This window comes from Chionomys nivalis, chromosome 1, assembly GCF_950005125.1.
Source record: "Chionomys nivalis chromosome 1, mChiNiv1.1, whole genome shotgun sequence".
Lineage (NCBI taxonomy): Eukaryota > Metazoa > Chordata > Mammalia > Rodentia > Cricetidae > Chionomys > Chionomys nivalis.
In genome coordinates, this window is record NC_080086.1 from 125,810,005 (window position 1) to 125,912,091 (window position 102,087).

The following is a 102,087-nucleotide window of genomic DNA, read 5'->3' on the forward strand; positions in this document are numbered from 1 at the left end:
GCCCAGCTTGTTGGTTGAATTTTGAGGCCGGATTTCATGTAAGACCCAGGCTGGCCTTGGATTTGGTATTGAATTATAATCTGACCCAATAGTTGAGCACAATAATCCCAGCTAACAGAGTAAATTCATTTTTAATCTGTTGGCTCAAAGTCCTGAGGAGGCTAAAATGGCTGGGCGGCACTCTTACCTTCTATTTCATCAGAATCATTGTGTGTTTCCTGATAGAAGCTCCCTTTGTTGACCAGCTAAACTCTGGGCCTGTCAAGCACAGTCAAGGAAATGGGGAGCAAAGGCTTTGGCTAGTGGCTCTCTAGAGGGCAGCAGTGAGTAGTCACGCCCAGTCCCACCCCTTCATCTGGCTACCTGGAATGAATTCTGGCTATGACCCATTTTGGAGTGCTGATCCTGAATATGCAGTCCTCTGGAGACCCTTATCCCAGTCATGCATGAATTATTTTATAATAATCTGTATGTTGGATCTGTGACGCAACCCTGTACTCTTAGTAATGCAGGAGGCCAAGGGAGGAGACACACATGCCAAGGTGTTTAAGGCCTGTGGTGAACTGAAGGCCAACATGGGCAAATCAGTGAGACCATATCTCAAAATCTAAAAGTTAAAAAAAAAAAAAGAAAGAAAGAAAAGCATAACAATACTTGGGATATAGCTAAGCATTTGCCTAACAAACTTAAGGCACTGGGTTCAACATCCTCCCCCCACAGCCCCCGACCACAAAATAGTGAAAAAGAAATATTTCATTAAAAATGAAAAATAAGGCCGGGTGGTGGTGGCGCACGCCTTTAATCCCAGCACTTGGGAGGCAGAGGAAGGCGGATCTCTGTGAGTTCAAGGCCAGCCTGGTCTACAAGAGCTAGTTCCAGGACAGGCTCCAAAACCATAGAGAAACCCTGTTTCAGAGAAAAAAAAAGAAAAGAAAAATAAAACATTCTATAAATGTTTTCTGACTGCTTCAAGGTTGAGGGGAACATTTTAGGACCAGTAAATTCTAAGGTGTTGTAATGTTTAATGAGCTCACTGTTGTATTTCTCTGGAGTTTCTGGGTCAGAATTCCTGTGAGGACTATTGTGATTGTGGGTAAGGCACTCTGCAAGTCAACACCTGGGTGTCTGGCTAAGAAAGAAACCACTCACACATTGGGTGCTGATTCCCTTGCCCCGTGGAATTATCACATACTATGATACATATAACTGATGCCAAATGGATACTCTGACAGGGTCCAAGGGCACAAACCTGAACTTCAGAAATTCAGGAGGCCAAGGAGGAGGCTTCTAATTCTTTCATAGCCAGAAGCAGTGAAATTGTGTCAGACGTATGGGATGGGAAATATTACAGCGGCATTCTGAAAGAAAAACACCATGTTCAGGCACACTGAAAAATCTTCTAATAAAATCCAGCAGCCCTCTTCTCAAATTTCATACAGATCAAAAGAAGGACTTAAGCCTATTTTTGAAGAAGAATAAGTATATATATGCGCACAATAGAGTGATCCATCACTGGCAAATGTATCAGAAAATGGGATGCAGACATATGATGCCTTGAAGAGGAATGAATGTTGAGCAATTTGTACCACTCAGAAGATGGAATCAGGGGATCAGGACTTCAAGACCAGCCTCTGCTACATGTAGAACTGGAGATCAGTTTGGGCTACATGACATCCTGTCTAAACACAAAAAATGAATAAGGAAACTCTGTTATATGTTATAACTTGAATATATAAAGTTTGACTTGAGAATATTATGTTACATGCAATAAACTAGTTCACATATAACAGTGGTACATAATACCACAGCACCCAATGAAATGTTGCCATCTTAGCATACACGTGTATACACATGTATACATTACAATGCTTGCATAAGGACAAAATTGCCTAACGATCCACTTCTCAAATGTATCTCAGGTCTGAGCAGTGGGTAAAGCGCCATGCAAACCTAGTAACCTGAATTTTGATTCCTGGAGCCCACTAAAAGGTGGAAGGAGAGAACCTACTCCACAGTGCTGTCCTCTGACTTCCACATGTGCTCTGTGCCATGTGCACACACACATACAATGCACACCGTCTGATAATAAACTAGAAAAATTTTCAGACATGGTCTTACTATGTAGTTCTGACTCATCTAGAACTCAATAATGTAGGCCAGTCTGACCTCAAATTCTCAGAGATCTGATTCCCTAAAGGATTAAAGGTGTGAACCCCCATTCCTAATCATAGATGAGTTTTTTTTTATTAAAATCTCAATTGTTATGCAATATATGACATTATGATGCCAATTAAATAATACTCATAATAAAAAATTCATAGAAAATGCATATAAATGGGAAGAATGATGACTGCTGGGATGAAAGGGTAGAGAAACGGGGAGTTTATAACAGGTAGAGAAACGGGGAGTTTATAACAGGTAGAGAAATGGGGAGTTTATAACAGGTAGAGAAACGGGGAGTTTATAACAGGTATAGAAATGGGGAGTTTATAACAGGTATAGAAATGGGGAGTTTATAACAGGTATAGAAATGGGGAGTTTATAACAGGTATAGAAATGGGGAGTTTATAACAGGTATAGAAATGGGGAGTTTATAACAGGTATAGAAATGGGGAGTTTATAACAGGTATAGAAATGGGGAGTTTATAACAGGTATAGAAACTTAGTCCTGCAAGGTGTCGTTTTTCACATTAGCGGGGCACAGTGACACATGCTTGTGCTGCCAGCAATCAGGAGGTTGAGGCAGGATGGATTGTGAATTCTAGGTCAGTCTAGGCTACATAGGGAAAATCTGTCTTAAAAAAAGGTTCTGCAGATTGATTGTATAATAATGTGAATATGCTTAATCCCATTACCATGGACATGTACACTTTAAAGTGGCTACTATAGTACTGGGTTATAGCTCAGTTAGTGTTTGCCTCACAGGCATGAAGTCCTAGGTTTCAGCCTCAGCACATAAACTGGAGATGGTAGAGTATATCTGTAATGTAAGAACTCCTGAGGTAAAGACAGGAGGATCAGAAGTTCTAGGTCATCCTTAGCTATGGAGCAAGTCAAAAAGCAGCCTGGGCTGTGTGATACCCTGTTCATAAACAAACAAGACACAAATAAAAAACCAATGTCCCCCAATAAAACAGAAAACCACTAATATGTACTTTTCACATGTACCAAAAAAATCAAAGAGATAGAAGGAACTTTTTTCTTTATATGCTGAAGAATGCCATGGCAGAAATAGCATATTGGCACACTATGGAAATAACACCAAGAAATTTGTGGTACAGGCATACCACACAATCCTACAGGCCAGGCAGTTATAGAAAGATCAAATTGAATTATAAATGATATGTTAAACAAACAGAGAGGGCTGAAAAATACCCCCAGTAATAGATTGCATAATGTTTTATTGACCTTGAAGTTTCCTAATGCTAATGAGAAAGGAACACAGTAGCAGAGGGACACTGGAAAATAGAAAATAAAAACTTCTGAATTAAATCAGGTGTTGTTTTTCAAGGATGTGTTGACCTCAGAATGGAAACCAAGAGATGTGTTACATTGGAGAAGGGGTTTTGCTCTTATTTCCACAGGAGAAGAAAAGCTATGACTATCATCAAAATTAAACAAGATTCGGTTTGAAAAGAAGAAACTCTTGATAAAGAAAAATGACAGCTCATCCACAGAGGTGACAATCCTACAGGTTGTAAGGAAACCTCATAAGGGTTGGGGCAGGGTTCTGTTCTTGTCTTTGCAGGAAAATACCCATCTTCAAAAAGTCAAGAAATCTTGGACATCTAGATGCTTAAAGAAGAAAAGATAGTTATAAAGAAAGAACCACCAAGCAAAGATAAATATGACTTATATACATACCAATATCCTCTGCAGGGTAAGATCTTATTGACATACATATAATAGTAGTCTTCATTTGTTAAAAATCAAAGCTGGCTTTGGAGTTGGACAGTGACTATTCTTCTCTAAATCCAAGCATGTTGTTAAAAAAAATTCAGAGTTTCTGTCTCATATCAGGAGCCACCTGGTGTGGGACAGAAGGAAGATAAAATTTCGAAATGCTATTATCAAAACTCTGCTTTCAAAAAATTTTACTTCTCCCCATACCTATTTTTGTTTCTATGGCACCTTTCGTTAAATATATGTTTATATGAATAATGTTTAAGTTTTCCACAATGAACAATAAATTTTCCTGCAGTAACCTTGGAAGTTTCCAGGAAGAAGATGGGGTCCCACAATGATTCCACCTGGTTGATATAATGTCATTATGCTGATAACACCACTTTAAGATTGGTTTTGGGTTACAAACTGCTCAAGATGATTCCAACTTGGCTAGCTGAGATAGTGTGCCTTCTTACAATGTTCTGGCCAGAACTTTAAATAAGCACTTCAGAAAAACCCTACCAACTACTCAGAGACTGTCTGCATTTATAGCAGACAGTAATCTTGAAACTTAACCATCATTTTAGTTTTACAGGATCCTAACATCACCCCCGTGATAGCTGGAAGGAATTCTGAAAGACAATGACCCCTCTCCCAACAAAGTTTGTCTTCAGGGTTAGGGATATCTATTATGGGTTGGTTATACATGGTATAGGGTTGGGTGTGAAATGAAGTAGATTCAGGGATCTCTTTTGAAGAAAATAAAAGGAATTGGATGGGATGGTATAGTAGGTAGATTAGTGTATGGTTACTCACATTAATAATAATAGTAAATAGTGAGATCACTTATGAGTTATTTTTAATACACAATTTACATTGACATAGATTCTTTTATATTGATACAAATTCAAATTATATTTGTTATATTGAATATTTCCTATTTATGTTTACAATATTTGTACACCTATGCAAAGTTATTTTGTCATATTATATGCATGCATGTTTTTACCTCTGCCTAAGATATTTTATATATTAATGCAATTTTAGGATGTGTTTATCATATTGTGCTATATACATTTCTACCTCTGACCAAGATACTTATATATTGTTTACATTTTGAGGTCATTGCCCTCATCTGCTGCACATTTATTTAAAAGTTGTTTAAATTTTTAATATGAAGTTTTAGTCTTTAAGATACATAGGCACTAAGAATTACAGGTCAATAGTTATCCATGCTTGTCATACTTATAGTTATAATAATCAGGTGTTTTAGATGCATAGAGAATGTATTCCACATAGATAGGTAATCTTCAAACACTTCAAAAAAACTGTAGACTATGGCATTTAAACAACTTAGGATTCTGTTGGCATGAGACACAGTTGTTCCTGGCAACACTGATCTATTCCCGAGAGAATGGTGGGTACTGAAGACACTCCACTTGGAGCTTGTTTTCTTTTTGGCAAAACTGGCCTTTGGACAAAGAACTGCCCCTGCCTCAACCACTGGCAAATGCATGGTGCCTGGGCTGGATAAGCAGGATACAAGGAAAAAGACTGTCAAATCTTGCCAAGACAGGGTAAAACAGTTTTTCAAATTTTCCTACCTCTGAAAATGGTCTGTCAGGTACTCTAGGCCTTAGCCAAAGTTGGTTGCCCCAACGTTGTAAATGAGACTGGGTGATTGCCGAGGAGTCAGTTGTCTCTGTCATTTTTTTCCCCTTTTGGAAGTTGCTTGATTGTACTTCCTGCTTACTCAAGTAGTATTACTTCCCTTCTCAGGTCTTTGATTGGGTTGAAGATTAGATAGTTGTAGTTACTTTCCTCTCATGACTTAGCCAAGCCATTTTCAATATAAGACTTAGACTCCTTAGGATAGGATAACTATTGAAACATTAACATATATGTTTCTTGTTTGATGTTATTTGTGCTGGTTGTAATTCTAATTTTTATGTATGTTTTTGCCTCTTCTTTGCCCTGGACAATACTTGATATTTGTTCTTATTGTGTATAGTTTTGTATTAGGCTTAAAATTCTCTTATTTAGATAAAATGGGGAGGTGCTGTGGGAACTGCTTCAGCCAATAGCTTTTAAGATACTGGCCCACTTTGGGCATGGTCTCATACTATAAATGCAGGTGAAAAGCATGCTTCTTGACTGCTGGATTCAATTTCCAGTTCCCAGTACACACAGAAGGCTGTGGATTGCTACCCTTTCTGTGAGTTTATCGCAAATAAATAAACCTATGTTATACATCATTCAGGGATATTGTGGAACTTTTTTGTACACCAACAAATTGTCTTAATGTTCTTTCTACAAAAACAAGCAAAAAAAACCCTCCACTTTTCCAATTTCGGTGGCTAGGGTTTAAGGCGTGGTTGGGTCCCACCAAACAGTAGTAGTTCTGTGAGACTCTAGAACGGAATCTCAAGAGAGACAGGTGAAAAACACACCTGCTCCACCAATATGGACTGTGAAGAAGTAGTCTGGTCTTCAGTCAGCTGTAGAATCAATGATTTATTCATTTGATTGACAGATAACTTATTTCTTTTTGAGGGAGGGTCTTACTATGTAGCCCTGGCTGGCTTGGAACTCACAGAGATCAACCTGTGTCTGTGTCAGGAGTGCTGGAATTAAAGGTGTGCACCACCGTACTTTTATATGTATGTATGTGTGTGTGTATCTGTGTCTGCAGGCCATGAAGACCAGAAGAGGGAGTTGGATCTTTTGTAGCTGAAGTTACAGGTGGTTATGAACTATTCAATATGGTCGCTGGGAACAAAGCTCAGGGTCTCTGAGCAGCAGTGGCATTCTTTTTAAATTAATTTCTAAAAAAGTTATGGTCTTTATTTTTTATTCTTTGTATGTGTGTGTTGCCTGTTGTGTGTCTGTGCATCACCTGCAAGTAATGCCCAAGGAGGCCAGAAGAAGACATGGATTGCCCTGGGACTGGAGATACAAACAGAAGGGTGTGAGCTGCCAGGAGGGTGCTGGGAATAGAAACTGGGTTCTCTGAAAGATCAGACAGTGCTCTTAACTGCTGAGTCATCTCTCCCAGCTCCAGCAAGCACTCTTAACCACTGAACCATCTTTCCAACCCTTTCACATGCCTTCTTTGATTCAACAGCTCTTCACATCAACGACAGGTCAAGGCAGAGCGGTTAAAGAGTCTAAAAGTAGTTTCGATTCTTGATCTCATTTCCTCTGCCTTTCTGTAAGTTTGGAAGCAGAGTCTATGTATTGCTATAAAAATCATTGCCAGGATGGAGACAGGGAATCAAAACATAAAGTCGCTTGCCTCACAAGTCTGGCACCTGAGTTTATCTCTGGAACGTTATTAAGGTGGAAGGAGATAAATGATGCTGCAAAGTTGTTCTCTGTGTATACACACACACACAGAGAGAGAGAGAGAGAGAGAGAGAGAGAGAGAGAGAGAGAGAGAGAGAGAATTAACAATAAAAACCCAGAGACAGATATTGGGGTTCAACCTGAAGATCAGAAAAGCAAAGTAGTCAACCACTAGAGAGACCTTTTACCTCTAACAAATTTTCAGAGTAAAGGGGTGAGATTCTTTCTCCACAAATCCTAAGGCTCCACACTCCACTGAGTTTCTGTCTATTCTCGTTTATATTCCTCTCTTTGCCCAGCCATATCACTCCTGTCTTCACCTCCCTAGTGCTGGGACTAAAGGCATGTGATCCCAGGTGCTCACCTTTACATGAATTCTGCTTCTCTTTTAGACAGATTCAATCTTGTGTAGCTCAGAGTGACCTTGAACTCACTGAGATCTGCCTGTTTCTGTCTCCCTAGACCTGGGATTAAAGGTGAATGCCACCACTCCCTGGCCTGTATGGCTGACTAGTGTGGTTGCTTTGCCCTCTGATCTTCAGGCAAACTTTATTTATTAAAACACAAATAACATACCACTATAAATGAATTCTGTCTTCTTGAGATCATATTTAGTTAGCTGTCAGCAAATCTGAATGATAAGGCTGTATAGTTGAATCACACAAGTGACCTGATCATAAATAATGACTATACATCTGCACTTTTGAAAGTCAAACTCCCTGCCAATAGCTGTCATGCGCATGTATGGTTTGTGATAGCAGAGCCCACAACATATCATTTATATCTGCTACTCTTAAATTGTTCATGCTTAAATTTGAAAATAACCGTCTCCTGGTGAATTTAAAATGATTTAAAATAAAATAGAATCCCATTCCAGGGCCAAAAAGATGGCCCAGTGGGTGAAGCACTTGCTGTATAAGCCTGGCATCCTTAGAGATTCAAAAGGACTAAAATAGCCATGGGTATGTTTATCAACAATGATCGCTGCTCCTCAGATACACTATGGAAACTGCAAAACATTATTGAAAGACATGAAAGTCAAGGCTATAACTTAGTGGCAGAGTACTCGCCGGAATAAAGTTATTCAGAAACAACTTGGAAGTAGCAATGTTCAATTTCAAGCACCATAGTAAGAAATAACCTTTGTAAATGGAAAGAGAGTCTGTGTTAAGAAGGCAGTCTGTGTGTGGTGACACATGCCTATTGACAAACAAAAAAACCTATCTCTGTAAAGAATGTTGTTGGGACACTTTGGGGCAATCTGAACAAAGCTGCAGACTAGTTGATAGTCTTTATCAGCCTTTTAAATTCAAAACTTTTGCTCTTTACATAAGTAAACTCAACCCCAGCATAGCAACTGCAATCCCTGGAATTGGCAGGTGAAGGCAGGAAGGTCAAAAGTGTCATCTTTAGCTACATAGTGGTTTTGAGGTAAGCCTGGGCTTCATGAGACTGCTACCCCACCACACACACAGAAAATAATTACGACAAAATCCTATCTAAGCTGACATAGTGACACACACACCTTGTTATTTTTAAGGAAAACTGACCTTATACCCTTTCATTTGCAGCTTGGAATTAGTTTGTCATGGTCAATGAAAAATCGTGTTGGGGATTTGATTAAGTTGCATTGAGTTCTATGTGATCACTTTGAGGATCTATTACTATTTGAGTCAAATGGAGTTTTGCAAAAAGTTGGATTCTGTGGGGATGCTGAGAAACGTAGCAAACACAAAGAACCGGCCTGTATGTCTTGGCGATCCTTTGATCATTTCATTTTATTCATTATTCATTAATTCATTACTAACTTACCCTGCTTCCTACTACCTTTGCAAAGTGGGAGGAGGGAGGAAAATGGCGAGGGTGCAGAATGAGTATTGACTGGCAGGCATTCAGCGCTCTTCTCAGACTTTTCTCTGGTGTGCTTTCAGGGGACACACTATTTGAAAACCGTGGGACTTAAGGTAAAGGGTGAGAAAAAAAGAGTAAAGAATGCAGGTTGGATATGCTTCAGAGGGAGGCCGTGCATTTTGTAATGGTTAAAGCTGCTATTCTTAGTGCCTGTGAGTCCCCCCAAGTTCAAGGACAGGAATCATGCACGGGAAACTGAGGGCTGCAGAGAAGTGATATTTAAGTTGGGGGTGAAGGGCGAGTGGAGGGGGCCCAGATAGGGCGAGAGTTCCTAGAGTACCAGGGTGTCTGAGGTGGGACCGTGCTGCACGGATTGGAGAAAAAACTTACAGGTATTCCAAACACTTGAGACAAACAACACGTGCACGAATCAGTGATGGGTGCGCGGGAGGCAAGAGGGAGAGATGCATTTGGAACGATAAGTAATTGGCACGATCATGCAAATCGATGTGTACCAGGTTAAGGACTTCGGACTTTGTCCTGGGACACTCTTGAACAGAAACGTAGCTAGATCCCAAGCAGGCTTCAAGATTACTGCGGCTGCGATGGAGGAGACCAGGTGGTCCTGTCCCGACCAGCGGTGCCACCTTTCTACCTGCAGGGGGCGCTGTCAGGGCCCGGCGTCCTCCCCGCCCCCTCCCTTGTCGCTCCAGGTCCGATGCGCTCGGAACTCGGCTACTTTGCCTGGACGCTCCTGCCATGGGATCGTCTAGAGTCCAGACGCACCCCCGTGCGTCACCTCCGCTCTGGCAGGGAGGCTGCCTAGCACCGCGGAGTGGCGCCAAGGGGAGCCTTTGCGCTTGCGCCGCCAGCCGGCGGACCTCTGCGTGAAAACGCACGCGTTTGAGCCCGGCGTAGCTGCCTGCCACTAGGCGTTTGCTTTTGTCCTGAGACATGTAGGCAGGCGGTTGACAGGGGCTCGAGAGCCCCGCGTCTTCAGATGCGCTGGTTTCCTCCTTGCTACTCCTCTAGGAAGCAATTTCCCTTGAGCCGCTCGCTCTCTATGTGCAGCCATAACTTCACACTGGTGGAAACCTGACCTGGCCGCTAAACTCGACAATCCATGTTCCTAGGGCTTGTTCCCTTCTGCACTTAAATCAGATTGCTAGTTGAAGGGAATCTTGGAGTTCAATTACCAGTCCTTTAATGCTCTCTGATATCTTGAACTGAGTAAATGATGATTAGTTTATACAGTCTCAAAGATCTCCTGTTTTTCTGCAACAACTTTATGAAAAAAATATTTTTAGACAGGATCTCACTATGTAGCTCCGGCTGTCCTGGAACTCACCTTGTAGACCACACTGGCCTTGAACCCATGGTGACTCACCTACCTCTGCCTCCCGAGTGCTGGGAGCATTAGCATCACTATGCTCCTCGGCATAACCTTGAATTCTTACTCCAAGTTTTCTCTGTGCAACGTTGATGCCTTTTAAACAATGCCTCCCGCTGTGCACATACTGAATCTGGGGCATAATAATTAACTACATACATAAAAGTGTTGCTCTTTTGGCATTGATGTTCTAGTGAGGGGAAATCAAGAAGAATAGAGGGCTAGGAAAGGGTTACAGTGGCCATATGGTAGACTCTAAGAGATGGTAGTTCATTTAACCGATCAGAAAAGGCCTCTTGGAGGTTTTGATGTTATAAGCAGCTACATGAACAGCTAGGCCCTCCACTGGGCAAAGGGTAAAACCATGGAAGCAGGAGCATTGTTTTCTGAGAAGAGACAAGGCCAGTGTGACTGGAGTGTGATGAGCTGGGACTGACAGTTCTGAGAAAATGTTAAGAATGTTTTAAGTAGGAGGCAGGCGCATAGCTTTGTGCAGACCTGTGCTCTTTAGGTTTTGTGATAGCATTTCATGTAGCCCTGGCTAGCCTGGACTCACTATGTAGCTGAGGTTGGCTTTGTACCTCTGCCTTTACCTCCCTTCTAGTGCTGGGATCTGAGGCTTGTGCCACTACTCTCAGCTTGAAATATGTTTTAAGAGCAATGGGAAGCCAAGATACAGCTTCCTATAGAAGGCTGATTTGGCTCATTCACTTTGGACCACATAAACCAGTCACTGAAAATAACGGCTATGTTGTTTCCTGAAAGTGCTTTTCCGACTCCTTCCCAAGCTAGAGTTCCCGTGCCTCTCCCTTTAAGAATTTATTTTGTGCTTGGTGCGTCTGCCACTGGACGTGGGTGGAGGCCAGAGACAACTTTGGGGAGTTAGTTTTTCTCTTCCTACTGTGTGAGTCCCTGAGGCAGGACTCAGGTTCTCAGGGCTGGGGGCAAGTACGCCCTAGCGGTTGAGCCATTTCACCAGCGGGCCTGCTCTAAAACGACCTGCTCTGTCTGTGAATTCTTGGACGGCTTATGGATGGACTTCAAAATGTCATCTTGAGCATGCTCAAAGTGTGGGGGATAAAAGATGGTGTAAATCGGTGTGTATATTATAAAAGGGAAGATGTGAAGATTTCATTCGGATTCTAGTAAGTCATCTAAAGATTAAAAACAGTGATTTCAAATATTTTTCATCTGTGAGATCTTGTTTATTGTACTCCGAAAGAGTAGGACATAATGTCAATTTGAGGCCAGACTGGTTCTTTGGACTGTCTTCTCATCTATGACATGAAAACTCTGAGAACTGAAACGACACATTGCTCAGAAAGCCTTCAATGATAAAGCATCACGTGCCACAGTGTTGCACAATGCCACTATCCTAAGCATCTGCATCCTTGCGAGGCAATTCATAGACATTGCTTCTATAGCATTCCGGGATCTTCATGTCTCTATTCTGGGTCGTGTACCAGGCGAAAAACAAAACGAAACCCAAAAACCCTGTCTTTCAGAGGTTAATCGTCCAGCTGAAGCCCTGAAAGATCCAGAGCAGGGTAGACTAAGACCATAAATAAATGCCCGTAGGTTTGAGTAGACACACGATCAATAACCACTACACGTATACGATTGCACGTTATGGAAAGGCTTCTGGAAACAAGGCGATCGCTCCTCTCACCAGGCAAATACCGAGCAGTAGTTTTTGTGAGAAGGAGCCTATCTTGTGCAATCTGTTTAGTTTACGGTGCATGCTCAGGGCACTCCTTATCTTCGTGCTGGGAACAAAGTACACACACCCCTTTTCTGAGACCCAGGGCCTAGGATTTCCCAGAGCGGGATGGGGATGGGCTCCCGGCCTGCGGGACCACACAAAGGGGGCGCTTTGCCTGCTCGCACACCCCCACGCCCCGGCCCTCCGGTCGGGGTTCGCCTTCAGGGTCCCTCGGCCCCGCCCCTGCAGTGCCCTCCCAGCCTCTTGCGCGCGCCCCTCCTCATCCGCGGGCAGCCGGAAAACCCGGAGCGAACCGGCACGGGCGGCGGCGCATGCTCAGTCGCGGGCAGGTTCAGCCTGCTAGTAGGAAGCTCCAGCGCTACACCGGCGGCGGCGGCGGCGGCGGCGGCAGCGGCAGCGGCGGTAGCGGCGGCCGGGTTCCCCCGCATCGACCTCGGGCTCTTTCCCGCCCCCGCCCGACCCCGGACCCGGGGTTCCGCCACGCACCGAGCCTCGCGCTCGAGTTCCCCGTAGGCGAGCGGGCGCCACCGACCCGAGCGTCCCTCCACGCGCCGTCTCTCGGCGGCCCAGGCCGTGCCGGGGAGCGCAGCCCCGGTTGCGGGCGGCGGAGGGCGGCCCGGGGCGGAGCGGGGGGCCTGCCCCGGGCGGTGGTGCGGGATGCCGCCGCCGCCACCGCCGGGCTGCGTTGGTTCTCGGCGACCGGCGCGCGTGTCGGGTGGGTGTCCGGCCGCGGGCCTCGCCCCCCAGCCGCCTCGACAGCGCTAGCCGGGCCGCGCGGCGCCCCGAGGGGGCCGGGCTGTGCGCGGGCTGCGGCCCTGCTCCGCACCGCGAGCCGCCGCCCCTCCGCCAGCCCCGAGGCGCCCCGCGGGCACCATGCAGGCGCAGCAGCTGCCCTACGAGTTTTTCAGCGAGGAGAACGCGCCCAAGTGGCGGGGGCTGCTGGTGCCTGCGTTGAAAAAGGTAGGAGCGCCGAACCCGCTTCCCGGGCGCAGTCGTCGCGGGGCCGGCCGAGGGCGGGGAGGCAGGGCGCGCACCGCCGTCGTTCTCCCCGGTCGCTGGTCCCCGGGAGGACTGCACAGGCGGCGAGGTTCCCCGTGCCCGGCTGCTCCAGCTGTTGACACTCGCCCGGGGTGCGTGGGAAGGCCGCACACAGTCGGGGAGGGTTGGCCCGGATAATCCAAGCGCGGAGGCGACGGTTGGGGGAGCCTCGGTTTACCGTGGAGGTCAAAGAAGGCCACTGCCTACCTTTTCAGTCTCAGCGAGCTGCGGTCAGCCTCCCGTTTTAGGAGTCCAGTGCGCCCTTAGTGGCTCGAGAGTGCCCTGCCACAGTGCTTGCCTAAGTAATTGCGAGGTAGCCTGCCAGCAAGAGCATGGCCTGCTTGGTTTTGGTCGCCCTCACTCATAACTCGCCGTTCTCTTGACACCCTCCTGCCCCCATGATGCCCATGCCACTGTGTTCAGATGGGGTCTTCTGGGGAGTCTGAGTATCTTCGAACCCTTGTTTGGTTTGGCATTTTGTATTTTCAGTCTTTGTTACTTTGAGTTTGCCAGAGGTTAAAGTAAATTATTTGGAAACGTTGTTACATTTTAAAAGCTCCTAAAGCAACATTGTAAATCGCCTGTCCTTTGGTTTGGCATTTTGAATTTTTAGCCTCTGTTTGTTACTTTTTTAGTTTGCTAGTGGTTAAATCTTTGGAAATGCTGTTACATTTTAAAAGCTTCCAAAGCAACACTGTGACTTAGTAAATACTATACTAAGGCATCTGAAACGGGTGTTTGAATGGATTTTAAAACAACCAGATTGTTTTTTGCTTTTATTTACCTCACCTGTAAAAGTTTCTTTACTCTTTCAGTAGTATTAATCTAGATTTCTTGTCAGATAATTTTCATGCTATCTTTGCTAAAAGATACAGTTTTGTTTCTATTGAGAATTGAGAGTTTGCTGTACAATTATGCGGAGCCCTTTTTTTTTTTCTAACCATAATTTTGAAAGGTGTTTCATATTCCTCAAAGACCAGCGACTTTTCGGTTCTCCTTTACCCTGTTCGATCCTTCCCCTCTTGGTATCTTATGGCTGTAACGGCTTTGTTGGAAGAAGACCCTGCTTTTGTTTTTCAGATTTAGGTTACTGGTTTTTTTACCCTCACGTGCCTCGCTGCTTTCAGACCCCTGTGGTGTTTTCTAAGAAAATCAAAGAGACCACCTTGTCATGCATACTTTGTTCATTAATGATTCCATGAGGCCTCACTCCGTTTTGACTTTGGCTTTACCCGCACTTAGCTTGTAGAAGTGTGCCTTGTGATGCTAGAAGCTTGGCATCTGGACAAGATGAGACAGAAAACTTGATTTCTATGTATAAAAGCCCTCACAGAATACTACCAGTTTGGGGTAGTTGGCTTAAAAGCATGTAACTCCTATTCTAAGGAAACCTCCAAAATAACACGGGAATCCTTTGAAGTGGTGGAAAGTGTATTGTAGACATTGGCAGACCTCTCTAACCTGCCACATGGGTGGCCCTTGCTGAAATCTATTCACAGACAAATTTTGTTTGGCTGGCATTGTGATGTTTTTGTTTTTCAATTTATGTAATTAGTCGCCAGTATCTTAAAATGGGAAATATCACATATGGTCTGAACTCCTATTTTTTCTTTAATTATAGTCTTGCCATATATTTTCACACAACAGCAAGTTGCTAGACTTGTACATGGCTGCCTTCTTTAGAAAGGGTTGTGTTTCCGGTTTACCGTAGTGTTGTTCATGTTCTGGAGCCTCATGGTTGGTTGGTTTTCCACTTCAAGCAGAGATTTCCCTTCAGAAGTGATATGTTTACAGAATCTCACTAAGGTGTAAGAGTCTTCCCTTCATTTAAATTCTCACCTACAATCCTCTCAAGCTACCTAAGACAGGTTGGACATATTTCTCATAATCTGAATATATTCTTCTAGTTTAAAATTACTGAATTATCATCTGTGTGCTGGGTATTTCATGTAGATGTGTCCTGGGACATTTTGTGTGGGAGTGTCCTTATCTTGAACTCTTTCTTCAGACTTTAAACTACTTGTATAATGCTTAACTATGTCTTTTCTTACCGGAGGCTTTTTTGGACTGGCTGTTCCTTTTATCTGGTCTAATACTACTCAACCTCAGAGATTTTCTCAAACCCTCGGGGCTGAGTTGGATAGTGCTCCATTGTTTCCTCCTAGCATCCTACCCTAACTCAGCAGTGAAATTGAAGTTCCGATTTACTGTCCGCGTCCTCAGTCCCCAGCTAGAGAATAGGAATGTTATCTTACCCTACTGGACTTCCATACAGCACTGTGTCTGACACCTGTTAGGACTCATTTTGAATGAGTGCCTTGTATGTTACTTTGAGTTTGCCAGAGGTTAAAGTAAATTATTTGGAAACGTTGCTACATTTTAAAAAGCTTCATTGTGACTTAGTAAATCTTCAAATTGTCTTCCCTCTTTTGGTTTGGCAGTTGGAACTTTTAGCCTTTGTATGTTACTTTTAGTTTGCCAGTGGTTAAAGTTATTTGGAAATGTTGCCAAGTGCATAAGGGGATACTCAAAATAAAACTCGCCCCCCCCCTCCACACACCAGTTTTTAACTTGGTTAATGGCTTTAGAATTTTATTTGATTGGCTCAAAACGCTGGTCATCCCTGCCTCCTCTCTGTGTATTGCTGCCCACCTTCAGGCAAAACCTCATGTTTATGAACCTCTAACATGGCTTTGTAATCCACTCTCCTAAGTGCTTGGATTTTCCTCTCCTGGATTACTGGGGTAGCCTCTCAACTGAGTCCCTTGCCCCAGCCCACTTGTCTTTATATATTTCAGAAGTTATAATATACCTTTGAAAGTGTTAAACATGCATTTGTTCAGGATTGCTGATGTCCTTTAAGTTAAAATGTAGTTTTTAGCAATGGGATTTATAAGATGGCTCTACCCTGATCTTCCTATTTGATTTCCTACCAAAGTATTTCTAGATGGGACAGTTACTTTTCCTGAAAGTATTTATTAGGCCCACGGTGTTTTTCCTTACTACATCTGTCACATCCCTCAAAGACATGGTGCTTGTCTCAGAACAGGTATTTGTCCCTGGCACTATGGATAAATGGCATAATTAAAAAAGACTAAGTGGAAGGTGGTAGCGGGTATTTCTGGAGAAAGAACTCATTTTTAAGCAAGGGTTTTTGTTTTTTAGACAGGCTCATCCTGTAGCCCAGATTAGTCTTGAACTTGTAACTTAGCTGTCCTGAGTCAGCTGTCCTAGTGCCGCGGTCACAAGTGTGGGCTAGCACACCTGGCCTATAAGGGGTTTTAAGTAGGAAGCAACACTGATTTGAATTTTAGAAACTTTACTTTGTTCAAGGAAGGGGAAGAATGGGACCTAAGGTAAGAGAGAGAAGCTGAAGCTTGCTTTACTAAGTTCATCTAGGAGAAGAAATGTATTTGCATTAGGATGGATGCTATGTGAGTGGTATTGAGAAGGCAGAGCTGTCAGGACTTAGCATCTCACTTATGATTGCAAGAGTGTTCAAAAAAGTGTGAAGAATCTTTTCGGGCTTACTTGAAGGTAGTCACTGGACTTTGGGTGGATGAGAAGATTTGGAACATGTTGATTTTAAAGGCCCTTTGGATTGTCTAGGCATATTTCTCTGGTTGGCAGCTTGTTTTTGATACCTGGTGCATTCGATCTGGAAGTCTGAGATAGAAACCTAGATGAGGTCTGTGTTTATAGAAAGACTTATAGTACAAGTCAGGTTTAGTAGTATAAGCCTGTCATCTCAGCTATTCAGGAGATCCATGCAAGAAAAGTAGACATTCAAGGCCAGTCTGGACAACTTTTTCAAGATCTTGTCTCACAATAAAATGTAAGAAAAGAACTGGAGATGTAGCACAGTGTTAGAGTGTTAGAGTGCAAACCCAGTGCGTGTGAGATCCTGGGTTCAGTCTCCGTTCAGATGAGCATACATAGGAATATGTGGTAGGTCTGCTTAGCTCCTAACAACTATCTAAATATCTTATTTGAATAATGGTAATCAACAAGGAAATGAATATGTATAGCCATATAGTGCAATAAAAGGGAATATGGGTTACTGATATATATGACAATGTGGCTAGCCCATTTCATAACTGACAAAGCCAAACTAAAACAGCATGTTCTATATAAAATTGTACTTTAATAAAATTGTAAGAAATACAAACTAATGAAGATCATTGGTTATTATAAAGACAGACTTTTAGGTTAAGTGTGCTGACATACACCTGTCATCACAGCATATAAGAAGCAAAGGCAGAAGGATCAGGAGTTAAGGTCACTCAGCTACACAGGGAGTTTGAGACTCTGAAGGAACAATAACAAAACCAAAGAGATTTATGTTTACTTATCTTGATTGTGCTGAAGGTGTCATATGTTGGTATATGCTAGCTACTGTCAGATTATGCAATTTAGATATATGCAGCTTATTGTTGACTAGTTGTTTCTCAAAGAATAGCAATGTAGCCGTCATCTTAGAGTCTATCACTGTTTCGCCATGTCTGCTTTATCAACATGCCTATCACTCTTACCTCCCGTCAATCTATTGTTTTGAGACGGTCTTACAGTGTAGCCTGGAACTCACTGTGAAGCCCAGGCTGGACTTAGACTCATGACAACCTGTAGCACAAATTCTAATTGTTCTTAATAAAAACTTGGAGTCAGATATTAGGGGGTGAAAGCTGAGAGATCAGAGAAGCAGCACTGCCAGCCACTAGAGAGACCTTTTCCCTCTACCGAGTCCTCAGACCAAAAGGGTGATCCTGCCCTCAGACTGTATCTGAGTTCCTGTCTTCTCCCGCCTTATATTCCTCTCTCCACCTAGCCATATCCCTTCCTGTTTCCACCTCCCTAGTGCTAGGATTAGTGGGACTCCCAAGTACTGGGATTAAGGTGTGAGCCACCACCGCCTGGCCTCTAGTGGCTTAGCTTTGCACTCTGATCTTCAGGTAAGCTTTATTTGTTAAAACACAAACATCCAGGCAGTGGTGGTGCATGCCTTTAATCCCAGCACTCAGGAGGCAGAGGCAGGCAGAGGAAGGAGGATCTCTGCGAGTTTGAGGCCAGCCTGGTCTACAAGAGCTAGTTCCATGATAGGCTCCAAAGCTACAGAGAAACTCTGTCTTGAAAAACAAAAAACAAAACAAAACACCCACAACAAAATATCACTACAACAACCATCCTGTCTCAGTCCCTCCCCTCAGCGATGAGCTATTCTGTCTGGATTTTATTTTCCTTTCAAGACAGGATTTCTCTATGTAGCTCTGGTTGTCCTGGAACTCACTATGTAGACCAGGCTTGTGCCAAACTCACAGAGATCAGGGTATGGCACCACACTGGGCACTTATCTGGTATTTTGATGAATTTTATACTTGCAGGTTATAAGAGCACATTATTTCTAAATGCTTCAACCTGCATCAGTAACTAGAAATCAATAGCATTTTTACAGTTCCTTTTGGTTTTTTTTATAAGAAGTTTATATACAGTGAATATACAATGTTATTTGCACTGCTTAATGAATGTATACACAGTCTCTACTAAAGTATAGTACATTACCATGGCTCTTAAAGTTCCCTTCATGCCCTTCTAATCAATTCCTGTCCCTCGTCCCAGAGACAGCCACTGTCGTAACCTTTCAATCATTCCACTATAGGTTAATCTTATCTGCTTTGGAACATCATGTAAATAGATTCAAGTAGTGTATATTTTTAGTGAGGCATTTGAGATTATGCTTTAAGAATTTAGTCCTTTTTTCCATCATGTGACTATGTCACAGTTTGTTTATCTAGTGGATGATATCTGATGCTTTAAATTTGTAGCTATTAATAAAGCTGCCACCACTTAAAAAATTTTTAAATTGCATTTATGTGTTTGCGCATGTGTGCATGTGCATGCATGAATGTGGAGGTCAGAGAACCTGCATGAATCTGTTCTTTCCTTCAGCCGTGTGGATCCCCTGAATCAAACTCTGGCATGGTGCCAGGTGAGCCATTTCACAGGCCCAAATGTTCTTTTTGTTGTTGTTGAGACAGTGCCATGTAATCCAGGCTGGCCTTGAACTCCTGATCCTCCTGCCTTTGCCTCCTAAATATTGGGGTTACAGGTGTTCACATTCAGCTTTCATGCAGCTAACTCTGCAGTTTACAAAAGCACAGATAGAATAGTAACTAAAAAGAAAACAGTTTCGGCGATGCCTAGATAAACTCATGAGCTCTGGACAGCTTGGGAGTGACTTCTGGTTACTACTGAGGTGGACAGGGACAGTGGGCAGGTGGGGCTCCTCGTAAAGTCCGATTTGTTCATTTCCCCATGGAGTTGGAGGTTAGGGTGCACATCAGAGAAAATAGTTAACACCCCCTCCACATCCAGTTCTTTTAAGTTTTCTGATAATATTGGTTGCTGTAGAATTTATTCATTTGTTTCTGAGAAACATACCTATATTTTTATTGTAAACTTTGTTGTAGTGAAAGGCTTTAAAATGTGCCTTGGTATCTTTTGTCCTTTCTAAATGGTTTTACTGTTGACTTGAGTGTTCCCGCTCCTGCTGCATGCCTTCACTGTGTCTGACCCTCTGTGAGCCGGAACAGATCTTCCTTGAGTGGCTCTTAGGAGTTTTGTCACAGCAGCTAGCAAAGTAGCATACTTAGATGGGTTATCTGTAAGTAGCATTTCTGGTCGCTCCTTTTCAGATCTCTTTTATTTACTTTGCTTGAATTGTACCAGTTGCAAGAACTTTAGCACCACATTGAACAATATGATGAGAGTAAGCATTCTTTGTCCTCTGCCCAATTTTAAGGGGAATGCATTCAGTCTTAATTCTTGAGTGTCGGTTAACTATAAGGTTTTTGTGAATTCAAGTTGAAACTGTTATTTCCTTTATGTGCACACACATGCTTGCTTGTGTGCATGTTTACATGTGTGCATGCATGTGAGAGCATTTGTGCATGTGTGCGTGCGATTGTGCGTAAGCGTGTATGTATGTACGTAGATGCTTACGTTCATGCGCAAAGGCATACGTGTGTGCTTGTGTGTGCACGCATTTGTGTGTGCACACCAACATGTGTGTCCACAGGCATACTGCTCGCTTGCATTCATGTGTGCATGTGTGTGTATGTTTTATGCTTGCGTGCATGTGCGCGGGCAGGCGTGTGTGTGTGTGTGTGTGTAGGTATGCCTGCTCTGTAGCACTTATGGAAGTCAGAGGATGGAATTTTGTTGTTGAGACAGGGTTGAGCACTGGGAATGAAGGTGTGTGCCCCTGCAGTGGCTCAGAGAACTAAGCTTGGTGATCTGAGTTGTCCTCTGATCTTCATGTGCACACCTAGGTATGTATGCCTATACATACACACACACCACACTAGATAATAAAAAACTATATAGAAAAAGTTGTTCCGAGCCGGGCGGTGGTGGCTCATGACTTTAATCCCAGCGCACAGGAGGCAGGGGCAGGCGGATCTCTGAGTCTGAGACCAGCATGGTCTGCAGATTGAATTCCAGAACTGGCTTCATAGCTACTGGGAAATCCTGTCTCGAAAAACTAAAAAACAAAAAGAAAAGAAAAAGGAAAAAAGGTATTTTGAATCTCATGTCTTTAAACCTACTGTCCACTTATTTTCTTTCTTTCTTTTCTTTCAAAGTGTATTTTGAGGGCTAGAGAGATGACTCAGTGGCTAAGAGCCCTTATTGTTCTCCTGGAAGACCCAGTATCTGCATGATAGCTCACAACCACCCATACCTCCATTTCCAGGGAATATGATGCCTTTGTCTGACCTCCACAGATATCAGGCATGCACGTGATACACAAACATAAAGGCAAACAGAATACTCATGTATAATATAAAATAAATCTACAGAAAATTTAAATGTATTTTTTAAAACCATCAAAAATTCTGTCAGAAGTTTCAACATTTAGAAAAACTGTAATTTCTATATAAATATAATTGAGACCAAGAACAGGGCTGATTTCTAGAATTCTGCCAGGATGCATATAATGCTGTTTATAAAGTTTGCCTAATGGTCCAAAAGTCACCTGCGAATACTATTGAAACACACTCTTGTGCTAACTGTGTATTTTTGTCCTGTATACTTAGTCTTCTCTTGTTCTGTCCGGTAAGAACTTTATTCAGCTGTGATTCCCATGTGTCACAGAGTTTACAGTAACATACTATCAGTAAAGTCATAAGGACTTTTTACTAGAAATTCATACACACAGTAACATTTTCAGAAATATTACACAAAATCAGTGATCCCTGATTATATTTCTTTTAAAACATTTTAATTTTTTCAAGACAAGGTCTGTGTGATCCTGGCTGTTTGTGTATTTAAAATATAATTTATAGTCCTCTCTTAAACAGCAAATTTGCATTAATTATTAAGTCTTTGTAACTTGTTTGTTTTTCAGACAGGCTCTCTTATAGCCCATGCTGACTCAAATTGAGTAAGTAGCTGAGGATGACCTTGAACTCTTGCTCCTTCTACCTTCATCTCTATAGTGCTGGGTCATAGGTTTCTGGCATCATGCCCAGTGTTAAAGTAGATAATATCCCTATTTCATTTTATTATTTTTAAATTTTAAATGATTTATTTTTATGTACATTGGTGTTTTGCCTGCATGTGTGTCTATGTGGAGGTGTTGGGCTCCCTGGAACTGAAGTTACAGACAGTTGTGAGCTGTCATGTGGGTGCTGTTTATTGAACAGGGTCAGGAAGAGCAGCCAGTGCTCTTAGCCTCTGAGCCATCTCTCCAGTGCCTTATCCCTATTTTGTAGAGTAGCAAGTAACTATATCTATCGTCCAGAGTCACATTGCTGTCAAATTAAAGAAGTGGGTTTTAAGTCATGTCTTAACTTACATATGTAAGATTGGCCTGCATATAGTTTTTATTATTTGTACAATGGGAAAGTAGGGTCCATCTTGCAAAATTGTTTGAAACTATGCCTCCGGTTCTTCTAAGAGTTAAGAAACTTTCTTTGTGGGGTGCGCTACTACTGGGAGCCATATTCAGGTGCTGCCACCTGAGGCCATGGTGATATCTGGGTCCATCTGCCACTGAGGGTCATGTGTGGGCCCATGGTCCTACGGTGGCTGTGGTCATGTTGCTACTAAAGGTCATGTGGATGTCTGTGGTCAGTGCTGCAGACTCATGTCGTGTCTGCAGGTGAGTATCTACACTGCCACCTTGAGGCCATTTTGGTGTCCATAGTCTGGGCTGCCTCCGAGGGCTTTGTCTGGGTCTGTGGTCCTACTGCGGCCAGGGGCTGTTTTTGTGGTCTGTGCTGTCACCAGCATGACATGATCCATGTTCCCACTGACTGTGAAGAGCTAGGAGGCTACTTTTGCTGTGAGGGAGGGACATGGAAGGCTTCTGTAACAAACATTACCTCCCAACCTCCCCTCAAAGTAATTGCATAGACAGGAAGCCATCAAAGAGAAGTCTTAAAAAGTGTGATGGGGTGCTGAAGTGTGGCTCTCTACAATTCATTGATTCTGGAGGGGGTGCAGGAGGAAAGGATTCGGTTCTATTTAAGGAGCTGGTCATTGGGAGTTTGTCCATGCTCCAGTGAGTGAGGCAACTTTTTTCTTATTTTTTATTTATTTATTTATTTATTTATTTATTTATTTTTACTTTTTTTCTGAGGGTGAGGTCATAAGGGTGGGGGTACAGACAAGGAAGGACTGGGAAATGAATGTGATTGAGGTGCATGATGTGAATTCCTGGATAATCCATAAAAATGTTATGTTTAAAAAAAAGAGTGAACAAGCTTTTAGTTAAATTGTTCTTTTTTTAAAAAGTTTTGTTTAAATTTGTTTTTATTTCATGTGCATTGGTGTTGTGCCTATGTGTATGTCTGTGTGAGGGTGTCAGATCCCCTGGAACTGGAGTTACAGACAGTTATGAGCTGTCATGTGGGTGCTGGGAATTGAACCTGGGTTCTCTGGGAGATCAGCCAGTGCTCTTAACCATTGAGCCATTTCTCCAGTCCTAATTATGTTCTTTTTAAAATGTGTTTCACAGTTAAGATTTAATTTTTATTTATGTATTATTATTGTGTGTGCGTTATGGGTGGGTCATGGGCCGGGGTTGTGCCACAGCTTGTATGTCTAGGACAACTTAGTGGAGCCACTTCTGTCGTTCCACCTTTATGTGGGTTCCAGGTCAGGCTTGTGCATCTGTCTAGTACCCTCCTACTGAGCCATTTTGCCTGTGGCACATGAACATGTACCCCTCCCACATGTGCACACACAATAGATAAAATGTACTACATTTTTTTTTTGATTGATGTGACTCTAAAAAGTAATGGTGTAACTGGGAATGGTAACACTTACATGCGATAACAGTAGTCTTGAATACACCTCAACCCCATCACATACCCCACCCCAACCCACAAAACACACACAAACAATAATGAATACAATTTAAAAGATACAGCTATAAACCTGGTTCTTAGAAAGAATTATGATAGGCTAATTGAAATACCAACTAAAACACCGATTCTATTTAGCTATTATGTAACACAGTGCTTCTTAGCAAAAAGTATATTATAATACACAGTACTCGCTTACCCATCAGTGTTCAACACTGATGAAGTCATTCCAGTGAGTTTGGTCATATGTTTTTAAAACCTCAAATACTGTTCGTAATTTCAACATCAAGCAATGAGAAACCAAGACAAACTTCAACATAAGAAAAAGACCTCAAAGGCATGGACGGTAGTTTAGTATGGTTTTTCTCTTCTAGTTTCATTAAAGTGAAATCAACTATGCTCTTAGTCAGAATTTAATTGGCCAGCTGTTTGTCTTTAACTTTTATGGGAGCAGTCAGTTAAAGCTCTGGAGGAAAATCTATCCTTTCATTCTTATTTTGCCATATAATCACATTTACATCCTGAAATGACCAAGATTTGTTAAACACAGTGGGGAAAGCATGTTCTCTTTAGGTATAGATACTGTGTATATTATAACTCACACACACTGAATAAAGGTTCTATATCTTTACCAAAATCTTTCTGATGGTGACCGGAAATTCCAAATTTTTAAATATAAGCAAATATTACTCAACGCTATTCTATTGTGGATTATTTTTTAAAGTATTTATTTAAAGTATTGCTGGGCATGGTGGTACATGATTTATTCATCTCAGCATTTGGAAGGTAGAGGCAGAAGATGAAGAACTCAGGTGATCCTCAGTTGCTTACTCAGTTTGAGATCGGCATGGGCTATAAGAGAGCCTGTCTGAGAAACAAGCAAGTTACAAAGACTTAATTAATGCAAATTTGCTGTTTAAATGAAGACTACAAATTACATTTCAAATACACAGGCAGCCAGGGCTATGTAGAAAGAGCGTCTCCATTTTTTTAAAAAGTATTTGAATTTAATGATGCAAAATGTACGTGCTGACTTGATACATATTCACATATAATAAATATACTTCTCTCTCACATCCACAACTCAACAGATGGGTGAATACAGAGGAATGACCATGATCATTTCTTTTTCTTTTCTTTTCTTTTTTTTGTTTTTGTTTTTTTTGTTTGTTTGTTTGTTTTTGTTGTTGTTGTTGTTTGTTTTTTGAGACAGGGTTTCTCTGTGTTGCTTTGGAGCCTGTCCTGGAACTAGCTCTTGTAGACCAGGCTCGAACTCAGAGATCTGTCCGCCTCTGCCTCCTGAGTGCTGGGATTAAAGGTGTGCACCACCACTGCCCAGCCCCGTGATCATTTCTTAGAGTAGACTATATTAACAAAGTTTATTCCAATCCATTTCTTCTTTTATACTCCATAACATCTTCTTATGTTGTTGAGATAGACCCTGGTGCCCTAGGTTAGCCAAATTGTTAGTCATTCAGGTTTGGCATCGGACATAGTGCCTTGATTGTGTTAAAGAGCTGCTCCCGAGGCTCTGAAAAGGACGAGTAGCATAGACAGTGCCATTTTATCCTTTCTGGATGTTGTTTGCTTGTTTGAGATAGGGGCTCACTATGTGGACCAGGCTGGCCTTGAGCTCAGGGATCTACCTACCTACACCCCAAACCCTGCCCTTGAGGAGTGTGGGTAGGTCTCGCTTTCATTTACAACACCTTCTTGCTGTTGAGCCTTTGCTAGGACGGGCAAACTAATCTAGTGGTGATCAAAGTACCACAGAGGTAAAGGATGCACTCCCGCCTCAGAGTACCCGCTCCATATTATATCAGTATTTCAAAGACAAGGTCTCATTGTATGGCCGGGACTGGCCTTGAGCTCCAGGTCCTACAGAGCTACAATAAAAATGACTCCAATAGGCCCATAGGGAGTGGCACTATTGGGGGAAGTGTGGTCTTGTTAGAGGAGGTATGTCATTAGGGGTGGACTTTGAGGTCTCATATGCTCAAGCCTGGCCAGTGGGTCTCAGTCTCTTCCTGCTGCCTGTGTATCCAGACATAGAACTTTTTGCTGCTGCCCAGCACCTCCCTGTTTGCCATTATGTTTTCTGCCATAATGGTAATGGACTAAACCTCTGAACTGAACTCTGAGCCCCAGTTAAATGTTTTCCCTTATAAGATTTGCTGTAGTCATGGTGTCTCGTCACAGTAATAAAACCCTAAATAAGACACCTGCTAAGGCATTTCACAGGCCTCTTTGTTTTTCTTTTTTAAGACAGAGTGTAGCCAAGGTTGACCCTGAACACCTGATACTTCAGCCTCTGCCTCCCACATATCTGGATTATAAACCTGTGCTGCCACATCCTGCTGGGACTCGCATAGTTTTCAAAAAGGATTTGTTTTATTTATGCATTTTTCCTGCATAGGCCAGAAGATGGCACCAGATCCCCTGCACCTGGATCCTCTGCAAGGACAAGTGCTCCTAGCTGCAGATTATCTCTCTGGCCCCTTTCTCAATTTCTTAGAGGTTTGAAATCTATATACAAACAGTGAATAGAGCGTATGAGTTGTTTTAAAGAATAATAAAATTAATATCTGTGTGCCGAACACAGATTTTAAAAGTCATTTATTTTATTTAGAGACAAGTTCTCATATAACTCAGGCTTGCCCGGAACTCGCTATATTGCCCAGGCTGGGCTGGAATTCGTTAGGATTACAAGTATGAATCAGCATTCTCAACTGAAATAACTTTTTACAATTATTATTATTTCTTTATTTTGTGTGTGTTGGTATCTCGCCTGCTTGTACGTGTTTATACCATTTGCATGTGTTCTGATCTCCCGGAACTGGAGTTACATTGTCACCAGTGGAGTTGTGAGTCACCAAGTTGGTGCTGGGAATTGAGCCTGGGTCCTCTGCAAGCGCAGCAAGTGTTTTGATTGTTGAGTCAATTCTCCAGTCCCTGCATATAGTTTTGAAGATGGTTTCACTCATAGCCCAAGCTGGCCCTAACCCCATTATATAGCACAGGCTGGGTTGAATGTGAAGCGGTCCTCTTGTCTTTACTTCCTGAGTGCTGTGATTACAGGCATGAGCGACCACTCCCAGCTTTAAAACAAATTTTTCTTTATTTTGTTTTATTATTTTTAAAGTTTTTGTTTTATTTATTGTCTCCCCATTCTGTTCTCTTTAAAGCAGATTGCTCTGATTGCTTGGCTGAGTTTTTCCTGTGCAGTGTCTTTTGTGATGGGTTCCCAAAGTTATTCATTGACTTATATGTTTGGTATGTTCAGATTTGCCTGGTTGTTGGTGGTGCTCTTGGTTTGTTTTCAGAATCAAGATGAGTAATTTCTTTTTTCCCTTTTTTAACTTTTTATTGATTTTTGTGGATTTCACATGGTGCATTTTATTTTATTTTATTTATTTTTTGTTTTTTTTTCGAGACAGGGTTTCTCTGTGGCTTTGGAGCCTGTCCTGGAACTAGCTCTTGTAGACCAGGCTGGTCTCAAACTCATAGAGATTCACCTGCCTCTGCCTCCCGAGTGCTGGGATTAAAGGCGTGCGCCACCACCGCCCGGCCACATGGTGCATCTTGATTCCACTCATCTCTTCATCCCTTCATATCCACCCTCTGCCCTTGCAATCTCCTTCCTAAGATAAAACAAAAAGACAAGAAAAGTCTCGTCATGGAAGCTGTAGTTTGACACAGTGAGTCACACAGTAAACCCTTTGGTCCATGCGTCTAGTTTGAGGCCTCTGATTTCTGCTACACTATTGACACAAGCCCTCACTGGATATCCTCTTGTCCTGTGTCATGGAGATCCTGAAGGTTTTGGGTATGCAGGACCGGCCCCTTCAACGTGCTCCAGCCTAGCTGGGTTGGTGATGGGATGAGACAGTTCATAGCTCTGCTTCGGGACCTGAGTGATTGCTGGGCTGGTCAGCCCTGCTAGCTCTCCCTCATCCTTACCACCATGGTGAGCTCTTCAGCACCCCCACCCAACCCTTCAGCTTACCCTGTGCAGTAAGCAGTAAGGGGCAGGCTGGCTCACCTACACCTACACCACCAGGGCCTGCTCTACTGTGTTGCCCAGGTGAGGTGCAGAGTCTTTTCCAAGTGCTACAGCTGGTGAGGGGCAGAATCAGCTCTCTTGCCTGCCATGGTTGTCTAGGGCTAGGGGCAAGATGAGCAATTTCATATAAAATCTTTTAATTATTTCTTGGATTTTTTAGTTTATTCAACTATATCTAAAGTAAAACCAGAATCTTAAAAATTACTGCCAGAAACCCTCCTACCCCAATATCAATCACATGATCTTCTAATTCTGATAGTTCACAAGATCTAAGTCTAGATCTAGTGAGCTGTACAGTCCCGACTGCTGCATATAGGGAATGCTTTTAGGCTCTTACTCGGGTAAGCTTCCTCTTCCCGGGTCTGCCAGCTCATGCGTTTATGCCTCCAGCCTCTTTTCAGTGTCTTTTAAGATAACTTCTCTTCTGCCTCAAGTTGTAATTTGTTTTACTATCTGATATTTGTTTACTTTTGTTTGGGTGAACATGTGTGATGGTCAGATCCAAAGTTGAAGTCAGGTGTCTTCCTCGATCGTGCTTCATTTTATTTCTTGAGGCAGGTCTCTTGTCTCTTTGAAACTGTCGTCTAGCTGGCCAGCTTGTCCCATGGATCGCCTGCCCTCTGAGTGCTGAGGTTACAGCTGGTTACTTTGCCTGCCCAATATTTCGTGGGTGTCAGGGATCCAAATAAAGTTCACTATCCACTGAGCCATCCCCTCACCACCTTTTATGCTTTCTCTATAGATCTCTAAACGTTTTGCTTATCAAAGCTAAATACTTAATCAGTCTGTCTTTCGGGTGGCACCGCACCGCACCTTCATATTGGAGCAAGTCTGGTCCTAATCTTAATGATACTAGTCAAAAAGGACCAGAGGATTCAGAGGCTAATCTATCCTTTATAAAGATCAGCTTTTCATATAATGGTTTCATGTACTAATGAATATGAGCTAATTTATTTGTTCCAGGTTGCAATTTTTATCTTTCTACATTTATTATGATCCTCCCAGAAGGAAGAATTCCTCCTTAATTAGGGATATTTGGTTATTATAAGGTACAGACCAGACAGGAAAATTTGTATGTATATTTAATTTTTTTCAGGGTGAGGAATTAGTACCATAGTCATTTTCAGTGTAATTCAGTGGTTTTTTTTTTTTTTTTAAAACAATAGCAATACTCAGTTTTGGAAACTGGAAAGTCCAATATCAAGATTGTTTTAAGTATCATTTACTTCAGCCTTGTATAAAGCTATTGTATTTTGAATAGTTAAAGTTTTTTGGATTTAGAGGGTTTGTTGTTGCTGTTTATTTGTTTTGTTTTGAGACAGGGTTTCTCTGTGTAACAGCTCTGGCTATCCTGTAACTCACTCTATAAACCTGGCTGGCCTTGAACTCACAGAGATCCACCTGCTCTGCCTCCCTAATGCTGGGATTAAAGGTGTGTGCTACCACGCCCAGCTTAAAGGTTTTTTTTTTAAAGATTAATTTTATTTTTACTTTTGTATACCACATATGCATGAGTACCCACAAAGGCCAAGAAAGAGGGCTGACTAACCTGGAGTTAAAAGTGAGCTACCCTGTGTGATGCTGGGAATTGAACTTGGGTCTAAAGAACAGCAAGTGATCTTAACTGCTGAGCCATTTCTCCAGCCCTTGACTTGGTCTTAAAATTTTTCCATATTTCACCAGGCAGTGGTGGTACATGCCTTTAATCCCAGCACTTGGGAGGCACAGACAGGTGGATCTCAGTGAGTTCAAAGCCAGCCTGGTCTACAAAGCGAGTTCTAGAACAGCCAGGACTGTTACACAGAGAAACCCTGTCTTGAAAAACCAAACCAAACCAAAACAGAACAAAAATAAAACTCCCAAATGATTCCATCTTTTATCAATGAGAAAGTTTTTTATGATATTCAGGTGTTCTGTTGTTATGCTCTATGGCACACTTTCTGTTACAACTACATGTCCTTAGCTTTATACCGTCTTACACTATACAGGTTTTATTTAAAGAATTAAGTCTATATATGTACTCTGAAAAATACCTGCTGTACATGTATCCTATTGCATGTGAGTGTGTGTGTGTATGTGTGTGCGTGCGAACGCACATGTGCTTGTGGAGGCCAGAGGTCTCCTTGGTTTCATTCCTCAGGAGTTGTCCTCCTTATATTTTGAAACGGGATCTCTCCCTGGGATGTCACCGACTATAGAAGTCTAGCTGACTACTGGGCCTCGGACATTGTGACTGTTTTCATATTTTTGGTTCTTGGACTACAAACATTCAGTACTATTTCTAGCACCACGATGGTGGGTCATTTCTTCCATAGGCTGCCTGATTTTTTTTTGGTGTGCTACATAAGACATTAGCACACACTGGTGTGCTCATTGCCCTATGTCATGTTGCATTTGTGTACGTGTGCAAATCAATGATCTTGACATTTAGCTTTGACTCCTCAGAGGAAGGCTGTGGCTGTGCCTGTCTATGTGGTATGCCTTAGACAAAGCCCCATAAGGAATAAGTCCTGACTGAGGGATGTGTCAGGTCTTAGATGACCACCTACCTACCTGTCCCTTCAGGATCTGGGTGACTGTCACTGTGGATGCCTGTTCTATCTCACAGGAAGATGACTAGGACCTTGGCTGGTATCTAATTGGGCTGCAGCATCTTCATGGTGGTTTCCAGTGCTTTGTTGGTCTTTTGTTTCCAAAAGGCTGGGTCCTGTCTGCTGGAACGTCTTGTACCCCAAGGCTCTGTAGCAGCAGCATCCAGGCTTATATGATTGTGTCTGGTAGTAGGACAGTGGTGCTATGTCCTTAATTCATCTTTATACCGCCAGTAACCAAAGCTCATACATGGGCTTGTGAAGCAAGCGCTTCTACTTGTTGAGCCCTCTCCCTAGCCCTTCTTGCCTTTTAAACTAACCCTAGAGTGAGCTGAGAGAAATATCTGAAGCATCAACTATGACTTAACAACCGTAACACAGATTTGGATAATCAAATCTTTATTATTTGCTCTTATGGTAAAGGTTTTGAAAATACCAGCCTCATTTCAGATTCTCTCATTATATTTAAGGCTGAGAAGGTGGCTCAGTAGGTAAGAGTACTTGCTCTGTAACCATTAGGACTTGCAACTACCAGAACCCACATTAAAGCAAAAACCCAAACCAGGCATGATTGTGGGTACCTGTAACCTGCACTGAGGAGCTGAGACAGGTGACTCTCTAGAGTCGCATCTCAGTCCAAATGGTGATTTTCCTTCCAGTTTAAGAAGAGACCTTGTCTGAAGACTATAAAGTGACATGCCAGTGTCCTGATCTGGCTTCTTTATGTGCATACATAGCACCATGAAGGGATGTGTGAGAGAAGATCTGACCTTAAGACATGATAGAATACAACCTAAGGCCTTTCAAATCTTTGTGAAAGAAATTAGCCAGAAGAGCTCTTGAGATTCATCAGAATTTAAAACAGTGCTTTCTGGTGGTTTACCTAGGGTTCCTGAGTGTCCTTATATCAGACAGAAATTCATACAGAACTAGTTATAATAGCACATAAAATTGTTATATAATGTGCAAGGATTTACTGCAGTTAAAGTGAACCATCAGGATAGAAGTCAGTCTTTTGGGTAGTTTAAAATCCCAGAGGTGGCATCTTTGATTGAATGTGGTGATTATATCTTACCAAAGGAATCGATGTCAAGTCGATTAAAATTCCTATTCATGTCTATCATTGATTCTTTAGTATTTTCTTTTTTAAAAAGGAGGGGTCTATTACTGAGGTTGAGAGATGGCTCAGCAGTTAAGAGCATTTGCTGCTACGGCAGAGGACCTGGTTCATGTTTCTAGCACACACATGGTGTCTTACAATGGTTTGTAACTCCAGTTCCAGGGGATCCAATGCCCACTTCTGGCCATCACAGGCACCAGGTATATATGTGGTACACATAGGCAAAACACTGGTACACATTTTAAAAAATGTGTATCATGTATTTCTTAGAATATTTGGTTTTGCTAGACATTTAACTGTGTTTTCAGAGAACTTGAAATGTTTGTTCTTTTGAGGGAATAAAACAATTTGTTGGCTTCTTGTGTAAATGAATTTTGTGAACCTGATTTGAGAAAGTAGATGATAAAGACTGGTGTTCAGAAACTTAGAAATACACTTCATTTTCTGTAGTAAAGTAATTCTCTGTTTGATTTATTTACCTAATAGGTTTTATTCAGCTTTTAGTAACTATCAGTAAATGAAATTATCAAACTTGAATCCTAAAAATTTTTACATAAAACACCAGATTTAACCAGCATTTGAGTGTATGAGAATTTAGTTATCCGGTTATTGTTTTTAGTCATTGTGTTTCTCTGGTGTGGCTGTATATAATGAATTTGATTCTACACAATAAATGTCTATCTTAGTTTAAACTGATATTGTATGTAGAATAATTTTCTGCTTGAAGGTGTGCTCCTGGAGTCAGCCAAGCTCCTAGCCTTATTGGCACACAAACATTTTATGCCTTCACCTCTACAAAACAGAGTATTCAAGTTTTCCCTGAATGCTAGAGGCCTGGAGTAAAAAGAAAGGAGAAAACTATTCTATAAATAGATGAACAAGACCTTGTCTGATTGGAGCATCATTATCCAATTAGACTGATAGAAAGAACATACAATTGTAACTCATTATTAGAGCTCAAACTGTAGTACCTGGAGTAGGGGTTCGTACACATCAGAATATAAAGTCAGTAATGTAAACAATTATTGTGTTTGACTCATTCCTGTATAGCTAGCCCTTAACAGACAGTATGTATAATATTTGAGATGTAGCTTAGTTGGTATGAGTGCCTGCCTAGCATGCATGAAGCCCTGGGTTTGATCCCCAGCACCACACACATACCTGTAATCTAATACTGAGGAGGTAGGAGCAGGAAGGTCAGAAATATAAGGTTATCTTTGGCCATGTAGTGAGTTTGAGACCACGATAAGTGAGTCTTTATAAGAGACAAACTTATAACCATTGAATCCTGGGAGAATCAGTGACCATTTTACCTTGTCACATGAAAAGATCTGCCAAAGCTGATTAAAGTAGGACATGTTTTTTAGGGTTTCTGTTGCTGTGAAGAGACACCATGACCATGGCAACTCTTATAAAGAAAAATATTTTATTGGGCGGCTTACAGTTTCAGAGATTTAGTCCATTGTCATCATGGTAGGACACGGCAGCATGCAGGCAGACATGGTGCTGGAGAAGGAGCTGAGAATTCTGCATCTTAATCCACAGGCAAAAGGAAGTGAACTGTGTCACTGGGCATAGCTTGGACATAGGAGACGCCACAGTGACACATTTCCTTCCAGCTACTCCAACAAAGCCATATCTCCTAATAGTGCCTCTCCCTTTGGGGGCCATTTTCTTTCAAACTACCACATTCCACTCCCTGGCCCTCAAAGGCTTATAACCATATCATAATGCAAAAATGTATTCAGTGCAACTTCAAAAGGCCCCATAATCTATCACAATCTCAAACTTGTTTAAAAGTCTAAAGTTCAAAGTCTCTTCTGAGATTCATATACTCTCTTAACTTTAATTGCCTTAAAATCAAAATAAAAAAGCAACTCACATACTTTCAACATATAATGGCACAAGACATACATTACCATTCCAAAGTGCAGGGAAGGGAGCATAGTAGATTTCCAACTCCTTTCAGCTTTGTTGATTGTAACACACTTCTCTACCGTGGGCTGGTTCCACTCTCTCTTAGCAGCTCTCCTTGATAGGTATCCCATGGCTCTGGCATGTCCATCATCTTGGGGTCTCCAAGGTTATCCACTTCAACTTCACAGCTTCATACAATGGCTTTTCTAGGCCTCCAGTCAGGGACACCCCTGACACATGCCTGGCCTCAGTGGCTTTCCTTAGTTGTTCTTTGACTCTAAAGCCAGAACCATGTGATCAAAACTGCCAAGTACTGGTGTTTACTGGGGCTGGAACATGTGTGTTTGTTCAATTACATCTTCACCAGCTTTCTGTTTTTGATGGTTTCCTTCACTGCCTAATCTTGGCTGTTCAGAAATTGGGTCTGTAGACCAGGCTGGCCTCAAACTCAGAGATCTGCCTGCCTCTGCCTCCGAAGTGCCGGGATTAAAGGTGTGCACCACCACCAGCACTAAACTTTTCTTTAATTCCTTTTCACAGGTGGGAAATTTAGCTGGGTGGGGTCTTTCCCTGAGGTCACCACTCCCTTTATTCTATTTCTTAATTGGTTTATCTCCTTGAGCACAGGATTTAGTTCTCTTCCCTGGTGCTCCTTTTCTCCTCAAATTTTACATTTTATATTTTTCCTTGCTAAGCTTGCTCCTTTTCATTATAAATCTTCACTAGAATTAACACTAATAAGCACGTGACAAAGATTATATTAGGCTGCTTTGAAATTTTCTCTGACAATGGAATTAATCCAAAAACTCTTCAGTTTAGCCACAGGCAAACTTTTCAGACAAGGACAAAAAGCAGCCACATTTATCACCAAAATTTCACAAGACTGATCTCTGGGCAACATACTAAAATTCTTCTCTGAAACCTCTTGAGTCAGGTTCATCAAATCACATTGAGTACCACTGTCTTCCATGCTCCTGCTAGGATGGCCTGTTAAATAGCACTTAAAGTGTTCAACCATTTTCTAATCCATAGTCCCAAGGTCCATATTCCTTCAGGTTAGGCCTATCAGCAATAGAAGTTCCTGGCACCAACTTCTGTCTTAGTTAGGGTTTCTGTTGCTGTGAAGAGGCACCCTGACCATGGCAACTCTTATAAAGAAAACATTTAATTGGGCGGCTTACAGTTTCAGAGATTTAGTTCATTATCATCATGATGGGACATGGCGGCATGCAGGCATACATGGTGCTGCAGAAGATCTGAGAATTCTACATCTTGGTCCATAGGCAACAAGAAGTGAACTGTGCCTTTGGGCATAGCTCGAGTGTAGCCCCCAAATCCCACCCCTACAGTGACACATTTCCTTTCCTCCAACAAGGTCACACATCCTAATAGTGCCACTCCCTGTGGGGGTTATTTTCTTTCAAACCACCACAACATGCTTCTAGCCAAGTTTTATTTACAGGGCACTAATAACTATACCCATGGCATTGTCTTTGGTTCTCTGGGATATTGTACCCTGTACCCCCTAGTTAGAGCGAGATTTTGAAAGAGCTGTATTAGACACCAGAAGCACAGGCTCAGTTGTTAGTGTTTATCACTGTTAGCTATGGGATTGTTGCGGTCTTTGTCTCATCTAACAGATGGAGGACCGATTTAAATGACCTTTAAAACCTCTTTTAGTTCTAGCAGATGGTGGATTTTCTTTTTTTCACTTTTTTTAGATTTATGTACTCTGTGTGTGTGTGTGTGTGTGTGTGTATGCACACACCAAATGCTTGCCAGCGGAGGCTAGAAGAGGGCATCATATTCCCTGGAACTCTGCTTTCAGTGCTGAGTTGAACCTGGGTCCTCTGGAAAAGCAGCCAGTGCTCTTACAACTGAATCACCTCTTCAGCTGTAAAATGTTGGTGGTTTTGTAAATTTCTAGCTATAGTATATTTGATATGGAGACCTTGAATAATAAATATGTGATCCATAATTTTAAATATATCTTTTTGAGAATTACATCTTAGTACATCTAGAGCCATATATACTGTTTCACACACACACACATATACACACACCTTTGAAAATACCATATATCTGTTTAGTTTTTGTTGTGAAAAAGTCTTTAGTGTTAAATGTGACATTGAGTAATGGAGCTATTGCACAGATAACTGGAGACATGGGTTTCAAAATCAGGAGAGTAGGGATAGTCTTGAAGTTGCCCAGGTCATAGTTCAAAATGTAACTATGATATTACTTAGGAGAACAGCATGAGGCAACACACATTTAAGAGGTGACGGAAGACACGGAGCACTGCAAGGAAACAGAAAAGTAATAGAAACCAGAGAGCCTAGAATAGACGGTATCACTAATGTTGTTTGTATGATGGTGTTGAGGTTCATGCGTATAGTTTGGTGTGCACATGTATGCACATAGATGTGGAGGATGCTTTCCTCAATTGCTTTTCTGCCCACTCCCCTTTTCTCCCTCCCCCAAATACCAAGGTTTCACCCTAAACTAGCCTGGCTGGCCTGGAATCCTCTGTGTATACCAGGCTGGCCTTGAGCTCAGAGATCAGCCTGCTTCTCCCTCCCACGTTCTCAGAATAAAGGCATGCACCTTGATAACTGGATCCACCTTGTTTTTTAAGACAGGGTCTCACTGAACTTGCAGTTCACTAATGGGCTGGATATGTGGTCCTACTGTCTTTATTTCCTCAGTACTGGTATATATCATACCTGGCAGTTTTGATTTTCAATGGGCACTTGGCATCCAAACTTGGTTACGTGTTTGCACAGCAAACACTATGAGTCTCAGCCCCCTCATTAATAATCTTCAGAAAGGAACTTGGCTGATAGCCACTTAGAAGCTTCGCTCCAAGTGATGTTAGGATTCACTGCTAGCAAATGACCCATGAGGGTATAGAGGATCTCTGAAAGACAGTTTGAGCTGTCAAGGCATGCAATTCAGTGTACAGAAATAAAATAAGTTCCCAGAGTTTTAAAAGGGGCAATAACTAAGTGTAATGAAGAATGACTGTATCATAATACCCACACATGTTAGTCAGAAAGTGTTGGTGAATGGAAAGGAGTGAATTTAAAACCCTGATGTTGGAAGAAGGCCACTTGTTGGTTCCCAGCTGCTTAACCCCAAAATAATCACACAGAAACTATGTTAATTAAATCACTTCTTGGCCCATTAGCTTAGCTTCTTATTGGTTAACTCTTACATATTAATTTAACCCATTTCTATTTATCTGTATATTGCCATGTGGCTGTGGCTTACCAGCTAAAGTTCCAGCATCTGTCTCCAGCATTCCATTTAGTTCTTCCCAGCTATCTAAGTTACGCCCTGCTATAGGTCCAAAGCAGTGTCTTTATTCATTAATGGTAATCACAGCATACAGAGGGAAATTCCACATCACCACCACTTTTCTGTTTAAATAAAAATGAAGGTTTTAACTTTAACATAGTAAAATTACATATAACAGGCATCAAGCAAGAATTACAGTTACAATATTTATCTATTTTATCTTTTATCATAACTAAGGAAAACTAAAACTGAATTCTTAAAATCCATCAAAGACTCCAGAAGGATATACTATTACTTAAATAAACAGGAAGTGCATTGTAAGCAACTCCCAAAACTCTAGAAATGACAGAGACATCTCACTGCCTGGACAGTCACCCAAAGTTCTTCTGTACCATTGGGGCACCCATCTTCAGTCTACAGGCCCATAGTATCCAGCAGATTTTTCCATGAAGCAGGAAATTTCAAAGACAGTTCTACCTATATTGGCAGTTTGTCAGTCACTTTCTTCTGTGTCCTGCAGAATGTCTAGCAGACTTTTTGATGAAGCAGGAACCCCAAAGGATTGTCTTACCTTTAGGCAAGTTCAGCAGTCATTTCTCTGTGGGTCCTGCATATCCAGTTCATACAACATAGTATCAAGCAGTCCAGGCAAGAGAAGTTTCTTGCCCAAATGGCTAGCAAACTCCATAAGGAGCCTCTTCGATGCCCATCATCCTCTTGAAGTAGATTGGTGCTACCAGGAGCATATGTGTCTCACTGTCATGAAAAGTCCTAAGTTCTTAAACATTTTAAATGTCATATTCTGTAGTCTTTGAAAGGTTTGAAGAATGCCTATCCATCTGAAATAAATCTCTGCACCTCTAGAAAATCTAATATGTGTCTCACTGTCATGAAAAGTCCTAAGTTATTAAAACATTTAAAATGCCATATTCTGTAGTCTTTGAAAGATTGAAGAATGCCTATCTATATATCTAGAAAATCTAAATAACATGACTACAAGCTTGACTATTATAGATGATTATCTATTAACCTATATTTCTTAATTATACATTAGATTTTTAAATGAACTACACAATAAGACAGATTCAAACATAAAAGACCTCTAAATGAGACACGGTGTTTAAAAAATGTGTGTGGGCTTGGGAGAGAGAAGATAAAGAGTATAGGATAAATGGTTTATAAAAAAAAGCCTTTAAAGAGATAGAGTAAAGTCATAGATTAAAGGAGTAAAGATAATAAAATAAATATTAAAAAGTAATAGAGCAAGAAAAATAAGCTACATAAAGATGGAAAATTCACAAAGAGTCTCAATTATGTGAATTACTGTATTTTCTTTGAATTTTCTGACTGTGAAGAAGCTAAGTACAGAGAGACATTTCATTGTATGGGCTGCTAAACTAAATCAACATATATGTTTTAAAGGTTTCTTGACTTCAAAGTTTGAGTCTAAGGATATGTTGCTTTAGAAAAGAGGTTCTTCTTTTGTTTTCAAAGAGGATGAGAACCTGTGCAATACTTCCAGAATAATGTGGCTTGATGGACCAAGAGCCCCTGAAAGGTCACCTTGAACACCATTCTTTTATATTGCATTTTTTTAACTCTGTAAAGCTGTGTTACTTTGCCTGCCTAAAACACCTGATTGATCTAATAAAGAGCTGAACAGCCAATAGCTGGGCAGAAGGGAGAAATATGTGAGGCTGCCAGGCAGAGAGAATAAATAGGAGGAGAAAGAAGAGGGAGGAGTGAGAAAAGGAGGAGAGAAGGATGCCAAGGGCCAGCCACCTAGCCATGAAGTAAGAAGGAAAGAAAGATGTATAGAATAAAGAAAGGTAAACACTCAGAGGCAAAACTTAGTTTAAGAGAGATGGATAATTTAATTTAGAAAAGCTGGCTAGAAACAACCCATGGAATTCATAAGTAAAAAGAAAGGCTGGGAATTCATAAGTAAAAATAAGTCTCCATGTATGTATTTGGGAACAGGGTGGTGGGCCCCAAAAGAGTAAACAAACAAAACAAAAAACTAGCTACAGTATACTAACAGTTTTTTCCCACACTGAGGCTCTCATCTCCATACTGTTTGCCTTCAGTCAGTGGGTACATGTCTTAAAGCATATTTATCATCAGGAATGACTTTTCTTGCCATTTATTTGGTGAGGAATAGTTCTGACCCATAATGAGCAATAAAAGAATGCAAAACTGTTGTGCTGATTATTAAAATGAAAGCTTGGTAGAGACCATCAGCCAGCCTTAAGCAATTCTGAAAAAAGTCATGGAAAAATAAAGATTATTAGATGATTACCCATCTTCTCACAGTTTAATATACTAAATCACATGTGTCAAAAAGTGCTCATTTGGGTTGTGGATGGTGTGTGTGTGTGTGGGGAGAGAGGAGAGAGAGAGAGAGAGAGAGAGAGAGAGAGAGAGAGAGAGAGAGAGAGAGAGAGCGCAAGTGCATTTATAGATGTCAGAGGACAACGTGTGGGGGAGTAACTTCCCACACAGGGTCTCTATCTCTCCTGCTGTGCTGAGTGCTCCAGGCTTCTGGCCTACCAGGTTCTTGGCAATTCTCCTGTGTCAGACTCCCATCTGTATAATTTGTGTGTGGATCAAACTCTGGTCACCAGGCTTGTGCTTTTATCCTCTCCTTGGCCCTGTGGTGATTGTTGTAAGGTGATTTTATGTCCACAACTATCTATTACTTGTATTGTGTGTACTCTCCATAGTACTAGATGCTGAATATTCATTAGTGAACCTGATGAGCTATCCTCTTGGGTCTTGTCATTGGGTATGGAAGGTAAAATTAAACAAGGGACAGAACCTCAATTTCACCCAAGTAGAATGTTGAAAGTTCTAGCTGGTTCTGGGCAGGCATCCCACATAAACTGAGTATTTTATCACCACCATAGCCACTCCCTCCTACTCCCATTTCTGCATTTCATTGCAATCCATAGTGTATGCAAAAATAGTGAAATTACAGTTAGGTAACTGGATCTCCAAAAGATATTAATAGCCAACATGGTGCATGAGGCTGGGAACAAAAGGTTGAAAAGCCTTGATTTTTGGACAACAATCAATCTGTATTTATAGGCTAGTCCAAATTCTTTAGTACAAACCCATACTCTAATTACTTCACTTTCTGTTTATAGGTTCAGGGACAAGTTCATCCTACCCTCGAGTCTAATGATGATGCTCTTCAGTATGTTGAAGAATTAATTTTGCAATTATTAAACATGCTGTGCCAAGCTCAGCCCCGGAGTGCTTCAGATGTGGAGGTATGATAAATGACACCTTTTGTCCTGTAGGCTATATGTATTTCTAGCTTGCATGTTTGTTGTAATGGCAGTGAAGGAGAAAAGCATTAGCTCTTCAGGTTACTCATGGATGTCTTTAAACTTTGTTCTGGGTATGTGATAGCTTATCTGTGTCTTAGCTGTGAAACTTTAAGATCTGACTTTTCGGTTTAAATGGACAACTTGTTACTAGAATCTTTTCTTTCTTGAGACAAAGCTCTTTCTATAGTTAGTCCTGGCTTCCCAGGAGCTCGCTGTGTAAATCAGAATGGTCTTGAACTCACAGAGATGTTCATACTTTTAAGAGTAGAACATGTGCCAAGTTTTCATCCCAAAAACATTTCCTTTAAATTTCAGAAAGTTAAAGGATTGATAATAAAGTGTCTGAAAACACCTCAGGGAGAATAGCAGGAAAGATTGGGATCAGAGAAAGATGAACTTATAACTGCACTGGTAACAGTTACAAAGCAAATGTGAGTATGTGCTGACAGACAGAGCTGAAGGTTCCCAAGGTGTGGATTTAAAAAATTATGGTGCCAAACATTGCTGTTCTGCAAGCCTTTAATACCAGCACTTGGGAGGTAAAGGCAAGATTGGATCAGGTTTCCAAATCAACTTTAACTGTATAGGGAGTTCAAGGCTAGCCTGGGCTATGTGAGACCCGTCTCAAAAGCAAAGCAAAAGAGTCCAGGAGAGTGTTCTAGTTATTGTTATCCTTAACTCCTACAAGTCACAGGACTTTAGATGAGTGTGGAAGATTGCTGTTTCAAAAAAAGCAGCTAATGGAACTGTCTAGGAACATTGAGGATTAGGGGTGTATCTTATTGGCTAGGATACATGAAGCCTCAAATTCCGTCTCCAGCGTTGGCCCCACACCCCCCAAAAAGAAAGGGGGAAAACAGGTTTGAAATGTAGAAAAGATCATGTACTGTGTGATTCTTATTTTTTAACTCATTTACAGTAGGTTCTTTGTGGTGGTTTTGTTGTGTTTGAGACAGGATCACGTGTAGCCCAGTTTGGCCTTAAATTCAACTTGCCGTATAGTCAAGAACATTTCTTAATCCTTCTGCCTCCACCTCCCATTTGCTGGGATTTCAAGAGTTCCCTGTTAGGCATTGCTGATTTCTTCCCATTTCCATTTAATTTTAAAGACAGATTTTTTTTTTATTCATAATTTCTCTTAAATACCTATTTCTGTTGTTTCATAGGGATCTTGAGTAGCACTGCTTGCCTGATTATATCACATCAACAATTTCAGTTGGGTTTTCTATTTGATCCTTGCTTGTGCTTCCATGGTTTGGCAGAATCCAGACTTAATGTCTAGTGTATTAGAAAGGACTTACAAATGTCACCTTGCTTATTATTCTGATGTTGGTTTATTCTAGGAATCTGATGACATTGCAAACACAAATCAGATCTTTCTGTCATGTTTATGTAACCTTGTTTGTCTCATTTCATCTTTAATCTATAAACTAGGAACAGAAAACCATATGAAATTCTAATGTGTAGGCTTTAGGACTGGAGATAGTTTTGTGCAAGAATATGTAAGAATATGGCAATAAGAAATGTCGGTCACTTATGTAATAAGCTTTATCATTTATTTTTCAGACATTTGTTTTTATTATATTAAACTGTATGTATGTGAGTTTCGCCAGGCTATAAGGGTTTTCTATGGCGTTTTCATGCATATGTCATTTATACTTGTTATCACCTTCTCCTCCGTTCCGTCCCTCCTGTCCCCTTTTTGCTGATTCCCCGTCCCCTCCCCCAATAATTATCTCTTCGACTTTCGTGTCTTATGTTTCATGTTGTTTCTCTGGTTTGAGGTTTCGAAGTGCTAGGAGTCCCATGCTGGTGAAGAGCTGCAGCCTCATGATAGAACTCTTACCCAGGAGGCAGAAGGCCCTGGTACAGTCCAAAGCACAGTGCCAGAGTGACTAGAGGAGGAGAGAGCTAGGGGGAGCAAGGGGTGCTTTGTGTTTTGGATGTTCTTTTGTTATCCTTTCCCTTTCACTTCCTGCCACCCCTCCTAGTCTCTTGCTCTGCCACCATTTTGGACCTTTGTATTACCTTTATCAAATAAGGATAGCAGGCAGGGTTCCACTAGGCAGTTCAAGAGCTTCGCTACTTTTATTTTTTAACTACAAGAATTCTTTTACTTCTGATTAAACTACGTCTAATGTAATTAAAATATGCAGTTTTAAAGACTGGCACCTGAACACTCTTGCACATAGATGAAGAGAGGATTAGATAACTGTGTGCAAACCTGCTCCCAGGATGTCCTAAATGTACTGTGTACCTTCCTCACACCTAGCTCTACAGTGTCCGTGTAATGCACTTACTGCTAAAACTTCTATTCAGGTTTGTATTGGGGCAATGTTCAAGTCCATCTAGTTGTTTCCGCATGTCTAGTTGAATAGTGAGACTTTGTGAAAGGCTTTGTAATACTGACCTCTACTGGCTATAACTGAGGTGTACTGCAAGTGGGTTTTAAACACTGGAAGAGGGAGCACTTTTTGCTAATAGTAAATTACCTTAAAATAGGGGGTTTAGCTATTATGACAGGCTATTCTTTAACTTTCAGTCATATCATATTTTAACCGTATAACTTGGAGATGATAAATTTGAAGTAGTTTGCTAAAAGATGGAACCGTGCTTTGCTGTTACTGATACAAATCACTTAGCTTCGTGACTTGTGGACAGTTTTGATAGAAATATTCTCACATGAGGGTTGGAGAAAGAAACATCTCTGAGGTTTTAATTGAAAATGCTACTGGCATTTATGATTGGGATTAAAGTAAAAATACAAGTACCTAAGAATTTATTGAGCTTGCGATGATGGTACATGCTATTAATCCCAGCAGATGGAGGCAGAGGCAGGCGTTTTCGGAGAGGTTGAGGTCAGCCTGGTCTATAGAGCGAGTTCCAGGACAGCCAGAACTATACAGAGAAACCCTGTCTTGCCTTGCAACCCTCCACCCTCCCCTGGAGGCCAAAAGTATCGGGAGTTGTATTTGCTAAATTAGTTTAAGTCTCCTTCCTTGAAACTGTAAGAGTGATGTTTAAAGTGACGGGTCAGTCTTGCCATCAGTGTCAGTGAAGGTAGAATTCAGGGTGTGATTTCCCGGGTAATTAAAGTGTGTCCAGTCCCTTAGTCACATAATTATGAAACTAATACATTGACAACCACAGGATTTCTAAAATTATGTTTACAATATAAATTAGGTGAAAAGCTCAGCTTTGTGAATTTTTATTTAAAAGAAAAATTTAAGTGACGAACTCTGTTTCACTTGTCTGTTGTTTAGTTGCTGTTTTCCTATTTTTTAAGGAACGTGTTCAAAAAAGTTTCCCTCATCCAATTGATAAATGGGCAATAGCTGATGCCCAATCAGCTATTGAAAAGAAGAAGAGAAGAAACCCTTTATCTCTGCCAGCAGAAAGAATTCATCATTTGTTAAGGGTAAGCTGAAATCCTGCCGTCTTGCCTTTAAAAGGCAAACTAATTGAATAAGAAAATCGTTGTAAGTTTTCTAGGAATTCATGTTGTGGCATGGGTACTATGATAATGAATATAGATTGGGCAGCGTGGTTTAATGTAATTTCAGACCAATAGTAATAAATAAAGTTATATTGTGGATTTTGTTTACCTCAGAGGTTGCTAGAAAATAGAATTTGTAAAATTTCTTGTCCTTGCTGCTCAGACGTAAGTGTCCCATAAAGCTTTTCAGATCTGTTAGATCTGTGCAGAAGCTGCAGTGAAACTGCAGCAGGCAACTGTTGTCACGGACAGAAATCCCAAATATTACTTACATGAGCTGGTTCTACTTAGATTTAAGTTAATCACTTTAATCTTCCCAGAACTGACAGAAAAGTGCCGAGAATACTAATAATGCTAATTTTGTTTCTTACTGTGACAAATTCACAAACACACACACACATACACACACACACACCTTAGTACAATATTTAAAACCTTAGTAAAAGTTATTCTGTTTTTTTCCCCTTTGAAACAGGGTCTTACTTTATTACTCAGGTTGGCCTTGACCTAGGATTTGTAATTCTCCTGCTTCTGCCTCCCAAGTACTGGGATTAAAGATGTGCATTGTTATACCCAACTGACTTTTATTTTCTCCTCTTGTTTAGAATTCATCTTTCTTGAGGAAATTAGTCCCACAAAAGAACATACTCTCTATTAAGTTCAATAATAGGACTATTTAACGTGCTCAGTAGCATATAGTTTTTTTTTTCCATAGAAAGCCAACAATGTGCCATAAGGCTCCTTGGGGAGCCCAGGTTTCTTGGGAAACTATTGAGGTATAAGACTAATAGCTATTCCTGGATGCCAATATTATAGACACTTTTGTTTCCTAAGAAAAAGATTCTGTGTAGCTTCTTGTGTGCATTCCTACTTGGTAACAGAGACCATTTGCTTCTGACTCTAAATCTAGAAGTTCCTGCTTAGGATAGCATTACCTACCTAGTAACGTGCCTGCTGAAGTAGTGTGCACGACGAGGAACAATTCTGCTTCCTTTTCTTAGATTTTTAAAAGTGTGTATGTGTGTATTCTTTATATATATATATATGTATGTATGTATATGTATATATACATATATATATATATATATAGCTTTGTATCTTTATTTCTCATGATTGAACCAGTGAAACTTAAATTATTAAATGTTGGTTATGACAGCTTCAGTAAAAGTTAAGTCAAGTCGTGTTTTTTTTTTTTTTTTCCTAGACAGGGTTTCTCTGTAGCTTTGGAGCCTGTCCTGGAACTAGCTCTTGTAGACCAGGCTGGCCTCAAACTCACAGAGATCCGCCTGCCTCTGCCTCCCGAGTGCTGAGATTAAAGGCATGCGCCACCACTGCCCAGTCAAGTCGTGCACTTTTATTAAGTTTATTGTATATTAAGTTTACTGTATATGGTGTTTAAACATACTTTCTTTTTAATTTTTCAGGAGGTCTTGGGTTATAAAATTGACCACCAGGTTTCTGTTTACATAGTAGCAGTATTAGAATATATTTCTGCAGATATTTTAAAATTGGTGGGGAATTATGTAAGAAATATACGACATTATGAAATCACAAAACAAGACATTAAAGTGGCAATGTGTGCTGATAAGGTAAGAGCTCTGTGTTTTATTCATAAATTTTACTTATGATTTATCAGATGCTAATGTCTTCTTCAGAAAGAATTGGCCACTGCATTATGTGTTGGGAGGATTTTCAGTAATCTAATAACATGCATCCAGGTTGTTACTGTGTAGGAATAAGGTAGAGATGTATGACACCTGAATGCCTTTCTGATGGCATTCTGTTTGGGCTTTCCTCATGCTCGAACCATCTCATTACCCAATCTATTTATGTCTTAGTGTTTGTTCTTATAGAGTAATCTAGAATGAAATAAGTGACCTGGTCTGAAGTATTACAAGTGTTTTCATATTTTTAAATGCATAAGTACTTGGTTTTTATGATTAAAATTTTGAAACTGAAATACAAAATGTTTGCTACTTTGTTTTAAATATGTATGTGTGTATACTTTCATGAGTTTATGTATACAGTGTACATGCGGGGACTCAGAGAAGCCAAAACAGGGCGTCAGATCCCTGAACTTGAAATTATAGTCAGTTCTGAAATGCCTGACATGGCGGCTGGAAACTGAAAATGCAGTCTGTGTTCTTCTTAACCGAGCCATTTATCCAGTCCTTCTGCTTGCTGCTTCTTAATCATATAAATAAAATATCTTTATGTATCTATTATGTGCTCACACAGAAATGAGATATAGAGAAACATGTTAAAAGGGCTGGGATGTAGTCTGGTAGAGTGCTTGCCTAGAGTGTGTACTGCCTAGAGTGTGTACTGCCTAGAGTGTGTACTGCCTAGAGTGTGTACTGCCCTGGGTTCGACTCCAGCACTGCATAAGCAGCACATGGTGTGCAAGCTTGTCATCTCAGCACTCAGATGTGGAGGCAGAAGGATCAAAACTGATGCTACCTTAGCCTCGTAGTGAGCTTATGACTAGCTTCAGTTATATGAGACTATGTCTCTAAGGCTTAAAAATATTAAACGAAACAAAACAACAAGATTCCAGAGGTATTTATATGGTAGCCTAAGGTAAAATATATTGTAGTGACTTGAGTACTTAAGTAGTCCACAGGAATGGGAAGGATGAGTTTCAACAAGAGTAATAATTGTAAACTTTTTGAATAATTTTTTTAAATGTAAATGGGTATTTTACCTGCATGTATGTCTGTCACCATGCTCATGCCTAGTCTCTAAGGAGGCCAGAAGAGGGCATCAGATCTCTGGAACTGGAATTAAGGAAGACTGTGAGCCCCCATGTGTGAGCTGGGAATAGAGCCCAGGTCCTTTGGAAGAGCATCAATTGCTCTTAACCACTGAACCATCTCTTCTCTCCAGCCCATTTCAAAGAATCCTTAGGGAGAGTTTGTCCTCCAGTTTCCACACACACACACACATTATGTATATGCTCTCATGAATGGAAAACTATTCTAGGGCATTTACCTTCAATTAGACTAGATAATTATTTTACACTTTTGTTTTATATCTCCCACTACATAGGTATTGATGGATATGTTTCATCAAGATGTAGAAGACATAAATATTTTATCTTTAACTGATGAAGAGCCTTCCACCTCAGGAGAACAAACTTATTATGATTTGGTAAAAGCATTCATGGCAGAAATTCGACAATATATAAGAGAATTAAATCTAATTATAAAAGTTTTTCGAGAACCCTTTGTCTCTAATTCTAAATTGTTTTCATCTTATGTAAGTATATTTTATGCTATTTTTGCATGTGTTGTTAAATTTCACTTCAAATTTGAACTTACATAATTCGTAACTTCTAATTTAACATTTTTTTTTAAGTTGTGGAACTTAAATTCATGGTCAGAAATCAAGTACTATAGCAGTTTCAAGAGATTAAACAAATTGAAAGACAAAATCTAAAATAGACTAATTAAATAAGTGAAAATGAATTCACATAATAATACATTTATTTCAAGGAATAAAACTTTGTTAGGTGGAAGATATTTTTGATTCAATTGATTCATTTGAGTCATTTAACTGATCCTTATCAACAGCAGCTGTATTGTTGGACACCATATTTAGATGAGCAAGAAATAGCTCTTGTCTCTAAACAGTCAAGGCAAAGCTGTAGACAAAAAATGCCCTCAAGTGTGATGAGCGTCACAGCAGCCCTGTAACAGTGGTACTAGTCTCAGGATAGTGTCCATACTAATCTCACTAACCAAGAATGGCCACAGAGCCTGGTGACTGATGGCAGTAGTGCTCCCCAGGAGTGGGCTCTGGAGCTCAAGGTACAGCAATGAGTGACTATTAAACAATAACAGGAGCAGAAGTACAGCCCAGTGGCCAAGCACTTGTCTGATATGTATATGAGACTCTGGGTTCAGTTCCCACCACTACAAAAATTAAATAAAGAATTAGATTCTATAAGTTTATAAATATGCTAAGCACTATTTATTGAATTAGTTTAAATGTATGAAGTACATGACATTTAAGTTGTTTCATTAAATTTACTTTTAAAAAAAGAGTAAAGGAGAGACAATATCTTAGACAAAAATCAACAAACAAAACTTGCTGAATGGTGTTCAGTATTAACATTAATTAACAGAGAAATACAAATCAAACAGTGAGATATTTCTACATATGTATTAGAAGGACTTGGTTTTTTTTTAAGCATCAGATACTGAGAAGAACGTGGAGTGACTACTTACACGTTTGTAAATTTTCCATGTCACCCTATGAAAGGTGAAGACATAGGACAATTATGATTTACCCTTAGAGTAGACAGCTACTCTCCAGGCATAAGGAATGAAGTACTTATGCATACACCCCAATAACTGAATCTCAAGAACATGAGCAGAGAAGCTGGACACACAAGATGGGTTTCCACTTACCAAATGTTCTGGAAAAGATAACTGTCTAGCAATGGAAAGGAGAACACTCATTTTCTGGCAGTGAGGATTGTGGGAGTTAATACAGATAAAACATAAGAGAACTTTTAAAAAATATGCTTTGATTTTATTTTATATGTGATTGTTTTCCTGTGGCAGCCAGGAGAGGACATTGGATCTCCTGGGGCTGGAATTATAAGCCCTGTGGTTTCTGGGAATCAAACCAGTGCTCTTAACTGCTGAGCCATCTTTCTAGCCCCATAAAAAACTTTTTAAGACAAAATGTGGGTAGTGACTAGAATGAGGTTACAATCTCACCAAAAATACATTTAAAGAAGGGATCTCTTACTGTATACAAACCATTTCTCAAAATTAATTTGACCTAAATAAAAATCACTGATAAAATAGTAATCAGTAAATTTTAACAGACCAGTATAAAATTATATGGTCTTAGAGACTGTATTACAATTAATGTATATGAAATGATGAGTTTATTAATGCCAGGGTGGTACATGTCATCTGTTTGCATGGAATGTTTAGAGAGTAGAACTGTGGCTGTAGGGACTGTAAGTAAAACAGTGGGAAAGACATTCTGTCAGTACATCTTATACTGTACTTACATGGTCCACACATAGGAAGATAAGACTTACTTAAAATATACTTTTTGTGAGATCTTGTACATTTATTTCTCCATATTTAATCCTGTCATTGTCAAGACAGAAAATACTTTCCTGCCTTAGACAGTTTCCTTAAGTCCCATGCACAGTACCCTCAGCATCCTCTCTCAGAAAACCAATTATTTTATGATATGTTAATTAAGTCTCAATAGAAAAGCTACACAGACACTACACAGAAGACAAAAAAAAAATCACAGTTTGTTGAATAGACTATTAAAATTTTCCGTCATTTTCCCATTATATGTCTGGATAAAATTATGTATCTGGATAAAGCCATAGTTTTCTTCATGCCCTTCAACCAGAATTTGGATCACAACAAATGTAATGCAGAGACACACAACTAGACCCTGTTGCTCTCTGCTGAACTATTGGGGATCTTTGCATATCAAGATGTTCTAAAGCAAAACGATTGACAGAGATGTGTATTTCTTAACTATATATCACAAAAAGGAATTTTGAAGTGTTTTTATTGTGAGTCATTAAAATTCCTCAGTATATTAAACTTTGGTTATAATATTTTATTTACTAAAAAGATATCTTATTATACAACATGACTGAATTAATATTTCTTTCCCTTTTCTCCACAGGATGTAGAAAACATATTTAGTCGTATAGTAGATATACATGAACTTAGTGTAAAGTTACTGGGCCATATAGAAGACACTGTAGAGATGACAGATGAAGGCAGTCCCCACCCATTAGTAGGAAGCTGTTTTGAAGACTTAGCAGAGGTAAGTATGTCATTATAGAACAAAAGAAAGTCCGTTTATAAGTCTACATTTACACTAAAAATAGGTTTATAATTCCTATTTCCAGTTCAGGTCACAGGTAATTAACTTATAAATGCATTTTTGCTCTTTTCCCATAGAGTCATTGTCAACATCTATTGTGATCAAACACAGAAATGTTGTCTTTCCCAGATTCACAGAGGAGCAGCACTGCAGCCAGTCCTAGTGCCCCACTGCCTAATACAAAATGACAGAGAAGGAACACAATAAGACAGAGTTGTCTGCTGGGCAGTGGTGCACTTGGGAGGCAGAGGCAGGTGGATCTCTGTGATTCACAGCCAGCATAGACTTCAGAGTGAGTTCTAGGACAGCCAGGGCTACACAGAGAAACCCTGTCTCAAAAAACAACAATGAGAAGAGTTGTTCTTATTTGTAGTCATTATTTAGCAAATACAAGAAAACAACACTAAAAAAAAATTAGGTAAGTTCACAGTAGTGGCTTAGAGGAAAGATGAGCATTTCGGTGCTGTGACAGTCATCAGAATATAGAGCCTTAAAGGCAAAATCTGCCATGTGTTAGAAGATACTCAGTAAGAAAGTAGGGAAGGCAAGATGGCTCCACTCATAAAGCACTGTGCAGACTCCACAGCCTGAGCTTGGTCCATGGGTGAGGTCCAGACTAACAGTTCAATCACTAGAACTATGGTAGAATGAGAACTGACTCCCAAAAGTCCTCTGACCTGCACACACCTATACACACATACAGGTACACAGTGATGATGACCCACATGTACACAATGATGATGATGACACACCTGTACACACATACATGTACACAATAATGATGATAAAAAGCCTAAAAGTATATAAGACCTTTGTTAAGAAAAATTGTAAAATATTTAGATTCATATAGGATGTATGAGTAAATGGGAATATATTATGCTATGTTTATGGATGGAAAAACTCAGTATTTCATTAAAGTTAACAGTCAGTGTACAGCAAGTTGTCTTTAGTGTCTAAGAATGAGTGTGAAGCCTGGGTTATGTTGCAAGTTCTAGGGTAGTTTGTGTAGTAGGTACACAATGAGAATCCTGTTTTGAATTTCTCACCCACCACTTACCACCCATGCCCATGTCAGAAAAAAAAGAAACAAAATTAATTTAGAGGAACAGCAGACCAAGGAAACTCTCTATCACATATGTAGATTTATTGAATAGTAGTATCAGAGTATAGTGTTGCTACCAATATAGACAGACAGTGGAACAGAATGGAATTACAGAGTCTTGGCATTAACCAGTAGAGAGAGAAAAATTAATAATTAAAAAATTAGGAGTTGAACGAAGATGTAAGGAAGCAGGATAGCTAGGAGCATTCCCTGTCACGTCACACCTCATAGTGACCAGAGCTCCAGCTGGAAGGGATTTCAGACCTGGTGTTCTGTTGAATCTTAAGTAGTTTAAAAACCAACACTAAAGGTAATTCATACCTTTTAGTCATTTGTCTTATTCTTTACTGCTACTACATCCTTCCACTTGTCTCTTTTAGAATTAGCTTTTATAGAAATGAACACTTGTCAGAATCTGGAATTCTACGTGTGTGTTTCATTCACATGTATTAGAGGTTAGAGGACACTTTATGTGAGTCAGTTGTATCCTTCTATTTTGAACTAAAGTCATCAGGCTTGTCGATAGGCATCTTTACTCACTGAGCTATCTCTGTCACTCCTAACTTTATATTAAGTGGAATAGGGCACTGGATTGAGATGGGAAAGGTCCTATTTCTCTTGCTAAAATCAATAAACCTACTCTATATTTCCTCAGGGTTCATCAGTACTTTTATAGACCTAGCTACGAGACTTGCTTATTGATGACTGGTAATATTAATAATGATGTTTTGATTTTACAGTTTGGATTGTTAGTTTTGTGAAAACTACAATAGACTTTTAGATGATAGAAGCTTCTAATTTACAAAGTAGGAAAGTAAAATCCAATACCAAAAAAATTTTTTTTAGATTTATTTATTTTATGTATTTTGCCTGCATATATGATTTTGTGCCACATATGTTCCTGGTGCCCCCAGAAGCCAGAAGAAGGCATGAGATATCCTGAAACTAGAATTCTGGGTCATTGTAAGCCACTGTGAGGGTGCCTGAGTCCTCCGCAAGAGCAACAAGTGTTCTTAACTGCTAAGCCATTTCTCTAGGCCAACACCTTTAAATCTGAGAAAATAAATATCTAATATCAGGGTCTTAAATGCTCATGTCTTACTTAGTCATACCCATCTGTTAAGCTGTGCTGTTTTCTAGAACCAAGTCTGCCCACTCTTAGGACAGAGAAGTATCTTAGTGTACATTGATCCTATTACTTAGAAGAAAAAAAGTGTGTGTTCTTTTACTTGAGAATATTAGAGTTATTCTGTTAAATTATAATAACCACTCAATTTTCATTTGGAATCTTTAAAAGAAATATTATGTTTGTGTAGATTGGTTCATAATTTAATTTTTTATATTTTGGGTGGCGTGTCATTTATATTTTACCTTGGAGATAGATTTTTTACACTTACTTTATTGTCTTTATTTTTAAGGAACTAGCATTTGATCCATATGAATCATACGCTCGGGATATTTTACGACCTGGATTCCATGACCGTTTCCTTAGTCAGTTATCAAAGCCTGGGGCAGCACTTTATTTGCAGGTAGAGTGACTATTAAATCAAATTTCACAATGTCAGAAAATTAAACTCTTAAAAAAAGTTAACTTTCTTCCTTTTTTAGTCAATAGGCGAGGGCTTCAAAGAAGCAGTCCAGTATGTCCTGCCCCGGCTGCTGCTCGCTCCCGTGTACCACTGTCTGCATTACTTTGAGCTTCTGAAGGTAAGGAAGCTCTCACTGGTATTTACAAAGCAGTCAGCTGTCATTTTTTGCCACTTTATTAGAAAATTATTATCTGAGTGTCCATATCCATTAGTGTATATTCATTTTCTTTGTCCAGCTGAGAAGCAGTTTTAAGCAAATCTGCAGAAGTAAGTAAACAACCTGTTTTTTCTGACTTTACTACTGAACTGTAAAGCAATTTTATCTTTAATCAAATTTTATCTTTAATCATGTGGCCTTTTTGCTTAGATGGGTAAGATTCTTTGAAAACAACCGTGTATGCATCCAAGACTCCATTTGAGGACCTCAGTAGTTGCAGGGACTCTTTATCAGGGACCCAATATAAAAATAAGACTAAAATAATACTTAGTTAAATAGATTTTCATAGTTCAGCTTTGCAATTATATCTGTTAAACTCACTATTGTTACTATTTTAGAAACAGTGAATTTGTATACTAGTAAAAATTGTCCAATTGAGCATAATTAAAATATTAAGAAGTAATGAAATTCTAAAGGATTGAGTAGCCACATAAAACTTTAAAGTTTATTAATTTATAAATAGAAGTAAGAAGCTTTGATGAGGATTTGAAAGGTTATAAAATTGAGCAGCTTGATAAGAAAAATTAAGGGCTAGCAAGATGAAACTGTGGCTGACACTTGTCACACAACCTGGCAAGTAGAATTCAATCCCAGAGCTCACAGAAAGGAGGAAAGAGAACAGTGCCACAAAGTTGTCCCTGACCTCCATGTACACAGATACCCATACATGTACACACACACACATGCACGCGCGCACACATGTGCACTCACATGGCAACTTAAAGGGTAGAAAGTGGCTTAGCACGTGACACTCTTCTAGAGGTCCTGGGTATAGTTTCTAGCGCCCACGCTGGACAGCTAACAAACCACCTGTGGCTACAGCTTCAAGGAGGTCCAGTGCCGCCTTCTTCCAGCCTCTGTGGGTACATGCACACACATAGCATATACTCACAGGCACACAAACATACACAGAATTCAAAATAGCTTTTTTTTTTTTTTTTTTTTTGGTTTTTCTAGACAGGGTTTCTCTGTAGCTTTGGTGCCCATCCCGGAACTAGCTCTTGTAGACCAGGCTGGCCTCGAACTCCCAGAGATCCGCCTGCCTCTGCCTCCCGAGTGCTGGGATTAAAGGCGTGCGTCACCACCGCCTGGCTCAAAATAGCTTTTAAAGAAAAGAGGTAGTTGGGTGTAGTTGTTCTTACCTGTAAACCCAGCACTTGAAGCTGTTGTGAGCTACTGTGGGCATCAGAGTTCAACTTTATCTCAAAAAAATCATAAAGGCCAGTGAGATTGTGCTTGCCACCAAGCCTAATTACTTGAATTTGACTCCTGGGACCCACATGGTGGAAGGAGAGAACTGACTTCTGCAAGTTGCCCTCTTAGCTACCTCCATACCTGCACACACTCTAAAGAAATAATTTATTTTTTAAATAAGAATGCTATTTAAATTTATCTGGGTATAGTGGGTCAAACCTACAGTATGAGCATTTGAGAGACTAAGGCAAGTGGATTACTATGAATTTGAGGCCAGGCAAGGCTACATAGCGAATCTAGGCCAGTCTAGGCCAGTATGAGCCCCTGTCTTGAGAAGTAGGGGGATGATTTTCATTATACCTCTAATTAAGATTTCCAAAAATTATAGCTATGGTAATCACATTTTAAGAACACCCTTTAGGATTTAATATTTTTCTACTCATTTGAGAATGTATATCCCTAAATCATATTACGACTTAAGTTTACATTGCAAAGTGAACAGTATATGGGTAGTGCAAGGAAAGAAAATTGACCGACAGGCTGGTCATTTGTTCCACTCTGGATTCTTTTCAGCATTGATGTACTGCTTGTATTCTTATTTATTCTGCATGTGTATACATAAGTAAATGCACTTGTGTGCACACACTGTCCATGAGGCCAGAGGACAACTTAGTATTCTAATTTTTTCTCTTTGGGGAATTGTTGTTACTCTGAACTGTCCATCTATACTTGGTAAAGAACTGACTGCATGAGATCAGGGCAGATGGAGGCACCAAATGCTAAGATTTGAGGGGCAGTTGGAACCTAGCCATGATGAGTTTGTATGCTGAGTACGTTTTGGGATTTTGTAGTTGTTGAAGTCTTTCTGTCCACAAACTGTGTGGCTAGAGAAAAATCACTTGACTTTTTTGAGCCCTGGTTTCCTTTTTATAGAGTGCTTATTTCACTAGGTAGCACCATCAACTTAAAACATTGCAAAGGTTACTTCATGTAGACACTAGGGTGTTTTCATCACTAGAGATGTTTCTTACTGTCCGTGACACTTTCCCTCACCACATCTCCCACTGTCGTCTTGCCTGTCCAAATCTCTGATGTTTTCGGCATTAGCCGTCTTTATTGGGCAGCTTGAGTCCCATCCATCACACCAACTTTGATTCTTTTCTCTCCCTTACTGGCAGCGCCTCATGATTTAATATCAGAATTGAATCTGTGTTCAGCAACAAGTGTCCATTTGTAATGACATCACCTTCATATCTCTTGAATAGATAAAACAGCACCTTCTTTATATGGTCTTTGTACAATTGGTTTCCTGGCACCTGCAACAGGAAGTCTGAATTCCTGAGCTTCACCGCTTGTTAGCTCTTAATTTCATCGCAGGTATTAGTCTTGCCCATGAGCTTCAGCAGCCCTGGATATGCCAGTTCAGTGCAGGGTAGCATTTGTTTCCCTGTTTCTTCCATTGGCCTGGTGGAATTCCTCCTTCTCTAACTTCCCTGTGAATGCCCCCTTTCCCTGGGCTTCTTTACACTAAGCTTCTCACTGTCCTCAGACCTCTTTATAGGACTTGTCACAGTTCTGTTGTCTGCCTTGTCTTTACACAGTGTGGTCTTTTGGAAACAGAATAAAGCCTATATTATATGCCTTTGAATTCTCATGCCTAGCATGGTACCTGACATTTAAATCTTTTATTACATGCTTGTTAAATGAGTAGCAAAAATACATATTTTTCTTAGAATTCCTGTCAACGTTGTGTTGTATTTTAAAAGAACTTGAATTGTAAATTTCATATATACATGATTATTTGGGGAACATAGAATGCCTTAAACTTTACAGATTCATAGGGTAATATTTTGCAGGTATTAGCATAATACTGTCAGATTCAGTAATATGTTAGTTCCTAGAGGTTGGGGGTATAAGGACGATATTTGTCAATGGATATAAAATTTCAGTTAGGAGTGAGGAAAGAATTAGGGTTAATCAAAATATGATTAAAATGAATTTAATGAGCTTATTCTGGAAATATTAAATCACACAGAAGTGAGATTAAGTTAAGGGGCTCTGCCTAACTTCTACTTAGCTTATTAACACATGTTACCTAGATAATGGAGGAAGATAAAGGAAACAGATGTCTGACCTCATTAGAATTTAAGTTTGTTGAACCTTTGGTTTGCGTAATTTGCTCTTTAAAGCCCTTCTTTTGTCAAAAGAAGGATTATCACATTCCTTGAATAAAATGACTATGGCTGCCAGTTGCTTGACTGCGATTCTTCTATGAACTCAGAAAGTGGTTTGGGGTTGGGAAGCTAAAGATCACCTCTAGATGAGTGCACAGTAAGATTACAGCATTACAGCCCACCCTAAGCTGAGGGGAAATGTATGGGACCATACCCCTTCAGATTAGCTAGGGCCGTTCCACACCAACAGTCCTCCTGTCTCTCTGAGGACTTGGGTGAATTCCTCACTGGATTCAGTCTTTTTCTCATGACAGGAGGAATAAATTCAAAAGATCTATCCTAAACAAAGATGCGAGGCTAACCTCGGCTACAAAGTAATTTTCAAAATGAAAATTACATACACACACACACATACATACGTATGTACACATATACATACACACATACATACATATATATGAGTGTGTATTATGGTGATTACAGCAAATAATAATATTGTATGGTTTCAAAAATGGCTGAGAATAGATTTTAAGAATTTACACCTGAGCCAGGCAGTGGTGGCTCACGCCCTTATTCCCAGGACTTAGGGGGGAATCTCTGAGTTCAAGGCCAGCCTGGTCTACTGAGCTAGAGTCAAGACAGGCTCCAAAGCTACAGAGAAACCCTGTCTTGAAAAAACAAATAAATTAAAAAAAAATTTACATCTGAGAAAAATGATATTTGGCAGTACATATTGTTAAACATCTTATTTTATCAAGCACCATGTTGTATACCATAAATATATACAATTTTTGCCGGCCAGTGGTGGCACACACCTTTGATCCCAGCCCTTGGGAGGCAGAGGCAGGCGAATCTCTGTGAGTTCAAGGCCAGCTTGGTCTACAAGAACTAGTTAGTTCTAGGACAGGCTTCAAAGCTACAGGGAAACCCTGTCTCTAAAACCAGTGTGTATGTGTATATATCTGTGTGTAATATATCACAGATATATACACATACATACATATAATTTTACTGGTCAGTTAAAAAAGGTAAATTTTTTTCAATTAACTTTTTTATTATGCTTTTATTTTTGATCATGTGTATGTGCCTGTGAGTATATGTGAGTGTGTTTGTGCGTGTGCTGTGAGTGCAGATGCCTTCAGAGGCTAGAGTTTTAAACACCCTGGATCGCAATCACAGGCAATTGTGAGCCTCCTGGGTGGGAATCAAACTTGAGTCCTCTGGAAGAACAGTATGTCTTCTTAATCAGTTTTTATTAATTTTAATACTACTCAAATTCAAAACATTATTTCCACCAAACTAGACAGTCCTTAGACCTGTGGACAAGTTAGAGACATTAAAGTTAATGTTTTATGAAGTGAAGACTTCCTTCTGCACTCGTAAAACTATCCACTCCCATAACATGATTCTTCTAAGAAGTTTTGTTTGCTTTATTAAACAAAGTTAGACTGGATTGTTATGATTAAATATAATGACCAAGATTATGAATATTAACAAATTGATTCAACAAAATAATTAAACAAGTTTAAGTAATATCCTGGAGAATTACTCCATTCTCTTTGCAATATACTGGGTCCATGTAACTTAAGGGAAAGTAAGTTTCTTTCATTGTAAAAAGTCAGGTTAAAGTCTGTTTTATATACATTATATAGAATTAATATTTTCTAAGGCTGCCATAGCATAATATAACCTTAGTGACTGAAAAGCAACAGGAGTTATTCTTTTTGCTCTGGAGGCTGAAACCAGGAGCTGACAAGGTCTGCATCTTGGAAGGGTCTAGGGAAGAGTCCTCACTTGGCTCTGAGGAGGCAGCCATCCAGGATTCTCCTTGCTTCACAGGTAGCCTCCCTACAGGCTTTACCTCTACCTGCCTCAGGTCCACCACCTCCCATTCTTTGTGTCAGCATCCAGACCTCCCTTTCCTTAACACAAAGTCTCCAGGTGAGTGGACTTAGGGTTCAGTCATAATCTAGCATGGCCTCATTTGATTAAACCTGCAAAGATGTGGGTTCTAAATAGGTTTTTATGTCATTTCAGTTAATCAAGTACGTTAGTGAGAAGGTCTTTGGACTGACAGTCATGAGCCTGCTTATTCATCTAAGTAAATAGTATTCATTTTATATTATGGTGGAGCAAAGTAGTTTCTAGAAATAAAATCATTAATTCATATGTTCCTAGATATTCTGTGTTTACTGATAAACTGAACTACTCATAAAGTTAAACACCACGGAGGTGGGGAAGGAATGTAACTCAGTAGCGGAATGCCTGCCTACTATACATGAGGTCCTGAGTTCCATCCCCAGTACTGTAAAAACCCAGACCCTTCAAATTAAATACCATGTACAGTCTATTTTGTGTTAAAATGATCAAGTTTTATCCTTCAGAATATTGCTGTGAATATCATTTTCGTTTTTGGTTTTTTGAGACAGGGTTTCTCTTTGCAGCTGTGGCTATCTTGGAACTCACTCTGTAGACCAGGTTAGCCTTGAACTCACAGAGATCCACCTGCCTCTACATCCTGAGTGCTGGAATTAAGGACATGCACCACCATCGCCCAGCCTATCATTTTCCATTGGCAGCTCTTTTACACTACCCTGGGAGCTCCATTGTACGTGCATTATACTACAATAACTGCTTTGCCTTTGCTTCTCTCTGTTTGTCAGGGAGCCAGGAGTGGATGTGAACAAGCCTTACTCTTCAGCCCAGGCTGGCATAAAGCTCACTGTAGCTCAGTTAGCCTTAAAGTTGGGGTGATCCTTCTGTCTCAGATTCCCGAGTGTTAGATTAGTTATGAGCCACCACACCTGGCTTCCCCACTGCTTCTTTCTAAGGAACCAAAAAGGAAGCAAGGGTGTGAGTGGCTCCTTTCCTGTGAAAGGATAAATTCTATCATCTGTATAGGACCTACACATTTTCATTATGCTTTACAATATGATTCCTTAGATGACACTCAGTGTGTATGCAATATAATCTTAGAGACAGCACTGGGTAGGAAGTTTGAGTGTTAGTCACACCATGGACAGTAACAAGAGAATGCTTCTTTGTTGTCATTTGTATATGAATCTACTGTTTTTTTTCTGTGGCAACAATAAGCCACCTCTTTAAGGATAATTAGCTTCAATTATTTTGCATCATTTCCCAATTTAAATCAACTTAAATAAAAAGAAAAGAATGCACATACAGAAAAGGCTTTATTAGTTGGGTGTGGTGACCATATACCTTTAATCCCAGCATTTGGGAGACAGGCAAGTAGATTCTTTTTGAGTTGAGGCCACCCTAATGGACATACAGTGAGACTTCTCAAAAAAAAAAAAAAAGTCTTTATTATACCGAAATGTTGGATGCTTGCCTGTTAACTATGAAGTTAAAAATAACATTTAAAAGTATTTCATCTGAACTTTATGGATTCAAAACCACTTTGGGGCTGGGGATGTAGCTAGGTTGATAGAGTGCTTTTCTGGCACTGGATCCTATCCCCACCACGGTACAAACCCGACAGAGTGTCACAGACTTCTAATCCCAGCACTTAGAAAAGGGAGACAGGAGAATTGAGAGTTCAAGGGCAGCTGAAGGCACACTAGACCCTGTCTCAGAAAAGGGAAGGAAGAAAAAGGGGGAAAAATATGTTGGTTTGTGGTTTTAAAAAATACTAATCGTGGAGAGATGACTCAGTGGTTAAGAGCCATTGCTCTTCTAGAGGACACAGATTTAGTTCTCAGTACCCACATGCCAGGTGGTAACTGTCTGTAATTCCAGTTCCAGGATGTATGACATCCTTTTCTGGTCTCCAAGGCACATGGTGCAAAGACAAACACGCAGGCAAAACACACATACACATAAAATAAAAACACAAGCAGTACTTTTTACATGCCAATATATTCCACGTGCAAATGCAAGCTAAAAGGTACATAAAAGACTCTGGAACATTTTTGAATAGAAATTCAAATGATCTCTGGACAGGTTTTTCTTGTATCTGCTTTATATTAGAATTTTGTGCATTAGGCATATTTGCTGAATTGGTAATATAAAATACCAAGGACAGGAGCTGGAGAGATGGCTCAGTAGGTTAAAGCACTTGCTGCTCTTCCAGAAGAGTTGAGTTCCCAACATCCAAGTAGGGTGGTTCAGAAACACCTGTAACTCCAACACCCTCCTCTGACCTCTGAGGGCACTCACATGCCTAAGTCCACACCTACCCATCCACCCCCCACAGGCACATAATTTAAAAATATATCTATAATCAGAACAAAATACAGAGGGATCAATATTCTATCTAATTGTCAAATCTTGCTCTGTATGCTACTGACTTGAATGTCTTTGGACTTTACATTTTTAGAGATTTTTAAAAACACATATTCATTTATTCACGTAGAGGGTATGAGCAGAGGGATGAGGGAACGTGTTGTTGGAGGTCAGAGAAATATCTAGAGGAGTCAGTTTTTTCCTCCATGTGGGTCCTTAGGATTGAACTGAGGTCATTAGCCTTGGCAACAGATTGACTTGCTAAGTGATCTTGTCAGCCCTGAACTTTATTTTTTTTACTCTACACTTAAAGAATATCTCTGTGTACCAGGCAGTGGTGGTACATACCTTTAATCCCAGCACTCCAGAGGCAGATGCAGGATCTCTGTGAGTTACAGCCCAGCTGGTCTATAGAGTGAGTTCCAGAACAGCCAGAGCTACACAGAGAAACTCTGTCACAGAGTGTGTGAGGGGTGCGGTATCTCTGTGTTTGGTGCCATGCTAAGTAAATCCTATGGGAGATAGAAGCACTTCTGTGGTGTTTCTTTTCAGGACAGTAAATGCTGAGTGAGTACATGTTATTGCTGAGTGAGTACAGATAGTAACAAGATATATTCTGGGGCTGTTGCTCAGGCTGACCTCAGATGCCCAAGTGCTAGAATTACATGTATGTGCTACCAAACCTTGCAAAAACAGTAAGAACTGCTTTTTTTCTTCAGAGACAGCTTCTCAGGTATCTGAGGCTGCCTCTGCTGCTGAGTACTGGGATTACAGACATCTTCCAACATGTCTGCTTTATATGGATCAGAGAATAGAACTCAGGGCTTTATGCGTGCTAGGTAAACACAGTACCAGTTATATCCTCTGCCCAGAAAAACACTTCAAAAATAAAGCGAGAGGCTGGGGAGATGGCTCAGTTGTTAGGAACACTTGTTGCTCTTGAAGAGGATGCAGGTTCAGATCCCAGCACCCACCTGCAGCTCCAGTACTAGGGGATCGGACATTTTCTTCTCATTTTTGTGGGCATAAAGCACATGTACATGTAGTACATGTTCATATATGCAGGCAAAACACCCATACACATAAAATCTAAACAGATGCACTTATAGAACATTTTAAATTATTGAAGTAGAAAAAGTTGAATGAATGTTAATTTTATCCTTAAATAAAGTGAGGTTATTGTTTTGTCCCTTTGACTTCACAGCAGTTAGAAGAAAAGAGTGAAGATCAAGACGACAAAGAATGTGTGAAACAAGCTATAACAGCCCTGCTTAATGTCCAAAGTGGCATGGAAAAAATATGTTCCAAAAGTCTTGCGAAACGAAGATTAAGGTGAATGAATATTCTCTGTAAACTCTCTTCCTTTCTATCCTGAAGCTGTGGTATAAATTCAGGGGCCTCAGCTCCCTCCTCAAGTAAACAATGAAGAGAACGATGTCAGTGACACGCTTGGTCTTTCAGAGGAAGTGACATCAAAGCCAGGAGAATTTGTATTGTTTGAAAAACCTTTCATATTTGTGCATTTTCCCTGCATACTCCCAGACAAGACCTCCTGAGGAGCAGCTGGTGAGCTGAAGGAGACGGAGCAAAGTGTGTCGGGTAGATTTACGCCACAGACATTGCTATGTCAAAGTCCAATTAAAAGTGTTGTTTAGTTCAGGGACTATAACTCGAGACATTATTTCAGATAGCAGCTCTCCCACTTTCCTAATTAGAACGTGCTGTGTGCTTTTATCTTTGGGTCTTGTTCCTTTAAAAATACTTAACAATTTTCTTTCATTTCTTATTTTTCTTTTTTACTATATTGGGCTATTTTTGATATCTATCTTTCTAAATATTTAGTACTCAGGAAGAAATAATCTTTTGGACCTGAATTTATATAGTTGACTATCACTGTTACTCTGAAAAAATTTCTGTGTTGTTTTAATTTTCAGAGCTGTATTATTACATATTTAGGGAATTAGTAAGCACCATATCAGTGATGGTTTAAGTTATATTTTGCCCTGCCTCCTTATCTGCATGAACTGTACATTCTGTCTCTGTGTACTAATAGTGTCTCTTCCTTTACCCAGTGAGTCTGCGTGTCGATTTTATAGCCAGCAAATGAAGGGGAAACAACTAGCAATCAAGAAAATGAACGAGATTCAGAAGAATATTGATGGCTGGGAGGGGAAAGACATTGGACAGTGTTGCAATGAGTTCATAATGGAAGGAACTCTTACACGTGTAGGAGCCAAACACGAGAGACACATATTTCTCTTCGATGGCTTAATGATTTGCTGTAAATCAAATCACGGGCAGCCAAGACTTCCTGGTGCTAGCAATGCAGAGTATCGTCTTAAAGAAAAGTTCTTTATGCGAAAGGTACAAATTAATGATAAAGATGACACCAGTGAATACAAGCATGCTTTTGAGATAATTCTGAAAGATGGAAATAGTGTTATATTTTCTGCCAAGTCAGCCGAGGAGAAGAACAACTGGATGGCAGCACTGATATCTCTGCAGTACAGAAGCACCCTGGAGCGGATGCTCGACGTGACAGTGCTGCAGGAGGAGAAGGAGGAGCAGATGAGGCTGCCGGGTGCGGACGTGTACAGGTTCGCAGAGCCGGACTCCGAGGAGAACATTCTCTTCGAAGAGAGCGTGCAGCCCAAGGCTGGGATTCCAATTATTAAAGCAGGGACAGTGATTAAGCTGATCGAGAGGCTTACATACCACATGTATGCAGGTAAGAAACACGAAGCGGCTTGTCTTTCTCTGTTCAAGCTGATTGTTTTGATGGGTGGGTTATTATGCTGAAATAGATAACTAACAACAAGCAAAGACTTTTTTTTATTTTGTTTTGTTTTTTGTTTTTGTTTTTTTGAGACAGGGTTTCTCTGTATAGCCCTGGCTGTCCTGGAATTCACTCTGTAGACCAGACTGGACTTAAACTTACAGGGATCCACCTACCTCTGCCTCCCTGAGTGCTAGGATTAAAGGCGTGTGCCACCACTGCCTAGCTGCAAAGACTTCTAATAGAGAAGCTTTGACTAAAACCATCACTCTATTTCTTTGAAGTCTTTACTTCTTCTACCAGATTTCCAACCATTATTTTAAACCTAGAGTCATAGTTACAAAGAGAAAAGGTCATTTGTCCAAAGTTAGCCAGTAAAGAGCAGTGGGAATAGGATGAAGCATCAACATGAGTGTATTCATTTATTATCAAAATTGTGCTGATGGCAAAAGTATGTACAGTATTGCCTTTTCAAAATATAAAAATATATATAGTATTGCCTTTTCTAAAATAAAAATATATATGGCATTGCCTTTTCTAAATATAAAATATATACGGTATTGCCTTTTCTAAATATAAAAATATATACAGTATTGCCTTTTCTAAATATAAAAATATATTGGTATTGAATTTTTTAAATATAAGATATATACGGTATTGCCTTTTCTAAATATAAAAATATATACGGTATTTCCTTTTCTCAATATAAAAATATATACGGTATTTCCTTTTCTCAATATAAAAATATATACAGTATTGCCTTTTCTAAATATAAAAATATATTGGTATTGCATTTTTTAAATATAAGATATATACGGTATTTCCTTTTCTAAATATAAAAATATATACGGTATTTCCTTTTCTCAATATAAAAATATATACGGTATTTCCTTTTCTCAATATAAAAATATATACGGTATTGCCTTTTCTAAATACAAAAATATATACGGTATTGCCTTTTCTTAGTCTCCATTCTGTGTCTATTCAGGAAATCTAGAAATCATTTTCAGTATTCTGTTCTTAGTGTTATCTATGCAAACAGTTTTATCTTAGCAGGTTTTAATGACAGACCAATCTGAACAACCTAGAAAGATGCTAGGCAGGGTTAAATGCTGTGGTAAAGAGGTATGGGCATACGCAAGTAAGTCATTTCATATGCTCCAACACAGTGGGACATCTGATCATTGACACATCTTAGCGCCGAGGTGGTGTAGACAGCACTGAACTCATACAGTGTTCCTTCATGTCTCAGAACCATAGTTTTTCATCTCAAAAATTAACATCAAAATAGCTACCTTAGTGTTTTGCTGAAAAGCATAAATGAAATACCGAATGTGAAAGCTATTTAATTTTAAGTGCAAATTTTTAAAGAATGTTTTTTCTTTAAAAGACATGTGTGATTTAAAGTCAGTATAACTCATAATACAATATTCTTAGGTACCTGAATGTGGAAAGTAACCTCTTTCCCTATATGTCCCGTTAAATATATTCCTATTTTTAGGTAATCCATGTTTCTGGAGGAAAAAATATTTTCCCATTTTTTTTTAACAAATCCTATAAGTGGATTCCCTGTTTCCTTTGGAAGTTATTTTGGTGCTAATGAGATTTAAAATAGCCATTTGTTTATCCACTTAGGTAAAACTGAATAGAATAGCACTTAACAAGCTTTTTCTGTTCAATTTAGTCAATATACAAGCAGAGCTTTATATGGCTGGGAACTACCAAAGGGAGAGAAGTTAAACTTGAGTACTATTTTATATTAGTGTTCTCAAGCTACTTTATAATACAAATGTGCCATTATCCACATGTCTCTGGGATATATAAGTTAGAGTTTAGTTTTGCTGTCTGTTCTTTGGACTCCTAACAGGTAGATCTTTGAGAACCTTTTCCATAGTAAATGGATAGCATTTCCCAAGGTGAGTTTTCCTCACCTTTTAGTCACACAGTAAAGTGACGTGGCTTCTCTGAACACGAATTATTAAGTGGTAGTGCACAGTGTCTGAGACTTGTTGAATAATAAGAGAAGACTCATCTGGGGTTCCAGTTTTACTGTAAGTTGTCACCTAGAAACTTATATATGCATTGTGTTTATTACTCAAAAATAAAAAAGTATATGTTAAAAAATTTAAGCTATTCTGTAGTTATATAAAAACAGGTTACCTTTCTTTTTACATAGAAAGCTGTTTTTAAGAGTTACAGTTTTCTGTAATTATTATGACCTGTCTGTTCACTTGCTCTTCATCAACCTGCTATATACTGTTTAACATTCCAGCCAGGCAGTGGTGGTGCACACCTTTGATCCCTAGCAATTGGGAGGCAGAGGCAGGCAGATCTCTCTGAGTTCGAGGCCAGCCTGGTCTCAGAGATACACAGAGAACCCTGTCTCTAAAGAAAAGGAGGGGGGGAGGGAGAAAATAAAAATACTTTGTTCACTCAAAATTTGTGGATTTAAAATATTGTCTTTGTTTTTAAATCCTGTGAATCTAAAACCTGCTCATTTTATCCTTAATAGTGTTTGCTTGTTTGTTTTCTAAGAAAAGGACAAAGCAAAAACCATATAAATCACAAGGGAAAAAAATCAACGTTTGTATTGAATGGTAATACTGTAGTGTCAAGGGGACTATCTGTGTCCCTGAGTAGCTTTTCAAGGGGTGGCATTCTTAGACTATGTAGAGTAAATAATCTCTTGTATCGTCCCTCTGAATATTAAAGACAGTTTATTTTCCTAACAGCACAGTCAGTGATGATCATTGGAGACTCAGTAGAGCCAAGTGTTCTTTTTTTTTTCTATCAAAAGTCAGTTGCTACTTGTTTCTGTATTCTGAAATCTACAATCTATTTTTACAACATGTCTTACATAGCGGACTTATTTAACAGAATTAATTTATGATTAGCAGTTCTAAGCTATAACCAAATACTTTTTTTGGCAAGTCTTATTTTTTTATGAATGAGTGTACTTTCAAGCATACGTCAGTAAGCTAACAGGTTTTGTGTGTCCAGCAGCCTTCATTCTTGATGTGTACAATGCTGCTAAAGTCTGTTTTTGTCATGATATTTTCACATACTTCTAATGACTGCTGTCAACTTATAGCTTTTGTATAAAGTAATATTTTCTATGTTCTTTTCTAATATAACACTTAAATTTCTAGCTTTATACAATTTTGATGAAGTTAAATTTACTGAAATTTTCCCTGATGAGATTATTTTACTCTTTTTTTTTTAAGTTTTAAATCTTTATGCATCTGTGCATGTACCATGTGAGTGCAATGCTGGTGGAGTCCAGAAAGTGTCAGATTCCCTGGGACTGGAGCTGTAGGTAGGACTTTGTTAGGAATCAAACCCAGGTCCTCTGGAAGAACAGACTAGTGCTTTTAACCTCTGAGTTATCTCTAGTTTGTTTTACTTTTAAAGTTAAAAAAAAATTTAAATCCTTCCAGTATTAAAAAAAGTATGTTATAACTAAGTTTTTTTTTTACATTGTCCTGTTTTGAAATTTAATTGAATGTTTTATCTCATAATATGTGACAGGCATAGCTGGAGCCCACCAGCAACCTTGATGAGTTCTGAGATTGAAGTACATGAAACTAGTGTTATTAGTTTACTAGTCATTCTTTGATGTCTGTGTACTGAAGTCTTTACTTGCAGTATAGAATTTTTTAATAGACCAACTACTCTGTAGAGTCCATTATTAACTTATTACTGGCAGTATAGAATGTGCTTTTGGTAGACATTCATGGATTTGTAAAACATAAAGCAGTATTGTAAGGTCTTCTCCAGCTCAATGGATAAAACATTCTCCTGCAGTGACAACAGATGAAATTATCACTTGTCTTCTCTCTACAGTGACAGCAGATATAGTTATCATCTGTCTTGATAGAAACAGTAGTCTGCTTTTTCCTTTTATTCAGTCTCCCCAAATGAAAAAAAGGAACTTTTGATTTGGTTAGTTTGTTATTAGGTGTTTTTGTTTAAAACATGCAGGACAAGTTGTAGCTTACACTGAAACAAAAGCTAAAATTAATAACTCACTTTTTTATTATATAGTGAAAGGCACTCTATACTACATGATGGAATTCAACTAATGATGTAACAGCACTTAGACATCGTCTAGATTATTTTAAGTTGCTCAGACATACTGAAAAACAGAAGAGAAAGCTGGCTTGCATATGATTAACTCTGGTTTAACTTCAGCTAACTTGATTTCTCAAATGTTACAACAATATTATATACAAGGGCTACACATCTGTAGTGCCAGGAACTGTACACACCCTCAGTTTATAAACAAAAGTCCAAGTCCCCTAAGGGTTGTTTAATTTGCTAGAAATCCTATTGGTTGATTACAGAATGAAACCTAGAAATTAATTGCTTTATTCAGGAGAATATATGTCCATGTCCCACTGATAGTTTTAAAAAGTTATTTTAGTATGATAACACTTTAAAAGTTATACATGATTAATAATAGAAAAAAATGGGGTTTTAATTACAATAGTTATTCATTTGGGGCAAATACAGGTAGATATACTATAAAGAGATATAGTTTTTGTTTTTTATTGAAATAGGTAATAAGTTCTTAGAATTGTTATGTGTAGATTTGCATGCAGTTAGATCCTGCCGCTTATTTCTGGGCATGAAAACTATTCCATCACTGACCTATACCCTTAGCTCCATCATTTTATTGACTTTTCTGATTTATTGATGGAGGACAGGTAGCCAGGCTGGCACTAAGTTCATCAGTCCCGAATGCTGGGGGTACAGGTGTTTGCCACCTGTATTTTTTTTTCCTGACAAAGCCCAGTCATTGGGCTGTTAGAATAGCTCATTCTGTAAACAGAAAGCTTTCTGGAAAAATACATTTATATCTAGGTGAGTTAAAATATGGGTAACATACATGAATTATGACAATCTGATGTAGAGTCTAATTTATAGCTTGTCTTTCATTCCCAGTGTTTTTGGACATATCAGATTTTAGGAAATTCATCCTGAATTCTAGAAGGAAAACTACTCAGTTGGGTGGATTATTTTAAATTTGGCAGCAGCACAGAGAAACGGTTTCCTTACCCTAGAGTAAGCAATCACAAAGCAGTGTCACAAGGGAAAGGGGAGCAGGAAGTTCATTTCATAGAGTTGCTGTAGACAATGAAATGCAACCAATTATGAGCTAGAGCAACACTGGTAGAAAGATGGTTGGTGGCACTCTATCAGTCTGGGTGTGTATGATAGAAAATGGGATGGCATTGAGGGAAGGATAATGATAACCTACAACACTAAAATGTGGAAAACTCCTTTGGGTGGTAAACTTTTGTTGAAGATGAAATTGAGAAAACTTAAGATCTTTTTCTTTGTATTTACTGCTATCTTTGTACTCATAAAATATTCAAAATTCTACATTAGATTTGAGTCTGTATCTTGCATAAGTTCAGTTTAGGCGTCTAACTTTAAAGTCTCTGAACAATTTTTGATCTATAGGGCAGTGCTCTTCTATTTTTAAACGGTGATTTTTTTTAAGTGTTTGTGCGTCAGCATAGCGTCTGTTTCCTTTTTTTAAGGAATTCAAAAGTGATTGTTTATAAGTTCTTGCTGAGGAGCTTATTGTTTCTTGAGGTTTTAAATGGCTGTATTAAAAGGGAGTATTATCACATGAGCAGACATCCTGATTAACAGTGTTCCACTATGGTGGATGGGGGAAGGGTGTTCTTCATAAATAGATTTGTAATGTAATAAATATTTCATAAGTCTTATGACCTTGCCATATTAAATGTCAAGTGTTACAGACAGAAGAAGGAGAACTGATGACCTAAAATCTAATGTGCTATATTCTGAACACTAGATATACTGTAGATATAGTTCAGAGGATTTTGAAAAATGTACACCAAATAACAAAGAATTATCCATGGGTGGGGTCAGCTAGAATGCCAGCAAAAAATAGTGACCACGGTCTGGGAATGCAGCTCAGTTGAATGCTTGCCTAGCGTGCATGAAGCTCTGGATTCAGTCTCTAGCATGCAACTCATAAACTGGTGTTGGCACATGCCTGTCATCTCTGCTTATAGCACTCAGGAGATAGACGAAGGAGGATTAAATGCTCAAAGTCATTCTCAGCTACATAGTGAGTTCTAGGTCAATCTGAGCTATATGAGACCCCATCTCAGAAAACAAAACAAAAAACATCAAAATAACTATAGCTTATAGTTGAAGAAACGTGGCCTATGCCAAGAGCTTGAGACTAGACTCAGTAGGTATTTGTATAAAGAAGGTATGGAGAGGAAGAAACAGAGAATTTATGAACATGGCAGGAAAAAAGTAAGAAGAATGTTACCTCTGGTGGGTTAGAAAACAGTAGGGGTTATGTCTGAGTAACACATTTCTGGAGTAGTTTTTGTTGCACACCAGAAGGGAATATCAAATTGGGCTACTTTTTTTATTGTGAATATTTGTTGTGCTTGTACCTTAAAGCTAAACTTTGCCTGACCTTCTTATTTTTATATTTGTCTCCTGTTTCTGAAATATCATTTTGGAATATGAATAGGTCCATAACAGTGCCACAAGCAGACAGCAATGTATTAGTTTTTTTCATTGCCTTTTAAATAGAAGGAGGTACTTTATTTTCTTATAAAGTTATATCATCTGTCCTTATTACTGAAGGTTTTTTCTTATATCAGATTAATTTAGTCCTTTGCATTGTCATAAAGGTGAAGTCCTGTGATTGGGGTGGCAGAGCATGTGTTTGAGTCACTGAGATGAAGAAATCAACAAACAGAAAATAGCTTCTGAAATATACATATATAGCTTTTTCATATATAATTTCAAAATACAGGTAAATCCTCTCAAAATAAGTTTGTTATTCATTAGAAACTTTTCATTGCTTTAGATTAGAAATCTGTGTGTGTGTGTGTGTGTGTGTGTGTGTGTGTGTGTGTGTGTGTGTGTGTGTTAAAACCAGTATGGGAATACGGGAAGCTTTTAATTCTTTACTTTTTTTTTTTAAGTACTTAAGCTTTTGCCAGTTTTCTTGGAGTATTTTAGTTCTTCCACCCCACCCTCCCTTTTTGGCAAGGCTGCTTCCAGCTTCCAGCCAAGATAAGAACAAATTAAACTTCAGTCACGTTAGGCCACACTAGAGTGGTGGTTACTGTGGGGTATTTATTCCACAGTATTTAGCCAGCAGCACACTGCAGCGGTGGCTACTGCGTAGTGTTTATTTATTTCACTTGCAAGCACCAAAAGCCTCTGAACAGTGGCATAGGCAGAACAGCTGCTGCCTCCTCAGTGGACCGCTCATTTCCAGTGACTCTGGTGCCTCCGATCAGCTCTGCAGCTACAGACTGCATTCTGATTTAATCATTTGTGTGAGCTTCTATGGTGACACTGTAATTCATTGATAAATTCTGCATTTTTAGATCTTACAACTAGGTAAGACTTATGGGAATCCTTTGATATGGGGAGTAACTGTCTTGGGGGAAAGGAGTACCAGAGCAGAATCACATAGCCATGCTCTCTTCTCTAGTTCTCCTGACCTACTAGCCTCCCAGAAATTGTGTGACTTGATGTAGGTGAAAACACTCTCGGGGATGTTACATAATGGACATCGGGAACTGATGTGGTCCCATTTGACTGATTGGGCACTGAGGCACAGCTGCCTTTCCCAGCATTATCTTAAGTTACTGATGTAAAGAAATGGCTTAAGGAGAAGCAAAGTGTTTTAAAATAGACTTGGCCTAAGATAATGAAGACCCCAATTTTAAAAATAGCCATGCTTTTCTTAAAATATTCTTTAATTCACTTAGCACTTGCTTCTCTTCTGTCTGAAACCCACAGCTTTTAGGCTGATGTTGAGTGGCATTTGAGAAAAAAATAATTCTGAATGTGGATGTTAAATCGTCAGCCTGAAATAAACCTGTGTTTTGAGGAGGAGTGGGTCCACACTCTCAATGTGGGATACAGCCCAGAGATGCTCAGAGACCTCATCTAGATACACAGCTCTGTCCAACAGGGACAGCCGAGCATCCCAACTGTGGCTGCTGCTGTTGCTTCCTGAACACATGCTATTAGGAGGAGCCTCACCTTACAAATAGATTTGCAGAACAGGAAGAAGGTTCTTGGAAGGGAGGATTGTGATGGAACCGATAAATATCTCTGTTTTAAAATCTCGTACAGCCTTCTGTTTTTAAATCTTTTCTTCTGGAGGAGACATTAGTCTTTAACTGAGGATCTCTGTAACTGAAGACAAACAAATAAAATACCAACAGGAAGGAGATTATTAAAAGATTTTTATGTATCTAAAATACTATCAGTAATGCACTCTAGCTTTAGGAGATATAAACTAAAGGAAGGAACATTAAATAAAATCAGATTTTTTTAGCTAGAGGCGTGGTCACACATGCCTGTAATCCCAGCACTTGGGAGACTAAAACAATAAGACTGTGAGTTCAAGGCCAGCCTGAATGTCTAGCTAGGTCCTGCCTCATAGCAAAAAAACTCCCACAATAATATCCTTTTGTCCTATAAATTTTTCTTCAGATTGAAAAAATATTAAATATTTCCAACTCAGGGCTGTTTGATAGTTATATCAGATCATTATCTTGATTATGTGTACTAACAGATTAGGTCAGAATTCTAGCTTGTCAAAAATCCATGAATGAGTTTTAGGTAAAAAGTTAGTGATGTGTGATCTTTTAAGGCTAAATTTAGGGTGCTTCTTAGAATCAACTTAAGTAAAAATTTTCTAAATAGACACTAATTTCACTAAACCTTGTCCTAATAAAAGTCTTATAAAACTTTCATCAATAATGAATAGGTATTTACTGCCGTCAGTGAATTTACCATCAGAATTTCCCACAAAGGACTCAAGTTAACTACTGTTCTCCCTTAGGTTTAAAGATTTGGGACTATGTGTCGTGTGAGTTGTAGAAGTGAGTGGATTGTTTGAGATTGTCTTACTATGTATCTCTGGCTGGCCTCGAACTCCTAGAGGTCTGCCTACCTCTGCCTGAGATTAAAGGATCATGCCATCATACCCAGAGAGTGAGTGTTGAGAAAGGGACTTTCCCTTCTCTATGCACAAGACAATGGCCTGCATCTTTTGTGCTTATTCCTGCTACCTGTTCTAGCCTGGTCAAGGAAAGACTGAGAGAGGCAAGCCTAAATAGGTCTCCAGTTTATTCCATGGAGATGTGCATGCAAAGAGGCCTCTGAAGAAGAGGTTAGAGCCTCCTGCTCTTATGACTGAACTTCATTGTTGTAACTGCTTCAAATGAGAGAAAGAGATAAAAACAAGAGGTTTTTAGAACTACTTTTTATTATCTCTGTGTTCACACATGTTCGTGAATGTGGCACAAACAAGCTGTGTGTGTATGTCTCAGAGGACAACTTTTGGGATGTGATGACCCTGGACTCAGGTCATCAAGCTTGTATGACAATGGACTTTTACCTGCTGAGCCATCTCATGGTCTTTTTAATAGCTTGAAGGGGTTTGAAACTTTTTTTTTTGTTTTTTGTTTTTCGAGACAGGGTTTCTCTGTGGTTTTGGAGCCTGTCCTGGAACTAGCTCTTGTAGACCAGGCTGGTCTCGAACTCACAGAGATCCGCCTGCCTCTGCCTCCCAAGTGCTGGGATTAAAGGCGTGCGCCACCACCGCCCGGCGGGTTTGAAACTTTTTAAGCAGTTACAAATAAGGCCCCTAGCCGGGCGGTGGTGGCGCACGCCTTTAATCCCAGCACTCGGGAGGCAGAGGCAGGCGGATCTCTGTGAGTTCGAGACCAGCCTGGTCTACAAGAGCTAGTTCCAGGACAGGCTCCAAAACCACAGAGAAACCCTATCTCGAAAAACCAAAAAAAAAAAAAAAAAAAAAAAAAAAACAAAACAAAAAAAAAAACAAAACAAATAAGGCCCCTGACAATTGAGACCATTTTAACACTACTTTAACACTACTTAACTTACCCCACTACTCTGTAAGATTTGGTTTCTAGTTCTTTACTCTCTTAACGTCATCTATAGGAAGTTAGAAAACATCATCCTTAATTAAACTGAAAGCAGGGATTGGATAGGTTATTGCTCCTGCCCTCTCTACAAGGTAGATGAACCAATAGGTGAAGCTCTGAGATCCTGGTAGCAAACACGAACCTGGTTCAAGTTCCTGTCCTTGCTTCTTCCCATCGCACATTCCTTTGCCAGTGATAAGTTTGAGACAGGACAAGAAATCAGTTGATTATATTTTACAATCAGCTGTTTGTTTTGTTTTTGTTTTTCTTCAGCCATTGCTTTAGGAAGCACTGAAGCTAGGGATACATTATAAAGTCCAAAGTCGTCTATATGGGTAAAATATTTGGGAACTTTAAAGACTAAATTGTTGGTCTCTTTTGAAAACTGAAAATAATAGTTTTAATCATTGTTTATCTGCGACTCTAATACTTTTCTTTTTTCTTCTTAGATCCCAATTTTGTTCGGACATTTCTTACAACATACAGATCCTTCTGCAAACCTCAAGAACTACTGAGTCTTATAATAGAAAGGTCTGTCAAATTTAAATGTTTAAATTCTTTGATTTTGAAAGGATTAAAATACATGTTTCCCATAAATGTGTCAATAAGCTTAATTGTAAGTGAACTTTTAAGATAAAACTACTGGCTTTATAAAAACATGCTAACTTTGATCATTTAAATAAATTTCTCATTTTTTTTCCTTGATTCAGTATTTAAAACTCCAACTTTTCAGGGTTTAGGCCACACTGGGGATGGAAGAATGAGCCTCTGATTCGATTTAAGCAGTATTTCCAGCCTGAATTAATCAAGTTAAAGGACTATGTAAATATGTATGATTTAGACTCTAGGCTGGACATATGCCTATAATTCAAGAATTTGGGAGGCAGAGGCAGTAGGATCAGGAGTTCAGGGTCATACCTATCGAGTTTAAGGCTACCCTGAACTACATGAAATCATGTCTGTAAAGTAATGAGAATTCAGATTTTAATGCTTCACAAGTTCTAAACAGATTTTCAAATATACTACATATTGAATAAAATGAATCTTGTCTGTGAGCAAATGCTTTTATCAAGGAAAACGTTTCCCATCTACCCAAATAGCAATCAAGTTTCCAGCATTACTCTTAAAATTATTGCTACTGATTAATCATTTTTACAGACTAAAAATGAACATTAGTCCCATTTGCTTAAGATTTTATGTATGTTTTATTTTGCTTCTAGTTAGCTTTAGCTCTGCTGGCAATATCAGTTTCTTTTTTAAAATATTTTAATTAGCTTTTACATTATAAAAGTCTTGTGAATTTTCACTGATGTGTGTATCTGTACTAACTTTTTATAGTATTTTCTTGATTGTAAAATAAGTTTGTGAATCTGGATTTGATATAGTATTTTTCATTAATTTTTTTCCTGTTTCATGTTAGATTTGAAATTCCAGAGCCTGAGCCAACAGAAGCTGATCGCATAGCTATAGAAAATGGAGATCAGCCCCTGAGTGCAGAGCTGAAAAGGTTCAGGAAGGAATATATTCAGCCTGTACAGTTGCGGTAAGTAGTGAAGACGTGGCTACAGCAAGAACGGCAGTGTCTCAATTGTTTCAAAGTGGAGATGTTTAGGGGCTGTCCCAACCAAGGCAAAGGGAAGCAAAGTAGGTGGACTAATTAAGAATCTTATCTTATTACAAGCCTTAGTAGATTGTTTGCTTGGTAAGAGCTGCTCGTTTCATGTGTGCATTCAATGTAATCCAGTTGTGTTAATGCCACAGAGTGTTAAATGTGTGTCGGCACTGGGTGGAGCACCACTTTTATGACTTTGAAAGAGATGCAGACCTTTTACGAAGAATGGAGGAATTTATTGGAACAGTGAGAGGTATGTTTTTCTTAATTTCTGACTTGTCTATGTGATAAAATTACCAATATGATTATCCTCAAATGATACCATTGTAGCTCATTTGAAAATGTTAAACTTTCTCATAAAGCATCATTTGGGGTGGGTGTGGTAGTGCACACCTTTAATCTCAGCACTCAGGAGGCAGAAGCAGGTGGATCTCTGTGATTTCCAGGACAGCCAGGGCTACAGTAGTGTGACCCTGTCTCAAAAAACAAAATAACAGTAACAGAACCCCGTACTGAATCTTGTAAACCGCTCGAGAGTCGTCCTGCTGACTCAGCATCCTTTCATCTGTCTCAGAACTGATTTTCTTGGGTCTCAGTTCAAGTTAGACCACTTAACTGAACCATGTGCCACCTACAGGTACTTGCAGGAATTGACCGTAGCACATGATAACGGTGTGTGGTTAGGTAAACAGCAGATCAGAGATAATAGATACCACGTATCATACTGACAGACTACTTTTAACATCAATCACTAGCCAGATATATAATTTCAATTCTTTAGACTTAAGTTTACTCTTGAGAAACTAGGGTTAATTGTATCTCAGTTTCCTTTACTTTAAAAATGCTGTGATTATGTGACTTTAAAGGTACCCTAGACAAACCTGACTTTATTATCCAGTGTTCAGTCTAAGTGAAAATCAGAAAATAAAAGGTTAAATAGATTACTTTCCTGTGCAGTACAAAAGACAGCCATATCAAACAGGAGACTAATATGATCAATCAGTCCTCATAACTGGGTTATAAAATACAGTATTAATTAGATATGTGAATGTGTGTAATCTACTTTTATTAATCTTTTAGTTTGTATGGAATATACGTTGGATGGAAGGATTATAAATATAGTATTTTGAACTAAGGTTCAAAATGTTGGCGGTGAAATATCAAATTACCTTTTCTATTCATTTAGGAAGGGTCTAGATACACGCCAAACTATTAACAATGATTACCTGTCGGAAAAGGATAAGAGCAAGTTGGGGGTGGGGAACTCTTTACTGTTTACTTTGTTCATTTGAACTTTATAGCAATGATTTATTCATGTATCACTTGTGTTAACTTTAAACATTTTTTTAAAATAAAGTATTAAAGAGTATTTAAATGTCTGTTAAAATGTATTTCAGGTAAAGCAATGAAAAAATGGGTCGAATCCATCACTAAGATAATCCAAAGGAAAAAAATTGCGAGAGACAATGGCCCAGGTCCTAACATTACATTTCAGAGCTCGCCTCCCACAGTTGAGTGGCACATAAGCAGACCTGGGCACATAGAGACTTTTGACTTGCTCACCTTACACCCAATAGAAATTGCTCGACAACTCACTTTACTTGAATCAGATCTATACCGGTATGTTGTTCAACATTCAAGCTGAAAAGTTATTTCAAAAGTTCATTTTTGAAATGGAATACATTTTCTGCCTGTTAGGGTTATCCTGAGATGAAAGTGCGAGAGTAGAATATATAAGGCATAACAGACAGTTCTGGTCCTTTTGCTCCCTTGGTTGTCCTTGATCGCCCTTGATCTACTTAACTTTGTGCACTTTCTACAGTTACCCCTGCTTGGTAAGCTCAGTTCAAATCCTGGCAGTACCAATTGCTGGCTTTAGTTTCCTTGTGTAACTGATTTTCTGTTTGTTTCCTGCAAGGAAATTGAGGCCAAAAACTGTACTAACTTGTAGGACTGTGAGGTTTCTAGTGTATGCCCAAGGCTGAGCACAACGCAGGGCCATAGGAACTATTGCTGTAGTCACTATAGTACCACATATAGCTACTCTTTAAAGTTATGTCCTGTTCAGCCCTTTCTACTTTAATATTGTTCATCGGTGAAACCATCTGAAAAATATGATTCTGGTTTTAAATTCTACCTAAAATCTCAAAAATATTAACCACTAATTGAGAAAAGGAGCTCAATTTATAATTTTTTCTTCCTAAGTTTATCATGGTCTCCAAATGTTAATTAGATTTTTTAAATTTAATTTTCAGAGACTATTTTGTCAGGATGGTTTTTCTTTTCTACCTATCTTAAAAGCAAAAACAAACACCATCAAAACAAACCAAAAATGAATTTTAGTACTTACTGTACCCTCATTGGTTACTTATTAGATTCTATTTAAATACTGCCTTACTAACTTAAGTAAATAATATTTATAAGTGCTAGGAAAGACGTTATGCAAAAGTATGCGATGAATACAGAGAGCCACCATGATGATATATGTTGTAATCCAGCACTCGGGAGGCTGAGGCAGAGGACTGCCATGTATTCCAGGCCAGCTGGGCTAAATAGCAAGAACCTAGGCAAGGCCACATATGAAGACACTGTCTTTAAAAATAAACAAATGAGCAAGCAATAAATGCATTATGCAAGAGTATCTACCAAAATATTTTAAATCTAAAAACATAAAAGGAAAATTGTAAATATTTATCTTGTTTTCACCAATTTTCTGGTGAAAGAGGAACACTTATAAAATAGTTTTTTCTTATGTAATATACTGAAGAGGAAATGTGATGTGGCGCTTATGTTGGTGATTTTAGAGCTGTGCAGCCGTCGGAATTAGTTGGAAGTGTGTGGACGAAAGAAGATAAAGAAATCAATTCTCCCAACCTCCTGAAAATGATACGGCACACTACTAACCTCACTCTGTGGTTTGAAAAGTAAGTGTTGTTGGCCTGTTTGTAGCCATGGCTAGGCTATGAGTTTCGTGGCTGTTTTGCATCTGTATGTTACATGTCTGTTGTACTTTTATTCCCTTTCTTATGACTGAATAGTTTCCTGATGTGCATCTTAGTTTCTAATGGTCGCCTGGAGCAGAGTGGGCTGTAGCTTCTTTCCAGCAGGCAGATGCCCTCCTACCTGTGTCTCTAGCTCCTCTCCTGTAGTTCGGGTACACCTAGTTAATGGTGCGAACCCAGCAATGCACCCTTACAATTATTACTTCCCCATCTGCTGTCACCATCCTAACCTTAAAGGACTTTTTTCATCCTCTTTTTTGTTCTGCTGGTGGCAGGGTATTACATGCACTGTAGACCCAAAAGTACATTCATATATATTAAGTCAGTTGCTTTTTAAACCAGGTAAAAGGGGAAAAAAAATGAAGGAAAACTTAGTCATTTGGTGTGTTTTTATTATTATATAATTACCTTTACTGGTGTTCTTTATGTAGATTCAAATGGCCATCTGGGCTCACTTGTTTTCAGCCTGAAGAGAACTTTCTGTAGTGTTCTTGTGCAACTAGTAACACAGGTGCAGGGTTTATTGCTGTTATTTAAATATTTTGCCTTTAGTTTTGAACAATAACTGTATCTTCAAATTAGCTAATTTTTATTCTGTCAGGTCATATCTACTATTGAGCTCTCCAGGTTCTCATTTCCAAGATTCCAATTTGTTCTTTTAATAATTTTTACTACTTTCATGATACTCTTTCTAGATACATGTTGTCATTATCCTTCCTTTTCATCTTCACGGCTGTCCTTTTTAGTTCCATGAACATATTCTTTGATAGTAACTTTGAAATCTTTCTGTTAATTTGACATCTGGTCACTCACATAGGCAATATCTGCTCCCTGCTTTTAGTCCAGTGTTTAGGTAATATTTCGTATTTCTTTATGTGCTTCACAATGGATACAACAACTTCCAGTACTGCCCTCTGCCTTCTACAGCTCTCTCTTTGCTACTCAATGTGAAGTAAACTAAGCAGTTAGATCTGGGGTGTCCATAGTCACTCTGGGAAGATGGGTCTAATATGGCTCACATCCACTCCCTCCTAAACTGCACACCCCAAGCTGTTAAATATTGAACTACTAATTTCCATGCTCACTCTTTTGTTGTGAAGAGTTTCCTGGTAGCACAAATTGCTGTGCAGAATAAACCAATGAAATGCTGACTTCTTGGAAGATAATGTTTCTAAGGTCTTTAATCAACTGATACTTGTTCTAACCCCAGGAGGTTCCCTCTCCAACTACCTTTCTGGTTCTCTTGAGAAAATTAGATAATGCACATTTGAGGCTATATCTCTTCTTTGTTTCTCCAAATTTCTTCCCAGGTGCCTTTCAAGACAACTTCCACAGTTCCTGAACACACCTTTAGGTTTAAACTCTCCACTCTCTGTTGTAAGAATGGCAAGAGATTAGGAGCTGTCTGTGTGCCTATGTTCTGGAGAGGAGAGGGTTAGGTACTGTGGCCTCAGGTTCTCTTAACCTGCCTCTTGGCATGGAACCACTATATTGGGAGCCAGACAAAACTCTTTTCTCAGAGTTCTAATTACCCTACAGTCTCAGCTCATAAGTTGGCAAAAGGAGGGAGTCTTCAAAGCTGAACTATTAAATATATACTATAAAGTAAATAAATACTAAACTGCACTCAGATAATAAAATCCTGCTCCTCAGGATAGGAACCCATCCAGCTACCCACCCCCTCGCCCTGAAAATCCCAAGCAGTAACTAGGTGGTCTTAACTACAAACATCTGGATCCGGATTCTTCAGAGGAAGGAAGGGGAGGAGGAACAATTTTAGTTGAATTAGCCTATTCTCTCTTCTTTACATATTATTTTATAGATTTTCCTAAACAGATATCTCATTTGTAGCTTGTTCTTAGGCCCATCTTCAGAGACTCGTGAGTACTGTGAGTTAGGATGGGTGGGTGTAGTTTGTTTTAATAGTTTAACTGGAATATTATGATAGAACCAAGAAATGGATGCATTTTTTAAAAATGGAGTCTGGAAACTTTAACTCTGTCTATTGACTATTATATATTTTGTAAAGATGTGACTTCCACAGATTGTATTGGGATTATAAGAACAAGCAGCAGGTAGCATATAAAACAGCCTGCAGGAAGACCTGATGCAGTGAAGTCACATGAAGTGAGAGTTTGTTTATGTTGTCAGAGACAATATACCTCTAAGAAGAAAAACTAGAATTTTCTCCCAAAATGTTGCTCCCTGGTTTCATTTTAAAGTTGATATATTTTAATTTACAGAAGCTCTTTCTTACCATAGTAACTGTAATGTGTCTTACTGGGAAAGAGAACTGTAACTAATAATGTCCTTGGACCTTTTCAACGGCCTGTTTAAGGGAAAACCATTCCCTTTCTTTGTAGTGTGACAGATTCTTGTTTATTGACCTCAGTGCTTCTGAGCTCCAAGTTCAGTTGATGTGGAATAAAAAGCATTGCAGCTGATCATAATTTGTACTCAGTAATAGTTAAAGATAAAAGTCATATTTGTAGTACATGTTTTAAATTATTCACCTGATAAATTAGCCGGAATATATTTGTATAGAATTTCTTCATATATAAATATGTTACGTTTAATTTGATAATAAGCTGTTTATTTTGATGGTTTCAAGTAGAGTGATTTTATTCTTGGTATTATGTTAGCCTCATCAAGAAACAGTATAATCTGTGGCTTTCCATTTTAGAAATTTAATGATATTATTTAGTTTTACACTTAATTTTTCTTAGAGTACAAACTATTAATATCACTAGAAACTAGATTTATTTTTTTCTTTACTGACAATAAGTAAGTTCTCTCAAACAGAAAGACAGAGTAAATGTTGAGTGTGTGTGTTTGTGTGAGAGCAGGCAACCCTGGAGCTCACTGTGTGCTACAGGCTGATGTGACGCAGTCCTGCCTTAGCCATCTGAGTGCTAGGGTTTGCAGTTGCTCATCAACCACACTTAACAGTATTTGATGGGAAAATAATGATGTCACATATTTTATATCATTCTGTATAATAAATTAATATATAGATACTTAGTATATGAAAAACAAAGTGCTTTTTCTTTAATTGTTTCTAAGTAGTTTGTTTTGTTTGCTTCTTGTTTTGGGGAACTGAATCCAGAGTCTAATACATAGTATATACCATACCATTGTGGTACCTCTCTTGACATTATTTTTTTTATTTTAGTAAAATATTTCAACTGACTCTGCAATATACCAATGGTTATCTTAAGAGCTATTTCTACAAACAATGCCAATTATTTCTATATATCAGAAAACAAAATTAAGCTGGATATGATGATGTACACGTGACTGAGGCAAAAATATTACCATACCAGTTCCAGGCCATCTTGAGCTACATAAAAAGACTTTGTTCAGGCAAACACAGAAATGAATCACTGTATACATTCACACAGAGGCAGCAACAGTTCTAGAATAAGCATGCTAGAGCACACGTAAATGACAAGCATTCAGTAAGATCTTAACTATTCTAATTCTGATGATCGAGGGTGTGCTAAATATATTGGGGGTGAGTGTCCAACTGTAGCAGTTTAGATGTCAGAAAGAGTATGTGCTCCACCAGAAGCCTGCTTTCTCTGCATTCTCCTGTCAACCCAGTGTACTGCTGTAAATGTCTTTTCTGTGGTCACACTCGCACTCTCTAGATTACTGTTTTCATTAAAACCTTTTGAATCATAGCTTTTTGGGAAAATTCAAATTTTTAATTCTTTTCAATTCCTAGATGCATTGTAGAAACAGAAAACTTAGAAGAAAGAGTAGCTGTGGTGAGTCGAATAATTGAGATTCTACAAGTCTTTCAAGAGCTGAACAACTTCAATGGTGTTCTTGAAGTTGTCAGTGCTATGAACTCATCCCCTGTTTACAGGCTAGACCATACATTTGAGGTAGGTTTGTACATGTGTTTTCAAATGATCTTCCACTGCTTGTTGTAACAACAAGAATTTGCATGGCATAGCCATTATATCCTCAGCAGCTATGGTTATTAGCATAAGACTGTACCAAACTGGGCCGTCAGCCTGACATAGAAGCTGGGGGGGATATACGACCTCATCTCTTCCACAGGATATAACTGTAGTTAGTGGTTGCTGAGAGAGCAAGAAATTCTTTTTCAATGGTAAGGACCTGTGTTCCATAAGTAACCTTTCACCCATGTTCCTGTAAAGCTACCCTAATTAACTCAGTGGATCACTTGGGGGTGGGGCTGACAGTAGAAGGGAAGACTGGTTGGGAAAGAAGGTTCCATGGGGAGGAGGACTGGCCAGAAAGAGATCTGGGGTGAATGCAATCAAAGTGCATTGCAGACATGTATGAAAATATCATAATTAAGTCTGCCATTGTGTATAATTAATTTAATAAAATGAGAAATTAGAATTTTAACAATTATGGTACTTAATATTTAAATGTGTCATTTGTTTTTTCAATAATAGATTAAAAATGGACTTACCTAAATTTCATAATGGTTTCTCTTTTTAAATTAAGTGTTCTTATTCATTCATAGGTTCCAACTTGTTAAAAAAATAAAACATTCATCACTTTATTTTATTAATTTTGTGTGTGTGCACACTCAGGTGTCTACCATAAGCACACGTGAGGTCAAAATGATTTTGTGGAGTAGGTTCCCTCCTACCATCTCAATGGCATTCTGGGGTCAAAATCAGATCACCAGACTTGAATACCAAGTATCTGTCTGCAGACCTACATCCAGCAGTTTGTCAAACTCAATTAACATTCACATGAATTACAGGAGGGGTGGCAAGATAGATATGCTACATCATGCATATTTTTAAGTTTATATTAAAGTGTAATAAAAAAAAAACTTTAAAAGAAAAAAGAAAAACAGCATTAACCAGGTGTGGTCATTCATGCCTTTAATTCCACTTGGAAAGGAGAGGTAGGTGGATCCGTGAGTTTGAGGCCAGCATAACCTACATAGTAAGTTCCAACCTGGCCACGAATACACAGCGAGAGCTTGTCTCCAAATATAAACTAGAAAATAAAAAGCATTACTAGCATTCTATATGAATGGGTCATAACGGTTAGTTGGGTATTTTTTTGGCAAGATTTGCAATCCCTTGTACAACTGAGGCCTCCTAATTTTTTTATTATAGCAAATACCAAGTAGACAAAAGAAAATTTTAGAAGAAGCTCATGAGTTGAGTGAAGATCACTATAAGAAATATTTGGCAAAACTCAGGTCTATTAATCCACCATGTGTGCCTTTCTTTGGTAAGTATCTTTTCCTAATTTTTATTGTGATTCTAGATAAAACAAGACATTTTATGAATCCCTTCAGAATTTTTATGTTAGGACTTTTAAAATATCAGATCTAGTATAGATTGAGCATTCTAATATAAAAATCTACAAAGTTCAAAAAAATTAAAACTTCTTGAGGTGATACCAAAAGTGGGAAATACCATATCTAACCTTGTTTCAGGAGTCACCACAGACACTGTAAGGTAACAGGTGTGGTAGCACACAATGAATGTGAGTCCACCCTAGACTACACAGCAGGACCCTATCTGAAAACTGCTACATCCAACATTTAGGCCATAGATGTACGGCATGTGTGGTCTATAAATGAATTTTCTCTTTAGCCCTGGAACCCACACCCAGGATATCCATAAACACTCCACGTGCAGAGCAAGTCCAAAGCCTCTGACTCTCATTTCAGATGAGGACTCGGCTTGTAATGCCTCGCCTTTTAGTCTCACCTGACAGCCAGCAGGTGTTATGTCGCTCATGTATTTGGAATCTTGCAATGTTTTCATTATTTTTTATAACTGTTGCAATCCTCCTGTCTCTGCATTCCTGGTGGTTGGGATAATAGATGTGCACCACCATGACTTGCCTTATAGTTTAATTTTGATAAAGTAGAAGTGTGACTATATCTCCATATTAGTATTTAATCACCTAATAAAACACATATCTAAAAATTCACTGTATATGCCTTTGAAATAGTAACTTCAGCACATTGGGATTTTAATTTTCCCAGCCCCTTATCTCCCTCCTTTGCACAGGAGGATGAATGCCCTTCTTCCTTTCAAGACTAAGTCTCCCATCTGAATCTTTTGCTTCTCTTGGGTAGAGACTCAAGACTGGTACTTCAGTCTGTTGCCTGCTTGTAGGTTCCTTTTTCTTCCAGTTACTTATTCCCTAAATTATATACTTTCAATATTTTTTCATGTTGCCCCCCAACACACATACCTTTTCACCCCACTTCAGTGTTAGGAACATAGAGCTTATCCACAGACAAATGCTCTTCCTGCCAGAGCTATACCCCAGCCCTTGAACCAGACCCTCCCCTGCCCATGTACATGCTCTGGTTTGTAGAAATCTCTCTTTTGTTTGACTTCCACTGTTTGGCAAATTTTTTCATAGCTATATCTATGATTTTTTTCTATATACTTTTAAGTTATAGTGCATATTTTATTGTTGCAGCTTTATAACTAAATATTTTATATTTGCTTGTTTTTTTTCTTGATTGTTCGTTTTTTTTTGTTTGGCATTTGGTTTTTTGAGACAGGGTTTCTCTGTGTAGTCTTGGCTGTACTGGAACTCGCTCTGTAGACCAGGTTGGCTCAATCGTAGAGAGATCTTGCCTGCTTCTGCCTCCTGAGTGCTAGGATTAAAGGTGTTCACCAATACGCCTGGTCTGCTTGTGGGTTTTTTTTATGTGTAGATTGTATGTAATTGTGTGTTATATATGTTACTTTTTCCCATATTCTTCCAAAGTATATTTTATACTTTAAATAATCTTTCATAATCATTTATAGTGGCTGCATGCTATAAATAAAGTTAATATGACTATTTTGTCATTTATTAATATAACTATTTGACATTTGTGATTCAATGTATTATTTCCAGTATGTCAACAGATCCATTTACATACTCTGGAGTTATGTGGGGATGGGGAAAACAGAACACAGTGACATAATAACAAAGAAGGGTGAGCTTAACTTTTGACCACTACTTTTCCCTGCCTTCCTAGCAGTAAAAGGCGACTCAGGGCTCTATGTCCCCTGGCAGTTTGTTCATACTTTGATGCATATACCTCTGCAATATAATGTTCTGTTTATAGCATAGTAGCTTAGTTTTTAGCTCTTTCCAAGGAGCAAAACTCTTGTCTATTCTTAGCACCTAACCATGGGCCTGACACATGGATGCATACAGCAAATGTTTTTTGAGTGAATGAAAGAACCATATTATTTCAGAACACAAGATAATTTGGCCACTTAGATCACTATTTGATAGACATAAGTCATGTCTAGATCTTTACATGCATGCACACATGCACAGAAATGTTTTTTTCTTAAAGAATCGAACTTTGATGGGACTGGAGAGACGGTTTAACATTTAAGTGCACTGCCTGTTCTTCCAGAGGACCCAGGTTCAATTCCTAGTACGCACATGGTGGGTGGGGTCCAGCTGTCCATAACTCCCTCTTCTGGCCCAACATGTGCTTGGCATGCACTTGGTGCACAGACATACATGCAGGCAAAATACACATAAAATAAAATAAAAAGAATTAAGCTTGCTAGTATATAATATTGAGGTCTCTATCATCTGTGCACACACAAATGTTCCTTATAATTAAAAAGTCGCATATATTTAAAAATTTATATAGATGCAGTGTTTGATCAACAAAGTTTGGACAGCAGTACTATCACGACTATATTCTTTTGGCTAGTCATTAATCAGGGATAAAATATTTTTTCAAATTTTATCTGAGGTTTTCCAAAGTGCTACTTAAATTTTTATAGCTTCATCCAAGTGTTTTGTTTGTTTGTAACACCTGTGAACATCCTGTTTTCCCATACAGTCAGTCTCTGTACCACTTCTTGAGCCACCTCAGCACAGAATTAGTCTTCCTTCTGTGCCCTGCCCTTGTCTAAACCAGTAGTTCTTTTAAAACTGTATTTGGGGCCGGGCGATGGTGGCGCACACCTTTAATCCCAGCACTCGGGAGGCAGAGGCAGGCGGATCTCTGTGAGTTCGAGACCAGCCTGGTCTACAAGAGCTAGTTCCAGGACAGGCTCCAAAGCCACAGAGAAACCCTGTCTTGAAAAAACCAAAACCAAAAAAAAAACAAAAACAAAAACAAAAACAAAAACAAAACTGTATTTGGGGAGTGTGTGTGTGCACCATGTGTGTGGGGAGACACTCCCAGTGACCAAGAGAGGGTGTCAGATTCTCTGAGACTGTAGTTAAAGGTGGTCGGGAGTCAGCTGACATGGCTAGGAACCAGATGAGTCCTGCCATGGAGAAGCAAGACCATTTACCCACTGAGCTATCCGGTCTCAGCTGCTAAATTCTTAAAGGGTCTACATCTTGAATTTTTGTGCCCTTTACTACCTCCAATCACACAAAGTATTACAGCCTACAAATTGCTCTTCTTTGACATTCAGTGCAGCTGGCAAGCCTGTAATGCAAAGATGTTTCTACTCATTATCTCCTCGATAGGAGTTAATCTTTTTTCTTTTTCAAGACAGAGATTCGTTGTGTAATCTAAGATGACCTAATAATATCCTTGTACCACCATACCCAGAGTGAAATTTAAACTTAACAAAAGACATTTCACAATTCTGAGTGCCAGATGTTACTATCTATAAACACTTCAATTTGGGACTAATTTGATCTTGGCTGCCATTGAATATGCAGTCTTAAGGGCATGTTTGTTACAAAGTATAAGAACTTATGCTACAGTATATAATAACTGTTTTATGAACATACCTTGAATAGTGGCCCTGGTGCTGAGAAACAAACAAGTAAATCATGTGCCCAACCGAACAGGCACTAATGTCAGTCTTACCTTATTCTTGCTGACTTTTAATGACTGGCTTGAGTCATTTCATCTTTTAAAGAATGTGACCCCCCCCCAAAAAAAAAAGAAAGAATGTGACCCAAAAATCTTGCAGTATTTAGGACTGGTAATCTGGCAGTGGTTCCTGATGCTAATCCTGACAACCTGAGTTCAATCCCCGAGACTCACATGGAAGTGAACCAGCTCCACACACTTGTGCCATGGCATGCTTGTGCATGTGCACGTGCGCACACGCACACACACTTTAAAAGAAAAATATGACATAATTTAGAAGTACTCCTTTACTGCTAAGCATTAGAACCACTGACCTTGTCTGTCTAACATCCTTCAAGCTTCTTTCACACTACACAATAAATACACCGTTCGGCTATAACCATAGCAGACACCTACCAGCTCTGAGAATGCCCTCCATGTTTTACCATGCCTAGTGTCACACCGCTCATCTCCCTCCCTCTTAATTCTACCCATTTAACTCTTAGCTCACATTTGAGAGTGAATTTAATGATCCTTTTTCTAATCCCAACAACTTCAGACAGGAAAAGGTACTTCATTTGCACTCTCATGGCATCTGAAACATTCCTGCTAGCATTGCGTTTCCTAATACAGCACCTGCAAAACTATACCATAGTGCTCCATCTTCAGAGCTCTGGATTCTCTGAGATCACCCCACCCCACCCCCAACTGTTTTTTTTATCTGCAGTAACTAATGTAATAATTAACATACGACAGAAAGGCAGTGCGTTCATATTTAGTGAATGAACCACACATTGTGTCCCACTCTTCCTGAGAGCAGCAGTGTGTAATCTGGGAGGGAAGTTACTCAGATACCAACATCAGCAGCTTCAACTGTTACTAATGGACACTTTCTTTTCTGTCAGAACTACTCTAAATTTTAGAGATGAAGAGCTGAGGCAGAGGGACTAAGGAATCTATATGAGCTAGCACAGGTAGAAAGCAGCATAGCTGGCTCTAGAACTTCTGTGCCAGGAAGAAAAGGCACTAAAATGGCCTGCCACCAAAGGGTAAGAGCTGAAGGGGGACTATGGTGTGGCTCAATTGGGTTCAATCCCCTGGACTACATAAGCCAGGTTCAGTGATGTGTGCCTGGAATCCCAGTGCTCACAAATTGAAGCCAGAAGGGTAAGTTCAGTCATCCAGTTCAGTCATAACCAGCTGCATAACAAGTTTTGAGGCCAGGCATATCACCAGGTGTACTAAATCTAAAATATGCACAAATTATATGTCACCCTGTGCTTGACAGACTTGATGTCTTTTTTTTATGTTTCCACAAGTAAGCCTGTTCAAACATGATCATCTCCAAATAGTGAGACTAAGAATTGAATAGGCAGAAAATATAGCCTTCTGTGTTGGAGGATTTCCCCCTTTGGCAATAATATACATCATCAGTAACAACATTATTAAGTTTCTTTTTAAAAAAAAAAAGTTTTCTTTTACAAATCATGTAGTGGTGGTTTGAGGAGTGTGGAAGAGTGGTTATTCTTTCTTTAAAAATATCTACTTCTGAAACTTGATCTCCTTTTCTTTGAATGTTTACAAAGTTTAGGTCTTTTACAGAAGGATTTCATACAGAATACTTCTGTTGCTATTCACTGAGCTTGTTTTTCATATAAATCTGGGTCTTTGTTCTTTGGTTATTTTGACTGTCTGCATAAATCCCTACAGTTAATGAGAGAAAAAACAAAACAAAAACTTTTTCCTTCTTTACCCGTGAAGTAATTTCATGGTCTCTTCTAGGAATTTATCTCACTAATATCTTGAAAACAGAAGAAGGCAACCCTGAAGTCCTGAAGAGACATGGGAAAGAGCTCATCAACTTCAGCAAGAGGAGGAAAGTGGCAGAGATAACAGGGGAGATCCAGCAGTACCAAAACCAGCCTTACTGTTTACGGGTTGAGTCAGATATCAAAGTAAGTTGAATTGTGTGAGGATATGTTTCTCTGAGCAATTTTACACAATGCCTCAGACAGGCCAAGTTTATTTTTGTAGAGGAGAAAAGGGAAAATAAAATTTATAGTCAAATAATTCAAATTTTCTTATATTGAATATATCCTGTTATTTTTATAAATTTGAAATTTAATTAAGAATATTTAATACTAATAATTATTTTTTGCATTTATTTTAGAGATTCTTTGAAAACTTGAATCCAATGGGAAACAGCATGGAGAAAGAATTCACAGACTATCTTTTCAACAAATCCCTAGAAATAGAACCACGGAACCCTAAGCCTCTCCCGAGATTTGTAAGCACTCACATATTCGCGGCTTTACACCTTTGGTGCAGCTGTCATCTCCATCTGGGTCTCCTCAGTACCATTGTAGGGCCATAGCATGTGTCGTGTGGGTTAGTGTTCCGTGAAAGCATTTAGGGATGAGATGAATGTGATGGTTAAAGTAATTAATATGTATAGTCAGGAATATCTTACTCATTTCCAAATAAATGAACACTAATACTACTAATTTCAATAAATTCTCATGATATGATGATAGATGTGAGTAAATTTATAGTTTGCTCCTTTTAGGTTTTTGTTTTTGTTTTTTCCCTGGTTTTTCGAGACAGGGTTTCTCTGTGTAGCTTTGGTGCCTGTCCTGGAACTCGCTCTGTATGCCTGGCTGGTGTCGAGCTCACAGAGATCTGCCTGCCTCTGCCTCCCGAGTGCTGGGGCATGGGCCACCACCCGGCGCTACTTTTAGTTTTAACAAAAGTTAAAATTTATTTCAAAGGCATGGAATTTAAAAAGCTTATACTAATTCACTTACAGTAAATATATTTACTTGGGATTTTTTAAAGTAATGAAATGATCCATGAGTTTGCAAATTTTCCATAAAGATACTTTTAATAGTTCTTTTGTTTTGTAGTAATTTGCCAGTGCCTGTCAAGCTTATTACTCCTCACTGATCTGAATATGTTCACTCACTCATAAGAGTCAAAAAGTAAATATAAATCATTTCTAAGTGGTCATAATAAACTATAATATTTGTGACTCCCATCAGATTTTTGAAACTTTAAAACGGCTTTTAAACATAAACCTAATATATATGTCGACTCCAGTGAGACACTCTGACATCACTGTGAAGTGGTCATTCTGTAGAGTTAGAATATGCACAGAGATTAAAGAAAATGCGGACAACTCACTGCATCTGTAAGCAGACCAGGTCCTAATGGGCTAATGGCACTGTTGTATTACAGCCGGGAACCACAGTTCATGATGACTATGGCTTTTCCAACAAGGTTTAATTACCCCAAATAGTATTTTTTAAAAAACGGAATTTGCTGAGGGATGGGAGGTGGGTGCTGGTGGCATGCAACTTTAATCCTAGTACTTTGAAGGCCGAGGCCAGCCTGGTCTACAAAGTGAGTTCCAGGACAGCCAGGCAGGACTGTCACACAGAGAAACCCTGTCTCAAAAAAACCAAACAACATGAAGCCAGGGAATTATATAATGTACTTTCAGAAAAATTTCTATCTGCCAAGATGCTCCATTAAGAAACATTCTGGTGTTTATATTAAACCTTAGTTGAATACATCACTTTCTAAGGGTTTATACAGCCAGCCCTTCAGCAGAAAGACGTGACAGTGCTGTCACTTGAGGTACTCTGAGCTGAGTCATGAGGAAATGTTCATATTGATAATTATAATTCTCTTAACTATTAGTTGAATTTTACCAGGAGAATAGAGAAAAACCTTCCTTTTAGCCATTATGTTTTAAGTATTGTAGTTTGTTTTTGTTTCTGATGTCTATAGCCAAAAAAATACAGCTATCCCCTAAAATCCCCTGGTGTTCGTCCATCAAATCCAAGACCAGGAACCATGCGACATCCCACACCTCTGCAGCAGGAGCCAAGAAAAATTAGTTACAGTAGGATCCCTGAAAGTGAGACTGAAAGTACAGCTTCTGCACCAAATTCTCCAAGAACGCCACTCACACCTCCTCCTGCCTCCGGTGCTTCCAGTACCACAGATGTCTGCAGCGTGTTTGATTCTGACCATTCAGCAAGCCCTTTTCACTCAAGTAGGTGATAAAACTTTTAAATAACTCAGAGCGGGTGGAAAATAATCTCTGTGATTGTGTGTATGTTCATATTATTTCCTGTAGAACCCAGAGAAACCAACTAAAAATCTGCCACTCTTTGCAGATATATTAATTGCTTTGAGATTTGGCCCAGAATCCTGTGTAATTCCTAGTATGCACACATCTGTAGTCAGCTAGCAGTGGACCTTGTGTTTGTGAGACTTTACTTGGCTTCATTTAGCAACTGAGGACCAGGAAGTTACATTACACACATAGGATTGTGGAGTTACATTGTACACATAGGAAGCTGCCAGATAAGGTCAGACAGACACTCATTTAAAAACATATTTTATCCAGCTCAACGCTTCTCTTTTTTTAAGATTTATTTATTTAATCTATATTAGTGTTCTTCTGACATAAAATCATACATGCAGATAGAGGGCATCAGATCCCTCTATAGATGGTCATGAGCCACACTGTGGTGGGTGGGAATTGAACTCAGGACCTCTGGAAGAGTAACCAGAGCTCAACCATTGAGCCATCTCTCTAGCACCACCTTTAATTTCTTTTTATATAAATTATAAATAAATTGCAATAACACAATTAATTTGGGAGATTTTTCCAGCTTTTGGTCAGGAGGACGATAATGTACACCTGGATTCAGTTCCCAGCACCCACATGACAGCTCACATCTATCTGTAACTTCAATTTCTGGGGATCCTTCACCCTCATCCAAACATACATGCAAGCAAAATACCTGTGAACATTAATAATAATAGTAATAAAATAAACTACAGAATTTTTAAAAAGTGAAAGGGAAATGTGAATTTTTATAATCAGGTCAGTGCAGCACTGTTAGAATGATTACTACTTGGATTATTTTCTGTTCCATGCGTTGGTGCTGAAGTAGTGTAGCCATGATGGTTTAGAACTAGCCTCAGGATTCTAGCCCGATTTTCCTATATTTTAATGTAATGATTCTCAACCCTCTGACAAACTTCTATCTCCAAAATAATTATTTACATTATGATTTATAACAGTAGCAAAATTACAGTTATGAAGTAGCAATGAAAAATGATTTTACGGTTGGGGTCACCACAGCATGAGAAACTGTATTAAAGGATCGCAGCAGCATCAGAAGGATGAGAACCACTGTTTTAATGTTTGGGTTTTTTTTTTATGTTTACTTTTAAGAATAATTTAGGACTTAATTATTAATAACTCATAAATAAAGTCCTTAATTTTTCTTAAAAGAATATTTTTGAAATATTTCAAATTTATCAAGGAATGTCCTAAATTAAAAAATATGTAAAAACCAAATATATACTGAATTTTAAAGTGTTTATGAATACAGAAGCTTGTTTTAATATTCAAAACCCTGAATATTTTATAATGACAATATATGTTCCAAAAACATATTTTCAAAGGTATAGCTGTAAGACTTCCTCAAAGGTGTAAGATAATATTTGCCTGACTCTCACTTATTATCTCTTATTAAATGATTTGAGTCTTCACCCCTTGAATTGGGTTTTATAGTTTACAGCGCCTTCCAGAGGGGCAGGTGAGATTAAGATGCTTGCCACCAAGCATGACAACCTAAATTCAAACCCTGCCTGCAATCCTTAGAGTGAAGAAGAAAACTGACTCCTACAAGTTGTGTCCTGTCCTGTCCTCTGACTTGAAAACACATACTGTGGCACATGTACATACACACAAATAAGTGTAAAAGAGTCTTTCAAAACTACAGTATCATACTGTTTTCTAGTGAATGTTTTTAATTTATGACATTAAGAAAAACTTCAAAGTTCCCAATATGATAGTAACTCCTTTTTTTCTCTCAAAAGTATTAATGAGCTTTTACTAAAACTGTTTATGATGTTCTTTAAAACTAACATGGCAAGAACATACATTTTTATAGATGAGCTGAGAATATTAGTGGGAGAAAACAACTTTTTCCTGTTTCCTTTTTACAGGCGGCGATACCGTCTTTACCCAGGTTACACTGGCCCATGGCCCAAGTCAGTATATCTGGTTTAACTCCTGCTTTGGCTTTACAAACCAGGCCGAGGGTCACCTTCCCTGCTGACCTTTCTTCCCTGCCCCATCTTTGAAGTGAGCCTTCACTGCTGCTGCCTTTTGACCATGAAGAATTGGCTTAAATTTATAGACTTTTCATGCTTTTTACAAAACCTTTTAAAAAGAACCTATTAAAGGAGCAGCTTCCACATTTAACCATTTCTCTTTTCCAACTGTACAATTCTAAATAATACTTCCTTCTCAAACTTTATAAAAGAAGCAAAAGCATGCATGCGCAATGGGGAAGCTGGCAGCTACATGCAATGTCCGATTAAAAAGTCTACTTAGCCTGCTGACAACTTAGTATAGGCAAATAATTGCATTTAACTTCATAAGGACTATGATTATATAATTACATATATAATATATATACATATATATATAAATATATAACTAGTTACAAGCCTTAAATATTTAGAGAAATCAAGTGCTGTTTCAGTTAATTGCTTTTAGTTTTAAAGTAAACAATTCACTTAAATTTCTATTTTTAGTTGTTTTAAACTAACAAATCTTTGTACAAATGATTTCAAAATATATACAATAAAAAATACCAATTATAGCTAAAAAAAAATTGTGTATATTTTCTTAAAAAAGTAAGGTGACCAAAATGTTGGTCGTGGTCTGGGGAGATGCTCAGTGGGCAGAGTGTCTGCTGTGCTAGCATGGAGACCTGACTTTGGATCCCCAAAATCCACATAAAATCTTAGCAAGGTGATACATGCCAGAAATCCTAGTGTTGGAAAGTTGGGATGAATTAGAGGCAGACCAATCCCAGGGGCTCATGGCCAACCCATCTAGCCAGTCAATGAGCTCCAGGTTCAGTGAGAGACTCTATCTCAAAACAATAAGAGGGAAGTAATAGAAGAAGACACCAACATTGACTTCTGGCCTGCAAATATGCACACCCCAGCAATACACACAGCACACACAATGTTTGCCATCTGAGTATAAGTACACAAATACTCTTCACATTCTGTGTTGTTATAATAGTTAATAGCAGAAGGGAACAGAATGCTTAAAGGAATAAAGAGCCTGCCAAGTACAGTTTTGAATATTAAGATATTTTCATATCTTTTTATAGTGTTTATAAACTAACAATAGATAAGTGTTGTCTTTCAAAGCATAAGTATTCACTAAATGCCCATTAGATGGGTTCCAGTTTTATTTACCTCTTTTGTCATTTCATCAACTTATTCTTAAATCAGGGTTACTAGATTTTAGTAAAGTTCCTGTTTTCATTATCGCATACTCCCTATACTCTGGCATTTTGAATAGTTCACCATGGTTAAAGTTTTTAGATTTAGATGTGATGATTCTAATGATGTTTCCATACTAATGAAAGTCTGGACCAAGCAAAATGTGACTAGACCTCGGGGTACCAGATTCTCTAAGAAATATTTCAATAGAGTTGTTAAGACCAGAGACTGTTCTAGAAACTGTTCAGTCCAGTCCAAAACCTTGAGAGCAATAAAACTAGAGAAAAAGATGACCCTCCCACACTTTGACAAAAATGACCATTCCAAAGATTTTCAAATTACTTATCCAACAGAAATCTAAAAATCAGACCCAATTAAAATTCCAATTATATATTAACAATGGTAATGTTATTTTGTTTAAGAAGCAAAAATAATTACTTTAAGTGGCTTTTTCTTTTAAACATTGCTAGGAAGTTTCTGCATGCTTTTATAGCAGTTTATTTTAATAAATGGAATGTTATACTGGGTATTGGTTTATTAAAACTACTTTTGATATTTCAATGTATTTCTTTTAGTCAGTATAAGAAGCTTCTAAGTCTTTTCAAGAGTAGTAAGTGAAATCAAAGTCCTATAATCATTTTTTGTTTGTTTTTAAATTAACACCCTACAGGATCTGCTTCAGTCTCATCTATAAGTTTAGCCAAAGGCACTGATGAAATAATGCCTGTGCCCCCTCCTGTTCCCCCTCGAAGACGGCCAGAATCTGCCCCAGCGGAATCCTCCCCATCTAAGGTAAAGTAGAATACCTTGTTATCTAGAAATTGGAATCACTAGCTGCGGTCAGTTGTTATGTCAAGTCTAGTCCAGCTGCAGTAAGCTAACATCTCAGAGTATTTGGGTTTAATCATTTAAGAATTAAATATATATTTAGCCTGCAAGATTTCTTTTTATAAAGGTAGCTTTTGGGTATGCATATGAAACTACTATTCATTTACAGCTATGGGCATTATCAAGGGAAAAAACAAGTCTTAGTTTACAGGGTAATAGTAACTTGATCTCATGCAGTTCTTTTATATCTTGTTTGTGAACCTAGTCTTCAACAGCTGAGATATCTCTCCAGCCCTCATGCACTTCTTCTAAAATGTATGACCGAGGGCGGGGGTGCAGTGTGGAGTTTATGTGAAAGTATATGATAGCAAAACTATACTGAGTATCTGCTGAAAGCCATTCTTTAAGCCAATAAGAAGGCACTTAAATTCTAGGTTAGAAGAGATCCTAAAGACTCATAATAGGGCTGGAGAGATGGCTCAGCGGTTAAGAGCATTGCCTGCTCTTCCAAAGGTCCTGAGTTCAATTCCCAGCAACCACCTGGTGGCTCACAACCACCTGTAATGAGGTCTGGTGCCCTCTTCTGGTCTGCAGGCATACACACAGACAGAATACTATATACATAATAAAATAAATAAATAAATATTTTTAAAAAAAAGACTCATAATAACTTTAAGTTTCCTACCAGTTTAAATGCCCCTTCCCCTTATCATTTCTTTAATTTTGCCAGTTATTAACTTAATTTATTGTCTTAAGCTACCCAGAGAACAGAAGAACCAGGATAAGTCAAGACCTTGTAGATTTCATGAAACATTAAAACAGTACATTTAAAACTTAATAATTAGGGCTATGGTAGTTTGTTTGCCTAATGTGTACACTGCCAAAACCTAATGGTTGGTTTAAGTCAGAAATCATGGTGCATTGTATGATAGGCCACCAGCAGTAAGCAACAAGCTTTTGACTTAATCTTGACAAAATCAGGGTTTTTTTCCTCTAAGAATGGGTAGAACATCTCACTTAATACATATGGTAAAACTTCTGTTCTTCATAGTGTTCTGCCAGTAGCATGTATGAAAATTCCAAGTTAACTCTTAATATATTCATGTTTTTTTTAAATTATATTAACACATGTTCTATTCTTTTTCATTTGTTAGATTATGTCTAAGCACTTGGACAGCCCCCCAGCTATTCCTCCTAGGCAACCCACATCAAAAGCTTATTCACCGAGATATTCACTATCAGATCGAACCTCTGTGTCAGAGCCTCCTGAGAGCCCTCCCTTGTTACCACCGCGAGAACCTGTGAGGACACCTGATGTTTTCTCAAGCTCACCATTACATCTCCAACCTCCCCCTTTGGGCAAAAAGAGTGATCATGGCAATGCCTTCTTTCCAAATAGCCCTTCCCCCTTTACACCACCACCACCTCAAACCCCTTCTCCTCACGGCACGAGAAGGCATCTGCCATCACCACCGCTGGCACAGGAAGTGGACCTCCATCCCATTGCTGGGCCTCCTGTCCCTCCACGACAAAGCACTTCTCAACTTATCCCCAAACTTCCTCCAAAAACTTATAAGAGGGAGCACACACACCCATCTATGCACAGAGATGGACCACCACTATTGGAGAATGCCCATTCTTCCTGACTTCCTCTGTACTGGGGTGGACAGCTTCCTAGCCCCAAATCCATTGCTGGCAATGGATGCACTGAACATGCCAGCACTGAGGAGTTCAAATGAGAACTCCAAACACTAATGACTCTACTTCAAGATGTAGTATAAGACAATGAATTTTAACCTACACGTAATTACAAAATAAGATGGTATTCCAGCTAGAATGTGGAGACTGATCTAGAGGAAATGGACAACTGATTGCACCTGGAAATCACGTGAAGGGACTTTTCTGGCCAATAGGCAAGAGTCCTCATTTTGTGAAGTAATCTTTATCATTAAAGGGATGGAAAACAGTCTAATGTCCAACAGGCCCATATGTTGACAGTTTTTGTAATTCAAAATATTATGCACTTTTAAAAAATCTTAAACAGGGATCTTCTCCTCCTTTGTTTCCTTTGCTTTACTCTTCTACTTTAGAATATTTTCGTAAAAATTCTTCAGAGGACTGTGAGAAAAGGCTGTGGTACCTGGCCTTGTTGAAATCAAGGCCCAGCACTGTACTGCAGTCCTGTTTACAGATTATTACAGTGAATTGAATGGGTACCGAGGCTTCACCAAAGAGGTACTTTTTGTTATTGTTATTGTTTTAAGAATAATTATACCAATTTTAAGAACATTCCCCACCTACCCCCACTCACAAACAAAATGTGGTGGTGTTGCCTTCAAACAAGAAATTTCGTGTCATTAACGGAAGAAGAACTTTTTAAAAATGTAACTGTCAAGCACCCTATTTACACTTAGGAGACTGTTAATCTATGCTAGACTGTCACCCCTCCCCTGCCCCACAGGAGTTTACTGGTAACATATGTCCTGGCTCGTGGCTGTCCCTCTAAGCATACTACAGAAATGCAGGCACCCAATGTGAAAAGGAGCACTCTGGGCCTCACTGACACCATTCATGTTTTACTAATAGTTGAGTAAGTCAGCATACTTAGAATTACCTTGCATTGCCTAAATCATGTGTATATAGTGAATGTTATATAATATACCTGACAGGTCTGTTTTTATTTAATTGAATAAAGATAAACTACTTTGTTTGGCTGGCATATATTAAATTATTATATGGATAAAATGGTTGATTCTTATTTCTTTCAGTTGAAAACTATACAAACACTAAGCATAAAAGCACATGTGGTACGTCTGGGTGTCTAGTTCTTACAGAGTACTCTGAAGTCGGAGTTTGGCATATAGGGAAATACTGGCTTATAATGGAATGGGCATCTTTTAAACAGAACCTTGCAGGTTTTTTAATTTCTTGAGCAACCATACATGTTGGTTAACTTTTATATTCTACTTTGCTTAAGGTCTTTGGTTCTCTCAAAGCTACTCCTTAGAGACTATCTACCTGTCCATAATATTATGTGATTATTCATGAAGCCTTGTACTGCTCTTCTGAGTCTAACAGATACTGTGACTGAGATGCATGCAACTTGAATAGGAGCAGTTTCATTAGTCTCCACTGTGTCTGTGAACTGTGTACTGCTCCATTCCCAGACAGTCGCCAGTTCATCAGTGTGTGCATGTATCCTCATAACAAGCAGCATTTCAGTAATCCTGTTAACTGAGCTGCAGCACGGTGGAAGTGTAGTACATTAATAATTTCTGATATTTATTAGAGCATTAAATGTACATCCTAATAGTACAGAGTATAGTCTTCTAAGATCAGAAAGGACATTAATTACATCATCATCAAGCAGTCCATCCTATCATGTCCTTGTTTATTTGTTAAGAGTTGAATCTTTTTCACTTACTGTCTGTACTATTCCTATTATGGTAGCCATTTCTCTTTGCAAAATATCTCCTCTTTTAAAAGTGTCCTCGAAAGTTAATTTTGAATCCCATCTTGGATGCAAAGTGTTCATAAGACCATTCATTCAACAAAAGTCACTAGCTAGGCCTACTTACTAATGTGTTCCATACAATTATGATGACACCCCAAATTCCCATGGCTTACTGATCACTTTTTGATCATCCCATCCCTACTTCAAATGAGAACCTAAGAAAGGCAACATTAGAATATTCAGTATCTCTCTGGCCAAGTGTTGCCTTCAGCAGGGTGATAACCCCTTTGGTTCTGCTTGAGCCAACAAGGGAGGGAATGCCTAGATTTGGAGTTAATTTCTCCCAAAGGGGACAATTCTCCACCCGACTGTTCAGTACACGGCTTCACCATCCAGCCATTTGTATGCATCACCAAAGGAGGGTATTTTTATTCTTAAATATGACATTTGGGCAAAAATATTTTCTGTAGTAACTGATTTTTAAAGTTCTAATTGGATGCCCTGGGGTGAAAGTGAGAAAGCTGTGTCCTTGAGTTAAACATTATCTGGCTAACAAACTTACCCTTAGTCATAATTAAAATGTACTTCTTCAGGGACAAGAAGTGGCAGAAGACAAATGCACCATCACAGAACTGCATCTAAACCCAGGACATTATGAGGCAGTCAGTGCAGCGAAACTTGCCTAACTACATCCCCAAATATGGGACATTTCTTCCAAGAAATGAAGTATCAGCAAATGTTTTCTTATCCTTGGACCACGCAGTAAAGTCTTGATGGGCTCATAACCAGTAACAGAAATGCTTTTCACAGCTAAGCACTTGGAAAACAGGAATAGACAAGTGTATGTTTCTAAATTTATTAAAAGATGGGCTGTTTACTCTTTCTAGTCTTTCAAATGTGAAGATGAAAATGACAAATATTCAAAGTCTACCTAATTAAAACTTGCTTAAATAAAGGCTGTTGGGCATCAAATGGTGAGTTTAGTGGGTTACTATCCTCTAACTCAAGAATGTTTTAGTGGATCTGAGTTGAGCCAAGAGTATGCAATATAAACATCAGCAGGACATTCTACTAAAGTACTATTTAAGTTGGAGGCTGTACTGATTCCAAATTCTTCCTTAATGCAAACCCAAAGTGGTATTTATCATAATGATCATGTAATTAAGTTTTGCTTACATGTCATTTCATTATCTTAATATAATGGCCTGAATTAGGGGTATATAGTGGCTCAGGAAGATAAGTGGGGATGCTGTCCCAGCTAGAGAACACACAGAAGAGAACCTTTCTTATCCTCTTCAGATTCAAAACCAAGGCAACCATGTATGTCTTGGTATTCTGCTGCTGGGTAGGTGTGCATGCTCTTTCCATCTCTACTGTGTGACTGTGCCGTGCAGGTTCTGTGTACCGCACGTTAATTTTTACACATCACAAGGTGACTGTCAGTTTGGCTGAAAGAATTATGTAGTAAAATGTGAAGAAAGTGATGCCTTTATTCAATTTTCCCCCTTTGGAACAGTAGTAACTTAAAATGATTTCATAGTCCTTTTCACATGAGCCAGTGAAGTATTCTGTATTCTAGTTAAGAAAAAAAAGCATGAACTCTACATGATAAATCTAAACAAAAGCAGTTTTAAGTTCTTTTATAAGTTTCATGCCTTATTTTCCATTTTTGACACCATAAAGTGCATTTTCTGTCAACTGTGAGCAAACTCCCCTTTTGCCTTTAATAAAAATAGTGCATTAAGTAGCCAGTTGCTGAAAAATTATAAAACAAGCAAGCTAAAGGTGGGCAACATTGGACTACCAAACCCAGATACTCAAAAGATGCAAGTTATATGCGGTGTGGCTTAGAGTGCACCCATGCCAGATGCATGCCACTTTCAGTAGCTGCCAACTGTGCCTTTAATTAAGAACATCTTTTTTTTTTTTCCAGATCAAGTCAGCATTTGGGGGTGGGATAAGGGCAGGGGACTCGGGGGTGCAAATATCTGGTGAAACCAGAGAGTTTGTTTATCAAAGTGACATGGATAATTTTAGTTGAGATGTGTCTGTGTACATATGTGTATTTGCCTTTGTTTAGTAGCATGGTTATTTGCTAAAGTAATTGTCAAAAATGCTCTGTCAGTCTTACTCTGATGTAAGAACAAAGTGTGGTCTATACATCCAATGGCCTTTGTACCTAACCAATGTTTGTAGGTGATCTTTGTACTCTATGTGCAGCAGCAGTATTTGGTTTGTGTTAAAAGTGAAAATAATGGCTGTTATTTTTCTGGCATTACTAAGATAAATTGAAAAATAATAAAGAAAAATGCCTTACATAGCCCACAGTGTATTGTTTTTGCATGCATTTACTTTAGAGGGAAGTATTTTGAAGTTGTTAGTGATTCTAATTTAGCTTATATACCTTCACATAGAAATACTTTACATTCTATCATGGTCTTCCTCTGGGAACACTATTTCCTCTAACAAGTTAAAAAAGATACAGTAAGTTTAGTGTCAGTAACAAGGAGGCTTGGAATAGAAATTAGTCAAGTGACTATACACAAGATTAAGTTTCAGAAAGCAACTGCATTTTTAAAAGAATATGCTTGGGTGTTTCAGGTCCCTACCAGGCAGCTCTTGCTGTGACCAGCTGGTGTTAGGAAGATCAACAGTGCAAATTATAGGGTCACTCAAGGTATAATATAAAACAAAAATATTAAAAGATAATTAGATTCAGCTCATTTATTTTGAAATAAAGGCAAGCCACAGCTGGTGGTGCCGGTCTTTGATCCCAGTCAAGAGACTGAGTCAAGATGATTAAAAGGTATACCTGGGCTACAGGTGTATCCTGAGTTCAAGGCCATCCTAGCACCTGTCTCAAAATAAAAAAAGGAGGTGGGGTGTAGCTCAGTGGTAGAGGCTTGCCTAGCATGTGTGAAGCCCCAGTTTCATCCACAAAGAGAGAGGGGAAAGAGAAAGAAAGAATAGATGATAGATAGATAGATAGATAGATAGATAGATAGATAGATAGATAGATGATAGATAGATAGATAGATAGATAGATAGATAGATAGATAGATAGATAGACAGATAGATGATAGATAGATGGAAGATATAGATGGTAGATGGCAGATAGATAATAGATTAGATAGATTAGATAGATAGATAGATAGATAGATAGATAGATAGATAGATAGATAGATAGACAGATAGACAGACAGACAGACAGACAGACAGATGATAGATAAGGCAAAGTGTCAAATTTTGTGACTAAGACTAAGAATCAGTGTTCCTAGTATTTGTAGGAATGCCTTCAGGGAAGCCTAAAATGGTGATTCCAGCATGCATTATTGAATGTATTCTACGTAACAGGTTTACTATCTGTAAGTAATACTGACACTGAAATTAATCAGAGATTTTGATTTTGCTCTTCAAATGTTAATTCTGATCTTTAACCAAGAGATTTACCTTTGTACTTTATCATCAAAAGTCAATGCTAGTCATCACAGAGGAGGGCACTTAGATCTCAAAAACAGAACCGAGAAGGCCAGCTCCCCAGCCAAGCCTGCTTTTTTGCACCTTTGACAGAATATAATTTTAGAAAAGCAGTCTGTGGCCATGCTAGCCTTTTAGGACCTTTCATAATTACTGGTGGCAAGAAAAACTACCAACTGTTTAGTAACTGTACCTTAGTAACGTGTCAGGGCCGACGGGTGCCGTGGGCAGGCCTGTTTACCCTGCTTCCACTGCTGAGCAAACAAATGCACAACTCATCAACACAAAGCTCGCATGAACTTGAAAGGTGATGTGGCTACAATGCAGTGCCTTTCAGAACAAAGCACTAAAATATGAAAAATAAAAGTATAAAGGACATGTTTGCAGTTTGCCTGTTTTAGAGAATTCCTAGGAGGTTAGCTATCCTGACATCCTATGATTTATTCATTATGGCTTCCTGTGCTGTTTGCCATTATTCAGATTGGTTTTGAATGACCTAAAATTATAAGCATTTGGTAAGAGCTCATTTGACTATTTAGGCATAAACAAATATAGATCTTTTTACAGAACTGGTGTTAGAAACATAGTAATGAAGAAAAATCCATTTCAGGGGATTTATAAGCTAGTGAGAGGATGTAGACAATACTTCATAAGCAGAATATTAAACATTAAAAATGTAGCTGCTATGAAGAAAAGAAGGAGTCTGGAAGTGTGAAATTTAAATGTGATGATCAGTCAGCCATGCAGACATAGAAACTCGAAAGAGGTGAAAGAATGAGACATCCAAGTGACTAAAAGAAGAGCTGGTTTGAGAGTCCGGAGGCAGGGGCATGCTTGGTATACAAAATAGAGGGAGCTGGTGTGGATACAGATATGAATATGTGATAGACTAGAAGGAGGACCCATCGGGAGTTAATCATTCTAGATCACTTATTCTAACATCCTGAGAGCCCTCAGAGGTCCAAGCAGAACTAAGTCACTGTCTTCTCTCCCTGGTCTGTCTGGGCCTTTGTGAGTATGACAAC

At 39.0% G+C, this 102,087-nt stretch overlaps 1 protein-coding gene across 3 annotated transcripts; it reads left to right on the forward strand.

The window, feature by feature from the left end:
• Positions 1 to 12,937: 12,937 nt before the first annotated feature.
• Sos1 (SOS Ras/Rac guanine nucleotide exchange factor 1) lies at positions 12,938 to 99,901 on the forward strand. Of its 3 annotated transcripts, XM_057792497.1 has the most exons (24): positions 12,938 to 13,154; positions 39,731 to 39,856; positions 43,203 to 43,334; positions 44,837 to 45,001; positions 46,461 to 46,670; positions 49,086 to 49,229; positions 51,810 to 51,920; positions 52,000 to 52,098; positions 61,012 to 61,139; positions 61,880 to 62,171; positions 62,265 to 62,535; positions 73,010 to 73,091; positions 73,981 to 74,103; positions 74,322 to 74,425; positions 75,570 to 75,792; positions 76,977 to 77,096; positions 80,902 to 81,064; positions 82,289 to 82,406; positions 87,757 to 87,929; positions 88,145 to 88,261; positions 89,764 to 90,031; positions 92,005 to 92,049; positions 93,974 to 94,095; positions 95,286 to 99,901. In XM_057792497.1, the coding sequence occupies exons 1-24, from the start codon at positions 13,068 to 13,070 to the stop codon at positions 95,775 to 95,777; spliced, it is 3,915 nt and encodes a 1,304-aa protein (XP_057648480.1). In that variant the 5' UTR covers positions 12,938 to 13,067; the 3' UTR covers positions 95,778 to 99,901. The 3 variants fall into 3 exon arrangements, with proteins under 3 accessions (XP_057648480.1, XP_057648462.1, XP_057648470.1); XM_057792479.1 differs by having other exon boundaries at positions 61,880 to 62,535; XM_057792487.1 differs by lacking the exon at positions 92,005 to 92,049 and having other exon boundaries at positions 61,880 to 62,535.
• Positions 99,902 to 102,087: the final 2,186 nt, after the last annotated feature.

Excerpts from the sequence above, each read along its gene's own strand:
- Sos1 (XM_057792479.1), top strand. The coding sequence starts at position 13,068 with ATGCAGGCGCAGCAGCTGCCCTACGAGTTTTTCAGCGAGGAGAACGCG. Across the intron at positions 74,104-74,321 it reads ATTCAGCCTGTACAGTTGCG|AGTGTTAAATGTGTGTCGGC; the intron begins GTAAGTAGTGAA and ends TTAATGCCACAG. Across the intron at positions 94,096-95,285 it reads CGGAATCCTCCCCATCTAAG|ATTATGTCTAAGCACTTGGA; the intron begins GTAAAGTAGAAT and ends TTCATTTGTTAG.